Source organism: Dromaius novaehollandiae, chromosome 6, assembly GCF_036370855.1.
Source record: "Dromaius novaehollandiae isolate bDroNov1 chromosome 6, bDroNov1.hap1, whole genome shotgun sequence".
In the NCBI taxonomy this organism is placed as follows: Eukaryota; Metazoa; Chordata; class Aves; order Casuariiformes; family Dromaiidae; genus Dromaius; species Dromaius novaehollandiae.
The window spans coordinates 41,986,795-42,110,078 of NC_088103.1; the positions used below are offsets into that span (position 1 = coordinate 41,986,795).

At 42.0% G+C, this 123,284-nt stretch overlaps 3 protein-coding genes, 1 long non-coding RNA gene and 1 other non-coding gene across 6 annotated transcripts; 2 read left to right on the forward strand and 3 right to left on the reverse strand.

Annotated features, from left to right (window-relative positions):
• Positions 1-50,510: 50,510 nt before the first annotated feature.
• On the reverse strand, positions 50,511-61,184 carry LOC135328746 (uncharacterized). Its single transcript, XR_010389777.1, has 2 exons — positions 54,569-61,184; positions 50,511-52,575 (listed from the first exon to the last, which is right to left on the reverse strand). It is a non-coding gene; the product is annotated as an uncharacterized LOC135328746 (long non-coding RNA).
• A 159-nt stretch (positions 61,185-61,343) lies between these two features.
• On the forward strand, positions 61,344-69,706 carry NANOS1 (nanos C2HC-type zinc finger 1). The gene is made up of 2 exons (XM_064514292.1): positions 61,344-64,987; positions 67,632-69,706. Exon 1 carries the CDS (start codon positions 61,546-61,548, stop codon positions 62,308-62,310), a length of 765 nt encoding a protein of 254 aa, XP_064370362.1. The 5' UTR covers positions 61,344-61,545; the 3' UTR covers positions 62,311-64,987; positions 67,632-69,706.
• EIF3A (eukaryotic translation initiation factor 3 subunit A) lies at positions 69,510-106,371 on the reverse strand. The gene is made up of 22 exons (XM_026108162.2): positions 106,200-106,371; positions 102,243-102,433; positions 101,913-102,049; positions 96,659-96,822; positions 95,171-95,370; positions 93,955-94,163; positions 92,798-92,969; positions 91,720-91,824; positions 90,823-90,921; positions 90,000-90,116; positions 88,491-88,676; positions 85,377-85,724; positions 84,707-84,811; positions 82,847-82,960; positions 82,433-82,555; positions 81,307-81,460; positions 80,082-80,266; positions 78,113-78,201; positions 74,190-74,917; positions 72,764-72,938; positions 72,162-72,331; positions 69,510-70,819 (listed from the first exon to the last, which is right to left on the reverse strand). The coding sequence occupies exons 1-22, from the start codon at positions 106,246-106,248 to the stop codon at positions 70,572-70,574; spliced, it is 4,068 nt and encodes a 1,355-aa protein (XP_025963947.1). The 5' UTR covers positions 106,249-106,371; the 3' UTR covers positions 69,510-70,571.
• LOC112988002 (small nucleolar RNA SNORA19) lies at positions 90,325-90,457 on the reverse strand. Its single transcript, XR_003260430.1, has one exon. It is a non-coding gene; the product is annotated as a small nucleolar RNA SNORA19 (small nucleolar RNA).
• Positions 106,372-106,923: 552 nt separating the features above from the next.
• DENND10 (DENN domain containing 10) lies at positions 106,924-119,801 on the forward strand. 2 transcript variants are annotated; one of them, XM_026108171.2, is made up of 9 exons: positions 106,924-106,952; positions 110,633-110,849; positions 112,196-112,275; positions 113,360-113,508; positions 113,726-113,837; positions 114,187-114,287; positions 115,471-115,578; positions 116,573-116,667; positions 117,358-119,801. In XM_026108171.2, exons 1-9 carry the CDS (start codon positions 106,939-106,941, stop codon positions 117,532-117,534), a joined length of 1,053 nt encoding a protein of 350 aa, XP_025963956.2. In that variant the 5' UTR covers positions 106,924-106,938; the 3' UTR covers positions 117,535-119,801. The 2 variants fall into 2 exon arrangements, with proteins under 2 accessions (XP_025963956.2, XP_064370360.1); XM_064514290.1 differs by lacking the exon at positions 106,924-106,952 and adding an exon at positions 109,664-109,804 and having other exon boundaries at positions 110,653-110,849.
• Positions 119,802-123,284: the final 3,483 nt, after the last annotated feature.

Consider the following 123,284-nt stretch of genomic DNA (forward strand, 5'->3'; position numbering starts at 1 on the left):
AGGTGGGTATGTAGGGCTTCATCCAGATACTGCAGTGCTCCGTGGAGCTGGACCTCACTTTCAGGTCTTCAGGACCACTAAGCCTCCTCAGCCACTTCTGGCATCCAGAGATATGCCACACCTCTGCAGGGTGAGTGTGATTTTCCCTGCTCAGTACCTGCTGCTCTTTCTGCTGCTTTAATGGCTTTGCCACCTGCACTTTTTTTCCCTCACTCCCAGTTTGAAACTCATGTTGTCAAACAAATTCAGAGCTCCAAGGAGCAAGGAGTGGCAGAGCCCTTCTCCTGCGGACAGGAAAGTGGCATTTTCACACCATGTGAAAAAGCAACCTTTGTTCATTTCATATGTCTTAGCTACAGTAAATGCTTAACTCCTGAAAAAGTGCTGGCCTACTTGATCCCAAGTGAAATGCAGCAAGGCCTCACCTCCTTAAAGAGAGATTGGACCAATTTAGTGGTCATGTTAGTGTATCAGGGGAATGAAAAAAACAGCAGCATTGGAAGAAAGAATTGGAAATGAGATTCAAATTCACCTTGTATTAGAGCAAACATCCACTGAATGGAAACAACTTCTAACCATAACGGAACCAAGCAAGGCTCAGATTAGAAAGCCATCTCTGAAGACTACAGAGGCTCTGTGGTAATATCTAAAACATGCCTGGTGCCCCATTTCCAAGCATCATGTTATACCTTTCTGAAAGTAGCCTTCTGTCTCAAAAATAATCTTTATTTTCTAGATTTACACTTTTCAGATCATACACAAGCAGAGCTAAGCAGTTTCTAGGCACAAAGGAAATATCTTTCCTACAGAGACATTCCTAAAGAGACAGCCTTATTTAGCCACATTAAATATGGAAAGCACTGCAGTAAAACTAACATCAGCACAATATCCAGAGTCCTATCTAAATACAGCTCGTTCTTTGTGATAGCACCTGAAGGGATCCAATGGCTGAAGCATGCCCTTCCTGCCTGTATTTCTAGGAGAACATCCTATCAACGATGCCACATTCCTTTATATTTTATTTGTAAAATACACTGAAAAGCCACCAGCAAATTCTGAGCCTCAAGCACAGAATTATGTAGCTTTTTCTATCAAAGTGTATGCTGGGGAAATTTTGTCCAAGTGAACCAGTCTGTAACAGAAGTCACAGCATGTAAACTCCTACTGAGCTACCAAAGACAGTGGTCATCCTTTTGCTCATGCCTCTGGAGGCAGACTGTGATTGAACAGCTAATGAGATGCAGCAATGAGCCTGTACGGATCATCTGCAGGAGCTGAATTCGAGTCTTCTGCATGCAAAAGGCTGAGAGATTCCAACTGAATAGAACAGCCAGGTCCTATACATTTGCCCTGTTAAAAACGGCTGTGCTGTCAACAGCAGGGGAGCAAACACCTCATCCTAACCCTCTGGGAAGTACCAACAGAGCCACATGCTTTTGCATGTGGATCTCCTGCTACCAAGCAAGGCAGAGCCACACAGACCTAATTCTGTGGCTTCCCCTCCAAGAGACTGGGGCAGAAGCGACAGAGAAGGACACCTAATTCTGTGGCTTCCCCTCCAAGAGACTGGGGCAGAAGCGACAGAGAAGGACACCTAATTCTGTGGCTTCCCCTCCAAGAGACTGGGGCAGAAGCGACAGAGAAGGACCTTTGTTTTATTAGAGATCTCAGCCCAAGTCACTGATTGCAACTTCAGATACTTCACTAAGATGCCTAAGTTTGATGCCTGGTCACTCTTCTCTCTCCCTGTTGACTATGTAGAACCTCCACAGGCACTGAAGCTCTGTCACCCTCTCAAAGCATAAATGCCTTTCTTCTGAGTATAAGAAGCCAAAGCCCCTAAGAAAGCCAACTCAGCTGAGCACCTAAAGTTAGGTAAGATGATTGTTCCTGCCACCTATCGTGGCTTTATTTGGCAAAACCTGTGGGTTTTTTAATAAAAAAACACAATATTAACTTAATGAAGAATGGGAGTTAACACACATTTTATGAAAGTGGGCTCATGAGACAGCAGCAAATTAAACAGCAGACCAAACTTAGCCAGCAAGCTTGTGGGGTTTGTGTTCCAATCAGCTCTGAGTCATTGTGTGGGGTAAAAAACTGTCTTCCTCACCAAAAATATCATGGAAAGTAGGCAATCCTTCACATTACAGTATGAGAGGCTCTACACAGCAGGGGCCAGAATTGCTACTCACGGGGAGTCTGAAGACTTGGCAACATCACAGCTAAATCTGTCAATTACATTTCATACAGGCCATTGAGCAACCAACAGAAGAGAATAATTTTCAGCCAGTCCTGGACCAGTGAGGTTCAGAATGGAAACAGGATAAAGATCCTTGTGATTCAAGGTCACCTATCACTTTCCTTTTCAGTTCCTTGTAAGCCCCGTTCCAATCTCCTTTCCTCTCTTGGTATCATGAATGTTATGCACAGCAGAATGGGAGTGGGGCAGGTCTTTTCCCCAAGATGACAATGATCTGTGACTGCTGCCTTGGGACTTGGATGCACAGCCTGGGAAGGCTGCCAGCCAGATGAGGGAAGCAAGCACCTCTGACAGATTAGCAGTGAGCCTAAAGGAGCCTTTCTTCTGCACAGATTTGGAAGTCTCAGAGTCTGAGCAGGTGTGTTAAAAACTTCCCAGCAGCTTTAACAGATTTGAATTGGCACATATTCAGGGATTCAGTTCCGGTTTCTCTCACCTTCGAAAGTATGCACATCAGGTATCATGGTGTGTGTTACCTGAGCGTGTCCCTCAGAGTGCTGTAAAACACCACATCTCACTGCACTGTTCTAGCCCTGGTGCTGCATTCACTGTGCAGAGCAGGCATAAGAGTGAGGTACTGAAAAGTCATCTCAAAGGGAAGACAAGTCAGAAACCCTGAATCCTAGTCTTCTGCTTTGATCAAGAGACGTAGTTTCTTCTGTACATGCTTCTCTTAGCACAAGAAAACAAGTTCCTTAATACCAACTCCAGGATATAATGCATAAACATGAATAGACAGCCACCAAAGAGAGGCAAGAAATATATATGCAGCTTGACAATAGCTTTCCACATCTTTAATATCCAAGCATACCAACTACTGCCTACTTTGGAGTAGTAAGCCACTGCTCACATTTGCTGTCCCTGTCCTGATGATTAATTACACAGCGTGAGGAGTCTGAGCAGGCTCAACCACCATGACCAAGGCATGTCCCAGGCTCTGCAGGAGACAGTCTCAATCTTGTAACGAAGGTGAAGGACTGTGTCTTGTCTGAACTGCTCCAAGACCAGTTAGGGCAGGGCTACTACCCACAGCAGGTTGTTTTCTTACCCTTGTAGTCATTTAACTCCGTCCGTCTCTGCACCCGTGAGGACAAGCCACCATACCTCCCATCTCTGACTGAGGATTATCTATGTGTCTTTCAGATTTACAGAGACTGCACGGGAAAACAGAGGCTGGAACTTGATCACAGTGGTTTACTACCCTTTCGATTAAAAAGCCTTTCCAAGCATCTGTGGGAGGATGCCACTGCTCAAAGAACCTGAATGTGTGGGACAGACAAGACCTCCAGCACACAAAGATACATTATGCCTATTTCAAATGTCCCTTTACTTTTGGGAAGAATGCACTGAGCACTGAGGCTTTTGCTCATGGATTAGGGGAGGTAAAGCTTGTAGAGAAAGATTAGTAGTCGGACAAATACCTCTCCATTTCAAAATCAAATTGAGAAGAACATTTTTGACACGTGCATGCATGTCTTTTGTTGAGGGAGCTGTAAATCAGACTCATGAGAGAGCGTGGAGGGGTTTTTGAGCTATCCTCAACCCAGTGTTTTACAGACCTTGCTTTTCATTTCTGACTGCACTGCAAAACCATTATAGATAGGGAGAGTAGTCCTAAAACATAATTAAGAGCTGGAGGCATGAGGTCATAGCCTTGCAGCTATGAAACAATGACCTCAGTGCATGGAATAAGATGGAAGATAGCCTAATCCCCATTAAAGAGGGAAGCTGGCAAATAATGCTTTTTAAATCATTTAAATTTGCAACACGGTATGCCAAGGGAGCATCAGGCTGGAGGGGAGCTGAAGTAGCCATGCCAGCAGATTTATCTGCTCCCTCAAGAGGTGCCCTGCTAGCAGAGGTACTGGGGAGCTGTGGCAGTGCTGTGCATCTCCTGCCTCACACACTCACATTTTTTTCATCTTGCCCGCTCAGGCACTGGAGGACCTTCATGTTGTGGCCCTCCCTGCTGATACAAAAGCAGTCTGGCTCACACAAACCTGACATAGCGTTAGGCTCCAGGATGCACAGTCCTGAAGCAGCCTTCCAGGGCTGTGTTATGGAAGGGCAACCACCTCTCACAGCTGCCTGCAAGGCCTGTGTGGCTGGGCTGCCTCTCCCTGGGGAGAGCGGCAGCACTGGAGGATTGTGTGCCCTCCAAGGAAACCCCTTGTCCCAAGCCTCTGTTCATACATTCTTTTGCACCTTTCTAGCACTACAGAGGAGCTCTCTGAAGAGAGATCTTGATCTGTCAAGCATCCCCTGCGCAGAAGATGTGACACAGGATCCTTCTAAAGGCCATTAGTTTTCTGGCAGGCTCTTCTCCCTCCCCAGTTTCAAAATCCTTGACCTTTGAGCATGTGCAATGCTTTTGACTTTGAGCAGTCACTGGAAAAAGGGCAATGCAACCTGTAGGAGGAAGAGATCCATCAGAGGAAAAGCCATCAAGCAGGGGAAAGAGTCTCTATTGGCCCCACGTCTGCTGACAGCCAGAGATCGTGAGATGCAGCTGAGAGGAGAAGTGCCATTGCACAATCAGGCAAAGCAGTGGTGTTTCTCGTAGAGGTATTCAGATGCATGCCTGGGCATCCTACAGAGTCTCCAAATAAATAATATTTGATTGTGACAAGTACCTAGCATAATTCTGAGTCCTGTAAGAAATTAGTGCACTGACATTATGAAAATATTAGAGCGGCATAAGTCAATCCCACTCATCCTATTAAGAACAACAACACAATCCACAGCCCACACATTTGCTTAAAAAAAAGTCCTTACTGCCATTAGCAATCATAAAAGCCACTTTCCTGGCAAGGCTTAAGCTACCTGCAGAGAATTCACTTAAGTTGTCTTTTTCACAAGAAGCTCAAGGGAAAAAATGCCATCCATCGCTCTTTCTTCTATATGCTCCATTCCATTCCATATGGTGCTGCCTGATAGTAAATGAGAAATTAAAAACATTAGCACCAGCCTCTGCCCTCTCCCCCACTGCCTTCTCCCTGCAGTGACTGTACGAAATACACTGGCCCAAGCTGAAGACTGAACCATTTAACTGATCAGTTCTGAGCTCTGGAGTCATTTATGAGCTTTCTGTTGTCTGCTCAGACCACGAATACCAATTTTGCTAAGCGCCGATTGTCCTACTGAATTATTTCCTATTGGAAAATAACTCCATTGACAGACTGAAATTCTCCCCATGGATTTTTTCTCTAATTCAAAATCCAGAGGAAAAAAACAAAGAAAGAACGGAAGAGAAAACCGTAAATTAAAACTGACCAAAACCTTTGAGTTTGAGGCAGGCAGGGAGGCAGTAAGCTGAAAGATTATATGCTAGTTCTTCCAAAACAGAATTTGTACAGACATCTTGTCTCACAAACCATTTTTTTTCTGAACTGAACAAAATTTCCAGTAAATGCTAGTTATAATCTTCAGTTGCCATTCTATTTTAAGTCTTAGAAAAAAAATCAGCATCAATTTAGGTGTTCAGGACCTGCTATTTGCAGTCAACTGCTTCACAAAAATACTGTAAAACAGAATCCAAACATTTTTATTATATTTTGGAGTGATCAAATGAAACACCTAAGAAATCGGGGAACTAGTCAGTAGGCACTGGAATTTTTATTACTATTATTACTATTATACTCTGTAGCACCCAAAAGTGGAGGTAGTGGCAGGTGCCATGTAAACTGAGGAAAGCTGCACCTCACTAGGCATCATGTGTAGTAAGAGGTAAAGACAGACAAAGAGGCAGAAGGTCATGGTGAAATGGTGAATGTGACAAATAGCACATCACCATGTGAGAGTATATGATCTCTATAGATTAACCTTGGCTCCTCACAAAACAGCCATTACAATCATCCTATTGATGTAGGCATCAACTTTTGGAAAGATCTGAATGCTCTGAGGGTAAATAAATCTCATCATCAGGCTGTCATAGCTGCAGCCTTGACTTTCATAGGCAATGCTGTGGGCACTGCTAGGCCTTCTCCGCATAGCCAGGCTCTGCGTAGTCAATCCCTACATCCTACATGCAGTGCCAGAGCCCTGTGCTAGCAGCCAAGGGAGCCTATTGCTGAATTCTTCTCTTCCTCAGTTACCAAAAAAGATAAAGACTGAAATATTCATAGGAAAGCTCCTTGCCAAAAGTACAAGCACTGCCTTTTGGGAGACAGTTCTTGCACACATGTTAACACAAGTGCATGTCTTTTTCTTCTGTGTAAGAAAGCTCTTAGCATGGCTCCAGGGTGGATCTGAGAGAGCAAAACAAAACCACCATTTAGCAACCAGTTAGTCTAAGAGCCTGTGGGGATGGAGAGTCTACCCTTACATCTACTCCTGGGTGCTACTGAAAATGACTATAATAAAAGTTACAGCACATTTTGAACAGAGTTTCCCAGTTTCAGGAGCTGTTGACTGAATTGCTCAAAATGCTGAGCTAGTCAATGCAATACAAGAGTCAATATGTAACAGCCATCACAGTTTTTTTCCATCCTTACAGAAAAGTTTTGGCTTCCAGTTGTATTTTTGTATTTTCTGTGATTTCACTCACTTCCTCAAGGATTACAGGAAAGATCAGGAGTAAGAGGTACAAGCAACTTCAGTAAATTTGCCCTTTGTGAGAGGAAAAACTGAACTTGTCGTTCTTCGAACATGTTGCTGGGTAATGAACCAAGGGACATATTAAGCTTCTTCTCCAGAATGGATAGCCCATATTTGCAGCCACTTTTCACACCAGGACTGACTTAAGATCTTTCAGTGTATGCCTATTGCCTGAAATGGCATCAGGGAGAATCACGTCTTACATCTGGGCACTACTAACACAAGGGCACCAGCTGAGATTTAGGCTGCCTGTCAAGCCTGAGGTTGAAGAGACTGCAGTCCCTGCTCTTATCAGCCTCCACACTGAACTGTTCCCAGCAAGAGGATAAGGTTATAAAATATTTCAAGGAGAGACCACTCAAAAAGGCCTGGAGAACTGTGCAAATGAGGAAGCCATAACATGTCTCCATTTTTCATGTAATCTATAAAAGAAAGCTTGCTCTGAGATTTAAAAAACCACTGATAACTGCCAAAACTGCCTCAGACTTCATAACTGCCACATAAACAAAATCTATAGCCCTAGCTACAATTCACTTAACATCCTTCAGTCCAGCACAAGCCAAGTGCAAATGTACGCAGAAGCAGAGAAATACTGACTTCATCACTGGTGAGCAATCACCACTCTGCCCACATCCTTCCCTGCAATAGCAGCAGACAGGTATTTCCAACAAAGGGAGTGTGGAGAACAGGGTGTGTGAAGCTTGCAAGCTAACAGAAGAAGAGAGATAACAGTCACCTATAAATATCCAGGGAGCAGTAAAGAGGAATTCAAGGAATTCAAGAGGAAAGGAATTCAAGGATAAAAAAGGATAAAAATGAGCAACAGCCTGAAATTGAAAAAGGAAAAATCCAAGTTGAGCATGATGGAGTTCTTACATATACAGCGAATTAAAAGGAAATCATTTACCTGGAGAACAGGACCACAGATGCTCAGAATAAAACAAAATAATATTTGCAGGGAAATACAATAACAGACTTCCTTCTCTAGCTAAAAGATTCTTCAAGGTACACATGGATATTGACTCCCCCTCCTGTGAAAAGCAAAGCAATTCAGACCTAATCAAAAACCTACCATGTCATATATGCACACTTTGGAGTCCAGTCAAGTAGTCTTACTCACATGATAGGGGATGTGCAAGATATGCTCTTTGCTGTAGGCTTGTTAGGACTGTAAGCATCAAGTGCTGATCCTGTGCACTCTCCACCAAGTGGTAATCTAGGATTCAACACCTCATAGGAGTCAGTTCGGGTCTTGTATGAAGTTGTCCTAATGCAGAGGCAAAATCGTTCAAATGCCAAAGCAGTAGTCATGGTGTGTTGTGAGGAAATGCCAACCAGGAGAATATCCAGGTCTGAGAGCTTTACCTTGCAGTCTTCCTGGGAAGGGTTCAATGCCACACACAAATCTCCCATTTATTTTTTTCATATCCAAAGAGAAATTGCATATTTTAACTGATAGAACAAGTATCAGCTACTGGAAAGCACTGGTATGTATGTGTTACAAAGGATGAATCATGTTGTGGAGCAAGAACCAATTTTCCATGATTGCAGCCTGGATATTAGATCAAAAAGTGGGTCCTATCTAGGAAGCCATTTGAAAGAAGACCTCTTAACTAACCGTTTGCCAGATTAACTACTTATTATTAAAGATATTTTTTGCTGAATACATAAAAATAAAATCTATTAACAGAGGGTTATGTGAGAATGCTCCTTATTGCTTGATAGAGATTTCTCCAATGAGAAGATTGCCACATATCATGCAATACATATATAGAGGTAATCCATGTGCTCCCTGGAAACTGATGGGACTTCTTTCACAGACAGTGTCAGAGCCCAGATTTCACTCCAGGGTGTTTAGAACATATTTCAGTTCACCATGTTTATACCAAAGAATTAGCCAGGATGCCAACGTCTCACTGTTTTTAAAGAGTGGCTAGGCTTTGGCCAAGGCTCAAAATACATGCCATCAGCATTGAAGGCAGATCACATCGGGGGAAAAATGCCTTCTTCCACTTTAACTGGCAAGATTACCTCCTTACATCCCTGTCAGATTTAGACATAGCTATCTCTATGTTCATCAGTGCTGGAAAACGTTACTGTACTTATCAAAGGGGAATAGGTGTGCCAAATACAGCAGCCAACCTCCTCCATAACACTGGTTGCTCTGAGCACATTGTGCTGTACAGTCTGGAGATCCTCCCATCCTGTGCTCAGACCATAGCCATCAGCAAACAAAACCCAGATACATCAGCAGTGCAATCTTTGCAGTCCCCCTCATGGCTTTCCAAGGTAGCTGCACCAGCCCAGAGAAATGCTAACAAAACCAAAACAAAACCAGAGACAAGATGTTCTCCCCTAGATAGTTCAGCTGTGGTATGAGCTGTGAGAGAAGGCCAGACTGAGCTGAAGGGTAGCCACTTTTAGGCTCTGCATGGCAGTTCCTTTTGGACTAGGTATTGCATCTCAGCTGAAAGGTTTGTGATATGCCCACCAACCTAAGCTTTTGTGATCTGCTGGAATGAAGGTGTTACAAGCAGAGTCCATTAAAACTTGGCAAAAACTGCATGAAATCCACATAACTCTGCAGATCTAGGAACATACGCGTACTGCTCACTGACCACGACTTGAGCTCCAAGCCTGCAGACACACTGGCAGATGTCCCCAGGGCTTTTCCAAGCCTTTGAGGTTGTTCAATGAAGTGTAGATGCTGTCTGTGAGCTCCTGTCATTGCTTTGGCTTCTCCGTGTAAAGATGCCCCAGAGACTTGGGACCCCCATGCTAATGTGGTGCAGTTATACAGAAAACTCTGAGGGAAGCTTAAGACCAGGATAAACAATTTAATACAGTTAATAATTTTCTCATTATTTCAACCAATGCAATGCCATTCACCCAAAGGCAGACCTGCTAGTCCCAGCATCAGCATGGGCATAACAGAAAGTGCTTTTCAAGGCCTATCTTCCCACTAACACTGGATTACTTTATATTGTATCACAAAAATTGTCCAAATGGCAGTTCAGCAAGCCAGGACTTGATTTACAGACCCTCTGTGTTACTGATGCAGCTGAGGTGAAGAATTACAAAGACAGCAGGTATAATTAGAAGGGAAGTTTGTGCTGCTGAGGGGAGCCCATCAGGCATGGGAAGATTTTCTGCTCAGGAAGGGTAGAGAAACTACATTTACAGAACTACACTAGCATCTCTTTTTGTATTAAATAGAAAACACACCCACCAAAAACTTCTGCTCACAATTGAAGCCCCACAAATACCACAATATCAGTCTGTATTTGTTGCATTATCATTCTTAGGGGTTGGACATTGAAGACGACATTTAGGGCACTTTTGAAAGGTAACAGAAATCAAATTCACCAAAGGCATAAGTGCAATGCAGGTGACCCCTTAACAGACTACTCCCCATATTTCCCAGTAGAAAGAGACATTGAGGACAGCCTTTAAGGACTGACAGATCACAGGCACTGCTGGCTGAAATGGAGAAATCTATTGCAGCAGAGCTATGCACAGCTTTCAGCGACAGAAAACAACAAGCTTTGCTGTCTTGTTGTACACCACACAAAGCAGAGCATCTCACCTTGAAGAATTTGGTTGACCTCTCTGTTGGGAGGCAAGTGCTTGATTTGACGCAGAAGTAAAACATAGAATTTTTTTGCTCATAACAGTTTATCCTAGCTGTGAATTTTGCTGGCTTTGCTGTCTCATTTCAAGATTTGGTTAATTTTCCTGTTTCATGCTCTTAAAGATTGGCAACAGATCACTTGTTTTGGATGCACCTTTGTGACTAAGCACATGGTAGATAAACAGTCCATTCATACTTCTATGAGACACTGTGAGCACGGACGCCAGACACTATTCAGATACTTCAGAAGAAGACATAAAATCCCCATAATTCATCTTGTCACTAGAATAATGCTATGCCATTGACAAAACCCCTACATAAACACCCAGCTGGTAATATGATTATGCCCTGAGGAAGAAAGATTGATAGTCTTGGTGATTTTAATGTGTTATAACAACAGAAGTCATCCTTGTTCACATATTTCTCTAATCCTTTTCTGAAACATTACTAAATACCACTGCCTGACAAAGGTGAGTTCTACAAGTTAATAACGTCACAGAAAGAGCAAGCTAAAACTGTAGTGTTAAGCTTGAAGCTAAAGCCCACTTATTCACTAATGAAGACAAAACTGCAGATACCAGAGATATTTTTAGGATGCCTGTAAACCTTGTTATAATCCACAAAGAAAAGTTTAGCTATGATAGGAAGATATGGAGCACTGCATAAAAAAACAAAATAAAAGTCTCCTGGTGGTATTACAAATGCCCAAAGAGCCAGCATGAAAAGCCTTATCTGTCATAAGCTAACTTTAAACAAATATTCTTCAGTGTTGTGATTCCTGAAACAAAACTTATTAGCAAATTTAAATTAACTCTGCTCCAGGCGTTACGATACACTATCAGTTATTTCCTTACCCCCCTGGGAAATATTTCTCTATTGCTGTCAGTCAACTGCTTGAATGCTTGGAGTTTACCAGCTGCATAACATATATTGATTTTTGATGAATGACATCTCTCTCTGGGCCATTATGGTTTTGTTTTCAAACCTTATTTAATTGTTCGACTATTTTTCAGTGAAATAAATGCAAAGTGTTTATTCTCCAAAGGCTGTAAACAGAGATCTCAGGTCTAGTTTCTATGACAACCCCACTTGATACAGCAAACCTAGATTATCTCTAATGACAGACATGAAGTTTAAATTGCACATTCTGCACAAACAGTGCACTGTTGACCTTTTATTGAAAAATGGAATACAGTGTGATTAGCATAATGTGCTATCTGAAAGGGAAAATCATGGAATAATGCAGAGTGTACTCCAATCATAACTACAACACTAATCTCCAGCAAACTGTTTGCCAGAACGCGAAGCTTTGAAAATTGAGACTTTCCCTATCGTTAAATAGTTCTCAATGATATTGTTAAGTAGTTCTCAAATAACACTTGCTGCTTCCACTATTTTTTTCCAGTCACAGTTTTTAAAAGGGGAGCAAGAGTGGATAAGGTTATGCAGAAATATGGCAAAAAAATTCCAGCTATGAGAACTATTTTGAAATCTCCTGAAGGCATCCTTTCCTCATGCTCACAAATTTGTTTGAAAGCAAGAGCCAAAAGACACAGCCCTCTCCGCTGGGTGTGCTCTTCAGAAAGCTGCATGTTTCCCTAGGAGGAAAATATGCACGTATGATAGTGAATAAAGCCCAGCTCTTCTACTGAGACAGAGAGGTTGCAGGAGGCATTCTGCTTTGCAAGAGCAGAGCTGGAAAATATCTTGGCTTCCTATGAAGCAAGTTTCAGCAGGTTTTGAATTTGCCAGCTAAGAAGAGTCCACAGCAGTTTACAAAATGTTAATACTCTGGAGAGTTTGGTGTATGAACCGAGACTCCCACTGGGATTGAAAAAAGCAATGTACTGCCATAAGGGGTAACAGGCTTTCCTTCACTGTACAGAGTACTTTTAACTTTATTTTCTTTAAACATCCATAAAACAATAGGAAATATTTCCCATTTCTGAATGGTATTTCAGCTCAGTTCCATTCAATATAATCAGTGAACTGCTGGAGACAAGGAAACAAAACCATAATTAATATCAAAATATAGTTCTAGATAATGGAATTAGTGGGTCAAGGAACTGAGAACAGAGCAGTGAGACTTTCACTTCTCCACTCTCATCTAGAACATAGCCTAAGACAAAAAATGCCCCAAAGTAATACTTGGTTGACTGTTTTCCTCTGTCCTACGTAACAAAAAAGGTGGTATTGGCTGAGTTTCTAATGAGTGACAGGTATGGAGGAAAAAGATCAAAAAAGCTCTCCATTGCATGGTAGGAAGTCTTTCGTTGTCCAAGACTGATCATGAAGACAGAAAAGGCACTCAACTATCATGCCACTTTCTACCGGAAGATATTAACATTACATCAAAGCTAGAAGTCTCTCCGCCCTTCCCCATTCAGAAAACTGCAGGTAAAAAATGATTTTTAGGTGTTAGTTGGCACAACAAGGCCATTAGAGGAAGCGTAGTCTCTCATTTCTCTCTCACTCTAAAGGGTTTATGCCATTAATACTGTCAGCTCAGTTGTTTTTAATCAGCAGTTAAGGCACTAGCAGTAATAAAGCATTTCTTTAGCAGAGACAGACCCCAGCATACTTGCATTCTGAGAAACTATTCATTGCTAGTGCTATTCTCCACATATCAAGAGATCTCTGGTTTTGGGGGGGTTTGCATTTGGCAGAATTAGAGATATTTTTCTTACTAAGCATTGTCTTCCACTACAGCAGCTGACAGGCAGGAATCAATTCATTTAAAAGGCATCTGCTTATTTCCACATGGAGGAATTACACTTGTAAATGTAATCCTGTGATTTGATACATAAGAGAGGGAACCGTGTGTTTGGTAAGGCAGCCTGTCCCAAGCTGAAGTATTTCTAATGCTTGCAACACTGCCCAAACTTGTCCACAGTAGGAGTGATTTTTAACTTTGCTGCCTCATGTGAATAGCAATGAGCTTTTCTGATGCTGCTCCAGTGGTGGGTTATGGGGCAGAGGCTATACTGACCATCTCTGTACAGCTGTCCAAATGTTATGATTCATTTTATAAGTCTTTACCAAAATCAAGGTAAGTATTAACAACAAAAAGAGCAGAAGCCAACATGTCTGAGCGTAACTTTGCAAGCATTTTCCCTACTTACTGGTATCTCTAACCACAAACAAATGAGTGCTTTTAAAGACAACGTAAATTATAAAGCTGTTTAAACATAGACTCACACCACTAGTTTCTCTGTCAGAGCAATACCTTTCCTGGACATTCACTTCCACAGATCAGAGGAAAGCATTTACTTCCATGTTCTTCTACCACATTTCTTCAGTTTCCCTGGTAATATTTTTAATTAGGATAATGACTAGTTTTGGTACCTCCAGTTATTCCTTTTCCTCTGTTTCATATTTGCTTACGGCAGAGTTTGCATAGCTCTAGTAACTTGTACAAACATTTAAAACCAGCAAAACAAATGAAGCATAACAAATCCAGAAATAAAGCAACTCCCACAGAAGCTAATGTTTGCCCAGAGTGTGAAACATTCTACACTTCCCTCCATGCAGCCTCTTCTGTTTCTTGAAGGTGAGATATGATGATGCCCTGTATAATAAGGATCAAAGAGCTGATGTCACTGCCATTGCAGCATTCCCACCTTCAAATCCCTGTTGTTCAGCCTTTCCAGCCTACTCTAAGTGACCCTCGAAGGGCCGCAGTGACTGCAGGTTGATTGCAGATGGACTTTTTGAGATGAGGAAGGCACATATCGGTCCCATACCCTTCACACATGACAGGCCAGACATAATCACTGTCAGACCCGCCCTAGAGCCGACTTGTGAGCAGTAATCACCTTTTCTCTTTGTCACCTCGTGTCTTTGACAGAGCTGGGGTTTTGCTGCCCTATCAAAGGCAACAAAAAAGTTCAACTGGGGAAGAAAAATTAACCAAGAAACCTAATTCAATAAATTGTCCCCATCAAAGTAAAACACATCTTTAAGAACACAGAAAATTCACACTAGCTGTGTGAATACAATCACCGTCCTGCAGTAAGTAAATGTCTCCTGCCAGAAGCCAGACAGCTGAAATGACGTTTGTTTCAAAAGGAACTGTTAGCCCCATAGCTCAGTCAAGCTTCCACGTATTTTTTTTCTGAAATATAACCAGCTCTGTGAGAAGCCATACAGCTAGAGAGAGTACTCCTGACTAGAAACAAAAGAGATACTATTGTCTTGGGATTGCCATAGTCGTTGCTCCTTCCTATACACTTCCCACCACTTTTGTAAGGCTGACAAAATAGTTACAGATAACTTTTCCACTCACAACAGCATATCTCTGCTGTAAATCAATGCTGTAGCTGGAATAAGGCAAGTAGCAGAAATGGAATATAAACTCAGTCACTGCTGTAAAGAGCAGAACTAGAAGAAGCAAGAAGATGACAAGACTCCAATTTACACTTGCCCATATCATAAACATCATTCAGCAGGTGAAATTTTTGGTTTACTATTCACTTAGAAGGAAAATTTCTAGTCCTCTCCCCTGCTCAGTAAGCTGAGAGATCCCTGAAGGTCCACCAAGCCTTTAGCACCTTGCCCAGCCACCAAGCACAGAGCTGAGACTCCCCTTCATGGTCTCCATAAGCTCACAAGGAATAGGGCTGTGGAGCTCAGATGGCACCTGAGTGTTTCTGGGACTCTGAAATGTAGCTAATGTACACTACTATTCTATATGTGATTCAGTAAACTGTACTGTTTACTTACTCGTATATGCAACATTCATTTGGTTTTGGATCTAGTTGCAAACCAGATTTTTAAGTGAATCAGGCTGATGTTTACAGTCATGTACTTCACAGGTTATTTTGAATTTTAAAGAAAAAGGCATTTATAAAAAACTATTGTATACCTCAAAAGAGCCTCTGCTTCCACCATTTGTTGACATCCTTTCAGATATTCTTCGTAATAGTTAAGGACTGTTCAGGACCTTCAGCATCTGTCATTGCACTTTCAAGAACATCCTGGATCAAGACGAATGTTGGGAAACTATGGTTCCATCCATGGAGGAGATTCTTAAACAGGTTGTGAGACACATGAAGTTTAAAGGCTTCTCAAAAAATTTTTTGTTCAAAATCACCATCATCTGCTGCTCTCCTTTTCCGGAAGGGTGATGAGTTGATGAAACACTGTAAATAAGTAAATCTGAGCAGAAGAGCAGTCCCAAAATGGGTGACATCTTCCAGACACGGTGGCTTTCAGATTTGCTGGATTCCTGCTGTATTAAAAGGCTGTAGTAGAACTTCAGAATTGTATAATTAATCAGAGCCTGTGAAAAACAAGACGAGACTCAAACTGCCAGGCATGCTAAGACTGTAAGGCAAAGGTGTCTGTAAACTTCTGCTGACCCCTAACACTAAACAGGTTGAGAGCTCTTTCATTAATGCTAATGCTTTTCATATTAGTTCTTCACATAAAGAAATCCTGCTGACTGCTAGGGTCAGAGAGTTCAGAAGATGTGTTGGCCACATCAGCAATACACTGATGATTGTTTCTGACACGACCCCATGACTAATGAAGGGCTATTTGTGAGAAAATTGCTTTTCACACAGAAAGAGGTTTGTGATGGAGGTATAAAATACATCTGAGATAGGATAGGCTGCGTCTTTCATGATGCAGTAATGAAAAAGACCATCACACTACTGAGACACAGTATGTCTGCAGGTAAAACATGTCCCTGGGTTTCTTTTTTCCATTACTGTCACTAAATTTCCCCTTATGCAGAAGACATGGTTTTGTGTTCCTGGTTGCTAAAGCACCACCACCCCTCCTCTACTCATGAACCCCACATCAAGTACTTCACCTGTAAAATTAGACATTTTGAAGCCCAAGTCAAAGCCACAGCTCAGTTCTGCATTTTTCAGCCTGCTACGTCTGCATGCCTGTCTTTTTGGGCCCCTGTCAATGAGGCCTTATAAAGCATAAAACGTTAAATGCACAGCAGTGCAGGCATGACAGCAGCAGGCAGTATGAATGGTAGTATGAAGTAGTCCCAATATTTTGCATCATCACTGATCTTGCCTTTTCTATCTAGCATACAGTGAATCACAGTGTAGAAAGGACACCAGGAGTAGGGATCACAAAGTGGCAGAACTAGAAACCTCCTTAGCAATATGGTGTTTTTGTTCAATAAGGAGCTGTTGGCAATCTGCTCTAAAGTATTCTACTAGCAGACCCAGAGCCATAAATTAGCCAATCAATTATCCTTGCTCTGCATTCCTGCACTAGGTAACTCTTCCCCCTCCCTCAGCTGAGATCAGTTCCTTTGCTTGCTCAGTCATAAACCTATCACAAAATCACAGAAAACAGGTCTGCAGGGGACTTTGGGAGGTCTTCATCCCACCCAGGAGGGAAAATGAACTCTGGTTACACCACTTCTGATAGATACATCTCTAGCCTAATCTAAAAACCCTCTTTCTATCGAGATCCTCAAGAACTGGATGAGAAGCCACTCTTCTTGTTGTTGTAAAGAAAGGTAGTCTCAATTACCGTGTCTTCCCAAGATCTCAGGAACATCCTTCACTTTATGTAAATTATGCTCTTCTTTGATAGCCTGGAGGCTCTCTTCCCTGACAGATAACACCTTATCTGTTTATCAGACCTTAATTCTTGCATGCTTTATTTGTTATTGAATAATGGTTTTCATTACCTAATAAGAGGGACTACATCTATTATGGGGGACTGCAGTATTATAGAGGTTTTAATCACTTTCATCCTGAGGAAAGCAAGTTACCATAATGGTGCATGAGTAGATAGGTATTTGCAGAGGAAGGGGTTGTATGCAAATCTAAAGAATAAGGTGAGTGAAAATCCACAGAGATAATAAGCAAGAAACAGTCACGCTGAGAACACTTCTCTTTGTCACCTTGAAAAGGACTAGCTGGAAAAAAGAATTCCATATTATGAAAAATGCCAAGATGTCAGATATTTATCTGCATCCCTCAGAGTGGGGTGAGATAGAGAGTGTCATTCTCTTCAAGTCTCTTCTGTTGGAGCTGCTCTTCTTTGCATAAATGTGGTATGATACCAATCAAGGAACAGCAGTAACAGAGACTCATTTTTTCCACCCTGCCAGTGATCTGCAAAACTACTGGTTCTTCTGCGGAAGCTGTTTGTCTCTCTGGTACTGGAGGGACATGCAGCAAAAAGCTCTTTTATTAAAAACACACTTCTGCATCAAAGACTCTCTTTGATGAATCTTTTTTCTCCAGCACAAATATTTAGTCAAAATCCCCAGCCTTGTCTTTTGCTTCTCTCTGAAATGGGGGAATGGGACTGCAATTCACAGCTGCACTATTGCCACTGTTAGGGTGGCAACGGAGAACAGAACCGCTAATTGCCAGAGGGATTGGAGAACTCCAGTGAGAACCTGGGTCAACCTTCAACCATGGCACCTTTACGTGGTGTCACCACTTGACTCGTGAAGCTGCTCTTTCCCACAGAACAAGGGGCAAAACTTCCTTCTGCAGATGGTTGCAGTTCAGACCACAGCCACCATCATGGACTGCATAACCAGGAGGATATGTACCATACCTCTTGAAACGAAGCAGTTCTGGCTGGAAAAGTGCAAAGGCTTTTAGTAAGAGCTGAGCTGGTGACTTAATCTAGGACTGACACAGAAAGAAGAAGAGTCTGTGTGTCCAAAAGCTTATCTATTTCATTCAGCTGTATCAGCTGGTCTAATAAGAGATATCTCTCCTTACAGCTCTTACCATGGAAATGGGAGTAATTTATCAATAAGGCCTTTTCCCTGAACTACCTTGACCTTTTCTATTGACGCTTCTTCCTCATTGTGATTTTTACCCACTTAGGGGATAGTAACACAGTCTAAGTTTAAATGTATTACAACTTTACATGCCTTATATAATGAATGGGACCTGAAAAAGGAGTTTCAGAAAACTAAGTTAGAGGCCTCCAGTTAGATTATATTACTACATCCCAAGCATATCTCCAGCATTTATTTACATACATTGACTTGACTATGGAGCTAAGTGGATTTATTCTGATTTCCATGTTGTTACAATACATGCCAATATGTACACTTGAAGCCTACTCATTAAACTTTAAATTACATATATTTTAAATGGTGCTAATTAGCACCATTTGATGTGGTAATTACTGATATTGGTTTCCTCTAGGAAGCACACTCAAACTACCAGATAATTTCACATGGAAAACAGCTGTCACATGGTAATAACATTAAAAGTCACTATCTAAGCTGATCTGTATTCAAAGCCATGCCACAGAGGTGAAAGGCCCTGTAGCCAATTATTACTCCTCTGAGCCAGACAGTCCCCAAACACATGCAGCATATGCAGATCCATTCCTCCCTGTCTTTAATTAGATCCTGTCTACCCTCTGTAGCAACAGCATATAAGTGAGAAGGGCACACATTCAGCAGTGGGGAAATAATCATGGAGAGATCCTGACATGTTCTGTCTGGCATGTTCTGCTAACTCCTGCATGCCATATACAAGAAGGAAAACCAGCATCAAGAGACAATTACATTTAGCAGAATGGACACCTGTGTGGAGCCAACAGGCATGGGGGATTATAGGCAGAATCTCCCAAGTCGCCTCATATGTTGCAATGACCATGTCACTGATAGATTTACCATGAGCGTTTTGCTGGGGGTTGTGGGTGCACAAGGAATATAGGCTTGCACCCACTGCTTCGGAGGAAACTACTTTAAAGTCAGCAGGCACAACCTAGTTAGAGTTGAGCAAATCTAATGAATCTATCCAGCTTGCAGTGATTATGGAATTGGGAAATAGATAATAAAAGGGTCTAAAGTAAGGACTATAACAGCCAAATTGCCTTAGTAGAGATTTTCCAGCTAGAAACTCATCTGGGGGTTGCTGTTGGGTTCCAACACAGAGGACATGCAAGCCTGTGTCTTCCCCTGCTCCCTGCAGGGTCCCACTTGCTCTGGCTCCAGCCCCTCCAACACAGTTGGTACAAACTCTGATTCTGCTTCTCCTTCCAGAAGGAATTACGGCCAGTGCCATAATTACCAGGCAACGTTCTCTTTTCCACATCTTCCAGAAGGTTAAGTTGATCTTTCCCAGATTGCCAGCCAGTCTGCAGTAGCAGGCAAACGTCTTTTCTGCAACAAAAGAAGTCTTCCATTATTTTAGCCTTAGAAAGCACAGGTTCATACCATTCAAATAATAATGATCTACGGGTCTTTCCCTCGCTACCACCAAGGTACCTCCATGATAATTGTCCCCTTTCTTGCTGCCCATGACCTCTTTGCTTTATCAGCAAGTCTCTTTCTTTCACTCAGTTTCTCTGCTACCAGAGCAGGGGAGACCCATCCTTTCTATGTTTTAAATTCATATGTCAAGTGAATCTCTACCACACCATCTACTGCCTATTCACAGATCTGTTTGACAGAACTAGGCTTTTAGTCTAGGATTGATACAACATGCTAAAGAGTTTGGTGCAGCAAAGATCAGTCTTGATGGCACACTAACCCAGTGCAGACTTGGCCGTGGCATGAACATACATTAACCCACTGAGCATCTCTTCCCCAAACCCGGGAAGCACTTCTGCAAAGGAAATAACCCCTTGAGATTAGCAAACAAGAAGCACAAGATCAAACGGATAAACTGAGTCTTGCATAATATCTCATAGAAACAATGGAGAAGTCTCTCTACTTCTCTACAGTACGCTGATTTCAACACTTACTCAGTAACAGGTTAAATGATATTTAATTTCTGAAATTTAAGCACTGCAAATTAAAACAACAACAAAAAAGAAAGGGTCTGTAGCACAAATAATCACAATTACATCCACAAGTTGTAATTAATCATTTATTTATTTTTGCACTGCAAGTCAGAGTCTATGAATGTCTTTTTTATTTCTAATGATCTGCATGAATTTTATCAGTGATTAAAAAAACCACATCATCACATAAGAGTTTCCAAAATGGTCCTATGAATTTTACTGTCTGTGAGACAATGATGAGCAATACATAAAGAATCTACAGCAGATATGAGAAGTCTTACACATTTTCCCTTGCAAATCTAGGAGATCTCTGAACACACAGAAACTAATGGAGTGCAAGGAGCGGGAAGGGAGGGTATGACACCATGCCCTCAGAGCTATGGCTCAGACTAATGAATTATCTCTGCTTGGTTAAATCTCTGGCATTACTAATCAGATAAGAAGCATAAAAAGGAAAGTTCATTAGCAAGATCATAAAAGAGTCATACTAACAGAGATCATTTGACTTAGTGATAGGAAGATCAGTTACAGGAATCAGGAAATCACATTGTGCAAGGAAAACAGGTTAAACCAAAAAGCCGAGTGTCCAGAAGAGACCTGCACTGAAATTGCATGCAATGCTTTATGTTATTTTTGGAAGATAAACAGGGAAACATTTCTTCTGAGTGTAGATAAACTAGACTTTCTTTAATCAACATAGACCTAGCCCAGGGTAAGATGGACAATATTAGCTTTCCCACATGGCTGATTCATTTACCTCAGCCCAGACCCAGGTGACCCGCAGCTTTTCTGTAGGTAATGTTTTCAGCAATCACTCTGCCAGGCACAAGACAATCTTAGAAGCAGAATTTTCTAATTGTGTCAAACTATGTATGAAGCATTTACAATATGGATCACTGCCTGCTTGAGAGTAAAAGGAGATCACTAAACTAATTTCAGCTAAGACTTTAGGATAATTCAGAAACCCTATTGCCAGAGGTTACTAAATATTCTGTCCTCTTATTACTAAGCCCTGACTGGTACAACCACACCACACTGTGAGAGGAAGGGGAGTGGTCGGGTGCCTTTTTTTTTTTTTTTTTTTTTTAATTAGCAGAATTAGCAAAAAGCAGAATGCCTATATTCTCCATTTTTAGCCTGGAGTCTTCCTAAAGAAATAAGGAAAAATCAAGCCTTATATGCATCCTTTTTGCTGGTCTTTTCAAACACATTTGGGAGAGGGAGAGGAATTGCAAATGAATTCCTACACATCTAATGAATTAGGCAGCTAGAAAGGAGACAAGAAACTATTACTGCTCCTCTGGAAAATGATACACCCTCAGTCATGAATGGACACCCTCAGTCATTAATGGACACCAGAGAGATCTGTTAAGAAGGCTGAAAATACAGGAAAACTTCCATCTACACCTTTTTGAGTGTTGAATAGACCCCATGGAAGAGATAGATCTGCAGGAAATTCAGTCACGCTAGCCCTGATGCATGCAAACAACTGTCTCAATCACATGCCTTTACCTGGAGTAACCCCATCAGCTGGAGCACACAACTTTCAGCAAGGATTTTGCTTTCCTAAGCAAATGTACCAGTCAAAATAGACTGAGGCATAGAGGAAATCGGGTTTGCCTTTGTTTATATATGATCCAGCAATCAAAAAATTTTGCAAGTCAGGGTTTTCCTGCCCCATTGGTCTTGTCTCAATCCCGACACCTTGCCGCTGCCTGGCAGGAGTGGGCAAGCAACATCATCAGCTGAGGGCACCACTGTGGCCACTGCTGCAGTCCCAAGCACCAACCACTGATGCAACTGGAGCTTCTGGACACCAAAAGATGCTAAAGGGAATGTAAAGCCTGGCTTCCAGGAAGCAAGTCAGAAACCATCAAAGAAAAACAGAGAGAGAAGGATCTTCCTCCTCCCTCCAAAAAAAGCAGCATTTTCTGGTTTTCAGCACAGAAACTGGCAAGAAGACCCTTCAGACATATGAACACACAGCTCCCACTGTAGCCAGGCAAACTTAAGAGACTAAGTACTGTGCCAGATGCCACTTTCCCTTGCAGAACCAAGCTGTATCAAGTTCCTCTCAATTTTTCACCTCAAAAAACCAAGATGCTCCCTAACCCTGTAAACGACTGTCACAATACACGACAAGAAGAAAGTGTTAAATAAATGTGAATGATTTAAAAGCACACAGCTCCATGCAGGATTAGCCTGTACAAGAAACATTTTGGAGAATGGTCCTTCACGTTTAACCATGTCCAACTTAATTTGCAGTGGGGAAAGGTATCCTGACCACAAAAGAGCTAGGGAGTTTTACAGCTAGGACACATAACACAATAACCATTTAGCTGGATTAAAGCATACTGAGATCATCAAATATTGTTTAGAGCACATAAAAACTGCTTTAATATTTAAATGTATCCCATGGCTGGGCTCTTTAGATTTGCTAGATTCACTGGGGCTGCACAGCTATTAGCTTCTACATTTCATCTTCAATTCCTCTTCACAGTAGGAGAAATATAAAAATGAGGGTCACTGCTTGGTCATTTCATTACCCCTGGCAGAGAAATGTGCTTTGCACAAATGAGGAAATATTTTAGATGTAGACTGTAGTAATGTTGGTGTGATAAAAATAAAACCAGAGTAAAAAAAATAATGATATTATAATGGTTACTTTGTAGAATAACATTAAAATAATATGCAATGAAGCAATGGTCCCCTTATCAAACGGACTGGTGTATTTCATTGTCATCATTTACAAGGTCCATTAGCAAGAGTCCTGGAAATGCATGGCTCAAGGTCACAACCAAAATAAATGAGACTGAGCAGTAATTCAAAAACATTAAACTGTTTACAGTTAGAAGTACAATAAATAAATCCTCAACACACACACACACACACACACACACACACACACACATCTTAGAAACAAATTCCTCCAATAGTAGCCTTTTATTTTTCAGAAAACAGAAACTAAGTCAAAGAAATTGATAATCTGCTTAAACTCACAAATGAATTAGATGGAAGGTCACTTTGGGAGATGTGTGACTTCCTGCCACGAACACGGATTAGACTGCACACACTGTTTGGCGATGCACGCCCTTGTGAGCTGAACACAAACAACACGCACGTGCCCAAGTCCAGCTGGCTGCAACATTCAGCTCTGACAGAGGAAGGGACTGGCAAGATCGGGACAGAAATAAAAGGCTGACTCTGTGATGGTAAGCCCAAAGCCTTCTATTTCCAGGCTGCCTGGGAGACAGCTCATGTTGGGCAGGGAGGCAAAAGACCACTACAAGTCTAAAGGAGGAGATTTAGTGCAGAAGAAACAGGAACACAAGCATTGTTTACTAATCATGACTTGCCATGAAAAAAGACATGGTCTTACAAACCCTTCAGCTTAAGGTTGCATCAGATCTGGATCTAGATCCCTGTTTCATGACCTTCTCAAATGGGAACTTCAAGTTACAGAATAGCTTTCTCTCTACTATTTCCCAGGCAGAAAGGCTGTTCTCCTCAAATTCAACAAGCTTTATTTGCGCTACCTAAACATGGCGTTAAACCCATATTCTAGGTACCTGAATAAAGGGACTTGATTTTCAGTGCTGAATGAAGCTTGTAGAAACAAGAGAAAATTCTTCTTCCTCTTCCCCAAAAATAAGTCAGTGGGAGTTTTGTGGCTCTACCTTATGGACTAAAAAGGAAGATGAGAATATTACTAGTGTACAATGGCAATATCCAAGAGAATAGCTTCTCCTGGTGCTGACTGAGAAATTTTTTTGAAATGAGAAATGTAACATTATTGCAAAGCTCTCCTACATCAGCTCTCTGCTCTGGTCTGACCTCTGCCTTAGATCCTCACACTAGTTGTTTGACTAGTCTTGGAGAGTCAGAATACACATATTGTGATAACAGTACCAGGAACATCTGTGTAAAAGAATCACTGAAACTGTGCATATTCAGAGCAACCAAAGTTAAGCAGGTACTGGAAAAATGATTTAAGTGGTTTTAATGAGAAATATTTTGGTGTATTTAGCCATATATACCAAAAAGTTTCCTATGAGCAGCAAGCTCTGGAATAGCCTCCAACACAGAGTACTAGCACCTAAAGACCCATGCCCAGCTGAGTATTAACACAGGAGATCTCATCCAGTCTTGTTGTTCCTACCTGAAAACTATTCTCCTAATTGTCCCAACATAATGTCACTCACTGTCACGAGCCATACAAAAATGCCGGGAAATTGAAACAAGATTCACCTAACACTGACGCAGTCAATCACAGAAACTGATTCTTGGGGAAAAATGCATAAAGTATTCTCCACCGACACCTGTAAATGGAATTCAGCTTCCAGGTAACCTGCATGTCTTGCTAACAGCGTGTTTTATTGATATCAGAGTGATCTTATATTTCTTTTCCTAGCTGAGTGTGGCTGCAAGAGAAAAGGCCTTCACAAACAACGGTGCTAACGCATTGCATCTGGCTGTGCTCAATAGCCAGTTGAAGGATACAAGTGCCTGGAAAGCAGTGACATACCTCTCTGGAAGTTTAATCCATGACAGGAGCTGAGTGCACATCCAGCAAATTATGAGATACATATGAGGAGAAATATTATTCCGTTAGCAGTTAAGTCACAGCCCTGTGTTAAGTAAATTGCAAAGCCACACAGCTTTGTCTAATGACTCTCAGTTGGCCAAAAAGAGCTCGGGGTATGTAACACAGGAGAAATAAAACCCCATACATTTTCGGTTAGATACGCTGAAAGCATTTCCTCAAATATGGCTTTGTAGTTTCCCACTAAAATCTTTCATCACAGCAGCCCTCAGCTCCCATGCATGAAATAGTACAGATACTACAGGCAAACCCTCTGCCTGCTGGTCACTTAATTGGAGTTCACATGTTGTATGCACACAGGATATGATTCGAAAGTGACATAATGCATATTCATCCCAATTTCCCAATAAACCCCTTTCACCACTTGTGGAAATGCTTGGTCAATAAAATGTAATGATATTATTACAGTAAACTCATTTTCAAGTTAAGTGCCTGGCTTTCTGTCTTCAGGACTGTACCAACAGTTAGGCTTCATCATGATGAATAAACAAAGGTTCTGATTTGGCCTTGTGTTTAATTCAAAGGGGGTAAAATCTCAGTGTAATGCTATCATTTGCTAAGGGCCAACTCAGATCCCATTTAACTCAATGCGAGCCTGCTGACTTCAGTGGCACTGGGACCAGACTCCACAAATGTAGAACTTGTCCACTCACACACACTTCTTAAACTCTTCTTTCCAGGATCTATAAAGTCCCTCATGGTTGTGATCACTCTTTGTGTCGCACGTTCACCAGGTGTTCAGGATGTGCCACAACAGCTTGTGAGCTGAGTCTCTAAATGACACTGCAGTCCACGGAAAGCCCAGGGAGCAGGACTGCTCCACTGGCCAGCCGTGAACACAGCACCAAGTTCGTCCAGCCACAAACAACCTCAGGCTCCACAGGGACCCAACCCTATATCTGCAGTGCACAGGCAATATCTGCAAGGCTGGAGCTAGTGTTGTCTAGAGAGATCCATCTCCCTGAGCCATCTGATTTCACTTGCCTCTAACCTCCTTGCTCCACCCCGTGCGATAACAAGCTTTTAAAGGGAAGGATTGTCAGGCTAGGATCTGACAGGATTTCCTGAAGCAATCAAGGGAAGTGCTATTATTTACAAGATCGTGATCAATGTCATTGCCAAAAGCACCAAGTGTCTTTTCATTCCTTGGAAAAACCTCTGCCATTTAGGACTGGAAGGCATCCCTGTTGAACTCCCTCCCCTGTAAAGAAAGAAATAATACTGAGAATAAATAAATAACAGTGGAGCTGGGGAGTGGAAGAAGGACTTCTTGAAGGGAGAAGAGCAGCAGAAGCTGGTTACAGGGGAAGGAGGTCTGGTGATCCCAAGGCAGGCTGCACTGGGAAAAGGGAAAGAAGTTTCTACCATCTCGCAAGTGACCTCCCAGAAGCTCTGTCTAACCCTATTGACAGCTCCTGCCCTCACATGGCTGCAGCCTTCCTAGCCATTTTATCCACCCAAATCCACAGCTTAGCCAGTACCCCCAAACACGCCGTCCTTTCCCATCCTCCCGCTGTGAGTCTTACCTGCTTTTCTGAAACACCAGGAGCTGGCCCCATGTCTTTTGCTTTCGAACCCTGATTCTGGCCACCCTATGTCGCCAGAGCAGAATTTGGCGATATATTGTATAAGAAAAAGCTGTATCTTCATGCACACATCAGTGTCAGAGAGGGTGGAGTGAATTAAGACTGGACATGACACACAGGCTGCCTCTCCCCAGTGCCTAACTTTGCACTTTATGAACGTATGTTCCCCCCCGACCCATCCCTTTCACCTCCCACTGCTCTGCAATGCAGGGACACCTGAAAGGAAGAAAAATAATTGGAGATTCCCATCAAAGTCATACACGTGTCTGCAGGTTCCAGCTAAAGCATTGAGCAGGCACGTACATTCATTGCTTAAATCACATTGTGTCAGCACAGGCCACTCATGGTGTTACAAGATGTGTTGGTAGTTTCATAGTACTGGAAGCCTAAGCCATGGACCCGTCCTCCACTCTACCGGGCACACAAATACCAGGGATATCTCAGGCATTTATAATATCTCCTCCTCTGTAGGAGCAGGTATCCACATTCTTGAAGTATCGTTGCTTTCACCACATGCACCCCCTTCCAGGCAGGGAGGAGGGAAGAAAGAAAACCACACACACACCCCTCAACAGCTCAGATTCATTCTTCAGTTTGAGTTCTCTACTCTCGTCCCTTCAGTCCTAACTGCACTGGTGTTGCTCAGGCCTGGAAGCAGGCATGGACCCCACAGAGACAAGACCATCATTACTCCATTTCACTAGCGTCAAGCAGCCGTTGCACAGAGCGAGCCATCTCCCCCACGCGCTGGCCGGCCCACTCCCTCCATGGTGACAGCAAGCACCACAGGACATTCTGCTCGACTTTCTGTGATTTAAGAACAGCTCCCAGACCAGCACCTCAGACAGGAACAGAGACATGTCCTGAAACCCCAGAGCAGAGATGCAGTGACTTATTGACAGCTCAGCCTGTGGCTCTAGAATAGCAACTTGTTTATTGTCTGAAGCTGGAATCCACTTTGTGTGATGACAGATAGCTTAGGAGAAGCAGACCTTGCCTGCCAAGTGAACTTCAAAAAGGACAGGAGGAAAGCAAAAATCTGGCTCACAACCAAATGCTTTGCTAAACCTAGATAACACACTGTTTACTGACAGCAAACTAGATTGGAAAAAAAGGGGGATTTATGCAAATGTTCTTAATTTAATAACTGTGATCAGATATGGCTTTGTTTCTTTCATGTAATTCATGTAACACAAATACAGTACAAGGATTCTTTTCCACCACAGGAAATGAGAATTATTAAACATTGCACTGAAAAGCAAGAGAATGTGATTATTGACATGAAAAATGATCCTCTGAATACAAAAGCTTTTGTATGTTAATTGCTAAATCTCAGTGCAATTCAGAAAGTGGTTGCAGAAGGAAAGAACTCCTTTCCAAGCAGAAGTGGCTTCTCCTCATCTACCAGCCTGATTCAAGACGGCATCTTGAAAGTATTTATGGCTGTGTTTTGAATCGTGACTTTGGGTCAGTACCCAAAAACATCCTCATTAAATACTGATGTGGTTACTTGCTAGGAGGCATAAAGGAAGTGAAGGATTTCCTTCCAGTTTTATTACTGAATGCTCAAAATGTTTCCTGGGATAAACAACCCCAAAGCCATCTGGGTTTTGGGGAGGGGCTGGGGATGGGGGGGTGGAAACAAAAGAAAAATAACAGTAGCAACTAGTGAATGGAAAAATACAGTTCTAGAGCCGTGCATTGAGAAAGATATTCCTCTGAAAGGAGGGGAAACAAGCACACACATCTCTAGCTGATATACAAAATCCACAGCCTGGGAAGCCTTTGAACACAGTGTTTCTATCCCACTCCATAAAGGAGAAGAGAAATACAAGTTGTGTGATTCAGCTGCCAGCTAGTTAGAGGCTCCAGTAAATTAAGTTGTGGACTGGCAAATGAAGGAGCTTCTTAGATTCTTTAATCACGACCTGTTGATTTGCTGCTTCAGGAAAAACTTTGCAGCCCTGATGGAAAAAGACAGTTGAAGAAAGCTTATCGTGCAAATATGAAAATATTTACAGAAGGAAGTGAATATATTTTATCCCAAGCATCTTCTACAAGGAGTGCAAACCCCATTAGCTACAGAGAGGCACCAACACCGTTGAGTGAAGTCAAAGAAGAGAATATGTTTCACCAAGACACAAAAGCAGAACGTGCAGAGCACACCGTGGGGTCCTTCCTTGCCAAACGCCACTGGAGAACCTATGTTCCCAAAATGGTTTTACTAATGAGGAAGAAAGGTTGGCACGTCATGGGATGACTGTCAAGCTCCTCCTTCTGTGTCCAACAGCACTACACCTTTCTCTAACAAGCCACAACCAGCTGTGCTTACAGAAACCTCTGTACTCCTAAAGTCCTTCCTTAAAAGATGCTATTTCCACAGCTCTGCAAAAGTAGTCCTCATTGCTATGGACACTCTGTGACCCTCCCAAGAGTATGAGAAGAATAGCTCATCTTCATTAGTTCTTATCTAGAAAAGATGGGAATGGTGTGGGGGGAGAAAAACATAAGGAAACCCAACAGGAAAAGCAAGCAGAGCAGAAATTAAACACAATTGCTGAGCAGAAGAGTTTGCTGCCCACTCCCACCTAGAAAACTACAGGATGTACAGTTAAAGGACCCATCTGGTGAGCTGGGTCCATTAATAAAAGTGTTTTTAAGACAGCCAAATATACGCAGCAAGGGACAAGGAATGCAGACGATGCCTACAGCCTTGCAGGACTCCACAAGAACAAAGCGCCTCTGGTAGCCCCTCTGAGGTTGCCGTCAAACAGCACAGCTTGTGTTCTCCCTGCACTGTTGTGGGGGCTGCAGTTTTGTTTCTCCATATACCATGGTGGAACTAATGCAGAAAGACCATGCACAACTCTGGAGTCTGCATTGTTCCAGAAGAGACTGAAAAATTAGAGAGTGTGAAGAAAATTGCCACCAAAATGATTGAAGGGCTGGAGAAGGGGAATTCCTTACAGTGAGAAATTTGACGGGCAGGATTTATTTAGCTTATCAAAGAGAAGACCAAGGGTGATTTGATTACAGGGTATTAAGCACCTCTATGGAGAGAAAATACCAGCTATAAAGGGCTCTTTAATCTAACAGAGAAAGGCTTAACAAGAAGCCTTGGCTGGAAGCTAAAGCTAGACAACTTCAAAAAGAAAATAAGGCCCAGATTTTAAACAGTGAGAGCAAACTGGCAAAGGGCACAATCCTCAAACCACCTTGAAAAATACTGTACAGCTGCCTCCATTCACAGCCAGGGTCAGCCCTGTGAGCAGCTCTGCTAACACCCTTCCCCTCCAGCTCACAGCAGAGCCTGAGCCGCAGGAGATGCTGTTAAAGGGGGAAAGGACTTCACCTCCAGCATCTCGTCCTGCGAAGGAGCCCCCCCGCAGCTGGAGCTGTGCTCCCTTCAGTGCACAGTGTCCAGATAAAATATATGGGGCAAGGACTATTTCCTTCCACAGAAAGGGGAGTTGGGGAATAAATTGCAACTGTTTAGTAGATAAAGTTGAAACCAGCATTCGTTAAAGGGAATACAAGCTTACTACAACTGATTTTGATTTTTTACCTGCAGAGTAAGTTTCAAAGAATATTCAAAGCAGATTTAAAGACAGGGGTTTTGGCTACTGTTTTGCAGAGCATTTGGTATCCTAGTGATGCTTGGGATTCTTCCTCACATCTGACTAATTACTTCTATTTCCTGTTTTCTTTGGAATTGCTACTATGTTCTGCATTGCTGGAATCTGAAATATTGTTTCATGGAACATTGTTATATTTATGTGTACCGCAAACTCAAGAGATATGAATTCCTTTTTGTACTACTGCTACAGCCTTTAGGAAAGCATTTCCCATCTCCAATAAATGTTAACAGTCCTCCCCAAAAACAGTGTGAAAGCTTCAAGCTTGTATAAAAATGTTTAATCACTTAAAAAAAAAAAAAAGTTGTTTCAATTTAAAGCTAAAAGAAAAAGGAGAGAAAGAGAGAGAGAGAGGCTTTAGTTTTCAAATACAAAATAATCATGTCATTGACAGTATAAAAAAACCCCATTTTGTCGCAAGGCCAGTTTCTGTCTGAAAAATAGTTCGGAAAAATTATTTTTCTCCTCTTGCTCTAGCTGCCTGCCTAGTTCTGTGCTGCAGCATTTTGGTGAAAGGAAAAAAAAAATCCTTAGGTGGCCAGTTCATGTGTTTGTTTCCCTTGAGGAAGAGAAAATTCTTGATACTAAAGATGATAACTGGGAAATTGGAGTACTTTCCTAACTCTGCCACAATCAAGTGACCGGTCCAAGATCACACAAACATGCACTCTTTGTCTGAAAAAAAAGAGGTTTAGTTGGTTTAGTGCTTTCATATCTGTAAAGGGATGCGGGGTCAGCTGGTAGGAAGCAAAATGTATTTCAGCTCCGCATTATGTTCCCTTATACAGCAGGCTGAAGATATACTCAGTTTCTGTGTATAAAACTCTGGGATTCTACAAGTAAATTCCCATGGAAATTCAACTTTTTAGGTACCTCCCTCTCTGCAGTCAGCATCTCATTGTAACCTGTGAACAGGTGTTTTATAGTCTTAATCTCTTACTCATAGTCAGAAAGGTTTGCTGCTGTCTTGCTTTTGTCCTTTTCCTGTACACGCTGCTCCTATTCTGATCATTAGTGGCTGATAAATAGCTAATGAGTGGATTGGACATTAGGACCTCCCTTTCCGTCTGGACTGCATGCTATTTTACAGGCCCTCTAGATCTTTATTAGATTTGGGTGCAGATTATTGATTTAGGTAGATGAGGTCGTTGTAACCTCATCTCCCTGAGAAAGGAAGCAGGGGAAGCCAAATGTAATTCTATTTTCTGTGTTTTATTTTCTGTAGCAGCATAAGCCAATAGGGGAGAAAAAAGTCAAAGCAAAGCCAAAGGATGTCCATAGAAAAAAGAAAGTCATAACCAGACCCTACACCAAATGCCATACTCTTACAGGCATTTGAAAGCAAAGATCTGAGATAGAATATAAAAGTGAGAGCTTTCCCTAGATTAGTACAACAGTTTGGGAAGCCGGTGCTAGTAAAAAGACACACTGTTAATAAAATGCCAGACTACTCACAGGGCAAAGTGACATCTATTTATAAAATAGGAACACTCTACCTAAGATGTGGTGATAGCTTAATAAAAGCACATCTTTTGCTTAAGCTATTTTTACCCCTGTGAAATAGTCATATTAGCACTGGCCAATCTAATAAAAGCAAGTTCAGACTTTGGACTAAGTATTTCTGAGCATCCTGTCAGAGATAACTGAAACACAGAAATCTCCTAGAAAATCTAGGGCTTGAGGCTAGTCCCACTAACAGACACTGGCACGCTGGCACCACTTACAATTCCCTTTGTGAACACAGAGTGTATATGGGTTCAAAAGGAGAACAGATAAACACTTGGAAATAAAATGAGAAGAGACTTTAGGAAATAAATCATTGCACAGATGAGTACAACACTTCTATGTTGATCATTACCTGAATCCTAGTCCACACATGCATGGGGGAAAGTGTGAGCCCAGGGGAACGACACTGCTAACACAGCTGTGCAGCTTCTCTGCACATCAGTCAGGCTAAACACAGTCACACATCCATGACCTGCCAGTTGGCTTTGGCCAACTCAGTATTTAATAATTGCATGCAAAAAATAGGAAAAGGCTATTAGGACTGAGAAGCAAAGAGGAAAAGTGAGTGCACACACTCTACAGCCTGCTGTCCTGCAACATAGGAGAACTGAACTCAGACTCCTCCAGCCAAAGGAGGGTGCTGAACTCCAATCTTCAGTACTCCTAATGACTCACCTAGAAACTATGCACATAGGAAAGGGGAAGGAGAAGGAGAAGGATGATGGCTCCTCCTCCTCCTCTTCCTCTTCTATTAGTGATCTCAGACCAGCCCTGCCCTTCCCAGCTCCTTGAGATGGCTCACAGCTGTAAACTCAAAACAGATGTGATCCCAAACTAAGCAACTACCTGAGACAGAGGTACTAATCAGAGCTCTCCACTCTCTTGGCCATCCCCATATGGCTTGTTCAGCTCCACAGACAGGTATCCCTTCATTCTTTGTTTTGTAGAATGTAACCCAGGGTGGTGAATTCCACTAAGCAGCAGAGCACTGAAAGTTAAGCTCACAAAGGGCTTGTGTAGTGCGTGCCTTATCCTTGGTCATTTTGGAACTCCCACCCTGAAACCATATAGCAAATCACACAAAAGCCTTTTCCACCTGGACACAGGGTTGTTGTTCACTCCTAACCCACCATGACAGGCTGCTAGCTGTTTCCAAATCATGGCTCTTTGATCTTCTCATTTTAAAGAAATATGAAATACTCTGTCAGTAATGTCCAGGGGCTGTCAAGTTGCACTAAGCTGCCTTTCTTTCACATGACACTCAACCGCTGTCTATCTTCGTAGCCACATTCTCCCATGGAATTCTAAAACTACCTAGCATGAAAGCTGTAATACGGAGGCTTAGGTTTACTTGAGCACACTAAACTCAGCTCAGACTTTGTCCAGCTTATGACTGAGTCTTCTCAAGACACTATCTTATTTATCAGATGAATTTGGTTACCTGGAACAATGCCAGGCTGGCAGCATAGCTTTCTCTCTGCAGTGTCATAGCAGTAGCCCAAAGGGAGACCTGGCAACTCAGCACTGCCATATTCAAACCAATTCATTTTAGCTGATATGACAATGGATATGAGTGCTTGTTTAGCTCTTGTCTGCTTACAGCCAGCACCAAACACTCAGATCATCAATATTTAATAATATTCACTCAGGAGTGTCTCTCTCTTTCTCCCTTTTCTGATAAGAAAAATGATCGGAGAAGTGCAACATTGTGTTTTACCACACCTGTGACCAACTCCTGGCCAGGTAGTGCAACCTCACAGCCCCCCAAGCACAGATGCATCTCTGACCTGTCTTTCTTTCACACTAGCTAAAGACTCAGCACCCCTTTGACTGGTGTGATTTCTGAAACACAGAAGAAGAACTAGGAAAGTCTTCAAATTGGACATACCACTTCACCTCACAGTATGTCTCCAGGCACTTATGCAGCCTGTGCTGAGTGTCCCCAGACCAGGCTGTTTTGAAGCTCACAGCAAAAGGTCCATGCTATGCTGCAGTCTGCTGCTTAGATGTGATCCTCACTGCCTGGAGCTGTGGGGCCAAAACATGCATATGCTGTGATGCATGTCCTGTCCCTGGGAGTCATTCTCTAGAGAAGGATGTCTGGAACACTCAAATGAAAATTTGACCGTATTTGCCCAAACAGCTATCAAGAAACTATCATCACAGGGGGAGAGCATCTTAGCCTTCATTCACCAACTGGTGATTTTACAATTATGCTAAGTGGTCAAGATGTCTCTTCACAAAACTAGTTCGAGTGAAAAATAAGGTATTTGCATCAGATATCTGGATGATCGCCCTGTCCACAGTTCCCCATGGTGCCTACAAAAATTGTACTGTAAGAGGCTGATGCATAGATACATTTCTTAAGACGAGAAGAAAGAAGATCAGATCTGCCCAGTTATTCAAGGCCGCATTGTCCCAGACCACTATACAGAGCAAAAATGGGAGGTGAAGAAAAAAAACTTCATAAGACCCTGTCCAACATCTCTCTCACAGTGTCATCCCTCTGCCAATAGCTCTCCAGGACCCTTGCAACACCAGCAAAGCTTCCATCCTCACCCTTCACAAGGTTGTGCAGCAAGTCTGAGGGCTCAGATACACTCACCTTGCTTTCCCCAGACCCTGCTAGTGTTCTCTTTATTAAGGGAATGCTTCAAATAAATACAGAAACAGATTATTGAGCAGCAGTTTTGCAAAGACCAGGAAAATCCTTGAATCAAAAGCACAAGAAATGGTATCAGTTACCTGCACCACAGTTAATCATGCTGCTGCAATATTCATGTTTCATCCACGCAGTAGGTGTGTGTAAGTTCTAAGTCCATGTGAATACTCATTTTCTAGATAGTTAAGAAGGTGGGGAAAGACTTTAAAGTGAAAGGTTTTACATGTCTGAACCAGTAAGGGTCTCTCTGCAAGCTCCACTCCTTCATCCAAGCTTAAACCCAGCTCTCTCACTGGACTTCACTGCTGCTGCAGCCAGAATTTCCTTTTTGCCTCATTAGCCAGAGCAGTAGTTTGCTGTTTTCAGGCTTTGCTAACATTTCCTGCCTTCTCCTATCCATAATGCTCCATCAGACATCATTACGCTTCAATGAGAAAATAATGAAGAAACATGTACATTCAACAGATTTTGCTGAGACCTCTTGCTTTGCTAGTCTCCATTTTGCTCTCTGTTAATTCCCAAAACATTCCTGCGAGCCATTACCTACTCTGCAGCATGAAGTAACAGTGTCAATAAATACTATCTGGACTCTGCGGAAACACACCATCCTCCCACTCTACCTCGCCTTTGGAATGACAAATATTCTTCCTCCAGCTGATTAGGTAGACCTCTGGCTTCACCCACCTTTTCCTTGGCAAAACATGCACTGCGACTTTCCTCATTTCTTTCATGTTTGTCAGGGAACAATGAAGGCTTGCTGCTCCCTAAGAGACGGGAGTTGTGAGCCAAAGGGATAACACAGCCGGTAGGGCAGGGTCCCGCTGGCCAGGGCCCAGTCCCACAGCACCCAAGCAGTGTGAGCAGGACAGACCCAGAGACAGTGGCCAGGTCCAACAAAAAGTCCAGATCATAAGGCAATATCACAGTGGAGAGGCAGGTCCGAGGTCAAGCCAGGGCGTCAGTCCATGGGCTGGGGTCTGAATCAATGGCCTCCAAGGCCAGGAATGGGCTGGCTGTGGTTGGGCTGGAGAGCAGCACTCCTCCAACATAGCTCAGGCAGGGACTGATGGACCCAGGCTGGGCTGAAATGGGGTCCTGGGCCATGGCAAGAAGCGGGAGGAGGCTCCTGGGGGAGGCTGCTCAGGGCCATTCAGGTTTGTTAGTGCCCTCAGGGCCCTGACAGTGTTTTGCAGGCTCTTTGAGGAAGAAACCTGTGCTGTAGGTGTTTTCAGAGAAGTTGTATTGATCAGCATAAGCTGATCTTAGAGCCCAAGACACACCAGTCCTCCTGCTGCCATTTATTTGGTCACAAATGGGCAGAGATCAAAGCCAGCACTGCGTCTTGTGTTCTCATGCCTGGCCATTAGGTATCTCAGGTTGACTTAGGTACTTCAGGTTCACTTAGCCCAGACTCAAAACCAGTGTCATCTGCAGCAAACACAGAGCTAGATCTTACTTGTGGCCACCTGGCCTGTGGATACATTACTGACTCTCATTAAAAATGCAGTGTTTCCTGAAGAGTTACAAGCCAGGGTAAATGACAAAAATTCCTTTGCAACAAATGCCAATAGGTCCTTCCTAATTCAGAAACTGTGTTCCGTGTTCCCAGCCACCACGATTAGACACCTTATCCTTCAACAGATAGTTTCCAACCTGTGGCCCAAAGACACCTGGGAATCCTAGGATGATTCTGAGAAAGGTAATTAAGAAAAGTAAGTTTATTGTTAATGGGCTTAAATTAGCTCTATGGGGATCCACAAGCTCACTGGAAAGTTTTTTAATAAGAAAAAAAAGGCTTATATAGACATTCACAGCATAAAAGAGATCCTTTCCCAAGACAGACCTAAATCAACCAGAGGGAGCTTCTCGTCTATAAGCCCCTCTCCTGCAACCAGCACACCTTCAGTGCAGTGCATCTGCACACATGCGCACTGACTAGCCTAGTATCTGATGACCTCCTGCTATGCTGACCTACCAGATTTTCAACTTTTTACTGCTGTATCCTTGACCTTTGCCAAAAAATGGAAAGCCAAGTTTTGAGTATGACTCTTAATCACCATGGCTATTCTAAAAGCATGCCAACTGAGAGGGAAAAGTCCATCACGGCTGCAGAAATGCCTTCCTGGACCAAGCAGTTGAGCACTGATGAAACTGGACTGACATGATGATTAGAGGGAAATTGTCCAGACTGCATCACATTGGAGGTTGCAGAAGGCTAGCGCAACTCTCCTTCAGGTCTTCAATTCTACACCAGTTTTCTTCCTTTTCTGCACCCAGCTTCACATACATGTGTATATTATATATATACAATCCCACTTCACCCTTCCCAAGGTGTCTCAGGCAGAAAAGGCTTGTATTTAACATTTTGGAAGCCCCAAAACCCAACCACAAACTCCTGGAACAAGCTCAGGGACCTACCTAAGAGACTGAGGGGTCTACTTCCAAGCCCACTTTTATCCAAACACTTGCACAGACACCTTGTTCACTACTGCAGGAATCCCACTGTCTCCATTAGTAGCAGACCAAGCCTTGAAATGTTGATAAGGTGCAACTCTTTTGCACTTGACAGTACTGTGTGTAGGCAGTCTGCGATGGACCTGCAGCTGTTGCAAATCAGATGTTGATGAAAAGTCTTCAGTTCAGATTTACTAGTGTGTTTGTCTAAATAACAGGGCTCTGGGAGCATGTTTTTCCACAATCTGAATTCCCATCTGAGGCAGGAGCTCATCACAGACAGATCCCTTTTCTTCTCTGAGCTCCTGCACTGACAGATTTTCTGCTGCTCCACTGGTAACTCTTCCTCTGTGTTCCCCTCTCTATTGGATCCTGGAGCATATACTCTATCCCCTATTTTACACAAAGAATCCCTAGGTTAAGGGTTCCCTCTAGCAATCAAGCCACTTTACTATTTATGTTTATGGAAACATATTATTGTATTAAGACGAACAGTACGATCATCAGCAAAAACAATACTTCAAACTATTAGAAGTCTTCATATGCAAATTCAGCCTGAAAGAATCAAAAGCAAAAGCAAAAAGTCACTGGACTGAAAATAAACATGAGAAAACTTCATTCCTAAAAGCAATGTTCATAGAATTGGAAACAGACTAACACGTAAACAGCTCCTGTAATGCAATATCACTAATCAAATGCTGCAACACATGCTTGCTCTGAAGAGAAGGCACACATCTTGCTACATGCATCCAGTCCCCTCTAAACTTCATTAAAGTCTAGTAGAAAATAAATAAGATAAATATCATTTGCATTTATTATCCGAATTAGAAGAGCTTGCCAGATGGGGAGCTCTCCTCCAGCAGGGCTGTTGTTTTCAAAGAGAGAAAAGCACTAGCACAACCCAGCTGTTTGGGGCCTGCGATGTTCCCACTCTTAGAAAACCATAGCCCCTGGCTTCTCCCTGTAATTAGTTAGTGCTAATACCCTTGGTTAGTCTGCGGAAAAGTCACATTCTGAAAGATCACCCTTGCGAACAGCTGTACTCATGAGACAAAACGTCACCACTCCAAGCTGTCAGCCAATTCATCTCCAGCAAAAGTCAACTGGGCCATAAATTGGGAGTTCTTTATCTGCGGACAGCAGACTGAGCTCGGTTTAATTGCTGCACTATGCTAATGAGCCTTGTTTGTGACACAAGGTGCTTCATGGTGGCTCTGTTTGAAAACATGGTATTGTAACCCCCCGGAGGGCAAGCACAATCAGCTTAAAAACACTGCCGTCTGGATACAGAAAAGAAATCATGTAACGGTCCCTTCAGCATGGCACATTATCAAAGGCATCATTAACAGCTGCTTCATGGAATAGCAGGGGGCTCTCTTGGGTGAGCTTACTTCATTTCTCTTCTATTCTTTTTGCTCTTTCGTTTTTTCTAAATCATGAGTTCTGTAAACATCGCTGTCAAATTGTCTACAAAGGAACAAAAAGGTACCAAGAATTAAGTCTTTTCTAGCAGATAAGGACTGTGCCTGTTTTTAAAAGGAAAAAAAAAACAAAATAAAACAAAACATACCCAGGGAAAAGCAAACAGACAAAAGAATAGCAGCAAAAGTCTTTCTCACCGACTTGTTGAGACAAAATCTACTGCAACTCAGCTTTCACTTTGTTCCTTTTGGATTAGGGGCTGCGTGAAAACAGTATTTTAACATTAACATTTGGGAAAAGAATAGCCCAGATGAAGGTGAGGCTGCAGGTTTTCCTATCCAGGTATGATAGGCTATTTTTTTCACACCGTTATGTGATGAGGCTGGTGACGTCTCTGCTTGCCACAGAAAGCCCAAGTCACATTTCTGTTGGGAAAGCAGGTGCTCGGCATCTTTAAAAATCAGAAGTACTTAACTATGGCATTATTATTCTTACTGTAAAGGCTTGGGCCAGGCCCCAAGTGCTAGACACTGTACAAATATCTACTTTCCCCAGTCTCCATGATCTTTTAACCTGGGGGCCCGACCTTGCATATGCTTACACACTCGAGTAACTATCCACATTGCGCGGCCCTACTGAAATCAACCAAACTGATGAATGGAATGAAATCAGTAATTACCCATGTGCTTAATTATTTGCAGAACTGGGGGCTAAGTGCTTCATTTTCAGCTTTTTGCTTGAAAATATTAGTTCTAATCTAGTGTGTCTCACTTTGAGCTCAATCCCACAAGGAACAGGCAGTCTGGCCTAATTAAGCAAAGCACTTAACGAGTGTTTAACTTGAAGCACGCAAACAAGCCCATTGACTAAATGCTGTGTTGCTTGGGTGGGCATGCTCAGCCCCGTGCAGGACCGAGCCCTTTAGCCTGGATAGTAGGGGTAACAGCATCTGCCGGGGCAGAGCCGCTGAAGGCTGTGTGCGCAGGGCGTTGCATGCACTGGGGTTTCTCTGGCTGCTGCCCAGCACGCCGAGGCAGTGCAGTAGAGAGCTAGGAGCCCTGGCAGAGTGGGGGATCCACTGCCATGTGCCCCGTTCCCTTTCTGGGTGGCATCCAAGCTTGCCTGTGGAAGAGGGTGCAGAGAGGCAGACCTGGGATTTAAACAGGGGCTGCAAATGTTCTCTTTAATTAACTGACAGAAAGTCTTCACGCTCAGAAGCACATCCCTCATTTAACATTGGCCACAACTCCCACTCTGCAGTGGCGGTGCGGTTCAGAGAAAGCAAAGAAACAGCCGAGCCCTGCTGCAGCTTGGATCCCTCTGGGGACTGGCGGGCAGGGGACCCCTCTCGCTGCCAGACTGGGACCAGCGCAGGCCCATGACTCAGGCTGCAGACCTGGATGCATCGCAGCCATCACCTTTCTGTACCTCTGTCTCCTTCTCTGACTTTGCCCAGACTGTGGAGCTCCTGGGACAGGGACATGAGACCCAGCTCTCCCCAGGCCTGGGCTGGGATGAAGCCTCCAATAACAGCTTGCTTCTGACAAGCACTAATTTTAGGCCCTTCAGGACACAAAATAATGATAACACCCTTCCTGGAAAAAAAAAATCCCTCTGGGCCTGTGTAAAATTAGCAGTGTGCTGACTGTCCCACTTTCACTCCTGCTATGTGGGGCAGCCTGGCTTGTTAGTACACTGGGCTCTTTTAAAGGTCCTTCGCCTTCCCCTTGCACGGGAGCCCCGGGCAGCCAGCTCGCTTCTCCCGGGGTGCTGAGGAGACGCCTGCGCGCCCTCCCGCTGACGCCCCCGCGAGCCGCCCCAGGAGCGGCGGGCTGCACACAGGGCAGAGGCACACATGGGAGCAGGCGGAGGCAGGCTCCCCTTCTTGGCACAGGAGATTCCCGGCCGTGAGGGCTGTGTGGGTGGAGGCCAGCCTGGACTCTGCAGAGGGAGAGGACAACATGAGGCTGAAGCCGGAGTCGTGGGTCCCCTCTGCCCTTCAGAGTGCCAGGGATTTCAACGCTGCTCCCCAGTGCTCGAGAAGGTGGTGTCCCTCTGTCCTCCACACACACAAATGCCTGGAAACAAAGCACAAGGCTTAACCAAAAAACTCCTCAAAAGTGGCATCATTAATCCAACATTAGTACAAAATATGACCTCTACCTGGGAGCTCAGAGGAGATTATTCCCTCGAGACCTGTTATCTGCTCAGGTGAAAACCTCTTATAATCACTCCCTGGTGTGCAGGAATTTCAGAGCTGCCGTGAGATTTTTTCCCAGTGTCAAAGATGAATCCAGACTAGCCTGCAATGTGTGAGGAGCAGCTGGGGGAGAAGGGAGAGAGATAGAAAGAGCAACCCCCAAGCGCACACGCGAGTGATGTGGCTGCACGCGTTACAGGGCCATTCAGGGGAGGCAACCACGACGAAGAGAACAAAGATTCCCCCCCGCACACCTCCAACATCAGCTTCTATGTAACGTCATGTTCCCTGTTCTCTAACTCCAGACTACAGTCCGCGGTAACAATACCTTATTGTGTCTCCCAGTGTTCATGATGCATGTCGCGAGACTCTGATCCTGACCCAGCTTCCCTGTTAAATACTGATTTAACCTGACTCAAACAAAAACCACTCAGAAAACTAATGCTGGATTTGACTCAGATATAAAATGTAACAATGGATGGATTGAAGGGAGAGACAAAAAGAAAGATCTGGCAAAAAAATGATATGGTGAACCTTATACCAGGGGAGCAGTTACACTGCCCTTGCCCCACCCAGCAAAGTCCCAAGAGCTAAGCTTGAGCAACAAATCTATTTTGGTAAATAAAAATCTATTAGAATGGCAGTGTTTTTCTCTGTGTGTTTTTTCCCCCATAGGGACATCAAGTTGTTGTGTTGCTTTTTTTTTCACAAGGCACATTATTCCATTTAAGTGCTTGTGCATGTTTATTAATAGAGAAAAAATGAGTGAACAATGAGCTGCTCTGGGGAGGCTGAAAGCTTGCACTGGAGCAATGAATCAGAGAAGCAAATTCATTTAGCAAAATGCTCATTTTAGGACATGTTCTTTTCACACTTGAGTTCTTTTCCTCTACACCCCAAACTTAATCAGAATCCTAGTGACGTGCTGGTCCCTGCACCTAAGGCACTGTGTGCACCAGGGCGATCTCAGCCCACTCTCCCCTCATCTGCTCCAAACACACCGACACACAGCCGGGACACCCAAGGTGCATATTCTGATGTGCCGCGAGACAAGCAGGGTGCAACCAGTATCAGCTCCAGCAACACATTTGGAAGCCTCGAGCAACACTAGAAACCTCGAGAGAAACCTTCTTTATTGCAGTGGGGCCTGAATTAGGGTGTAAATGAATCGACGTAATATGGATGCAGTTCAGAGCTTTTGCAGCTAAGGAGGACTGAGATACTGAGATGGTTGTGGTCCTCTGTTATGTACCTCATAACCACGGGCAAACCCAAGAGTTGCAAAGAGGTCTTGGGCTGATGGGGGGCATTTTATAACCTCCTTGCATCTACTGTATAGAGGCATACATTGCTATCACTATTTATCATTCAGTTTGTGACAACTCCTGAAGCAGGGATGAGGACCCATTGTGCTGGTGCTGCTGATACACCAAGTGGAAAGACAGTGTCTGGCAGGAAGAAATATACACACAAATATACACACAAATGTGGGCATGGTTCCAACAGCAGTGGAAAACCAGGTCCCCACAGCCAGCCTGAAAAAGGGAGCCAGAAAAATGCAAGCCCCACAGTAAAAACGTGCTAGCTCTGGGAATCAGAGAGAGAAAACACACATTGCTCACTTGCTATTAAAAGGAATTTTATAACATGAGAAGAAATTTTTCAAGACCAGCTCATCACTTCACATACCCAACCACCCCACCAGCTTTGCTGGTGACACCTAAACTCCTGCTGCCTGAGGGCCATAGGGTTCCCTGAAGGAAAGGAAGGGTCAAATGTATTTTTTTCATTTACTGTTTCCAAATGGGTTTGTTATTTACCAGCTGTCAAGAGCTGTTCACTCGGCAGTTTCCACTCTCTCTCAGATTTGCTTAGTTTCCCAAATGCAGAGCCTGGAAGCCAGTGGGAGGCTGCTGCTGGCTTCAGTGGAGCCAGGACAGTCTCTGATGTGGCCGTATCCCCAGGAGTACCCAAAGCACCAAGCCCCTCCTGTTTACACTATCGCTGTTCCTATGTTCACCCAAACAAGATTAACTGATTTCAGACAGCATCTAATGAAAAATGAGTTTTTCAGTGCCAACACTCACCTTTCCAGCATGCAAACACAGGCACTGGAAGATTGGCCTGGCATTTGGTCTACAGCATGTGACCATTTAATGAGGGAGGTCTATGAACTACTGGACTAATGCACTGAGTCACAAAAGCAGCTGCCCAATACGACTTGTTTCACTAGAGAGGAAGGATTTTTTTGTGATTAAGGCCCAAGATGGGGAGTGAGATATATTCCTGGCTCTTTCACAGTCCTAATAGGTGACTGTGGACAAAATCTGTAACGGTGCTCTGCCTTAGACTTCTGGCATAAAAAGGAGATTAAAATGCCCTTTCTCACAGGAGGTTGCAATGGGTTCAGCTGTTAGTGGGATGAGCGTGACAATAACTCTTGCAAAATGTAAAGGCCAAAACGGAGAAAGCCCTGTTGCACTAATTTTAAAAAGCCTGCAGAGAATAGCTGGATCGCAGAGGTCTTCTGGGCCTCTCAGCGGTACCTGCAGCAACTGTAGTTTCGTTGTTTCTCTGCACTCTGCCGCAGCCTGCCGAACAGCAGCATGCACGGGAAACATGGGCAAGGCAGAACCGCCTGTGCCTCAAATACAGGCAGCTGCTACAGAAAGAGTATGGGCTGGATGGCAATAAGCATTTCACATCCACACAGGGCCACAAGGGACAGGCTGCCTTTCACTGCCACCTTAAAGCATTGCACTGCCTCCTGGACTTCGGCTTTATGCGCAGAAAAGCAAAGGCCACTTCATTCCTGAGCAACCTGCTCCAGCTGCCCCTGCTCGGAGCACCAGGGTTGGACTAGGCAATCTTGAGAGGTGCCTTCCAGCCTCCACCACCCTGTGAGTCGTTTTTGTTCATTAGGACACTGAGTGGAGCAGGGAGGGAGGTGGGGAAGGAAGTCTTGGTCCCCACTACTGGGACTCTGTATGTGGGCTAAATATAGGCGTATGTTGAATCCCAGGTTACTCTGCAAGCGTCCAGTGAATGCTCATGATGAGAATGAAATGGCAGCTTCCGAAGGAGGCAGAAAGCCCTAACGCTTAAGGGACTCACGTCAGACTGAGCAGACTAGACCAGGCTCTAGCTCCTCTCTGCCCTGCAGACTTCCTGCTGGACTTTCTGCCAGTATGGGTATGGCTTTCTCTTCCTTCCCCACCTTTAGGAGTGAGGAAGAAATGGAGAGATTGAGAGGCTTGGATACTAAAATGGCACAAAAAGTATTTTTTTTCTTCATGGTTTGCGGGCATATCCCAAAGGGTGGTTACGCATTAAAGATACTAAATTGTCCAAAGATCAAAGAAGGCCCCATTGCAACATGATTTCCTTCAGTCACTGAAAGCAGGCAGGGAGCTTGGAAACTCTTCCAATTCAGTCAAATGAATAGTGTCAGGTATTATTCAATCCTACAAATTCTCCTGACAATTTGTGTCACCTTTATCTAATTTGCCTCTGAAAGAAACAATGAAATAACATTGTCTCTCCTCTGTTGCCATGAGAAAGTCACAAATAAGTAAGAAGAGAAAGCAAGTAACTAACTAGAAATCAGTGAAAGCAATAAAGTGAACAGGCTGAGGAGAGGAGCAAGGCTGGAGAACAGTGAAGAGATTTTATCCTTTCTTATCTCTTTCCCTCATGGTAATCACTGAGCTTGCCTGAAACAGGAGTAGGTAAACCAACACTGTCAAACTGATGCATATTTCTGTTTTCCCTTCAAATTAACAGTGTCCTCCTAAATAATTCGTCAGCCTTTTTCACCAGGGCAGGACCCCTACATTGAGCTGATAGATAAAACAACACATTTCGCCAGACAGAGCAACAGCCAGCCAGGCTGCTTTCCTCCTCTTCCTGAGGCTGCCAGCCTCACCTGGCCCCTCGCAAGCCGGAGCACCCTGCAAGTTGCCAAGGAAACCGAGAGCCACCAACTCAGAGCCACCAGCACCGCAGGCTGGCCACCAAGCCACCCTGGCCACCAAACCTCCCTGGCCACCGAGCCGCCCCAGCCACCAAGCTGCGCTGGCCACCAAGCCACCCCGGCCCTCCGCGCCCAGCCCCAGGTACCGGCTCCATGTACCAGGGCATCTTTTCAGCACCATTTACAGAGGAGTTTTCTTTGTCCTCCCATAATTCTGATTCAGAAAGATTATCCTATCTGTTTTAAATTGCCTTGGATTGTATTTTCTCTGGCTTCTTGTCACACCTCTCTCCCCTCTCTTTTCGAAAATGTTATCCCCTGGTTTTCCACAGAGTAAAAGCCAACCTAGATTTTCCTATTTCACACTATTTTTTTATAAACCACTTCAAGATTCCCACTGTTCCGGGATTAGCTTTGTTAGGTAACTTGTGCGCTCTTTTGCAACCAGAGAACAAAAATATTATGGTTATGTATAAAAATAGGGCTTTCTGTTGGATAATAGTCATGGGAGGGGAAGGAGGACAGAAAGCCTCTGTCTGTGATCACAGACTATGCTGCTCCACATGTTTATAGCCGCGGCTCCCTCTCCCCACCCATGCACGCAGCAGGCACAGCACCCACACTGCAAACCAGGCATGGCCAGCTGTAGATGCAGGCAGTCTTTGCACTCACAGCGTGCAGCTGCAGTAACTCACAGCAGAGCTACATTTGCAGAAAGTTTGCCTAATAATGCACACCGTAGGAATGTACTGGATCCCTCCGGCTGTTTTACAGACAAGCCACAGGGAGCCAGATCCCCGCAGCCTCTGGGAAACCTTTCACTTGTGCAAAGCCCACCCAGCATGTCTCAGCAGCCCAAAGGGCACGGCTGCATTTGCCACTCCCTGGGAAAGACATCGCCATGTGCAGGCAAGGTGCAGGACACCAGGGAATCGAGTTCAAGCTGAATATGCCGAAATTTTCAAAGGCAGCTGCTGGTACTAAGCGTTTCTTTTTGGAAGCCCATGCTGGCACCTTGAAACCAGCCAGAGAGGCAGAGGAGGCAAGTGGCCAAACTGGCCTGCCGGGGACACAAGTGTGTGGCACAGGGAGCCAGATGCCCTGACTCCTCCCAGGCTCTCCCTTACAAGAGTGCCTTTTTTCTTTTCTAAATATAGGTTGGTTTCTGACCTCGAACTACTTGACAGGCTTCCCTGGAGTACCCACAGTGGTTTCCATGGAACTTTTTTCTTTACAATGAGATAAAAATGTGTCTGATCTCTTCTTAACATGTTGGCAAACAGTGAAAGAAAGCAACAGAAGCCGTTATATTTTAGCTGTTTTGCAAAGACATAAAAATTAGTAATATAAAAACTATATTAAGCATCTTAGAAATCCAACCCACCATATCTTTTCTCATTATGAAGAGTATTTTACAAAACAATCTCATTCAAGTTGATGCTGCTCTCTGTAGCACAGGCACTATTCTCGTGAACAAGGGTATAAAACCTAGCCCTCAGATGACGTTTCAGACAGTATTTAATAAAATTCCAAAGATTCAGGTGTCATTTGCTATACCATATAGTATTTACAGAAATCAATGTCTTCAATTGGCATATTACAGATGGGATGGATTTTTTTAACCAGCCCTGTCCTGTTTAAAAAGCTCAAAATGCTGAAAGTTTGGTTACATTTTATCTGATGTGCTTCCAATAGGAAACAAGAGTAGGGGCAATGTTTCAGCAACTGCAGGAGCAAATGAACCAGTAAGTAACATGGAGAAAAAAACCACACCACCACCTACACAACTGTGCACAGATTATACAGTTCTCTTCTGGAATTTATGCAGATCCTTTATACATTAAAATATTAGCAGTTGTCTTTTGGGGTGTCTGGCAAAGCTGTCACAGGTTCCAGCCAGGGTAAGACAAAGACTTTGTAACAACAGTGAGTCACATTCACGGGATAGGATTTAAGAACAATTAATTAAATTCCTGTTTGTTTCATTCCATAGTAGCACTGACCCTCCTATATTATTATATTTCAAAGCATGTTGAACATCTCTGAATTTCAGTGTTACTTTGTTCTGTGACATTGCTCAAAGCTGAAGCAACAATAAAAAACAGCTACTTTATCTGCTGTCTTAACCAACAATGGTAAAAAGAAGGGCTTGTAGCCTTCTTAAGACTTCATAACCATGAAGCGACACCGTTCTAGAAAGGACTTCACCTTTCTTTTCATCTGCAGAAGAATGAAACCTCTTTCATTCCTGTTCCATCTTTTGCAGGCTTTGCTATTTCACTAGCATTCCTCCACACCACAACGACAGCCACGATCTAAATAACTATCTAAATAAAACCATCTGGATTCTGCATTGGTGAATTTATGTTGTGATGTTTTCATGTGCAATGGCAACTTGGCATATCTATTTATTGTCAGAAACAGAATAAAATAGTGAAATTTTAAGAATTCCTCACAATTTCTGGAAATCTTCAGAAATTTTCAAAAATGTTAAAATGAGTATATTGGAGTATTTTACTTCAACAAGACCAACACACTCCAACTTTATACATCTAACAGTTATATTTGTTCAAACAACAGTAAGAAGCATTTTTAACTAGCCGTAAGGTTTTAAAACAGTTTGAACACTGATGAATTCCACATGACTGAAACACTTCAATTTCAGCGAAAGCTTAGAAGTACATTGTTTTCAAAAAGATAATGTTAGGTTCCAATACAATTGTAATAAGCACCTCTGCTATCAGGAGCATCACAGATTTAGAAGAAAATCCAACCAAATCTTAGTGCTTTTCATTTTTTACTATTATTATTATGTTATAACCTTGCCACAAAATCAGTTCAATAATACTGGCTTTCAGTAGTAGTCACTTTCAATTTTTATAACATTTTGGTGTTAAACGTAGAGGGAGGCTGTTAATTAGTCTAGGAAACAATGGTGCTTATTGATGTTCTTACTTGTCCGAATGGGAAGAACATTCGTATTACTCTTGAAAGCTATAATAAATGGCACCAAGATAAAATTGCTAACAAAATCAAGATGACCCCTCCAGAAATATGCGTGGTAGAGGAATCTTCTCACAACCAAACCTACTGAAGATCAAGTATTTTTGCTTTCCTCACCTGCTCTTACAAACAAAAAGCTAGGTGCACAGAATAGGCAAATTACAAAAAAAGTTGCAGCAAATATAAAAAATATTTATACAAAAAAGTACAAAACCCATAAAGGTAACAAAATGCCAGCAGAGGTCCAGCACCTTAGGGGAATCATTGGCTTCCTTCCTTATACCAGGGAAAATAATACACAACTAGAGCTCAGTGGGAAGCACTTCTCTAGCAGTGGGAAGTCATGTCTGTGACTATGCCCTTCTGCCTCGAGCCTGAATAGTGAGACGAAAAAGTCAGAAGTTTTGTCAGTATGGCCCTTCATATGTCAATTATCTCAATAATATGATTACTATAAATGAATAAATAAGGATAATGTTATCAGGGGTCTTCCCACTGATTTCCATGAAATCAGAATTTCATGAGCTTGTCTTTTTAAAGAGTTGGGGATCCAAGCACATTTTGGAAATCTGCTTTTATGTTTGTGCTTCTGCAGTTACTCATGCTAAGTAGCCTATGCCATAATTTCCTGCCTATTCAGAAAACAGCATTTGAATATTTTTCAAATCAGTTTTTCCCCGTGTCTCATCTCTGCCTTCTTGCTGGCCTCACCTGGCAATCCTCTTGCTTTCAGGTCCTTAAAGCAATGGCTTTTCCTGATCTCCTTCCCAGCAGTAAAACACACGTTCTCATCACCAATCTTGTTCACTGCTGACAAGGGGATTAGTATGTATTGGGTTATCTGAAGGCCAGCAATGCCTTGAAAAAGATCCATTTCTCTGTCTAGCACAGACTGTATCTTTGGAAATCTTGGTTTTTTCCATGAAAGTTCTCTCTCTCTCTCTCGCTCTCTCTTTCTCTCTATATATATGTGTGGTGTACATATATAATCAAAAAATATATACAATCAAAATTCTGTGACACTCAATTATATTTTATTTCAGTGGAATGGTCCAAAATAGTGATCTGTTCATCCTTCTAGCAGCCCCACAGCTGTAGTAAGGCAACAATGCATTAATGAGGTGTGTGTTCACAGAAAGTATATCCTCCTAAACTGGCTTGATATCTTTTAACTGTGGGTTTAAGAAGTGTGTTGATATATGCACTAACACTGATATAACAAAATGCTGCATAAACAGCACTAGAAGTAGAACAGTGCAAAATTACCCTGGCAGACACTAAAAACCTGAAAACTGGCTGACAAATCTCAAAATGTAGCTGTAAACAAGAAATCATCACCCTGTAGTTTCCAAGAAGCTCCATGGTGATCTATTCTCAGTCCCACACTATGTAACATCTTTACTGGAAGAAAACATGAAATCAGTCTCTAATAAAGCTGCAGATGACACAACGCTGAACAGTGATAACTGAGGGAGAGGCTTGGTCGCTGCTGCAGAGCCTAGCAGGTTATTTGGTAAAGGCGAGACAAGAAAACAGAGTGTGTTTCAAGATGGCTAAATCCAGTCACCCAGCTCCATGCTCACAAGGTGTAGGACTTTATCCTAGGAATCAGTGACTGTGCAAAGGATTTGGGGATCACATTGGTTAATCAACTAAGCACAAGCTGTGGCAAGAGGGACAGGCATAATCAGTACACACGCGGATCAAGGACTCCCAGGGGTTAAGGCTGCTGTATTAACTCTGTATTTGGCACTCAGGCGACTGCTGTCAGAGCTCCAACAGCCTGACAGGGTCCCGCAGGCTGCTCCAGCTGCCTTTTCAGGGCGTAAGGCTCCAGCATCCCAGCACTGCCATCAGTCGCGAGGGTAGCGGGCTCCCCCCAGCAGCTGGGACCCTGCCGTCGAGCCGGCGTGCTGCTCAGCACCCTCTCCAGGGAGCTGGGACACGCTGTCTGACCGTCTGCACCACGGCTCTCGGCCTGCCTCCTCAAGGTCCCGCCGTGATGTAAAAATATCCTTTCCCAGAATCTTACCAAAGATATGAATCTTCTGGCTTACAGTTTAACTCCTTGGGCAGCACGTGATACAAATTCTGATACAGACACCAAAAACATATAAATAACAGAGGCTTTATAAAGAATTTCTGATTAAGCCCTTACTGTACTGTACTGTACTGTACTGTACTTTACTTTACTTTACTTTACTTTAAAAAGACAGCAGATAAGAGGGGGGCCTATGGAGGGAAATATCGCCCTTCGACATCCGCCCACTACAAGCTAGTATAATTCTGACTGCAGATCTGCCCCGCAGATCTTGTCTGTGTTTGTGCAGGCACCAAGTAGATCTCTGGTCTCCATGCAAACAATCTCTCACCTGCATGTACCTTGAACCTTAAAATGATAACATCCTTGTGGTGGAAACTTCACATAGGCTACCCACCTGCCTGAAGCCAGGAGCAATTGTACCTATAACACCTCCAGTAAGTGCTTCTCTAACCTGTTCTTCACATCCTCTAATGATGGAGATTCATTTGACGCATCCTGGTCCGAGTAATCTAAACCAGACCTTAATTATCCTTTCTTCTTCCCTAATACACAATGTAAACCTCCCTCGCTGTACTTTAAGCCCATTCCTCTGTGTCCTATCCAACAGGATCATGGAGAACAGATTATTCCCTACTTCTTTGAAGGTATTTAAGACCATTTTCATGCCTCACCGCAGTCTCCTCTCAAATAGATTGCACCAATTCTTTCTATGTTTCCTGAGAGGTCACAACTCTCATTAGCCTTGTTGCTGGATTTACTCCAATTGCACCTCATCTTGCTGGAAATGTGACCCCCCCCCCCCAACCTGGACAGCAGACCACGGGCATGCCCCAAACACACACCAAAATCTCAAGATCTGTCACATGTGTCTGATAGCAGAACTTCGTCCTCTTTTAATCCTATCTCGTTTATCAGAGATAAAACGTTTTGCACATTATCACTCCAATTATAAAGGCTTGTAGGTGATAATGAGATTCCACTGGATATATTCCAGGAAAGCACATTCTAGGTTTTACTAACTTCATTAACCAAGAAAAGCTGGTTAATGGCTGAAAGGTGCAATGATGCACATAATCATACCAGTTGCTTTGCTGCTACAATTATATTATTAAGATGGATCTTTGAGGTACAATTTCCATGTATAATTAGTGGTTTATCCCTTCAGGAAAAAAATTCAAAAGCACCCAAAGGTTTGAACAAAATAATTCTTGGTGAAAGCACAAATGAAATCATGATCTCAGTTTCAGACTCAGAACGGGATGTGGGAGCCTACATGAGAATTTGGGAACTTAACATAGGATCTCCGGGGACTTGAAATGCCTAAGTGCAAATTGCAATCCACTTGCGCCCTCCTGCACACAGAGACATGTGCATGCAGCAGCCAGTCTCAGCAGGCACCTTGCTTTTTCAACGAAGTTCCTGAAGCATCTGTGAATCCGCTTCTCCGGATGCGTTGGACGGCCCAGGCTCAGCAGCTAGCTGTCTCCAGACGGGAAGTGGAGCACCCTTCGCCCTTCCTGCTGACGCCTTCTCCCTTGGCAGCAAAGGGCACCAGCTAAACTGCAGAGAGGGAGAGATAACATGTGGGCCAGGAGCAGGGAGCTTAACTCTTCAGGCTGGTGGTGAAGAACTTTTGTGCCAGAAGGGAGGAGTCCCGGACACACACCCCTATTTCCTGAATTGCTTTTGGTCTTTTAGCCAATGATTGTATAATGTAAATACAACACAGGCTCTCCAGGGAGCACAACCCGAGTCTCTCTTCCCAGCTGAGCGCTCTAGCCAGCAGCTTCTTGCTTGCTCTCCTTCTCCTCTCCTCAGACTGGGATGAGAAACAAATCCACACCTCCAGCAAGCCCGCCGAATGTCCTGCCCTCCCAGTGAGCAGTTCCCCACCAGCAGTGCCAGTTTCCCAGGTGCAGGGAAGAGCTCCAGACTTGGGCCATGTGGCCATGTCCAGCTGCAGCCCGGGACACACATCAGCCGTACACAGCAGTGTTGGTGCCCACCAAGGTGCAGCGAGCACGGGCAGGACCCAGCTCCGTCCCACATGCTGTCCCTCCAACCCAGGACGTGCCCTCCAGGTGCTGCGGTCTGGGGAGTGCGGGAGCCTCCGGGAGGGTTCACACAGCCACATCGAAGCAATGCGGACCGAGCCCTCACATCCCGCAGACACTTCTGCGACCTCTTCCTGAAACCAAGATGCATTTGACCCAGGAGAGAAGTTTACTTTAACAGACTGTCTGACATGCACGTTCCTTTACAGCACAGAAAGCTTCAAGAAACGACTTCTTTGGTTTTGTCTCTTTTCCCATAAGATCTGAAAAGGTCACACTCAACAGCCTGCTTTGGTCTCCTCTGGTTTAGTCGGAGGACGTACCTACTCTCCCCAAACATGCTTCTTGGGAAATCTCAGGATGGAGGTGTTGAATCTTTAGCAAAGGCCTGCTTTTCCCTAAATTTTGTGTTGAAGTTGAAGTTGAGAAGACAAAAATAAGCCACGGATATGAGAAATGTAAAACATTTGGACTGATTAAAAAATCTTTCCCCTTGTTCTCTTAACTTCAATATTCTTCAGATATTTCACTATTTTTTTGGCCAGCACAGTTTTTCAGGACAGAGACAACTTCAATTTCACATTAAGAAAACAAGCACCACCAAGCAATCAAAGCAATGAAAACCCAGAGTTTACTCCTTTTACAACAGAACAAAACAGAAAAAGAGAGCACTAGTTTTCCAGTGCAAACCTGTTTTTCAGTTGCTTTTCTCTTGCAGTTAAATCATATTTATCAGCTTGACAAAAAAAAAATGCAATGACATTTCTTTTACTAGGAATTTTTTTACAAAATTAATTAAGTTGCTGGAGGAAATATTATCATCGTCACCATGTGAAATTAACGTATCAGGAATGTATCTACTGTATTGCTTGTGTATATGACACTTCTATCGATCAGCTAATATACATGTCTTCTGCTTCATAAAATTTCACACAGTAAAAAGTCTTCAGAATCAAATCTGCGTTCTTCCCAAAGTCCTTTATACAGCTGGCTCTGCCTAGGAACTTAGCAAGAGCTTTCACTGGGCCTTCACTGGATTTAATCAGCCGGGCAGGCTCAGAAGTTCTGCTGGAGTTCTTGCAGCTATTAAAAACATGCATCACTATTTGCTTATTCAAGTCCAAAAGCGATTCAGAAACTAAAAGCAATAAATTCTCATGTAGGTATCAAGCCTTCCCAAGTATGTGCTGGGGCAGTAATTTCTGGAGAGGAGGGATAAAAAAAGGAATGTAGAGTGTCTAGCCAAAATTGCATTTGAAATGCTCTTTTCAATGAATCCAAAGACTTCTCCAAAACTGAAATCCTCTGCTTTTTCTTATACACATCAGCGTGACCTTCCAGTTCCCTGACCTTGCACAGGAGACAACAAAGTGCAGGCATGCACGCGAGTCCCTGTGAAATCCCTACCTGAACTCCTGGCCTCTTTAAGTCAGTAGGAGTTTCATCATGGATATCAACAGAACAGGATTTTACCCTGCACTGCAAGTCACCATAACATCTTTCTGTGCTTTAAAAACTCTGCAGTCTTTTGAAATCTAACAGAATCTGCCAACTTTGAGAAAAAAATGCAAATACTGTAGCAAGGCATTTAATGGTAAACGCACACTTATAGCACGTTTGCTGAACTGGGTTCTCATTTATTACCCTGGCATTAAAAGAAAGTGTGAAAGAGCATTACACGCAAACAGAGCCGACCGACACTCCAAATTTAGACGTGTGAAGCTTCCAAAATGCCAGGCCCTCTCTTGGAAACTCCAAAAGGCACGAACAGCATTAGTCTGCTGCAAACAGCTTCGGAGCCCTGCTGCTGCTGCTGCTGAGGCAGAACCTGACAGAGGCACGTGATATTAATCTGCCAGCCACAATAAACTCCCCGGCTGAATCCTGCCTCTGCTGAGAGCCTGGAGTTCAACTGTAGCATTTTAAAACTCCCAGGCCACCTCCCAGGCTGGTATCAACTGGCACAGTTGCATCAGCTGCAGTGGAGTGACACACCACAGATCAGTGAGCTTTTGGGCCCCAAAACAGCCGGGGTTGATTCAAGTCCAGTTTGACAGCAGCTTTCTTTCCCGAGCATACCATGCATACCAGTTTACTGGTTGAGAGGATTTTCTCTGAGCATGACAGGCCTCGGTGCATACAGCAGTCTAAACATGCCCCTAACGAGAGAGACAAAAAATTGAGTCTTTACACTGAAGACAGTGACGAACTAGTGTAACATTTAAAACATACAGGGAAATTACATTGCTGTATCTTTCAATTATCTTAACACAACTAACAGAAATGTACAGTTCCAATAAAACAGAGTATTGTTTCATTCATTATAACATTGTAAAATGAAAACATGTACAGTATGTATTTCAAATTCACAGTATCCTTATAAAATGTAGATAGATACATCATTTTTCAGTTTCAAACTGAACCAGATTTGTTTTAAGAGGGAAACCTCATTCTTCACTTAAAAACTGGCATGCTTGTAGCATGTTACACTTCTCTGACATATAATTCAAAATGCATAAACACAAATTATTCTTAAACAAAGAGCCCTTTCAGTTTTCATAAAAATCAAACAATTTTCTTTTAAACAATATATATGAATTTCTATGCTACTTTCATGTTTTTCTCCTTGAGATACTAATGTGAGTTACTATATCCTCAGGAAAAATATGCTTCTGCTGATAAATATTTGATTCATGGGTTGCTTTTGTGTTCTGCAATAGTTTAGATGGCCACATCAAAACTCTGGCTAGTCTTTTAAGGCTTATACATTCTTCTTTAAATTCAATGCATTTGAAAGAGATGAGAAAAGAGCTGATAGTGTCTACTGTTTATCAGCCACTATATTTAGAGTGGATACATGATTGATTATAGAAAGATTTTTGTAATGAATTTATGTTTTTGTGAAGAGCTACTATTTCCAGCACTTTCAGTGATGCTTTGAATTTGAAGATCAAAAAAGCTCTGTTTCTAGAAAGCATTTTGCCTTTGCCTCCTGAAAATTAGTTTAGGTTTAGCTGACAAACTTTTCGTGGGGCGAGAGAAAAATCAGCTTCCCTCCACTCTGTCCTGGGGACCTCCAGACCATGAACAAGTGCATTGCCTTCCTGCTTGCTGCCATGGGGAGTGCCAGGAAGAGCCAGCCTCTACAGGCCTGGCAGAAAACAAAAATAGGGAAAAAAACATCTCTCTTCTCACCTCTCATCCTCTCCTTGACTCATCCAGAAGCCCGTTTTTTGTAATGGAGATCTCAGGTTACTGAAGAAAGGGAAATAGGGAGAGAAGTGCCAGTCCTGGAGAGGACTCAGCATGTCACCTCGAGAGCCTCAGCACGTGCCCGCATGCGTGCCCAGCCCTGTGGCCACAGCCAGGCTGATGCTACCAGCCCGCAGTCCAGGCTCTGCTGGAGGCTCAGGTGCAAACAACAGGATGCAGAAGCTGTTACTGTTGGAGACAGAACGATCTGCTTGAAACAGGGAAAAGGATGTCATTTTGTTGGAGAGTCAAACACCTGACAGCCAAGCAGAGTCATATTTAGGTTGCCTGTGTAACGTCTGCTATGATGTGCACGTTGTTTATGTGATCACGTACTAGCTGTGTTTGCCATCCTATTCAATGCACAGCTCGGATAGTACCCAGGCTATGAACTAGCTCTTCAATGTTTTACTCCAGGACTTCGAGCTGGCGGCACTTGTCAGAGCCTGCATTTAACCAGGATTATTCATTCCTGTGTGATTCTGTATAGAGCTGATCTAGGATCACAGCGCCAGCTCTTGCAGCCTCACACCTGGCCCAACCCTGCCGTCCCAGAGCAATGAAGAGGCGCCCAGTGAGCACTGCCCTTCCTGAGCACCGAGGGGCTGCCAGGAGCGAGTCAGTGCTCAGCGAGCACCCGCGGAGCCGGCCCGGGGTGGAGGCAAAGCAACTGCCCCGAGGAAAAGCCCGCTCCTCCCTGCCACCGCAGCAAGCTTCTCCAGTGAGGTTAAGTCACACCAGATGTGCTAGCCGGTGGCCACGGGGGGGGTGGGGGGGTGGGGGGGTCCCCTCATCTTTCTGGCTTGATCTGACCTGGAGAAGTGCAGTCACAGAGAGCCGGGGAGGTGCCGGGTTCTTGGGACCGACCGCAGCTCTAATCCTGCTTCACTAGGGACCTGCCACTGCCTCCTCTGGTTTCACACCCGCAAAAGGGGGGATAACACTGTTCTGCACGGCCCCACCGGGGAGGAAAGCCCAGCCATGTTAATGAAGGTATATGCCACACTTGAATGTCCAGGAAAATAAGGGCTTGGCATCTATGGCAGCTATAGCATGAGAAAATATTTGATGGTGCAACTAAAGACAGCATCATATTGCATGTACACAATGGGGCTAATTAAGACTGCACGAGCAAACTAAATTTTGGCTGCTTCTTTCAGGTGCTTGGCTTTGCTGCAGAGATGACAAATCAAATGGAAGTGCAAGTTTCTTTATTTCTTCACCAGGGAATGATGTATTATTGGAAGCACCTTTTTTTCCCCCCCTCAGCTCTTTACATTTGTCTCCTTGCAAAGAGGCAGAGCAACAGTTGTTAGAGAGCTGGCTACTGCTGTGTGTTTCCCTGTGTTTTCAATGGCTGAATCAAATTAAGACAGCTAAAAATACATGATGTTCTTCCCCAGCTCTGTTCGCTTGTACAAACATTTGCTGCCGTTGCCAGAGAACTGTTACGTAATTCCAAAAAGGCTGAAGAAGATGGATCCAAACAGTCATTCCTGCCTTCAAAGTGGTGCGTGAAAGATGTGGTTTATGTTATGAAAACGTTTATGATTCCCTGGTACAGAAATACCTAACATGCTTGGTTATACAGAAATAACACACTGGGCTCAGCATGAATCAGGGGAAAAGGTGAGACTGCCACTGTCTCCTTTACTGTAAAACAGATTTCAGTCTCCTTCAAGCATCAGCTGTTCCCACACAACAGAAACAAAAGCACATCTTCAAAGAAAGATTTCCAAAACCGAAGCTGTATTTCATGGCTAGTTTTTACTTCCCTAATCTTCTGCCTGAGTAACAGTACAGGGCAGGCCAGGCCCAGTAAAAAGGGCTAGAGTCAATTTATAGCATTTCTTACTGAAGCCTCAACACCAGGTCACTCCTTCCTTGCCGCCGGTGCCTGGGAGCTGCGGCACTCGGCGGCACGCGTGTGCTGCACAACCCCATCCCTCTGCACGCAGCCAGCCCAGGGCTCCTCCACCCTCCCAGCAAAAGGAAAAGCTGAGGAGAGCAGCTAGCCCATCGGGGCAATAACAGCCCAGCTGGAGCCTCTGAGCTGACGCTTTGCTTTCGTGACTCTTCTATGCTTGCATTTTGCGTAACAACCTAACCTGCCCGTGTCAGTCCCACCAGCTGCTTTCAGTCTCTGAAGCAGACGAATAACTCTGTACTATAAACTTCAGGCTTTCCAAACAAAAGCATCATCTGTTGAGCCAAAAGCTTTAGATAGGGACACTGAACACTAGTCTAGGAGTCCAACCAGCACAGGGCATATCTTTCCTGCGTCAGCGGACACCCAATGTATTTTTGGTGTTGTCAGAAACAAACCACTTCTGGATATTCCAGGGGAAAAAAAATCATCTAAAAGTGAAGCTAATATTTGAAAAGCCCCTTTTGAGAACTTTCCTGGGGGAGCTTGTCAATACCTCTCATGTTAAATAAAAGTCACTTTGTTATCCACAGGGGTTTTAAAGAAAAACTTGAACATATCAAAGCTGCCAGGATTGCGAGCTTCATAACGTGCACAATACATTGACACACAGAGACACTAAATCCTCCGCAGCCCAAAGGGAACTAACAGCTCCCTGGAGTAAGCTTTGTTCCTAATGTCTCTCTCCAATGAACTCCTGATCTCTCTCTGAACTTGACAGTTGTCCTGCATACACTTAAAAACCCGTGTTTAAATCTTTCTGTCGTCCTAGCTAAAGGACTTGTTAGATCATGTTTCCTTTAACATGAAGTCTTTCCTCCAGCACCTCCCTGGCCTGTTACTGATGTGTGCGAGAGAGTGGCACCATTTTGCTTCGGCCCTGCAGGTTTCAAAGGCTTTCTGGACAGTCAGTAATACCCAGGGACACCTCACCCGCAGCATGCAGGGAAGCACTGCCTAAACGGGCCTCTCGCCATGGCACTGGGAGGTGGCATTCAACCCTCGCACACGGCTGGGGGAGTCCGCACGACGCCGTGCCAACCCAGGGGAGCAGGGTGGCACCACGTGCTGGTTTCTACGGCTGCTGCTCCATGGCTCAGCCGTTGCATTCGATGCAAGGAAAGGCTCCATCCTGTGAGCCCGTACACCCACACTGTGCCACCGCCCGGGTGCAGGGGCTGGTCTCCCTCTGCCCCGGGCGCCAGCCAGCACGGGCACTGCACACCACTGCGCCCCACGCCTGGGCTCTGCTCCCGACACAGCCCACTCGGAAGGGACCTGGGCAGGCCAGGGCCAGGCTTGACAAACTCCTGCAGCCAGCGGAAGCCCCGCTACTGACCTTCAAGTGTGGATGACTCATTCCTGCCTTTCTGTGCTCAGAGCTGCTTCAACCTGTGACACAGTTTCTCACGGCTCGGAGGGACTGCAGCAAACTTTCCCCTTCGCTGGGCAGAGTTTGGCCCCTGGTGTTGAATTCACAGTGCCAACAGCTATTTGTCATTTCCACTACAGCCTCCAATTTTCCAGGGTTGCTGTGCGGAATGACCACTAAATCTTGCATGAGACAAGGCACCAAGACAGCTGTGGTCTTACACTATCGAAGTCCTTACACTGCTTGGTAGAGGGGTAGTTTGGGATAGACTCAGAAATAGCCCCAGGCGCTGGTGGGAAAGCAGGCATGGAGAGCAAAGCATTATTTTTAAGACAGTTCTCAACATTTCTCTGCCCTTAAGTATGTATCAGTTTTTCATTTTCGAAGAACACCAAAATACCAATGATGGAGGAGGAGGTATTCCCTTCCAAGATCCAGCTATCTCCTCACCAGCTATTCTTGACAATATATTTGTTTATTGTTTGAAACTGTCCAACAAAACAGAGTTTCACTACGATATTGATCTGTCCTGATGTCAGTAGAGGTGTAGAGGTGTTTCCTGCTCCTGCACCAGTGCTGTAACATGCCACCCAACAAGTGGGCGCCAGGTCAGTAGGGAGCCTGCAGACATCTGAGAGCTTGGCAGATACCCAGTCTCTGGGGAGGAAGTCCTCGCAGTGCAAGTTTTGCTCCACATAGGGCACATGATGGGTTTTTTGCAAATGTCTGGACAGGGGAAGGAGCAAAGTAACTTTTGCAACGCATCTTGTATATTTACATTGTCAATGTGTACTAGGTCTACCAGAACAGTCAGTGAAATAAAGGGTACCATTACTGCCATGCTAGTAATAGCTATCTATCCCTGCACAATATTTTTCTATTTTCTAAGATGTTTTTCATGTCGCCCTGTGTTCTTCATCGCACTCCTGAACTGGCAGTGAGGGGAACAGGACCATGTTCCTCTTTGCCTCTGCTACTTCAACTGCTACAGCTTAAAGTGATTTGAAATTATTCACTCTCCAGGACTCCCTTTTAGAAAGGTCTAGAGAAGAAGATGAGCAACAACAATTTCCCCAGGACATGATGCTCAAACATTTTGACTGATCTCCCTGTACTGTTTCACCCATTTGCTACCTCTTCTCCATTGACTCCAGCACGACTTGCAAGCGCTCACCCCTCTGGAAAATCAGGCCATCCATCTGTGTTCAGAGAGGCAGTATCTCTGTGACTCACTGGACAGGCCCTGAAAAGCTCCTCTGAAGAGACGGAAAGCTTGTAATGTAACTACGTCTCAGAGAAGAGCTCTAAGGCCAAGCCTGATGCTACACAACTGTGAAATGTCTCTGTGGTCAGCTGGTGCAGCACCATGTCCAACCATGAGTACGGCTCCAGCACTTGGTGTATAACTACTAGAGATGGTCTAAAATGGGACTTCTTTTGCAAATGTTTTCATTACTAACACGAGCCCTGTCTTTCATCCGCTGCATTCACACTCTGAAATGTTTCCAGCCAGCTCTGTTCCCTGTAGCCAACCACACTGCTCTTTGCTACTCAATACACCCACTTCCCAGCCACTTAACACAGCTGGAGAGGTGTATAAGGGCCTTGCAGTGCAGGAAAATCAGTCCCTCAGGAGGTATTTCTGATATCTGAGTTTATGAAATCTGCCAATTTCAGCTGCAGACAAACCACACACTGACGCTGATTTACCTGCCGGGGGAGCGCCTGTCAGCCCCACAGATCAGGGCTGTGCACTGGGGAGACAGATTTACTACTGACAGGAAACTCCACCCACTTTGCTCAGCCCAGCTGCTCTTACCCTGGGCTGCAAATTAATAGGATTTTTAATTGCGGCTGCATTTTTAACCCTTCTTGCCCAAAAGGAAGAGTATGCATGTAATGCTTCCCAAAGGACAATATTTCTGGGGGCCAGACCAGCTGTGAACTGTCAGAGGCAGTAAAGGGACTTGTGTCTCCCTACCGCCGCCGCACGCCCAGCAGCCCAGCGGCCACTCTGCAAGCACAGGTCGGAGAGGGGACGCAGGCAGAGCTCGGCCAGCGAAGCCTGGGCTCAGGAGGCTCACCAGGCGGGTGCTGCGGGACGCCCCTGCCGGTCCCGCTGTCCGGGATTTCTCACACCAGTGTCCTCCATGTGCACAGCCACCTCACGCAGCGCAGTCACAGCTGTAATGTAGGCCAGCCCCATCCCATTTGTTTGTAGGGTTGAACCTGCCAGACCAGTTTCACATGCGCTTCCGCAGCGCTTGACCATGCCTCCTCTGAGACCTGATCCAAAACTTCCTGTCACTTGTTAAGAGCGGTCCGAAGAAGAACTAATCCCTGCCCCACACATACCAGCACCTATGGGAAGGCATCTGTTGCGCTTACCAAGCTTAACAGGTACTGATCACCTTCCAGTGCAGGGGACCTATGTTACCAGGCTTGTTTTATCCTTACCTCACTCTCCTGAAGATGGGGAAGAAGCTCTGACGCCGCAAGCACTTGTGCTTTGCCCGCTGCGAGCTGTGCTGCTCCCGCCAGGGCTCTCCGGGACGAGGCGCCGCAGCTGGCTCTCGGGAGCCGCCACGGCCTGCCCTCCCGGCAGACCGCCGCTCTCCACCCTTTGCCAGGACCTAAGCTGACACGGGCCGTTTGGGGAACTAAAGCCAATACTCTGCAGGCAGTAAGGCACCTAGCTCTCAAACCACCACTACCAACCTGCCTAAAGGGAAGAGCCCCGCTGTGGAATACTTAGACGCTACGGCAATTCATTCACTTCTAAGAACAACGCATTTCCCTCGCTTCGACTGGTTCGTCTGAGGATGGCTAAAAACCAGCCCGAGGTCAACGCTGCAAGCGCTCTCTCCCCACAGCAGGCCAGCTATCGCTAGCAGGCAGCCAAGAAGCGGCCAAATGCAACTACAAACTGCACCTGCAGACCCATTTTGCAGTTTTCATGGCCAGCCTGGCTCCCAGCTCGCCCAAACGTGCCACGAGCCGAGCTGGGCGCTGCGGGCACAGAAGTCTCCTGCCGCGACCGCTACCGCCAGCGTACCTGCGGGCCGGCAAACTTTGCACGGCTCCTGACTGCCTTCCAGGGGCCGACTGCAACGCGGGCGCCGGCCCCGCGCCTCCCGAGCGGCTGGGGTGTAAACACGGGCCCGGGCCGCTCGTCTCTAGCGGGGCCCCGGCCGCCCCGCTCCCATCGCTCCGCCGGCCCCCGCCCCGGCCGCCACCTGCGCCGCGCCCCCTCTCCGCCGGCCACCGAACGAGCCCTCCGCCCGGGCCCGGGCCCGCCCCGCCCCGCCCTCGGCCCGCCAGCCAACGAGCGGAAGGGGGCTCCGGCTGACGGCCAATGGGGACTCGGGGGCCGCCTCGCCCCGCCTCGCCCCCCCGCCGCCCCTATTTGAGGCGAGGCGCGCGGCCGCGCGCTCCCAGAAGAGGCGGCGGCGGCGGCGGCGGCGGCGGCGGCGGCGGCGGCGGCGGCGGCGGCGGCGGCGGCGGCGGCGGCGGCGGCGGCGGCGGCGGCGGCCCCGGGCGGCCCCGGGCGGACCAAGCGGACCCGATCGACCGGAGGCGAGGCGAGGCACGCGCTGGGCGGCGGCGGCGGCGGCGCGCCCTATGGAGGCTTTCCCCGGCGGCAAGCTGGAGCAGCACCGGCACCTCCCGCCCGGGGAGCGCCTGCCAGGCGCCCGCTACGGCGCCCGCGGCCACAGCGGCTGCGGGAACGTGTTCAACTCCTGGAACGACTACCTGGGGCTGGCCACGCTCATCACCAAGGCCGTGGGGCCCGGCAAGGGCTTCGGCGCCGAGCCGCCCTCCGTGGTGGTGGCGGCCGCCGTGCCGCCGCCCGAGGAGGAGGAGGAGGAAGAGGAGGAGGAGGAGGCGGCGGGGCCGTACTTCGAGGGCGCGCTGGACTTGCACGACCTGGAGCTGTGCGGGCACCACCACCACGGCGAGGGTCTGCTGGAGGAGCGCTTCGCCCACTTCAGCCCCTTCCCCGGGCGCGGCGGCCCCGCCGCCGTCGTCTTCGGCTGCTCGGGCGAGCACCCGGGCCGGGAGGGCTCGCCGCACGCCTGGGGCGGGCTGGTGGTGGCGGGGCGGCTGCCGGCGCACCCGCGGGCCGCCGCCCGCCTGCTCAAGCCCGAGCTGCAGGTCTGCGTCTTCTGCCGGAACAACAAGGAGGCCGTGGCCCTCTACACCACGCACATCCTCAAGGGACCCGACGGGCGCGTCCTCTGCCCGGTGCTGCGGCGCTACACCTGCCCCCTCTGCGGCGCCAGCGGGGACAATGCCCACACCATCAAGTACTGCCCCCTCTCCAAAATGCAGGCGGCCAGACAGCTCAAACACGCCCGGACCGCCCTGGGCAAGAAGGTGCGCTAGGCGCGGCCGGGGGGGCGAGCGGCCGGACAGCGGTGCCCCGCCGCCCAGGAGACCCCTTCCTGCTCTTTTTCTTTTTAGGATTGTCGTAAAAGCGGATTACGTTTTGTTCTTTAACACATTAATATATTAAACGCGGAGACTAGAGTGTGAGAGTCCCCGGGCTGGTGTCTTGCAGCGGATAGCTTCTAGTTTGTGCGCTTGGCGTGCGGGGAGCCCAGCGCGGAGCCTAACGCTATGTCATGGTAACTGCGCCGTTTAGATGCACTGTATTTGTTTATGGTATAAATACATATATGATTTTTTAAGAAAACGGGTTTACGACGAGATCTAATGGCGAGCCGTGCCGGGGCGGGCGGCTAAGGGAAGCGCTTGACAGTGCGCTGCGCCGGCCGCTGCGCTGGGGGGGCGGCGGGCCGCGGCTGCCCGGGCCCCGGCGGGGGAGGCGGGCCCGTGTCCCCGGGCGTGCGGCGGGGCGGCGTCGCCCTCTGCTGCCTTCGCGCCCGGCCGCCGCGCTCACCGCCCGGCGCGGCGCAGCCCAGCCCCGGGCGGCCCCTGCCCCGCAGGGGACAAGGCTGCGGCCGCCCTCGCCCCGCGGCGGCCCGCTCCGGACCTGTGCGCGGCGCTGCTTTCCTCCGCCTGGGCCCTGCTTGCTTGTTCAGCCTGGCCCAGCAGCATCTGCGCTGTGTGCCAAAGCTGGTGTTTTCCCGGTTAGTAGCAGTGTACTTAATTATGGTATGACATGGTGCATTTCAGATCTTAAACTAAACAGCTGAGTGATTTCCTCCACTGAGCTCAAAACCAGGTAGCTGGTTGTGGTCAAACCTGTATTTGGTTACTTAGTTGGTAATTAATACCCCTGCCACTAAATTGCAGTGTCCTAAGTGCCCCACGGTTAAGCTTGAATTATTCTGCTGGTGAGTGTGGCTGGCTCTGATCTTGCAAAATGGGTATCAGGCACAGGTTTCTGTGTCTGATACTGAGCTTCAGGGAAGGTCTAAGAAGAAAAGGTGTGAAAGTACTTGATGAATATGTAACAGGTCTAGGCAGGGGTGGAAACTGAGCCCTTGCTACAGAAGGAAAGGCAAGAGATGTGGCAGAAGACAAGCTTTAATGCAGCTTGTGTGTGATGAAGAATGAGAAGCTGATGGAAGGCCTTTGAAGGGAAAAGGGACATGGTCAAAGCAGAAGGCAGTCACCACCAGAACTGCAGATAGACATCAACAACAGAAGGTTATATTTGTCAAGGCCAGAGAGAAGAACATGGCTTTAAGTCATTGTAAGATGGGAGAGATCTACCTATGTCATTAACAAAAATATCCCTAATGCTACACAGACTGTACAAAATGTAAGACTGAAGCTGAAGACCAAGGAAAGAGTTCTGAATCCTAGGTCGTGCCAGTTTCTTGACAAGCAGGGCTGTGTTGCCTCTAGTTCTCAAGAGACCAGGAATTGTTTTTATTGTGACTAGATGGCAGGACAAGAAGAAGTAGGTTTGCAGTTTGGTTAGAATGAGTCCCCCAGAGCTGAAAGGCTGGTGTATGCAAGTTCTCAGTGCAGAGAGGGTTGTGCTGTAGATGACTTTACCTAGAGTTGGGATAGAGAAGGGAACCCAGGGGTTGCCCTGCCAAAAAGCTATCATCAGACAAGGGAGGTGATGAAAAACTTATGCAAGAACAATTAGGGAATCACCAGGAAAAGGAGGGGGGACAGGTGCAGAGAGAAAAGAAAAAAGGGAGCTAGGGAAGTGAGGTTATATGCATTTGTGTGGACTCCTTTTGAGAAGCTGCTCAACAGAGAATGGGGGGAGGATAGCAGGAAGCAGGACAGTCAAGAATGGAGTCAAAAGGTGTGCAAAATAGGCTGGAAAGGAAGGCTTAAGATTCATTACTTGTGACTGCTATTGACTGGCACAACTGCAGCCCTGAGGATAGAGAAACTGAATCTATACGGAAGTATTCTCTTGATCTTCACCAAACTCATCCCTTAGATAGCATTAAGTCTAATTATCAAATGTAAAGGGACTTGCACCTTACAGCAGCTACATTTTCCTTATCCTAAAGTTGCATATTGTGTTTGTTCTGTAGGGCTTGCATTACAGACTCTTCTAAGCTGCTAAAGTTTAATTAGATTTTGTAATGTCAAGTCCACATAGGTTTAATCTGTATCAACCACCAATTAGAATCAAGCTTGAATGTAATGCTATGGAGAGAATTTTCTTTCATGTTTTTGTTACCTTCTCGTAAAATTTTGAAGCTCAGTGTGTGTATTTTAACCCAGATGGCTGTTAATGGAGACAAAAGCAAGAAAGAAACATCATTGGAAAACACCTTAAAATTTTTCTTAAGGGAAATACTGACAGGGCTGTGTTGGAGGTGTCCCTGATGGTGCTTGTGATGCACCTGAATTAAGCTCCCTTGTTCTAAGAGAATGCCTGGGATTCATCAAGACAGCAAAATATCCCCCTGCTTTGAAGGGCACTAACGGTTTTTGGCACCTGCTCCTCCCCTCCACCTGCCGAAGAACACTGCTGCTGTATCTTAAAAGCTTCTGCTCCTGCATATGACTCCTGACTCCTCTCTTGTTCTACGTGCGTACTTACACGCTTGCGGGGGAAAGGCTGAGAGCTGCCTGTCATAGGCACTACACAATATTAAGCATGTGATCAAAGTATTAACAGGTAAGACAATACAGTATTCACTTCAAAAGACCAATTAGGAAAAAAAATATTCCAGAGAAGATAATAGGAATCAGAACTGCCAAAAGACAGTTTAAAAGCAGGGTTTTCAAACAAGTCACTTTGCATGATCATTTAACAGTACTGCATTCTTTTGAGTGATTTGCCTTTTAAAGCTTTACAAGTCGATGTGATTCATCTTACAAAGACCGAACCTTTAAAGGCTTTGGGGATGGGGGGAGTGTTGAAGTAAACTTCTAAAATTACTTCCTGTGCACCAGCACATTCTTTGTGGCACTAAGTAGGCAGAAACATGCTTGTTCTTGGTCACTCTTAAAAGCTGAATATGATAATGCTCATAGTTCCATGTAGATTTCTTAAATTACTGGAAACAACTTCAGTTAGTAATGAGTAACTGAAGTCCTAGGAGGAACAAATAGTTTAAGCAGAAAGCAGCCCATGCTGAACGCTGTTACATGCTCCACAGAAGATGACTAGGAAAAGCAAGCTTAATGTTATTTTCATTTGATTTAAACCAGTAATTTTGACTTGCAGATGCCTGCAGTACAAATATCTTCAAAGAATCACTTCCTTTATTTCAGAGAAATATCCCTAGGCATGCAAGTGAGTCTTTTACATAGTGATATTTTGTTAAAAATATATTTCATATCAGAGGAATGAACAAAATATTGGATAGCTATACAACATCCTCAATTAATACTCCTTTTGAGGAAAAAGGAAAGTACTTCTAATTAAAAGCTAATTTCAGATACCTGACTTGAGCTCTTTTGAATTCTCTATGTAAATCTGTACATGTGAAAGTGAAAGTCCTATACCAGTGCCATAGTTTGTGCCCTTCATCCTACTGTGGACTGATGTGCCTCAGGCAGCAACTTTGCCCTGTGACTGAACACTGATGGACACAAAATGTCTGTACTTCCTCTAGACATGCCTGGTTGACCCACCAAATTAGTTATTATGTACTGGAAATAGGCTGACAACAGTCATGTAAGGCAGGAGATATTACTGCTAATGTGCCTATCCAGACAAAAATGAGGAGATTTTTGTTAAATCTTCAAATATGATGAAGAAAGGAATAAATTGTCCCTGTGTCTGATAGTGAAAGAACTAACAAAGCTTAAATTACAGCAAGGGAGATCTTGATTAGGCAAAAAGCACTGGAATAGTTTGCAGAATCTTCATCCTACCATAACTAAATCCATTAATAATTCTACTTAAGAAGATCAGACAATGTTTAGAACATTTTGGTCCTGCCTTAGCAAAATGGGAGGAAGTGGATGCTCTTGCTATGCCTCTTGCATGCCCATTTCCTGCAATTCTGTAATAAACTACATATAATTTTTACTAATTTCTGAATAAGAGGTACATTTTTGAACCTTACATTTCACTGACCTAATAATTTAATTTTGTAGGCTTATACAGTTTAACAGTACCTTTCTACTATAGTAGGAAAGCTTGCTTAAATGTAATGGTTCCTGCCAGTCAGTAGCTGCAGCCCTTTTTTTTTTTTTTTTTTTTTTTTAGGAAAAAAAATCAAGATACATTTCATTTAAAGCAAAATAAAAGTTCTGGTACTTTTCCTGTTTGAGATTGCATTCTGACTGTTCAACACTCCACTTATAGCTCCCAAATGTATTTTGATCCCTTTCATGACTGCACTAAGGCTCATGCAGCCAAGGTCATGATTTGTCTTGAACTGTGACTCTCTCTGGTTTGGAGCAACACCACTTCATTCTGATTGCCCCTGTATTTAGTCAGCAATTCTCATAATTTTTTTTTTTCAAAGCAAAAGCACTTTAGAGGAAACATAATTAAAATGTCTATATGCAGGCAGCTTACTGAGTTCACCCACCTCCCACAACAAGACTGATGGGCCTTTTGTAGACCCTGCTTCTGCTGAGCATGTTGGCAACCCTCAGCCTCTTCCACAAGCCAGAAGGGCAAGTCTCTGAGCTTTTTCTGGAGAAAAAAAATGGACATGTTCATACCTGATAAGCCCTATGTTGGTTTATTCCTAGAGATTGCTTTAATCAAGCAACATTTGTATGTTTTCAACCAGCAGCACCAGTCTTGACTAGTTTTGTGATTGAAACATAGTATTTTACAATTTATGCTTTTTTTCTTTTTGATTTCACTGAAGACTTTAGTTTAGTTAAACATTAACCAAACACAGGCTGCTATAGAATTCATTTCACTTCATCAACATTCTCTAAGTATCCAAATGTTGTATTCATGTATAATTATGGTAATAGGTAGAGGTTTATCTGGAGTGGGTCAGAAGTAATTTTTGACCACTGAAGTTAGTATTTTGTCTAAAATGGTGAAACAATAAAATAAATACATTGTTGTGTCTGTAAAGTTCACATCTTCCAGATCTTTTCTCAAGCAGCCTGGTCCTGAGAATCCTACATGTGACAGTCTCAAATATTTTGAGATCTGTGTTGTGACAATCTCAAATATTTTAAAAAATTTAGTAATTTAGATAAATCCCCATTATAAAACTGTTCCATTATCTGGTTCAATGACCATTAATACATTTATCCCCACAAAAATATGGTCTTGCTTGGATAAAATTAAAAATACATAACTGGAGGTATGATCATTTTTCACATCTCCCCACTGACAGGAGAAAGGCAAATGTTGCACACATCCTCCAAAAAAAAGGTGAAAAGGACAATCCAGGAAACTACAGGCCAGACAATCTCACTTTGGCCATGGAGCAAGTTATCTTGGAGCATGTTTCTAAGCACATGAAGGAGAAGGTGACTGTGCACAGTCAGCATGGATGTACCAAGGGTAAATCATGCCTGACCAACCTGACTGCTTTCCAGGGTAGAATAACTGGTTTTGTGGACAAGAAGAGAGCCATGTCTGTTATTTCGCTTGACTTCACCAGGGCTTTCAACACTGTCTACCGCAATATTCTTGTATCTGCATTAGGATGTTACAGTCTGGATAGGTGGGCAACCAGGTGGCTAAAAAGCTGGCCGGACACCTTCAGGCTCAAAGGGTCATGGTCAATGGATTGTACTCAACCTTCAGTGGACCCCACAGGGGCCCAGCCTGGGACCTGGCCTCTTTAACATCTTTATCAGTGACCTACAGGCAGTGACAGAGTGCACTCTCAGCAAGCTCACAGATGACACCAAACTGGGATGATCAGTCAGCACAGGCAAGGGCAGGGCTGCCATCCACAGGGACCTACCCAGGCTGCAGGAATGGGCTGATGGGAACAGCATGGAGAAATGCAAAGTCCTGCACTGCTAAGGAAGAACTCCTTGCAACGGTACAGCCAGGGAGCTGACTGGCTAGGGAGCAGCTCTGCTGAATAAGACCAGGGCTCCTGGCAGACAGCAAGCTGAGCATGGGCTAGCAGCGTGCCCAGGCAGCAAAGGCCAGAAGCACCCTGGGCTGTATGGACAGCAGCAGGGCCTGGAGATTGAGGGAAGCCTCAGGGCCCTCTATCCAGCACCCACTGGACTACATCTGGATACTGTGCCCAGTTTTGGGCCCCTCCAACACAGCAAAGACATTGATAAACTGGAGCAAGTGCAGCAGAGGGCCCCCCCGAATGGTCAGGTGCTGGAGCACTTGCCCTGTGAGGAGAAGCTGGGGGAAATGGGGCTTGTTCAGCCTGGAGAAGGAAAGGCTTTTGAGGGAGACCTAACTGCAACCTGCCAGTACCTAGGGGGAAGTTATCAAGAAGATGGAACCACACTCTTCACAGTGGTGCTTGGGCAAAAGGACGAGACAACAGGTAGACGCTGAAAAGAGAGGAGTTCAAGCTGGATAGAAAGAGAAACCTTTTTCCTCATGGGGCAGTCAAGTACTGGAACAGATTGCCCAGAGGTTGTGCAGTCTCCCTCCTCAAAGGTTTTCAAGGCCAGACTGGCTAAAGCCCTGAGTAACATGGTCTGATTTCACCCCAGGAGGTTGGACAACAGACCTCCTAAGGCCCCTTCTAACCAGAATTATCCTATGATCCTAAAACGCACAATTTAAGGACAGCAACAAGTAGCTGAATAGCAGCAGCACCCACTATCCCACATCTAATAAGCACTCTCTGTTACTGGATAGATCCCATTCTCTGATTCCATCCTTTACAGGATTGTATGAGGCACACAAACCACAAATTCATCTTGCTTAGAAAAACACTAATGCTCTGAAGGAATTCTATGATTTAGCAAGCAAAGAAGTGGACAGGCTCCAAAGGCACAAACATCTGGCACTCACAGAAGATGACTATGAGACCAAGAGCTGAGAAGTGACTAGGATCTGGAAAACTCAGGGGAGGGCAGGAAAAGAACAGGAAGAGGAGTATTACAACTTATGTTCACACATGTTAAAATTCAATAAGGTTTCTCAGAAAGAAACTCTGTCCCGTTTTGTCACATTGTTTTTCAACTGGTACAGAAACAGGTAGGCATACAGACAGTTATTAAATTCTTGTTCTGCATTAAAGTACATTTCAGCAAGTTATTAAGAAGTCAAGACGCTATAGAAGCTAATTCCAGAAGTTGTTTATTTATCATTGAAGAAACACACAGCAGCAAGTTCTGTGTTGGCTTCAGTATGGCCAGATAGTTAATCATTGTTACTGCACCCCAAAATTGAAGTCAACACAGCCATTACTACAAACCACTTTTTTGGAAAGGGAAAGAATGTACCCTGAAGACAAAGAATTTGGGGGGGGGGGGGGGGGGGGGGGGGGAATCAACAATTTCTCCAAAACCACACATTTTAAATATGACAATATTTATAAATCCTTGAAAGGCATGAATTATCCAGTAATGGAAAAAGCAGCTGTGCTCTTGGCAACAGAAAATACATAACAATATGCTTACCAAAATGCTTGAATCATAAAAGCTTTCAGTTTTGTGGTTGTACACTGCAGCAGTATACATTACTGGAACAATGACTGCAAAATGGCTTTATAGGCATATGTATTCAAGTAAATCTACAGAAAATATCCCAGTGTAGCTAATGCTCATAATGTTTACTGTATTTAATTCAAATTTCAACAACTTACTGAATTTAGATAATGATAAAATGTCTCTCAAAACCATTTGCCCTCAAAAATACCGAAATAAGAGAGGGTTTAATATCTTTTTTTTTTGGCTAATTATGGAAATTGATCCAGATCTGCTTTTCAATAATTCCACCACTGTGTGAACAGAGGTGTTTTCAGATGCATGTTTTGTGATGATAATACCCCATTCCAAATTAAGAACAACTAAAAATAAAAAAGGTCAGCTTGTTTTGGTGAAAGATAGAAGTATTATTCAAGACAGCTGTTGGGCTTGCTTCTTTTTATTTTAGCAACAAGTGATCCATGAAATAAGCAATATTTGAAATTTCAAAAACTGGTATTCAATTTCCAAACTTCTGCTGTGAGTTTTGTGCATGATCAATCTATATGAGTAAGTAATTCAGGCTCATGCTTTCATGTTACCTCAAAATATTTGTTAAAGAATTCCAATCGAGAATGTTTATAAGCACAAATATAACCTGTGGATTCAATCAAATCAAAGCTAAAACATTGGTTAAACTCTGTTTTGATTTTCGCTTAACGTCGTACAGTGGTCCATCCTTCTTCATCTGTCTCATTTTTAGTACGGCGAAGAGACTCACGCTCCTTTTCTGTCTTCCAGGAACCCTTCTCCTTCTCCCCATCTTTTTCTCGTTCTTTTGATACTGGTGGGGGAGCAGAAGCTGGAGGAGCAGCAGGAGCAGGAGCAGGAGCAGATCGCCGCACTGGTTCACGTTCTTCTCCACGTTCTTCTCTCCTATCATCAGCACGCCGCCATGAGCTTGCTACAAATACAGAAGGACATTAAAAAATGTTATGTTCAACCTGCAGCTTGCAAGAGTTGAAACAAACATGCCCAATATTGATTCTGATTCAGTAGCTCTCTACCTTGCCAACAGGTAGTATGAGGATGACACCCAAATGCACAGTTTAATTTTACAGTGAAGTAATGTACAGCAACTTACTCTCAAGCCTTTTTTCAGATTCAGCATTGTTGTGAGCAACTGAATAGTGTCATCTTTAAAATACAGTAACTGAAATAAGAATGTTCTATTGATGTACAGAGTTTTATGATGTAAAATAGATTCTTATTTTACATTAATATCAGAATTATTAAAAGCACGGAATGCAACTCATTAGAAATGACTGAATCCTGAAAATAGAAAAATCCTAACTTTAAACAATGGTGTAAAATTTTTTTTTGGTGTTCAGTGTCTCAAAACACAGCAAATTCCTGTTCAAGCCTACTGAAATCAAAAGCAGAAATGGCACTAGATTATACAACTCCACTGGTAACAGTATTCAGAAACACTTCACTTATACTAAGGATTGATCATTTCCATCAAAAGGTGGTTAAGATTTTTACTCTAGTTATGTTTGTTATGTAGTTATGAACAAAGCTGTATCAAATACCAAAACAGACAGTCAAATAACAAAACAGTTCTTGATACGTTAAAAAAAATCTGCAGATTGAGAATCATATTATCATCCAGCTGGAAGTTCTATTCCAGTTTGTTCACTGAGATCACTGCATGACAGCACCCGTATTCAGAGAACACTGATACTGAGGGCTGAAATTAAAATGAAATGAGATTCTGAACATGAGAACTCATCAGAATTGGACCAGTCATATCTCGGCCTAAATGCATTTTCTGTTACTGTATTTTTAGAATACAGTATTACTAAATGTACATAATTAAAACAGATTATTAATCAAAATCAATATCACTAATAGTGTGGAACCAATAGGGCCCTATTTGCAAATACTTTCTCAGATTTTTGAGAATGTTAAGAAATGAGATAGAAGTGATTTTCTGGGATGTCTATCTTGATAATAAAAAAGAACTAAAAGATGCCAAAGCACAAGAATTTCTTTCATCCTGAACATAATGTTACTATGAAAGCTGCACACTTAAAATATTATTCTTACAGCAGATGTGAAATGCTACCACAATAGTAGAGTACAATAAAAAAAGAAGTTAAGATTCACATTTACACTAAAGCTTCTGTATATTACTTTGCTGGCTGAGAATATAACTTATTCCCACTCTAACACCTATCACTGTCAGAGTAACATGAAGGACCTAAAATGAAGGTAAGCTTTTACTAACAAAGAAATAAACATACGTTCTTCACGGTCAGATCTGAGCGGTGGTCCCCTTCTGAGGGGTAGATCTCTGTCATCAATACGTCGATCTCTCATGTCACGACCACCTCTGTCCCATTCTTCACGACGGCTTGAATCCCTCCAGCTGGAAGTTTCCTCAGCTGGTCCTCTTCTCCAGCCAGCATCATCCCTTTTGCCATTTGAAACATAAAATAAATTTAAATGTTAACATTTTACCTCCGCTAGAGTAAGAAGAGATATTAAATCAGGACACAGGAATTTTCAGGCCCATTGGGTCTCTATTTAATATACTGACATACTTCTAAAACCCCTTCTGTTTTTCTGGACCCTAATGTGAAACTCCCTCAACAACATAAAGATTGAAAGATATTTAAAAGGAGTAAAGGATTCTGGGATTCCTTCTGTAAACAATTAACATTTTCTTAAAAACAAACAAAAAAACCCCCAAACCCCACAATTCATTTACTGCCTTGATGAACTGCTCAGTTTCATACCAACCAACCACTGTTCGTCTCACTAGGCAATGTCAGGCTATTTTCTTAGCAGAGCAGTCTCTTTTTTACAGAAACATTTCGCACATATTTAAACAGAAAAGTCAAACCTGGGACGCCTGAAACGATCATCTCTATCAAAATCTCGGTCTCTGTCAAATTCACGGTCTTTTTCAGTTTCATCACGATCTTTGTCTCTATCCCATTCACGGTCTCCTGGAGGTCTGGAGTCTCGGGGGGGGCCCCAGCTGTCCTCACGAGCCTTTTCTCGTTCTCTCCACCCCCCTATAAGCAACAAACACGAAGTAATTTGTGACCGAATTCTGATCTCTATGTAGACAAAGCATCATTTACTTCCCTCACAGAAACCGGTTCTTCTAGTTTTGTACACCCTGAGGATCTTATTTAATTTTTTGAAGATATGTCTGCATTTGAAAAGCCACATAGACATAATATTGAAGAAACTGCTTAATATGAAGCATATACCTCACATACCAGGACTTCCTGTAACAGTTCAGCGCAGAGCTGATTATACCCTGCATATTGTATCAGTCAGAAAATACCATGCTCCTCAAAGATTTTGTGCAAAATGAGCAAAGAAAGAAAGAAATAGGGTAGCTTAGACAGCGGATTCCTCTGTGAAAATCCACAAGCGAGAAGATTTTAGGCAACCAAATTCATAAAAACTTACTGCTTTTTGAAGTACTACTTTAAAATGTGACTATCAGTTACCATCTACTTACACAACACTTCCTTTGTCCTGTGATAATCTTAATTCACAGATACTTAGGAATGGGAATTCTGTATTATACAGCCTTTTTTTTTTAAAAAAAAAGAGGCGAGGAGAAAGCAATTAGAGTACCAAGATTTACATATTTACTGTCTACTTCTTGCAGCTGATGTGGTAAATGTAAATATGTAAATCTGAACAAAAGAGACAAGGAAAAATATTTAAACATCATCAACAGTTCTGAAAAGAATCCAAAACAAATGCAGCATTCACCATCAACAAGATGTAGGACCACAAATAAACTATATAGGAATAGGATCATAGGACACTTCATGGTTGAATTCAAACTCCTGCTCAAAGCAGGACTTTCAAAAAAGGCATACCCCAGAACAATAAAATAGAATGGTAAAAACAAGAATATTTTTCCACACTAAAAAACTGACCAAAACCAGAGCCACTTGAATGACTTATCTAGAAACCTTCTTAGAAGGAGGTTAATTTCAGACATATTTTTACGGGAAAGAAACCAAGGTGTGCCTGCCTAGTAAAAAGGTCTCTTTCTCATCAGGTCATTAAACTTGTGATATCTTCTAGGAAACCAATAAACACTGCTGCATTTCATTTTTTTTTTAAATTCAGCCAAATGAAAAGGATTAATTATACTATGTAAAGAAGGGTCCACATTAGCCAAATTAATTCGGACATTTTCAGAGAGTTGATCCTCCCATCTCTGGCACCAAGTACGTCATAACCATTATCCACTAGATTAACATGTGCTTTGGAGGCATGACTGTTACTATACTTACCTGGTTTACCAAATGGTCTCCAAGGACCTGGCCGTGAATCATCCCCACTACGCCATGGACCCCTGTCATCATCTCTTCTGGAGAGCCTGTCATCATCTGCACTACGCCATGGTCCCCTGTCGTCATCCATCCCACGTCTGGGACCCCTGTCGTCATCCATCCCACGTCTGGGACCCCTGTCGTCATCTGCTGCACGCCAACTGCCCCTGTCATCATCCAGCCCACGCCTGGGTGGTCTATCATCATCCAAAACCCGCCTTGGTGGTCTGTCATCATCCAGCCCACGTCTGGGTCCTCTGTCATCGTCTGCTGCACGCCAACTGCCCCTGTCGTCATCCAAGCCACGCCTCAGTGGCCTATCATCATCCAAACCACGTCTGGGGGGCCTGTCATCATCCATCCCGCGCCTGGGACCCCTGTCATCATCTGCAACTCTCCAGCTTCCTCTGTCATCATCCAAACCACGCCTAGGAGGCCTGTCTTCATCCAAACCACGTCTGGGTGGCCTGTCCTCTTCCCCTTCACGCCTAGGTGGCCTGTCCTCTTCCCCTTCACGCCTAGGTGGCCTGTCTTCAGCTGCTTCCAAAGGAGGACGTTCCTTTTCTTCAGCAGCACCTCGTCGGGGCAGATCATCCCCTCGTCGGGGCAGATCATCCCCTCGTCGGGGCAGATCATCCCCTCGTCGAAAAGGTCTTTCATCATCTCTTGCTTCTCCTCTACGCCAATCTCTGTAAAACCATAAGAAATGAGCAAATAGGAGAAACTGACATCCAAGGAAGCTTTATGTATTATATCAATGGCATCAAACTCCTCAAGGGTACAATTTCTGAAAGCATTCACTTGATGTGGGGTTGCAAACACATTTACAGAGCTTGCAGTTTTCATACACACGTTCTAATTGCCTTCACTGCTACAGGAAAGTGATAGGTAACCTTTTCTATAGCTTCAGGAAAGACTGAACAGTTTATTATCCCCTTCAAAACCACAGCTGTTTAGTCATCCCTGGTGGGCCATCTGCTGCAATGCAACAGAGAACAGGTTTGGCTACCACACTGAGCCTAATTTGAAAAACTCTAGCTAAGTCTCAAAGAATCTGTATTAAAAAACCACAATCATCAAGTAAGTATCCCCCTTCTATACCCACATAACAACCCTATAATCTAATCTCTGTTTCTGTATGCTTTGGCACAGTTCCGGCTCAACAGATTGGCAATACTCCCAGTGACAAGCATCCACAGCTAGATAAGGCAGGACAACCTAGAAAGCTCATGACACAATCCACTACTTCCCCCTTCTCTTGTGCTAATTGACTGCAAATAGAGTTCACCAGGCTTTGGCAGGCTGACAGTGCTTGCACAGACTCCCCTTACTAAGATATATGTGGGAAGTAAAGAACTGGTGAGAATTTTCCCTGGGGTATCAAGACAACACTTTGTCTTTGAAATATGCTTGGTTTTATAACACTGAAAAGATCAGACACTACTGAACATCAGTTAGAGCCTTCTGTCCTATCATTTCTCAGGACATACTGTTTATTTTAATGTCTATAGGTCACTCAGAGACACTCAGTAGACAGTATTCTGCACTCCATTTTCACAGTCCCATTGTACACAGCCAAAACAGGACCACTTTTACATACACATTTGGACCGTAAACCTTGGCTTTGTCACCAGATTAATTTCTTTATTTCATGCAATTAATATTCCTAAAGCTTCCTCAACAATGAAAAGGAATAAGCAATGGTACACCACAAAGATGGAAGGTGATATCTGCCTCTTGGAAACAGAAGAAATGTCGTATATTTTCATACTAAGATGGACTTCCTTCTCCTTCTTAAAAAAAGTTATTACACCTACCACAGAATTATTAATTTTCCTCTTTTGTTTCTTATCATGATTATGTTTTTTGTACAATGAAGGAATGAAACAAATACTTGTAGTCTAGTTATAACTCATAACAAAGCCATTAACTGTCTAAGAGAGGGCCAGTAATATATTCTCTCCTTGCTAGATTCTTTTGTCTTTCCGCAATCTGTTTTTCTTGTAACTGGAATCATAGCATGAAAAAGACTGAGAACACTGGAACATGCTGATCACCTAGAATCCATTAAGCCAGGGGAAGGCTGTCTGTGTAATACAATTGGTTGTTCCATGATTGTAAGGACCTGTGTACTAATCTGGCACATATGTCATTAACTATCTCATTGCCATGAGAAATTCATGTCTGCAAGACACTTTTACAGCCTCTCCTCCTGTACTAGCATTCATAAGGTAATTTTAACACATCTGTCCAGTAGCTGTACTTATATGTAAATATACACTGCAAATCAAATCTGATGTTCTATCCTCTCTATTATTGTCTTTATCACTTGACTCCAAAACAGATTTCAGAATTATTTTATTCAGTTATAGTTAAGTTTGCAAGGCTATGTCTGTATCCAATACACATTTTCCCTTTACAGCCAAACTGCAGTTAGACTTGGGGCTTCTAAAGAATGCAGGATTACACACTTCTTATCCAGTTATGTCAGAACATAACTTTTACTTTGTTATTTTTTAAGTTGGGTAAAAAGAAAATAATTGAACAACATTCAACAATTTTACTTAAAATTACAGAGAGGTATTAATTTTGATTCTCCTAAACATTTTGGAGAAAGAGAGATGAAAAGTTTTACCAAACAAGCTATGCAATAATCCAAAGTATACCTATTTTTTCCTCCTCAGCAGTCACTTAGCTTAACTTCTATAAAATTTGAATGAGGAATGACTAAGAGAGCAGTTTTGCAGAAAAATTCTAAGCTATAATGATTCAGAAATGAATATGGGTCACCAGTGCCATTCTGTTGTGAAAAAATGTATCACATTGAAGAATACAGATAGACTCATTAAATGCTTATGTGATGTGTAAAGTGCTACTTTTCCACTAAACAGCTAAAGGCTTCTGCTCAGAGTTTCATGCAATTTTGGATTTTACAATTTACAAGAAAGTGGATCATGACCAAGAAGGGCAGTACAGCTTTTAAGGAAAGACTATTTTGTGTACAGAAAGATAAGTCTCTTCAAATAAGTTAAAAGAAATTGCTAGAAAGAAAAGGAATAAATTGATCTTTGCTTCCACAGGAGAGACAGTGCATTGTAACTGATCTGAATTGCTGCACTGGAAATTAACATTAGACATTTATAAGAATCTATCTAACTGTAAGGCTAATTAAGCAAAAATATTTTAGGCACAGCTCATTCTGTTGTGGAGCAGAGGGCAGAGTCTTCATTATTAGTGAACATATGCAAATACCCTAAAAACATAGATGTGTAGAAGCTTTTTTTAAAAAAAGTGCAAAGTACCTTCAGAATATTCTTCCTTCAAAAATCCTTCCTTCTCTGTTCCATACAGCTTTTCAAAACTTGGTTCTAGTTTATGACATATATTTCCTGCTTTGGAAGCCATTCTGGGACTTGAATAGTTTGAGACTCTTGAGTTTTGACTTTACCATTTTTATACATTACTTTCAGTTTTCTAAATGAAAAATCTCAAACAATTTGATCATCCAGAAAGTCTATAATCTATTTGTCATCCTTCTCCATTCTGTACTTAACCAACTTGCCTACTTGCTTTCTGTTATAATCAAAAATTTCTGCCCTCCTCAAACATTGGTGCCAGCTGTGTATCAGCTGCGGAAAGCATCATCTAGCTTTCACATACTTAGGCTAAATACAATCAGAACATTATCTGAACGCAATTCCAAGATAAAATCTCTCTCTCATTTTGGGATCCTTACAAAGTAATTTTTTAATACAAGGTAACTTGCAGAGATATAAATGCATGAGATATAATTCAAAGTTAGTGCAACTTTAGCAGTAGCAATGAAAAGGGAACCCACACATTTTGAGCCCCATAAAAGTGGTGCTTAGTAACCCAATAATTACCTTTCCACTGGTGCTCGTCGCCACTCAGATTCTGTCTCACCACCTCTTCTCCAGGAGCTTTCAGACTCCCTATCGCCCCAACGAGATTCCTGTATGTCAAAGCAAATTAGGAGCATCCTCTTTGAATACTTCAAAAAACAGATTTCCAACTAAAAAATTATTCATTTAAGAGCATACTATACTCCAGAAACTCATTTCTTACACTGGAGAGAATATTGAATAATCAGGACGTCAAATAAGTTAAATATGGTCTTAACTGATTAATTTTATTGATTCTGGCAGGGCTAAAAAATAATCGGGTCCCCTTCATGCCATGCATTGTACTAACAGGGTAGAGTATATGTAAAGTTAAAACACTAAAAAGTTTATTATAACTAAGTACATGAACAAAATGACAGTGAGCCATAGCTACAGCTGTTAACACAAAAAGATGTTTTAACAGTTTTACTTTCCTACCAGATAGGACAATAGGAATTCGGTCACACAACCCTTTGCTTTTTCAAAAGTACTTTCTAACCACATCTGAAGACACCACTCTGATTAACTTAAGGTCTCTAAAGCAGAGACCATTTTTTTCTGAGTTTATACAGCACTTAACCCGAGACTTCAACACAAAAACGGTTTCGTTATTTGCAATTCACACAAGTTGCTTATATGCAGAGCAAAGCAATAATCAGTAATTTCTTTCACTAAAAGTAAAAACACCTTGCTCCACTACCACATAAAGACAAACCATTTAAACCATTCCTGACATTGTGGTTTATTCATTAATTCCACCATAGAAAGCAAATTAGGTAAGCAATACAAAACAACTGATTTCACATGATTATGTGAAATGACCTCTTTAAAAAGGGGTAATCCAGCTGGATCAAACAAGATATTTAAAACCACTCCTTGAAAACTGTTTGTATTTATCGGAGTTTACATTTCAGCACAGGGAAATATATAGGTTAAACAGGAACTCGCACATCCTTTATTCTATGAGTTTCTATTTAAATGCTTGTGGTAATGTTCTTGTAGAAACAACCCCAAAAAAATGGGCTGGGGTGGGGGGCGGTGGGGGGAGAGGAGAACAACTGCAAATGGCATTTTTCTAGCAGTTCTAGCAGTACAGATATCTTTTTCAGAACCTGAGTCAGCTTTTCTATACAGGTCAAGTACCCAGGGCTAAGAGTGCCTCTTACGTGAAGCATATTGGTGATGGTAGTTTACCAGATAAATAATCACTAAACCCAAAAACTTTTGAAGCAATTTATGCAAACTTCTGATTTCTTATCTTCATAGTGCTATTCAATAAAGCCTGCACTAAAGAAGGATAATGGCTATGGTGGATAAAATTTAAAAATTGTTCTTTTACTAGTAAGCTTTGAAAAAGTGAGAGCGTAAAATGTTTGTAGCGCTCAGTTGCATTTCTAAAATCATTAAATATTTAAATTTGAAAATAACTTCTTTTTGTTTCCTGTTGCATTGGGATAGTGATCTTTCCCCGATACTTATATTTGCAAGTGGAAGTTGCAAACACCTCATTTATATGTTTTATTTTATTGAATAAAAAAATAGTTTTATATTTTAGAAGAATTATGCTTAGACTGGGATTTTCCTTCAATACATAATACTCCAATTCCTGACTTTGGCATGAGTCATTACACTTACTTCTAATAGAGCTCTCATTTGTGTTAAAGAAAATGTTATTCAATGTTCTTGCTAGATTTTATTCTTTTAGCTTTTAAACAGATTGGAGATCTTGGCGGTTTTCTTGTTTTGCTTTGATTTATTTTACTTTTTAAACTGACATAATAATAATAAGCAGTAATAAATAAAAATTTAACTCCTAAATCAGCCACTAATGCTACAACTGTTTCTACAATACTGTTGCTAGTACTTAACTTGAATTTTCAACTACTTACAAATCATCTACAGAAACAGGAGCAACAGGAGTCAAAAAGAAAAAAAATCTGCAAATATTTACCTTTCTTGAAAATGGGTCATCCAGACCCCTCCTTTCTTCTTCCCTGCGACGCTCTCTTTCTTCTATCTCCATTTCTCTTTGGCGTTTTTTCTTCTCTAGTTCTTCTAGTTTTTTGACACGTTCCTGGTATTCACGCTGTTCTTGCTCACGTTTCTCTCGCTCAATGCGCTCCTTCTCCTCACGCTCTGTGCAATTTAAAAAATACATAAAACATACAACCAATATAATTGTACTACCCTTACACTGTATTTGAAAAAGGGTTACAAACAATCCTTTCCCTTCCACTCCATTAAAAAAAAAAAATCCATGCAAGCATTTTACAGGTCATGTTAAGAGCAGAATCAATTTTTTGGAAGTATCCTAACTCCAAAGCAATAGGAAAAGAAACCATGATACATTCTATTAACTTGACATCTGAAATAACTGCTGCTAGATATGGAAGTGAATGTCCCCATCCTTGTATGTTAACTCCATGTACAGACCACGGATATGCCAGCTAAAATAGCAGTAACTGACTCAAGTATGGCGAAGGAGCCTTTCCTTAAAAAAGGTTTAAAAAGAAAAAAAAATTAACTATCCATGTCAAAATTTTGATATTCATGATTTCTGTTTCTTTTCATTTGTTGTTAATATTGCATGGTTATAAACTCTCATACATAAAACCTTCATCCACCAAGCGACAAGCAGGGCAGAAATTTACCTTAAGGGATGTCTATGAGCTCTTCTCTCTTAAATCCTTGAAACTGGTTACCAGACAAACAATTCAATGTCACAGAAAGCTGCGTGAGTCACAACAATTCTTTGGTTGTCTGTCTAATACCAACGTTCCCTTTCTATTCTGTATGAGGTGTGCATAAACAAGTGGCCAGAACCCGAATTAAAAGAATAAAATGAAAGATTCAATTTTTCACTAGTGTCCCTTATCTCTTACTTTATTCATGTCTGGAGAAAGGGAAGGACTGGAAGTATTTGTTTGTTTTCATTTTCCACTCCTCCTATAAAGTTTTGCCTTCTTCTCCATGCTGCATGCGTATGCATCCAGAACAGGCATTAGACAGAATATAAAGGTACAGCAGCTAATAGCGATGAACGCAGTCTTTATCATTGACTGAAGGCGAATGGATTTCCTCTAATATTGTGAAACACGGAAACCTAAGTTAGCTGCATACATGTCTGGAATGGGTCAGGGATACAAAAGATACAATAACCATATTTGCAATTATACCTTTAAGCAGTTGTTCCTCTCGTAATCTTTGCTCTTCCTCTTCCTTTTCTTTGTAATAAATAATGCGTCTCTCCTCTTTGCGTTGCTTCTTGCGTTCCTCCAAGCGATTACGCCTTTCCTCTGCTAACCTTTCCTGGAACTGCTTGAGTTTATCCTGAAATACAAAGAGTACACATAAAGTCATCATAACTTAAATGTTTAAGACCTAAATAGTTACAGATCACTAAATAAAGTTGCAGAGAATCACAAGCTAAGGGCAATATATTAACTTGGCTCTACTACAGAATGACTGCTTAACATTTAGGTATTGTAGCTAACCTTTTTCTGCAATAAATTTGATATAAGGGAACAAAGATAATCAGCATGTACAATGTTAGTGCTCTATTTGCTTCTTTGGGAAAGCAAATACATTACCTAGTTACTGACCTCATCAGAATTTATATATAGTGCTGCATACACAGTTACCTAATCTGTTAAAATACTTAAAAAAAAGAAAACCTACTTCTTATTGCAACATAGGCGTATAATAAAAGTTACAACAGTCTCAGAAAATGTATTCAAAATGTAGAGCAAGAAACAAATCAACAGTTCTCCTCCTGCCCTCTTAGTCTAGTTGCTATTAAACTCTGTAGACATAAAATGTGACTTCAGGTACCAAATACTTGACTATCAAAATAATTACCATATTCAAACAAAAAGATGAAAAAAAAACCCCAAACACAAGCATTTATTTCCACATATTTCTTGGCTTCAAAATTATTTTTAGTATTATTCCACCACGGTAAGTCCAAGTTACTATACAGATAGCTGTTTAGTCACGTGCTACACGATGATCTCTTAATATCAGTGGAACTGTATTAAAATAAATAATTTAGCTACCTTTTAGGTTATATAGAGAATAATTGTCTATTTCAGAACTTGACATAAAAAACTGTAAATGATAAAATCTAGGAATGGATACAAAAATCTTATTTTCAGTTAAAGCAGGAAGTAAACAATCTCATAATTCTAAGCCACTGTAGACAATCTTTTTTCTTTTTTCAATTTTCATGAAGAATCACAGGGTCCCAAGTTGAGATCCTCACTTTAGAGAAAGAGTTTTATTACAAGACCAGATCTTGTGTACCTCATAAACTGTTCGTCGTGACGCTTTGAGCCTGGCTTCAAATAAATCCCTATCCTCCAACATCCTTGACAGTCTGTTCTTATGCTCAAGGGCTTTCTCACGCTCCAACTGCAAAGTAGTGATCTAAAAATAAATAATATATATGTATTACAAAGTAAGACCTTACTACATATTTGCATTCAATCCACCTCAGCCTCTACAGGAAGACAAATTATTTTTCCCTCTTTCAGAACCAAGCCAGAAAGACACTGAAGAATGAAACCGTAAAGCTAACACTTTCTTCTTCATACCAACTTTTTCCCACCTCCTCTGAATTGATCTGGAAAAGAGAATTATATACAGTGCAAAGCCACTTTATTTTTTTTCCCCCACTCATTACCAATGGATTTTGTTATCTGAATAAAAAATTCTTACCCTTTCTTCTTCCTGTTGCTCCCACAACTCCATATCATGCACTCTTTGTTCCTCATAGGCAGTCTTTATTAACGGAATTTCTTCTAAGCGCTTCGCTCTTTCAAAATAGTCAATCTACATAAAGGTAACATAATTTTAGCATGTTATATGCAAAGACCAAATCTGGAATGCTCGGTCCTCAACATCTCCCAAAAGGAAATCCTGGTACTTGGAGACTTTTCCAATATATCTGATATACCATTGTTACATAAGGTGAGCCATAAGGCTAAGCATTGGCAAATAAGCACGTTCCTGGGAGAGGATGCAAGACTAGAGCAAGCACATATATGACACTCCCACTAACACTCTCTCAGCATCAACACTCGTTAGCTCCAGGGATTTCCTGAGCAAGATGAAGTTTTTGTATATTTAGAAGGCATCAGTGGATGTCTTTTTTTCTTGCTCCCTGGAACTCAAAAGAAGCATTTCAAGTACAAAACATACTTTGGCAAGAAATTATATGGCTCACTACATGACGACCTGTTTTCTTATTTGTTCTGAACTTGGCTTTTACTCTTTACCCCTTGCAGTCAGTACAAGAACAACTGCTCCCTAGCCACAGCTGCTATGCAAGTTACAATCTCAGATTTCAGGAAAAAGAATATGATAGCAGTCGCTTCCAGACATAGGAGTACTAACTTACTTAGACATTTCTCACACAGAAGCCAATGTATATCATTGATAAATCTTGTCAGCCTTCTCTCAACCTTCTAGTTCCACTGCTCTTTTTTGAGATAAAGACACTAGACCCACACACAACGCTTCAGATGCAGAAGAACCAAGATCTCATTGCTAACTGATAAGGTTAAGTTTGGAGTCCATCACTTTATACTTAAAGCTAAAGATTGGGGATGTTTTTCCCCACTTTTCCTATGTAAAATACTTTACATCTGTCTAAACTGAACATCATGCAAAGACTTTTTTACCCCATGGCTACTAAGTTTTCTTAAAAACTTTGTAGAAAGCTTAACCTTGTAGAAAGTTAATTATACCAATCAGATCACCCTTACTCATGTATTTGTTTTGACAGTTTTGAGGAACTCCAAGAGGAAGTTCTTTTACTGAAGCTGTGCTGATCATCCCAAGTAGATCATATTTACCCAGGTGTCTATTAATTCTATCTTTACTGTATTTTTTGCTAGCTTTTGCTACTTGCCCAGTATGAGCATCAGGCTAACAGGCTGGCAGCACCACAGATCTTCACTGGAACCTTTTTAAGTAACTGGCCTCACGCTTGTCATCTTCTAGCATCAAATCAGTTTAAGTGAGCTGAATTACCAACAGTATCATACAATCTCTGTTTCATTTTGAGTACACTTGGAAGTCCTTGGTGAGTATCACCTTGTCCTTGTCATATATTTCTATTTACTCTGGCAATCTGTTCTTTATACTTTTACGATCACCCAAGTTTCAGACATATCTTCTGCCACCAAGAAGGATTCTAGCAAAGGAAGTTCCTCTGTTTCAGGAGAACTAATGCAATTAATTTATTTAGCTTCTTTGTAACAGCCTCGCCTTCTCTGAAGATTTCATCTTCTCTAAACACTCCCAAAAAAACAAGTCTTCACAACTAAGACTCAGTTCACATACAGCTTAAGGGTCTAGTCTCAAACCAATCACATTAATTAGAATAGATCTGTGCACTGATGCTAGTAATTCAGTTAGCTTTTTATACATGTAATGCCTCTTTTTACATTCACAAGGGCAAAACAAACTGATAACATTTTCAATATCTACATAATATATGTCAATATAACCATTCACAACCATTAACTGTAAAGTTTTGTGTAGACATGTTTTTGTATTCTTACTACTTTGTACCTTTTTCTCCTGATTCTTCAGACGTTCCTGGAGTTCCTTCTTCTCTTTCTCCAGCTGTTCAACTTGCTTAGCCATAATAAAGTCAGGATCCAACTCCTCAAGATCCTACAACCAAGTGATCAATAAAAAATAAAGCAAACATTTTGTCACAATTGCTGTTTCCACTGTTCATTTAAGTTTCTCTGCAGTTCTCAACTTTTAAACTAATTTGCTTTAGAAACATTCTCAGTTTCTTTTATTCTCTTCTGGGTAACTTGTATTTTATTTTTAAAGCTCTCTGAAGAATTTATATCCCAATTTTTAATTACGACACAATCCAGACACCCACAAATGGGATCTGAATGTCTGTTTCGTATTTTAAATACTGTATAAGCAATAAGGAAAAAAGATAAAAAACCAAAACCACACATCTATGAGCCTCTTCTCAAAACAGCTGGACTTCATTCCTCCAGGTAAAACAGGTCCTACCCAAACTCAGTCACAAAGTTTACTCACATTGTTGAGCAAATTAAATATTTAAATGTCAAACTGGCAGTTTCGCTTTTGAGAGAGACTGTTTATAAAACCAGTTACAGTATAAAACTAGTAGAGAATGTGAAATTCAGGCAGCCTAGCACTGTAACAACAAAACATAAAAAGTAACTTAGTACTTCAATAACAAGTTATGTACCTCAATATCAATATCTTTAAATGCTTTGGCTCCCAGTTCAGTCTTCTTAATCTGCTCCAAGCGCTCACGAACAGTCTTCTTTTTGATTTGTTCATGCTCTTGCAGGATACGCTCCTTCTCCCGTTCCTTTGCTTCCTGGCGCAGTCTCTCTTCTTCAGCTTTTCGAACTTTTTGTAATTCTGCTTCACGTTGTTCCAGTTCTTCTTTTTCACGCTGAATGTTTAAACTTTCAAGGCGCTCTTTTCTTTCCTCTATAGTCTGACGACGTGCAAGAATACGTTGATGCTCCTTCCTTGAATTTTTTAAGAAGGCATTGACTGCCAGCTGATGCTGTTCTTCCTTCTCTTGCTGAATTGATATTAATGATAAGACAATGATATATGTGGCATCTCTTTAAAAAGGCACAAAGAATAGCAAATACTTCTCAAAGAAAACACAATTATTTTCATTCCCCAAACTTGACAACTGCATGAAAATACAACTGTAATTGCAAATCTAATCACTCGTCCAAGTGGCACACACGGCAGTCACCTGAACAGAAGCACATGTACACGGAGCTGAAAGTTGTCTGCAACAATGTTCTGCAACATAATTATCTTAGGTATGATACTTTCACACTCTGTCCAAAAACATGGCACATGCATATGTCTGAGATATTTAAGACTGCATCAGTGAAGGAGGGGGAACACAATGCTTATGTTGTTTGCCTCTGAATGTTTTGGCAAGCATAGCACTACCTGAGCCGTGTTTCACCAGGGCTCCCTTGTTTTTGATGGGTTTTTTGCTTGTTTTTGTACATAATAACAGAAGAGGAAAATATCCTTGACACAATGTGCTATCTGTGAGATAACAAAAGCACTGATTCAACAGCTTATGTATGAACACTACAAAAATCATTTAATTTATAAGTATTAGCTTGCATATAGAATATTCTTTAAGCATCCTCCCCACCATTCTCCTCCAGAATACCTACACAGTTCTTTGCAGAGATTCGTACTCTACACACGAAAAGGTGCAACTGTGCCAGCTCAGTGGGCTGCCCATTTTAATCAACTCCAGCAAGCAGCAAAGCATTGCAGCCCAGTCAATTCACTGCATTCAGTCATGCTACTCTTGAAATCTGAGCTAGGTCAGAGGTATTTTTAGTAACCTGCCACTTCTAGGACATTAAACAAAAACACTGAAACATCTGTAATTTGTTGCAGAACTGCAAGAACTTGAGGTAAATGAAGGTGCCAGAATGCCAGAAACACAAAAATAAAAAGCTTAAGAATTTAACAACTTTATAAATTATAACAAATTTGACACATATTTAGAATTTTTAAAGCACTTGAAAAGTTTTGATGTGAATAGGGAAGAAAAAAAAAAGGAAGATATCAACCTGGCATACAGCTTCTCTAACCACACACAGACCAAAATTAAACTTGTATCTACTCAGTATCTATTCCAATTTTACAAGCATAATTACTAGTGTTTGTATGTCTTCTTCAGCTAGTTGCACCTCTATGTCAAACAAGACTAAACCACAGTCCTGCATACAGATGTCCAATAAGAGATGCTTTTTCTTTCAAGCCAACAATGTCTAATGTCAATCAATAATAAATCTTTTGGGGGGAAAACCTGCATTTGAGCCTGAACACTACAGAATTAGTTCAGTTAATGTAATTAACCTAGCATTAGATAGCATGACACAATGCTACTTCTTGTGTTTGTTTTATGAATATCACTTAACGTTTCTAATAGGATAAAACATCTAACACCAACATGTTGCTAGAGGCCTTTTTTCCATAAGGAAAAATTCTTTGAGATAAATATAAATTTGCTATAAAAATCTTGTTTTCAAAGAAAAATATAAAACAAAAGGAAAAAATTACCACTGCTCTTTTAAGAAAAGGGAAGGTTAACTCGCCATAACCAAGGCACGCCAGAAATCCCAGACTGATTTATAGTTTGCTCCTATGGGGCTCCGGAGAACCTGAAATATGAGCTCATGAGTGAATCCCATCTTTAAAGCCAATAGCCCCAGCGAGAGAAATGGACAGATCAATTCTTCAGTTGTGGGAGCTTTCATTCATGTTTTTAGATTTCACCCTGAAGTTATATTCCAGGTGGTTTACAATAACGGTTTCTCCACAAAGAATAGAGAAAGCAAACTTTTGCATTTTCACAAATGCAAATAAAATTTTAAATGAATGCTACCTATGTAAATCCATAAATGGTAAGTCATTATTTGGTATAACCCGAATTTGACATATGCAGGACCGGAAATTTCAATTCAGGCCTCTCATGTACATTTTGAGATGGTTCTAGTTATGAGCGGACACTAACAAGCTGCGTGCATTTATGAATGTTTTGGTCTTCTTGACAAGCACCAATAGCTAACTACTGCCAGGTAGAGAAAGTAAAATGAAAAGATGCATCTAATCTGAGAAAAAGCATTCCTTAAAACAAACTTTGTTATAAATTATCGAGTTCTTATCTTATGTTTCTACTTAATCCAAAAGTATATAAATGCAGCTCATCATTACTGCCAAATTATATCAGAGATAGTTACCATAAAAAAGGAAAAAAGGAGCAATAAACTTCATAAAACAAACAAATGTACATAAGCACTAACCTCTACCTTCTCAAATCTTTGCAATGCCTTATTATATTAATTATTAGGTAGCTTGACTTCTTTTCTATGCCAAGGAAAGCTAAATGAAGTAACTTTAGTGTAATATTCAAGTATGATCTCACAACTTCAAAACAAGTTTATCTTGTTAATCCACAAAATCTAGATCTATTACAAGAGCTGAATATATAGCAGATGAAGAAGAATGCTCTGTCATTAGTAAATACATTAATGTTACACCACATTTGTATAATTGATTGTTGAGGTGTTAATATATTTCTTCCGAAGGGAGTAGACAACAGTAACAATACTGATTTCCACTGCACTGAAAGCAAATTACTTGAATGAACAGTTGCTCAGACAAGCAAAAGCTAACCAAACACTAAAGGACAACAGATGTACACCACACAGTGTACTTTAGGGAACATAAGAATTTGTCAACAATTTCAGAAGATTTAAAAAAACAAACAAACAAACAAAAAAAACCAACACCCACTTACCAGTAAGTGAGGAGGTTTAATGACTGCAAGAGCCTTAGCCAGAGCTGAGGACATAGCAGTCAACTGATTTCTAATTTGCTCAGAAGGCATGCTTTGTAGCTGAGGGCCTAGTGGAGCATCTTCTCTAGTGCTGTAATTCAAATCTGAACCAAAGCTCAGTGTTCGAGAAGTATGATCAAGGCGAACCTTTGCAAAATGAAAAGGGAAAAAATGGGTTACATTTTAAGTTATTACTCTTAAATAATTTCTCTGTTGCTCTGCCAATGACCAGTATCAGTCAACTAGAGTGTTCTCTCAACTGTTCCCCATTTGTAAGTACTCACTGAGTAGTAAAACAAAACAAAATTCTCTCCTTCCTTCTCTCGTATGCAAGATTAGCATACATAATTGTTTTAACTGCTGTGTCAAAACAGTGTTGTTTTGAGGGTGGTTTTTATAATTGCTTGAAACCAGAAGTCAGTTTTCAGTTATGAAAGTACATGCATCGAGGAGTTTTACCAGTTCAACCCCAAATCAGCCTTAAAACAAGCTAAAAGTGGTGCAACTAGAATGTGTACACCAGCTCTAAGCAGGAATTACGTCCAAAAAAGCTCTTAACTATAGTAGACTAGAGATGACAAAATAACAGAAGAAAAATAGCACTGTGAATAAACAGTCTTTAATCTCCACAGAAGAAAAGGGTTCATAAAAAGAAATATACATATCACTGAAAAGACTGAGCTTTCAATAATTCTATGAAATGAACATTGCAGGATGAAACCGTCTTGCCCTCTTCCTCCACAGTAGCAATACATGAAACAACAATCCTGCCCCTAATGCCGCCAATTTCAACAGGTCTAAAGTATTAGCTGAAGCTGTGCTAACCTAAATGAATTAGCTCAGCTTTATGTAAAAAGTAAATGGATAATTATTAAGCAATCTGAACTAAAAGTTATGTTATGTCATCAGTACCTTAAACATTTCATTACAGGTTACCACTCATTCAATGCAGATAGCTTTAGCCATAATGGTATCTTCAATAGCAGCTGAAAAGTCTCAGTCATTGGTGTTTTATTTCAGTTATTTGGTTAGACAGAAAAAACATCCGGGACTGCTAGCCCTTCAGTCTTGCACAACTAATCTAATTCTGCATAGCAAGACATTCACATTCAAACATTCCTATCTGTTCGACTTGCTTCAGCACTTTCTGGACTAAATGACTAGAGCCCACAAGACAAGTTTCATTTCAACTTCTACTCTGCACTTACACTACACTTATATGTAATCACTGTGCTTATATTCATATTGCACTTACATTAATTGTTGTTCACCTAAATCAGAAAACCACACCAGATTTAAGAACTAGGAGTTAATTACATGCATTGCAACGTGCATCTTTTTATTCTAGTTTATCTCCTCCTTCTTCAGAACCAGTTATCTTTCCTGGGTTCAATGTCAAACCAGTTAAGTTTTCGTCCAAAGTAAGAAAATTCACGCACCATTTCACAGAAGTCTTTTTAAAGTGCTTACTTGTAAGTCACAATGTCTGGCTGCATCTACAATAGCACGTTCCAACTGGAAGGCATCAACAAAAGGAACCAGGTTAGCCAGACGAGAAAATTCAATGCTTTGATAAATCTGGGCCACCTGTGTGTGAAAAGGAGTGTTAGGTATTTTTCCGCTCATTAGAAAGAGATCAGAAATATAAGTTGTTAAAGGCACTATAAAGCTAATTTGCTAAACTGTCAATAAATGATGCGTACATATTAATAAAGCTACAAATACTCCTTCAGCATTTTATTTCTGTATTGTGGTCAAATTTATCCTAAGATTAAATATTATTCCTGAATGGGTTCTTTGTATGAAGGAGACTGGCAGCAATAACTACACACAGCTATGCTGCTAATTAGCCTTCAACTATTTCTTTAGCACATCAGAAATAACACTGCTCATCACTTGTAACAAAAGCAGGTCAATGAAATGTGCATTTTGTAAGACGGCTAACAACAAAAAAAACCTCAAAAAAATCCCACCCAAAACTTACTCCAAATAAAGTCTTAAGAAACAATGAACTACCTTAAACAAGACTTCACAGACCTATATTGAGAAAAGATCTGAGCAAAAGAATATACTACTATATGCAACCACTATTAAGTGTAGTTGCTATGCCTGTACCTTCACAATGTAGAAACCTGAGGGTATAAAATACACACTGGAAAAAAATATTTCAAAGTCAGAATGGTCTTCTATTTGATGGAAAAATTTACTTCAACATCAGTTTCCAGCTCAGGATTTTTCCAAAGCATTCTCTAACTTACATATACTTATGAACGTACATCTTCCTTTTTCATACCTGCTGCAGAAGTCGAAGAATGGTATTGTTTTGCAGGTGAGGAACATAGAGTTGCAGTTCAGGCTCCTTTTCAGCTTGATCTTTCACCCAGTTCAGAACCTATCACAATTCTTAAAAGTTACTCTATCTGCATGAATCTTAGAAAACTTCAACTTTTAAGCAGGAAACATGGTTCTTGCATGCTTCTGTTTTACAAGTCATGAAACAACAGCACTTCTCTCCAGATGCTAGGTTATTTTACTGAGGTAAATCTTTTGATTGGAAAACTTACTTATAATGGATAGCTAACGTATTTTGTACAAAGGTGACTGACAACACTGGCAACAGTAACCATACTGCTAATTTACCTTCAAGTTCTCAGCCTCTCAAACGTATTTGTTTCCACAAAGGAGAAGAGTATGATGTGGTTGATCAATTGCAGAATATACAATTAACATAATCAACAATATCTCACATTATTTTACCTCCAAGACTCTACATTTCAATAGTATAATCAGACTACGATTGATTTTTCCATTTCTCACACAATTTATTCACCAACAAAAAAATTTTCTCATTCCTACATCATTAAACAAAATTCAACTCCTTCTCTTTTCCACCCACAATAACTTCCGAGAAGTTCCCAAAACTCTTCATCTTTATGGATGCCCTCCACATAGTACCTCAGAGACCTAGATAAACTTTTATTTCATTTTAATAATCTGGTGTGCTATCTATATCGTCTGTTACGTATGTGTACTTGTAAAGGAATTTGGCCAAAAAAAGGCCACTATTAAGAATTGGGGGGGGGGGGGGGGGGGCCCACGGACAACTAGCTGGCATTTACACCATCAAGTATGCAAATAGTACACTAGTAGTCCAGACCAATGATTATATATGAAGAGCTACAAAACTTACCTTGCTGACACGACTACACAACTTTAGTGGGTGAAAGTCTACTTCAAGCCAATTGTAAAGCTCTTTCACTTCTGGAACAACATACTGCACTACATTGAACCTTACCTACAGTAAAAAAAAAAAAAAAAAAAAAAAAAAAAAAAAAAAAAACACCCAAAGAGCTCAAAATAAATATAGCATTAACAAATAACTACGCTTTAAGAATTTTATATTCAAGAAGCTAAATAGGCACCACATGTACCTTTTGATACAAGACACTTTTTTTGTTAAAATACAAAACATTCTTAATTACACTGGCAATTACTACACTACACCATTTAACTGTTTCCATTTAGAAATGGAAAAGTAGACAAAAACACACAAAGAAGAAAATATTTAGACTAGCATACCATCCTCAATTTATTACACATTTCTAAAATGCAAATGAAAACCTACTACCCATACACGTAGGCCTACATCTGAACTAAAACAAATATCTCAGTTCACAAGTAAACTTCTAAACTTTTAAACTATTTTTAAGACAAACTGGAGAACTGCAAGAAGGCCAATTAACACAAACTATAAAATGAACTACAGATGTAAGTTTTAGGCATGCATGCATCTGGAAGGGTCTGAAGACAGCTACATCTAGCATTCCTTCGAGTTAAGCAAAAGGAATTTTTCATAACTACTTAAGTCCTTACTGTCTGATATTTGATATCTGACCTATTCTTATCGAAAAGACATTTAAAACTGAAAAAAAGAGAAAAAAAATTTGTGTTCAATTAATTACACCTCCCCTTAGTGTAGGAAAAAACAAAGTTCTAGCTGAAAACTTTTTCCAGAGCCCCTCTAAAAGTGTCAAAACAAGACATCTGTTTTTTGGTTAATATGATGGACAATACTGAACATTAACCTTTACTTCACACAAAGATTCAGGCCTCCTTTTATTGCTGCTCTCATCAAACAGTCCTTCTCATGGATCTGAAATTTTAACACTATAACTGATATAACCGATGCCTCATACCTAAGCGCAGTGCTTCTGGAAGGAAAACAGATTCGGTGTTCAAAAGCTTCTCATCCAAGCATCACTACCTACCATATCATTAATAAGACTGCCACGTGTAGGTGGGGCCTGAAGACCCAACAGGGTTGCCAGACGCCGCTGTTTTTCAACAATAATGCCATCCATATCCAGAAGGCGAGCAATATCAGTTCGCTCAGGAGTTATAGGAATCGACAGAGTGGCCAAAAGGACTCGAGTGGACATCCTGTTGACAAAGTAAAATCACAAAAGATGAAATAAATAAGGACAGTAATTACTTCTTTTTCATATACACACCAATTATAGAATAGGGAACAAGTAGCACTGATGATGAAAAACTGTGTAAAAATACCAGCAATAACAGAAAAGATGGCATCTGTGCAATAAGAGTATAGCGTGCAGTGTTCCTCAGTACTCAGAGATTTTGATAACATGTTTTTATTAAACTGTGTGTACGCATGTGTACGCATGTGTACGTATATATGTAGAATAAGAAATCTAAGATGCCTCTGGATATATATCAAGATATTATGAAATAATTAAAATAACAGAAAGCAGAGACTTTTCAGACTTATTTTAACTGCAAATCCATAAAAATCCTTTTGATTACATCAATTTTTAAACATTACTGAAAAAGTTGGATGTATTTTTGATGTTACAGCGCAAATGACATCAAAATTTAAATTTTGATGTTAGCGCACGGATGAACAGGAATTTAAGAAGTTCCACGGAATATTTCTTCCCACCAGATCCTGACTCTACAAAGGCCAGTAAATGAACTTCAGAGGTTAATGCAGTCAATGATCCTGCATGCCTGAAAAGCCTTGCCAATATCATACTTATCACCAAAAAAATGAAGTCCATTTGTCTTAAGAACTTACAGATTCCTGTATATATTATCTTTCAGGAAAAGTTTATACCAGCCATATTGCAAAGGAAACAAAACACAGATACTTATTAACTTGCTTCGATTCCCAGACAGTGAGAGAAAAGGAAGTTTAACTCAGGTGATCCTGACGTTTACTTACACTGTAGCTTTGTAAAATCTTGCTCTAGTTTTCCTTTAGGGACAATCAGTACTGGCCACTGTAAGCAAAGCTGCTCATACCCAAGCATATGCCATCCATTTCTTCTGGGGTACAATTTAATTTATTTTTGAACTTAAGAGGTTAAAAATAGAACCTATGATCACGTTAACTATCTTTCCCCACCTCTGCATCTCCTCTTGTGTGAGATTCTTCCGCATTTCTCTTGATAAGTGATAAAGTCGGTGAAGTGTGGATGCATGAAAAAGAGCATTTCCTGATTTCCAGAAAACAGTTGAAACTTTGTGATAATAATTTGCCATCAGCTGTGGTTTGGGTGGTTTCTTCGACAGTGCAAATAGCCCATGAATATCCTCCACTGCTTTGAAAGCTTCCTAAAGAAAGAAACAAATAAACTACTTCAAAGAAGTTATTTGCAACTGCCAAAAAAGTGAAAAATATGCATTCTCTGAAGGCTTTTATAAGACTATAATACATAATTACCTCTGAAAGCTGTGAACTTCAGCTTTGCCAGCTACACAAAATCAAATATTTCCTATCTAATAAAGAAATTATTTGCATATACTGCAAATCCATTAACTCCATCTGCTACAATTTGTTAAAGTTTATTCAATTTGGATGATTTTCTGAAAATTGTTTTTTTCAGATTTTTAAGCTAAAAACCAAGAAAACTCTCAGAATATCAGAAATTTTCAGACCAACTCTGCTATTTGCTCTTTTCATCATTTTCCATATAAAGCATGTTTGTGACCAAAAATTGGTATAGTTTCCCTAAAAATACATACAATCATCTTAGAAATGCCTTACATGTAATTCCTTAAACATCTAGAAAGAAAATAATGCAACAGAGAAAGTTCTCCAGATTCACAAAAACAAGAAAATCATGTCTTTGGATTTTTAACTAATTTGACATTAGAAAGGTTCCAGAAGGAAAGCACATCTTGGAAAAGTTTCCTTTGGTAGTGCTCTCACTGGGTAGACACTAGCATACTTCAACCAGCAGTGCTTGGGCTCCAGCCTAACATACTTTAGCGTTTACCAGCTACTTCCCAGGGACCTAGTTCATGGGAATGCAAAATGTCAGAAGAGACAACATCATAGTCAACTTTCATAGCTTGAACAGACTTCAACCAACCACTTCACTATTAAATACTACCAGCAGAGGCCTTCTTTGAAATGTTATGTGAAAACAGCAATTCCAGGAACCTCAGACTTTAAATATTTGATGTGCATGTAGTATCACAGTTGAGATATATAAACTTTATTCTTCAGCTATTATCCTGACTTTATCATGGAGTATTATAGCATGAAACATGACCTGAGTGAACAGATTCTGAAGAGCTGAAGATTACACTGTGATTACAGGAGCCCTGCTGCATACCTGCCACAGTTCCATGCTAATAGCACTGTCAAGCTGCACAAGCCTGGTCTCCAAGTGCATTGACTGACTATCGGGATTGTTGAGGTTGATTGCCGTGCTTTGGTTATGATGACGCTGGATCTGCCCCAAATGCATTCTCAGGTTATCACAGAGTTTACGGAACTCAGCCTTACGCGTGTACTGCAGGCAGAACTTAAAAGCTGCAAAAATGAATGATCTAAATTAGAAATGTTAACCGATGTTGATTTCACTGTAATCCTAAACGGCATTCAAATTTGAAAATTAATATGGTTGAAGAATCTTAATTTATAGTCCAAAGACACATAAAACAAGACATAATCTAACTCTCATGTATAATTAGTAAGTGACAATGCAGAGCACTACCATCTTGACCTCAAAAAATTGAGATGTTTCTACATAATTAAGACCAAGGTACAGATACTTTGCATCTCTTTAAAATACTCTAATTTAAGCAGTGTTTCTTGTTTTTATTTTGAACTTAGTGCAAATAAAATTCTGTGGCTGGCAGAAATTCAGACTTTGGCTCTGTAAAATGTGGGGAAAAAAATCTCAAGCCACTTAAATATGGTAAGCTAAATGAAACTTTCAAAAGAATGGAGATGACATAGAAAAAAAAATTTGTCTTTGATCCCATAATTTCTTTGTCAAAAATGTGCTCCCACTGGGCCAGTGCCACTCTATAAATTCTAAAGTTTCTCAACCAGTAACTGGTAAAAAGAGAAACTCTTGACATCGTAGCACAGAGACTTAAACATAACAAGGCACCTAGAACTCATCTGACTGCCACCTTTCCTAAAGTACTTGCACAGTCTGAGTCCAGTTAAAAATATAACAGCTTCTTTTTCAAAAATACAGAGCTCTAAGTATTACACATGAAGAAATTTTTTTCCACTCATCTCTTATCCTAAAACAAACAAACAAACAAAAAAGAGAAGCACCTGTTCTTATTAATTCAATATTTGCAGAATAATGCCAGGAAGAATCAGACTAGGCCATTTCCTATCACCTTTCAAATAATATCTTCCTAGGTTAATTCTGTGTCAAAATGTATAGCTTATGGTAATTTTAGAGTACCCTTTTATGTATGCTAGTTCTTGAATTTAGTTGATACAGCATACATCAATGGAAAGCACATGTGCCATTCCAGATAACAAAGCAAAAACAAGACTAATTTTGATCAGTAACAGAAAATAGCAGCACTACTAATTCTTAGTGTCAGTATAGCCAGGAATAAATAACTTTTTCCTTGAATGTTTTGTTACAAGAAAAGATTGAGAACCCCACTAATTTTAAGAAACCTCTGTAATTTTAATACTACTATGTACATACATACGTTTAAGAAATTAACATATTTTCAACTCTGAGGCAATATCCAAATAAAAATAACTTGTAATTTTGTAGTTTTACAATATGTAACATTGGAGCCCTAAATCTCATTATACTTTTGTTCCCATCTTTTCAACTCACCTTGCTGTGCAATATCATGGTACAGACGTTCCACTCTAGAATTATTTCGGAGAAGATCCAAACATTGTCTATACGATTCCCACAGAAATTTAACCCAAGGTGTCAAAAGCAGTCGGTCAGTACGATCCTGAGTGTCTTCCCCACTTACAGCACTCAAAAGAACACTACAATCAAGAGGGGTGGGGGGATTGAAAAAAAGACGTATTTTATTCCCCAGAATTCCAGTTTTTCTGGATCTAAGGTGAGACCAGAGGAATCTGAATGTCTATTAAGAAATCTATTGCTTATTTTCAAATGGGTCCCTCAGACTTTTCCTTCAAAGAATGCAGATATCTTTGCTTGTTTGCTAAGCTTCAAACTTAGGCCCCTGCATACATGACTGACACACGTATGCTCCAGAGATAACAAAGGCCTCAGGGGTTTGTGTGTCCTTCACATGAGTAAGCCAAAGGAAACTAATTCTGGGATTCTCACCTTCCCTCTTCTATCAGGCAGCAGCTGACTGTGCTTCTGTTAAGAGTCAAATATCATTACCTACTCAGATACTTTCCTGCTTGCTTAAAGTTCCTTCTTCAGTCACCCGCAGTGCTACCAGCGGGAGCTCACTTGAACTTGTTGACACATGACACAGCGGAAATCAGATATTCCATTGCCTTATGATTTGCATTTCCTCAAAAAAAAAAAAAGACCCCTGTACTATCACACATAAACAGTTCAACACACCCTCTACCTTTTATTTGTAACCTTAACTGAGTTCACCTTTTTCTGTTTTTAATTTTGTCAGCAAGCGAACTGCAGGCCAGTCGAGGATAACTTTACACCCCAGTACTATTCTAACAAAGTTCAAGTGTGACTTTACCTACCTACACACTTTGGCAGAAGTATCACTTTGCCTGCTTAACTACCCATCCTGTGATACTTAACAGGATCATATATAACTAAGCGTACCTTAGTATAAATTATGCTGAACGTCAATTTCTCTCACTGCTCAACTAACAAAAATCCCTGCAGCCATCACCTCAATGTATTATTTTTCCTAAATGCTTAGACACTGGTAACAAGAACACATTCATGTTAGAAGTGTGAAATCCTTTTAAAATTCTGACATGAAGATGGACTGCTAAAGATGTCAGAAGTAAGATCTGACAATTCTGCTTTTAGTGGCCCCTCATTCTACATTCCATTGCTCACAAAAAATAAAGGACTAGAAGGGATTCCTAAGACGAATTCACTGCTATCGCCAACATTATTCCTTACACTATGTAGCCCTGTATCTCCCCGCTCCTACCAGTGGTAAACTTGCAGAAGCATCCTACCTTCTCTCAGCTTTCATTTTTAAAATCCTTTTTGGACTCAGCTTCTAATATAAACTCTCAATTCTTGCAACTCTCCAACTACCTTTTTCTACATTGCTTCCAGTTCTAATTTAACTTTCTTGAGCGTTAGTATTACGTGCAATTCTAAAGACGGAATTTCACCAGTGCCTTCCCCCAACAAATCAAGCAGAAAATCCAGAGAAAAAGAGTAACAAGAAGTCTAGAAAAGATGAGCTAAGAAATACTGAAAACTCAGACTGTTCAGGTGAAGAAGCGTGACTGAGACATTGTTTAGTCCTCAGATACGTAAGAGAGCAACAAGGAAAGGAAGAGTCAGTCAGTCTGTCTTCAATGTCTAGGTATTGATGGGACTCCTCTGTAACAAAGAATATTTCAATTAGACATTGGGAATAACTTTCTATTGTTAAGGATAATATCAAAATATAGATCGGCAAGGGAGGTTGAGGAACTGCTATTATTGGAGGATTTAAAGAGCAGGTTAGACAAGCATCTGTCAAAAAGACTTAAATTGCAATTTATCATGACTCAGCGTAGATGGAAAGATTCAATAGCCTCCTCAGGTCCTTTTTTTATGATTAGTTTTTTTAGATCTTGGTCTCCACCAGAGTACAGCACCTGAAACACGTTAGTACTGAAACTGCTTTTTCATTGACGCATGGCTTTGTCATCCTGAAACTACCCCTAAAGACAGGATTGTAACCTTTTCATTTCTTGCAACCAATGAGCACCCAGCTTATACAGGACAGCCTTGCAGTTAACATCTAATCCATGGCCTTCTACTCCCTATCTTCGTGAATTTTATCTGACTGCTACAACTCCATTCCTCATGGTCACCTACACAAGACAAAAACATCCTCCACATTGACAGTTTCTTCCAATTTTGTATCTTCAGTAAACTTCTCTAGTTTCTATGTCAGAATTTTCCTTGAAAGAATTCACAGTAACACCCCTCCTGCTTCATCTCTCCTTTCATCACTGCATGTTGCCAGTCTCTCATTAGGCAACATCTTAGTCACCTTCCAAACTCAATTGAAAACATCTCTTCTGGCATGGCTTTATTTTTTTCTCAGGTTAGATCTCTGTCATTTTTTGGATCTAAAAAAATCCATTAACAAATTAATCTGATGGCATCTACCCTTTGGCAAACTTGTGCTGATTTTTCCCCCAATTTTTAACTCCATGTACTACTTCCTTCAAAAGTCATTCTAAAGACCTAAAAGTTGCTACGACCAAGGTAACAGATCAGCAGCTGTTCAGGCCACTACTCATGCTTACATATGGACGATGAGAAAAATGGACTCTGTACTCAGATAGATATCTGCAACATCTTTAGTAGAATCATTTCACACTGTACGTGAAATTTCAGCTGCTAGTATTTTCAAAACTCTAGGGTAGAAATTAGCCTTCCACCCAACACGAAGAGAAAGCTGACCTTTCCCTCCACCTCAGACAGGGTATTTCCTTGGTCCCTCAGACTATCTTCCTTTTATTCCAGCATCAATATTCTTACAAAAAACAGATGCAAAGTATTACTTCAATTTTCAGATCACACCTAGCATGGCTAATCCCAAACCACTTCCTTAGAGAATTTTAGCACTGTTTTTCCTAGAATTCTCCACTTATGGCTGAAGAGCCTTTTGTTATGTCTTTTAGTATCTTCTGCAAGGTTTATTTTGGTTTGACTTAATTTTTTTTAATTTATTCCCTACACTTCTTGATTTCTTAAGGATATGGACAGATATCTTCTTCCAAACTCAGCTGGAAAGACTGAAAACATTACTTGCTCCCCATTTGTCACCTCTTCTCTGCAGATGGCACCACATACATAGCTCTATCAGAGTTAATGTGAACATTCCCTAAATCAACAGATTCATCTGAAGAACATAAATACGCACTTCGAGCTGACCTCACTTTGCCTGAAGCCAATTAGGAAGGTCTCCCACAAACCATTCTGAAAACAGAAGCAGAGCAGAAGAAACCAGCAACTGCAGAGTGGTTACACCATAACCTGGCACTGCTTGCTTAAGCCATATGCTAAGTGAAGGTCAATACAATAAGGTAGATGTATTTACTGATCAGCCCTCTTTTCCATTCTTCCTAAATTCTTCCGTTTCCCCTCTTTAGATGATTTTCCATCCAATTAACCATTACACTCAGAACTCACTTTTTACGCCCTTCCTTCTATTATCTCCTCAATTACCTAAGCAAGTGTAAAATAACATTAGCTTTTGTTTATATATGCACAATTCGGTGAAAAAGTCTGAAGGTTATCATGGTCAGGAATGAATTTGGCCTGAATATAATTAATAGTGTTTGTTCACCAATTGATAATGAACAGTTTACAGTAGTTAATTCTCCAGCACATTACAAGTATTTTTGTGTAGATTCAAGCAGAACCTAGGAAGCTAAGACCTGGTTCTGAGAACAGTTTTTACTGCACCTATTTTTTATTTTCTTTACTATAGTGGTTTTGATTCACTGATCTGATTTTTGTTCAGTTCAGGCTACCCCTTCCGTTCTTCTTCTCTCCCTTCCCCCCGACCCCCAACATCACTAGTATTTCAGTCAATCTCTTCAACCTTATTCTCAGTTTTCTGAATGGCCAATACTCCAATTGCAACTGCTATTCTACCACATTTTTATTACTCTTATACTTTCATCCTGTAAATTCACATTTCCTTTCTTCTGCTGTCTATCCTTCTACCTATGGATATTCATTTTATCCATTTCTGGATCTGGTGCTTTGACCAATCTTCAGATCCACTTAGAAAGATGCCTCCATCCATATAACCAACTCTAAGAAGAGGCTGATCAGATAACTCTTAGTCTTCCTTATGAGTATGGATCCTTCCTGCTCTTACATATCCTTCATCAGTACTCCTTGCACACTGACCCCTGACTCTGTCCACCACCTTCTCCTTTCTTCTGGGGTACAGAGGCTCCTCTGTTTCTTTCCCATTCACCTTCTCACTTTGCTACTTTCTTTAATTTTCTGTGAAGCAAACCTGTTTCTCAGCTCTGTCTCTCCTCCATTAGCTAGTCTCTTCTGTCTTGTTCCAGCAGTCACACATTTCTATGGGTCACCCTCCTCGTACAGTGGTTCATCTTTCAGCCTAGCATGTAAAGCTGAAATTACACGCAGTCTCTCTCTTCCATCATATCCTTATGCACAGTCATTTCCAGCTGCATTTCTAGTCCTCAAGTCTTCAGTGTGCTCTATCAGAAAACATTTTGTATCCACACAGCTCTTACTAGGTACCCTTTCAAGTATAACATCCAGTCTGCAGTTTCTCTATCCAGCTACTTCTGACTTGTCAATATTGTGAATCTTCTCCTCCACTCCCTTAGTCACTGTTTTCATTTGCATTCTTTACTTCATTCCTACCTTTAAAAAAAGAGGTGTGGGAGAAGAAAAAACAACACCCCAAAACTATTTCTACAAACGCCCTAGCTGTCTGCTAGTTCCACTGGGGTCTCTGCTCTCTAATACATTAAGGCATTTAAAAAACCATAACTATACTATCTACAATACAACTATGTTAGAAAACAAGGATAGTAAAAAAAATTAAAAATTAAAAATTTAGAAAATGTGATATGCCATTTATATAATAAATTAGCTCTCCTGGCATTGCTGATTTAACTGCACCACACAGCTCTCATAAATCAGTGCAAAATCCATAGTTCAAGAATTGTAAGTTTGGAAATCATTTTAAGGCATCCTATTCAAAAGAACCAAGTTAAGTCTCAACTGGAGAATGTTACAATGCCATTTTTGTTGTCTCACGATATATTCATACCCTAAAGGTATTCAAAAACATCCACTGGAAATCTGGAAATCCTTGTGCCAGTGCTCTACAAACAGAAAAATACAAATATTTTGCTGTGAAGAGCTTACATTTTAAAGAAAGGCCTCCTACCTTTCTGGAGTTTGAATGTTATCTAAGTCTTCTATATCTAGTACCATCTGCTGTGATTCTTCCTTAGCTGCTTCTGTTTTTTCTTCAGCTAATTTTAAATAGGCTCGAACAACATCCTCTAAAGATTTGATGTTCACCTACAACAAAGGCAGAACATTTAAGATACTTGCTGTCTATTGCGGGGGGAACTATTTAAAATGTAAATTCTATAAAAACAGGAACATCTAAAAAGCAGATTTATTCTAACTCAAGGTTAGTCAGTTATTTTTTAGGTCATATCAGCTGACATATACCATGATGCAAATAATAAATAAATTTCAAAAGCCATACCTGCTGACAAATATTCTTGTACTGGTACAGTCCTTCTTTTGCCAGATGACTCTTGCGGAGATCCACACAGAGCTCTAGGTACTTCAGCATAATCGGCTCGTGAATCTTTTGCCATGTTCGGTGTTTTTTACTTTTCATAACATCATAGAGAACATCAAGGGCGGGCTGCTTTTTGCCAACCTCAAGGAATTCTGAAAGCAAAGTCTAATTAATAGAAGAGTTGCAAACCAAAAGATTTGTGATTTTAATGCTTAATATTGTACGCTTTTAGAATTTAAACAACTCTAACCAAAGTCCATTGATGGTTTGATTTAGCTGGCCATACCAAAAATGTTGGCAGATATAACTGTGGTAGCAGTTTTTCCATTACGTAACTGGAAACAACTGCAAACCCCTCCATTAACGTAAGAATTTCAAGTAGATCATCAAGAAGGACAAAGAATACACACCATGAGCCTTGTAATACAGTGCCTATTAATGTCATTCAGCAAGGTCCAAACTATGGCAGTGAGTTTGGCTTAAGTCCTGCCCTCAAGCCTTCACTCTTACTATCTGATAATAAATTAAAAAAACACTCTAAAAAGTTGTTTTGGATTTTATTTTTTATTAATTTTTTATTAATTTATTAATTCAGACTGGTTTAGTGATTCAGTTTATAGAACAGCTAAACTAATAAGTTTTTTCAGCCTAAACAAAGAGGCAGGAACTTTTTACACTGTCCTTGCTGCTGAAATCACCATCCTTTTGACAGCCCTAAGCAGTTGCTGTTATTAGCAGAATCCAGGAGCAAATATTGAAGCAGCACAGTCATCTACCAACACGCATACAGGCCCCACACAAGGGACATTCTTAATTACACAAAGGCAAAACAAGAGAATGCTGAGAACAGAAAGCAAGAAGAATTAAAAAAAAGAAAGGGGGAAAGAGGATGAGAGAATTAAAAAAAAAAGGAAATAAAGATCAGAATATAACTAAGAGGAAACATATTCTCAAAGGAAGAGGTATGGAGTATTTTCCATGAAGTACTTTTGAAATGGCTACATTCCTGAAGAAAGAATGTCAGAATGGATTAAAGAGGGAAAGTAAGGGCCTGTTCACAGTGCTCACGCATACAAACAGAGCTTCAAAAAGAGGGAGCTTGCTGTGCACTCATCATCCATGTTTCAAAAAAAATAAAAATAAAAAATATAATCGGAGTTCTAGGATTTGGAATGTTAGAACTGAAGCTAAACTTGGCTGAAAGTTATAGTCCAAAAACAGCAGTAGTATTTTAATTATGAACCATAATACCACATATTCAGCGATTAATTTAAATAATGAGCTTGCATAGGATGAGCTTGTTCCTTTATAGATGAAGTTTAGGGTTACATTTAAAGATAAATAAGGTTACAATGTGACAGTGTTCAGCAGTTTTTTTAATTACTCACCAAGAGAGTTTTAATAAAGCTATACTCCATCTTATAATTTAGGCTGTTATTCTATCTCAGGGCTGCTTAGGAAGCAATTACTGCTCAGCTTTACAATCTTTTATTTATGAAAATAAACCTGAAGAGCAAGTTGAATTCTTGCAACAATGCTAGGCTGCTCCAACCATGACTCTCAGTGGTTGATAACCAACTGGACAAAGCACAAAATTAATTCACATTGTTTTGAAACTTTTTATTAATTATAGTCAAGCAAGTTCTTGACAGTAAGTCAAGTAATTAAGGCTAATTTAACAAAGACTTTCATAAAAGCACAAAGTGAACCTGAAAAGTCAAATACAGCACACATCACAAAACCTTACAGTTGAAACTGTTAAGCTACAGAAACAAACTGTAACAGACCAAATTTAAAGCGTTAGCTCCTGAATAGCTATCAGAATGCTTTTTTTTCCTTTCCATCCATTATATCATGGATATCGTTATATATGTTAAAAGGTATCCAAAAACAAGAATTGAAGCTCTGACTGGACATGAACTAGCTGATATGCACAAACAACTATTCTAGTGTTAACCAAAGTCCTTAAGTAAGCTAAAATTTCAATGTGAAAAAACAAAGTTGTTACAGGAGCTGGCTAAGATGTCCTACATTATTAGAGAGCAGGCTCGATATCTGTAACAACAAAACACTGCCTGAGGTTGCATTACATCCTTGACTACAAAACAATGGCAGATATTAACAATAGCTATGGGTTGGCTTTGACCTACATCTGCAGTCTGGGAGGAAAAACAATCTTTCTTAAAATATACACATCTACAATCATTCAAGATCTTTCTGCTTCTAAACATCCTGTATGTATGTTGAGGTCATTAAGGAACTCGAAGCATAAAATACATCTAAATGCTAACTTAAGCCTTATGTGTAAACATAAAAACTAAAACTCAGGAAGATGCACTGAGTTTCCTAAGTTTGAAGCATCAGTTTAACATTAAAGTGCTCTCCATGACATGTAAATTAGCTTAGGAACAATTTCTCACCTTTTATTATACTCAGACATGGCTAGATTGAGGCCTCTGCAGTTTACAAAGCCTTGACCTTTCTTGTCATTTTTTCTAGTCAGCCTACTGAAGTTTAGGTTTCTTTGCATTTATCAACAGTACACTTTTCTCCGCCAGTCCTCCAACCCATTAGAATTTAATGCACTTGCAGTAGTACAAGAGATGTCAATTTTAAACCTTCTACTGTTCTTCAAGACCAGGAAAGGGGAAAAAAAAAAACCCTAAGATTTAAAGAACAGTTTAAAGCCAATAGGGTAACGATGTCACTTGCTCTCTAAGGAAGTTCAACTTAGACTATAATTAAACTTCAGAATTCCTATGTAGAGTATATACTCCTCTGATATATGCGTCTTTACCAGTAAAAAAGACTAATATACAGCTTTCTCACAGGATATACTGGCCCAAGTCTTCTCTTTTGTTTAGGCAGAAATGATTTTAAAAATAACTTTAATTTAGACATTTTGAGGATATTCAGTATTTTATTTAACATTTTCTTGATGTTAGAAAATTGAATACCTGAGGTAAACAGAATTCCCAAACTACCCAGCCTCTTCAACTGTCACTTTAAAATCCATATATCACCCGTAATTTTGGAATGTCTTTAAATCTGCATCATGCAAGCACCCCTGTACTGATAAGAATTCTAAGTGGTCTCTTGCTGACTGCTTAAATAGGTTGCTATAAAAAAAAAAGAAAAGCTAAAGCTGTACATTTAACCTGAAAGGCATCAGCCTGCACAGCATTTAAGGAGTTTAATAACCTGCCTTCTCGCTAGAGTCGCTAATAAGTGGTAGGATTACTAAACACGAAGCCTACACGGAAAAGCAAGTCCGGGGACGAGATCGGGTGTGAAATCATTCTGGAGCCCCGGCAAACGCCGAGCTGGACACATCCGAGCAGCCGTGCGCGAGTGCCGCTGTAGCGCCCCGCGCAGCCGGGGAGCCAGCCCTCGGGCGGGCAGAGCCAGCCGCCGCCTTCAGAAGCGACAGCAATATCGCCGCGGCACCGCGCGCACCAGCGAGGCGCCCCGCCGCCGGGACCCCCTCGCCGAGGACTGCTCCCCGCCCGCGGGTGGCCCGGGGACCCCGCGGGGAGGCGGAGCCGGAGCCGGGCCTGCTCCCCCGGCCGCCCGGCCTCGCCTCCGCCATGCGGCGCGGCCTGCGCCAGCGGGCCTGCGCCGTTCCCTCACAGCAAGGAGGCGCCGCCCGGCCCGGCCCGCCGCTCCCCAGCGAGGGGGCACTGGAGGGACGGATGGACGGGGGGGGCGGCGGTTAACGGCCGGCGGCGGCGGCGGCGAGAGGCCGCGGGGCGACGCACGCGCGCGGGGCGGGGCGGGGCGGACCTGGCCCGGCCGGGAGGGAAGGGGGGAGGGGAGGGGAGAGGAGAGGAGAGGAGAGAAGCGGAGCGGAGCGGAGCGGCGCACGCTGCCCGCCATGGAGTGGGGGGGAGAAACTCCCGCGGCGCCGCCCGCACCCACCGTTCGCCCTCTTCAGGGCATTCTCGGGCCGCTGGAAATACACCGGCATGATGGCGGCAGCGGCGTCTCCTCACAGGGCGGCGGCGGTGGCAGCTCCCTCCGTGCGCCCAGCCAGGCAGCCTGCGAGGCCGGAAAGGGAGAGCGCCCCCGTGACCCGCGCGCGCTGACGTCTACGGAAGCGGAAACCCCTCCCGACGCGCGGGCTTCGCGGCTGCGGGGCGGCGGGGCCATGGCAGCTGGGCGGCGCGGGCCGTGGAGGGCACCGAGGCGGGGCCGGGGCCGCGGAGGCCCAGGCGGCGGCGGCGGGTGTCCGGAGCCCCGGCCAAAAGCCGCTGAGCGCTGGTGGCCTCCGCGGCACGAGCCGTGTTTCGGCAAGTAGAGCCCTGTGCGTGAGGTTAACGCGGTTGGTTTTCGCCATCGGTTCCTAACCGACACCCGTGTCGTGCCGATCCTCTCTGATAGGTGCCGTAGCACCGGCAGTCTGTGACGGTGCTGGTTCACCCCAGACCGGGGCTGCGTTACGTGGAGAAGTGACAGTACGAGAAAGCTGGTAGATTTGGCCGCGCTTCCTGAGCGCAGAGGCCCCAGTGTCCCCGCAGGAGGTGTTCCGGGGGGTAGGTGCTGCGTTACTAGGTTACAAGCCACACACATCACTCGGTTAAGGACAGTTTCTGACCCAGTCGTATACTTCTATGGTGGTAGCAGTCCTCCGAATCAGGGAACTGGCTTGTGGAGCTCCATGAAGCCATCGAGGTAACTTACAACTAAGCTTTTGAATTAACTAAATAGTTTAACGTGGAAGACTATTTTGGCAAAGGAGCCATTATGCATGCTGAGCATTTGCTCTTGACAACCTGTTCAGCCAGTTCAGAAATAGTATTTCTGAGGTGGTTAAGAAATTGCACAAAGGCCCTGCTTCTGTGTCCATTTTCATCTTCATCAGATGAAAATTTATTCTTAATCTTCAAAATTTGGGAAATTATTTCAGAGGAACCCAGGCCATCCAATAACTTTACTTCTGTGCAGTAGTAGTAATGTGAGTTTACATATGATGATAGCTACTAGTGCCAATGCATATTTTTCAAAAATACTACTGTGTTTTCTCACTGAAAAATTCTATTTCAGCATTTTGAAAAAAACAACAGAAACTATGAAAGTGTATGAATTACACCCAAAAGTCCTATAACAAGCAGCAAAAACACTCAGTAGAAGAGCAGCAATTAAATATGTAATAAATGCAGTATTTCAAATTAGTAAATACCAGAAGAGTGAGTTTGTTTGAGGCATTTAACATAAACGACTTCTTAGTCTCTCAGCAGAAATGCAGACTTTGCCACTAGAAGAGCACTGATAACACATCATGGCTGTAGCTGTGACCCTCAGCAGACCTGACAGTCTAGCACCAGCTTAAGTATGACTCAGTATGATTTTCCAAAATTAAATGAAGAGGGAGTATGATGATTAAAGACAGCCTATTGTTGTCTATTGATTTTTCTGTTTCAATATATTTCTTTCTGCATACTTTCTGTATACAAGCAAGAAGTCTTGTTTGGTTTCTTTTTGTGTACTTTTTGCAGTTACCATCTTGCATGGCCACCAGAAAAGTTTGTGTGTGACTATTGTGCAACACACATTTAGAAAATTATTTTTAATATTGTCTTGTAATCCCAGTTTATTGCCAAACAGAAAACTAATTAAAAATAAGAAGGAAAAAGACACAATCACTGTATGGAAGTTTTAGAGTCATCAGTATATCAATTTAACTCAACCACCAGGTGCTCCACACTAATCCCTTTTCACTGTATTGCATGTGTCTCCATTCTGGAGTAAAGAAAAAAAATCTGCTTTTTCCGTCTGTCCTCTTTTGAGAGTTTCTCCATGTGTCCTTGGTATCTTTCTGAGATGAGCTGACCAGTATTGTACACAGCGTTCTCCATGAGGGCACACTATTGATTTATATGAAGTTATTTTAATACAGTCTGCATTCTGTACTGTCTCCTACAGCCTAGGTGTTTCTGTTTCAAACCACAATTATACATTCAGTAGAGTCTTCGTTAAGCTATGCATAATGTTGAACAAGTCCTTTTCTTGTGTTGATAAAATTAATTTAAAAGTCCTCAAAATGAGTGCCAAACACGGACACTACCCAGATCTGAATGGACAGCATCCTAGCGTCTGAAGGCCACTTGTGCCTCTGTCACAGCAGCCAGTGCTTGTCCTAGGGCCTTACACCCTCTAGTAGTGGATCTCAGGTGTACTACTTTGTATTTATTGCTACTTAATACCATCATTTGCTATTATGTAGCCCATTCTCTTCACTTCTTTGAATCTCTGAAATTCCTGAAAGCCCTCCAGGACTGACTTAGACACCTTCTTATCAGGAGCAGCTTTTACTGTCTGAGTATTTATGTCTTTTGCTAAATGGTGGATAAGCATACTAAATGCTTATGCTTTAAGCTTGTACCTTTATGAAAATCATTTGAGCGACTACCCTTTGGTGCTTTCCCTAGCCAGGCGTGATCCTCCACAGCTCTGGCTCCTCTCCCAGGACTACACAGTTTCTTCTGATACTCCTCTAGTTATTCTGGGTATTTTGGAAGTCTGACAAATTATTCCAAATCTGTTGCTGCTTGGTATCATTAGTGCACTTTATGCACTATTAATATGTGTGCTTCATATATGGAGTATTCAGGCATATTCAGTTTGGTTAATCCAAACTATAAAGTAAAATGCTTTTATTCTCAAATAAACATGTCCATGCATAGAGTTATTCAGAAATAGCTGTTATGCTTTATGAATATTCCCTGCTTTAATCAGGCTGTCTTTCACGCATAAAGAAGCTTTTGTGAATACTTTATAGAAGCATTTGCAAGGCCTGTATATTCTGTGTTTTGTTCAGCACTAAGCACAGTCAGGCACAGCTTCTGGGTGTAACTGCAATAGATGGTTGACAATAAAGTAAGAAAATTCTGTGAGCAATAAAACCTTATTTTGTGTAACATGCATATACATAAATTACATAGACTGTAATGTTTTTTGTGTGTAGTTTATAAATGAAATACATAAATTGTATCATGTGATTTACAGAGCTAAAGAATGTAGGTGATGAAAGAAAAGATTCTCTAAAACAATGACCCAGAGTAATGGACCAAGGGTTTGGGGGGGTTCATTTTCTATCCGGAAGCAGATTGGAAAGTAACTGAGAAAGTACCGGGGGGAGACAGGCTGCAGGGGGTGCCGGCTGTCACAGCTACAGCACGGAGGGCTGCAGAGACGGGCACCAGGGCCGGAGGAGCAGAGAGGAAAGGAGTCGCTGGCGGTCGCCGGGGTGAGCGCGATGGCAGCGGCGGCAGGCGGATGGGCGGTGCGACCCGGGCCCGGCCCCGCCGCGGACGGGGACACGGGCGCAGCCTGCCGCCCCCCGCCGCCGCCGCCGCCCCTCGGGGCCGGGCCGCGCTGTGCCGGGGCGGGGCTTGCGGCGGGCGGAAGGCGGCGGCGGCGGGGAGGGCCGGGGCCCAGGCCCGGGCCCGGGCGAGGGGCCGCGGGCGGGAGGCGGAAGATGGCAGAGCCGGAGGCGCAGCTGCTGCTGGGCGTGGGGCTGGTCGGTAAGGGCCGCGCCGGGGCCTCGGCGCCGGGGTGCTCTGCGGCGGGCCCGGCCCGGCCCTGCGCGGCTCTCCGGCCCGCGGCGCCGCTCGGGCGGGCCGGGCTGGCCCCGCGGCGGCGGCAGTCCCGGTCCCGCAGCGGGGCGAGGCGGGACGGCTGGTCCGGCCCTGGCCTGCCCTTCCTTTCCCTTCCCTTCGCTTCCCGCGGGGGCGCCCGAAAGCGCCGGGGCAGCGGGGTGTCGGGCAGAAACCCCTCGGGGAGTCCCCGGGCGGCAGGGCGCGGGCGGTCCCTGTCCTGGTGCCTCGCCGCACTGCAAGCCGCTCTACCCCCTGTAAAATATGCCTGTAAGCACCTAAAATCGCGACGAGAGTGAAGTACTGGTGCGTATGCTGTGCGTGTTGCGGTTCTGCCAAGGGCCGTCTGCGCGCCGCCGTCGGGGTTTTGGTCCCTTCGTAACAGAGCCCAGCAGCGCCAAGGACAGCGGGAGCCTTGAGCTCATGGCTTCCTGGGTTTCAGCTGTGAGAACAGAAGTAGGAAAAACAGGAAACACGGTAGATATGCTGATCTGGTTCCTATGGGCCCTGCTTATATAAACGTGTATTCAACCTCCTCGAGTCAGTTTTGGACCTCGCAAGGCAGGTCAAGAGTGGATTTTTTTTATAAACACTTGAAAAATAAACTCATAGCACAAACACTGCCTACAGCTTAAACAGTAGTGGCATAACTGGATGTCTAGGGTCAGTGTAAAATGGAATTTTAATCTGATTCCAGGAAACAAATCTGATTAACCCATCAATTTACTTCCTTGCTGCTGTTTGGCATTCTCACAGTGAACATCTTTCCACCATAGAAAAAGACACCAATGGAGATGCTTTGTGGGTTTGGTGTTATCCATCCATAACAGCTGAACTGAGGAATCTATTGCTGAGAAAATGCTGCCTTACAGATGAAAATAAATTGCTTCATACCTTTGTGTTTGGCCAGTATAAAAGATCATGGTTCTACATCACAACTGTGGAAGTTCAAGATTCTCCAGCCTTGAAAAAGGTAGGACTTTGTTCACTGTCATACCTCCTGTTTGTTTTTCAGCAGCATACAGGGAAGATTTTTGCAGAGCTTTCTCTGGCTTTTTTTTTTTTTTTTTGGTAATCTAAACAGTGTTAAATTCACCATTATATGCTGTGAGGAAGGGAAGTGAGTCAAAGTTTTGTACACTCATGGATGCAACGCAGCTGTTACTCTTACACAGTCCACATATTTCAGTTTTCTCAAAGATGTGTGCTGGTTAGAGTTGTAGGGAGATTCAGATACATAGGATTCAAACTGGATAATGAGTATTAAAACAGATTAAACAGATTAATGGTTATCTCACATCATTATTTCTAATTACTTTGCATTTTAAGTCCAAGAGGTTTTTTTGATTGGCTGGTTTTGTTCGGTCAAACAATCTCTCTGAAGGGTCTAGCATTTGAACCCTTATTACTGTAGAACTTTTTTTTTCCAAATTGCTGAACTATACTTGCATATGTACCTTTTCTTCCACTGCATTGATAACTGGAAGATTGAAGATGTGCTTGTATCTTCTATACTTTCCCTGTGAGGAAGATCACTGAGTTGTCTGTTAAGTTTATTCAATCTTCGTATGACGTGTTATACTGTTAAGTAGAAATATAATCTGGTAATTTTATCTGCCCACAGAAGCATGTTGTTTGACTTTCCTCACTCAAATTTTGTGTCTCCTATGCAGCTTAAAGGTGTTTTTTTTTAAAAAAAAAAAAAAAAAAAAAAGCTCTTCTGGGTCATATCAGTGATATGTGTGGCACAGTGCTGTCTCAAGAGAGTGGCAGTGGGAGATGCTATTTAAGGAGGACATGTGAGCCTGGTCACTGTCTGCAGACTTCTAGCCTTGTACCCTCCAAGTATTCACGGTCCACAAATAAGGAAGTGAAAGGATATGTCTGTATATGGGCCTGTTAGCCATGGACTTGTCTAATCTCTTTTTGAATCTGTCAATACTGTGTGCCTCCACAACCTTCTTTGGCAACAAATTCTAGAAATTTATTACCCACTGTAGAGGAAAAAAAACCAAAACACTTTTATCTGTTTTGAACTGATCTCATGACATTAAAGGAAAAGCAACTCTTACATAATAAATTAAGCAAATACAGTGCATACTAGATCTGACTCAGTGGAAGTGAGTCACATCAGAAATCCATTAGCCAGATCTTTTCAGCAGTTAATGAATTGGATCTGCCGTTACAGCTCACTTTTTTCTTTTAGCATTGAAACATCTTGTCTGAATACTGTAGTAAATTCAACAATGTAAACACCTCTGTTAATCTGAGATCATATAAAACAAGCTGTGTATTTTTCTGTGTGTGTGTCTTGCTCAGGTGACCCACTTTTCTATTGTTCTGACGGCCAAAGACTTCAACCCAGAGAAATATGCAGCCTTTACTAGGATACTGTGTAGGTCTGTATAAAAGCTTGTCTTTGAGTGTTACTGTGTATATATTTTGATCTTGTCATGCCAAAAGACTAATGCAACATATTGTTTTCATTTAGTCTAACAGTCTGCTGAAATCCTGTCCTACAACCTGTGAATCAAACTGTATAAATTCTAGATTGGTGATTGATTTGATCTAGTTGTCTTGAGTTCATGCAATAAGTGTTGGAAGAATGCCAGATGCCCAGTATGTTTTATCATGCAGGTCTTGGTCTTCCCTCTGCCACACATGCACATTTTCTTCAAGAACATGTTTTTTAAAAATTATAAACATTTGGGAAGAGGTCAGTGCACTGTAGCCAAAGGTCATCGTACGTATGGCGGACAACTTATATCCCTCCACACCACTGCTATTACAAACACCTCCTGCAACAACTCTGAACTACACACAACACCCATGAACTTTTTACTTTTCCTCTACGAAAAAGAGAGTCTTTTGCTTTTCCAGGTCTGTGACTCCATCTTCTCACTCCTTCCAGCCAGGCTACCATCTTGCCCTCTGCCTCTGCTTACTCCGTTTGCTCATTTTCCTTCATGTCCCTATTCTCACAATCTACCTCTGCATCTTTCTCTGCTTTTCCTTCGAATCAGTTGGGTCCTGGATCTTGATATCAAGTGCATTTTGTGAAATTTTGGAGCTAATTTGATATGATTATCAGGTTATTGTATCACAAACTTGAGAAGGCCATGAAGTTGAGCAGAAGTTCTGTGGGGCATTGAAAAACTGAGATTGTTTTGTTCCACTCATATTAAAATATTTAGGTTGCCTGTGGATCACTTTAACACTGATAGTTTTTTTTTCAAATCCAGGATGGATTTCTAAATTAAAAACAATAGTTAAGTTTTAAATGTGACAAAGCTTTGTACCATAGCTAAAATGGAAAGTTCTCGTGTGCATGTTGGAAGACTTCCAGTTTAGTACTTAAAGCTCAACCAGGTGTTCAAAACAAGGATTCTTCCCAAAGATATTCTATTGGTGATACCACAGTCTTTTCAAATGTTTGTTGATACTGGTTGCAGTCAAAATACCAGACTCTTTCTTTTCATGCAGAATCTACATGAAGCATGGGACTCCAGTTAAAATGATGGAGAGTTACATTGCAGTCCTTACAAAGGGGATCTGCCAAAGTGAAGAAAATGGATCTTTTCTCAGCAAAGATTTTGATGCTCGGAAGGCTTACCTTGCTGGTTCCATCAAAGGTTAACTAATACTAGAAATCTGTAGTCTGATTTCATTTGTGTGTTATATGAAACAATATGTGTCCAACCGTATAAAATACAATCCAGTGTTCATGTATTGTTCAAGTAAATAGTATGAACAGTAGTATCAGTGTTGTTATTAGTAAGCTTCTTCAAAAACTAATCAGAATATCAGCATGTTTATCTTATATAAAATAATTTTCCGCCTCTTTCCTAGATATAGTATCTCAGTTTGGAATGGAAACAGTTATCCTTTATACAGCACTGATGTTAAAGAAAAGAATTGTAGTATACCATCCTAGAATAGAAGCTATCCAGGAGTTTACCAGGTACAGTATAAGTCTTTCAATCCTTACCTCCCTGTCCACCTGCAAAAGTCCAGGAAATCTTGAACCTTCTTTTAGAGAAATATCCATATTTGGGGGAAGAAATAGTACAATATTAATATTATGTTTTTATTGAAATTTATTGAAAAACTCAGGGAGAAATTTAACAGTAGAATGAATGATAAACTCCTTGAACTGATAGCAGAAATCTCTATGTGGCTCATGAACACACGTGCTGAGTGAGACCCAATCATATTTGTTCTTCCTTATGGCATGCATTTCATACTGTCAAACTTCTAAGTAGTGCAGGTAAAAATCTAATGTGTGTCAAATGCCAATCTCATTTCTCTAGGACTCTACCTGCTTTAGTGTGGCATCGACAAGACTGGTCAATTCTTCATTCATATGTACATCTAAATGAAGAGGAAGTAGAAGCCTTAAAAGCCTGCACAGGTAGTGATAATTTATTCATAAAAATAGAAATGAAATTTGACTTTAGTTTTTATTGATGCAATGTCTTGCATCAGCACTCTTTGGAAAAAATGGTTATTTTGCCATTAATGCCATTGTTTAAAAATAAACCACATATTTTTCTTTAGAAAAAACAAATAAACTAAAAAAATATGTTGGAAGATTAACTATTAATCTGGTGATTCTGAGTGGGTTCTCACCAGTCTACCTTTAATTACAGATATAGTTATTACAGTATGGAAAGCATCTTGGACACTTTTTGATTTTAGTGATCAGATGGATCAAAAGCCTTACTGTTATATAGAATCAACTCACTTTAGATAAGCTACTTGTTTTTAACCTTTTACATGGTTAGTAATGTTATTTTTAGGATTTTTTTCTGTTCCTAACTCTGAAGTTCGAAATTTTTATTCTGACTGCTGTCAGTGAAGTCGTTGGCTCCTAATTACAGGCAGACTTTACCAGCTATAAGAGTGTGATTTCCGTACGTGACATCACTGTGTACATATAGTATTTAACACATAACCAAGGGCCTCTTCCTGCATTTATGCAAAGGTCAGCATGATGCATAATGTGGCAAATAAGAGACTTCTCTATACAGCATAATGAGGAAGAAGGCTACCCATCTTCAGTGTTTTTACTGCATTACCAACAGTGCTCATCAAACATCTTCCACAGAGAAAAGCTGCTCTAAATGTGCTCAATTGGCATGGTATAGATAAGAAAATTTGCTCATATTATTACTCTGCTGTCAATCTAATACTGACTCGACAGTAACAAAGGGCTCCTGAGTGGCGCTTCTTCTAAAAAAGAAGTTCATTAGATTATTTACTTGCAAGTGTATAGTGAAAGTGGCGAGAGTGTTTAAAATTTTGAAGTGATAATCTTTTTGTATTATATGTAGTGTTAGGGATTCTTTGATGTTCAAAGCAACTTTAGAAGCTGCTTTTTAAGCTCCTCAAAGATAAAGAATTCTGGTAAAGAGTTTCTCATCAAATGTCTGATGATATCAAGAGAGCAACCTCTTGGATACAGTTTGTGTTCAGTCACTCTAAAAACAGACTTTAGGACTGTAGTTTTCAATGATCTCTTGGTTATGTTTTGCTTTTTTGACTATGAAAATTTTGTTGTCGCCTGATAATCTTGCCAAAACTCTACTCTCCAGGTTACATTGCTGGATTTACAGATTCTGAAGTGAGCAGTAGACTGGACCTCTACGATGTGTATGTGAATTTGGCAGATAGCGAGATCACTATTTCCCCTGGAGTGAAAGGTTGGTTGCCTCTAATGTTTAGGATTTGGCGATGTTTATTCTAGAGTTATAGTAAGTACTGAACCTTGCCCTAAGTTGAAAAATCTTGAACCTGGTTCTGAACAGGCAAGGTATAAGCTTCTGTCTTTCAATTTTGTTGAGACCTTGAAAGACTGGTGAAACTTGGAATTTGAAAAGACATGCCTTGACTTCCAACAAATGTATGATTGAGATTTCAAAACGTTCATGTTGAACTATTACATGGAATAGACATTCAGTTGAGGACTACTGAATGCATAGATATCATGGGAATCTTGAGGAAAAGCATTACACTAACAATACTTGGAGACTACCTGAAGGGAAATCTTGTATGTGCTTGTCTTGTTCTTTCTGTTCCTTGGGTATCTGCTTAAGGCCACTTTCGAGGTAGACTGTGAGACTGACTGTTGGCCTGCGCTAGCATGGCTGTTCATATGTCAGGTTACTGCCTTTGTGAATATCAAATGCAGATGCTCCTTGTTTTGGCTTGCTATTCACATGCATTTCTAGATATCACACAAATATTCATTTTACAGCGTTTAAAAAATTTTCATTTTTGTTAAACTTCATTTCTCTTTTATGCAAAGACCTCTACAGAACACATTTTGGCATAGCTTCTGGATTCTGGCTATAAGCCAGTTTTATATTGCCATTGTAAGATGTTAAATCTTTTTCTGTTGTTTCAAATATTGCCTTTAGCCCAACAAGAACAATAAAGATTAAGAATATGTAAAATTGTCAGATTAGCAACTTCATCCATAGCAGTCAGTAAGACAAGCAGCCTCAATCCTTTTAACGGAATAGTTTCAAAGACCTTCATTAAGGGAGGTAGATGAGTTAGGGGTATTTTCTCGTAAAAATGAGTACCCCGTTCTTGGAAGAAAGATACTATGGATTTTAAATATTAGGTTCTCTATATTTGAAATAAAGATAGATGTATAGGTATGAATGTGTGTGCGTTTTTTTTCCTATTCAGAGGCAATGACAATGGGAAAACTTCACAAAGAAATAGGACAACTAATTGTTCAGTCTGCAGAAGACCCAGATAAATCAGACAACCAAGTCATTAAGGTCAATTTTATTTTTTTAATCTACTTAAATTACTTTTATCAGTACAACTTAAGGGGAGCGGAAGCATAAGGAATATTGTCCCTAAAATCAGTTGATTTCTCCTAATCTGTGCCCTATTACAAATGAGCCTTTTTATTCTTCATATAGTTTTTTAAGGATGACAGATTAGGTTTATATTATCTCTTGGGTAATCACATTGCTGAAGAAATTTTAGGAATTGTCTTGAATTTAAGACTTCCCATAAAATTAGTTTCCCAGTTTTATTCTACATCACATGTATTTTGCTAAATGCCTTGTCAATAGTATTGTCAGTACCTTGGAAAAAGTCCTACTGCGATGGGGCTTCTCAGCTATAAAGTCTGATTTTTACAATGATACTTTTTCACTTCCTCCCACAGCTAATAGATTCTGTTAGACATTTCACAACTGAGCAGCTTAGCCAAAGAGCTCAGTTAGGCAAGCGATGGAGACCTGTAGATTGGCTGTGCTCTCTCAGCTGCATCTTTATTCAGCGTTGCACAAAAGCAAACTGAAGAGCTATTGCAAATTTTCCTTAAAATAAATGGACTCCTTAACTTGAACCAGTTATTTACCATTATTTTCTTTTTGTTCTTAAATGTTAAATGGATGTAAAAAAAATTGTAATGCTTAATACTATATTCATGCTTGCTTTTTCTTCTGTTCTTCAAGGATATTTCACTGAAGACAAAAGAAATCTTGACTACTTTAGCATCACTCACGGAAGTTTCTGATGGCAATGAAAAACCAACCCTTAACTGTGAAGCCCTGAAACAAAAACGATTTCCACCAGCTACAGAAAACTTCCTTGTTCATTTAGCAGCTGCTGAACAAATGCTTAAAATCTGATTTTGGTGCACTTCAGTGTTATGGACCAATATGAAAAAACTCTCTTTGCCATACAAATCAGAATATCTAAATTTTATATGGAAAAATTAAAGGTATAAGAGTGAATGTCATATTTACCATGATATAATGCAGAATATCAGAGCTTGACCTGGAACATATGGAGGCATATATGGCAACATTCCTGATGTCTTTTTCTTTTCCTGACTATAACTTCGTATATATAGCTCCCGTATTTCATATTATAATGCGGGTGTATACACATGCAGCATGGTTCTGTGTGTCTAGGCTGGGCCAGACATTATAGTGGCCATTTGTCCTGCAGGTTTCAGATGTCGGATAACTCTGTTATTGCTCTGACTTGTCTTCCTGATATCTGGAACGCAGGCTGCAGCATGTGTGCTGTAAAATCAATGCATTTTGGACATGCTTGTCTCTGTGCAGGGATATACTGAACATATAGTTGGTCTGTGTGCTCATTCTGGGCTTCCAGGTATGTCAGCCTGTAAAATACAGCTCTTGCTCTGAACTGCCTCATATCTGGAAATCCCAAACAAATGGACAAGTTCTCTTCTTTCTGCTTGAAAGTACTAAAGTATAAAAAAAAAAAGGATGTCTGGGAAAATCTGACATGGTAGCCTTATAATGTAAAGGAAAAGGTGTTTTAAAGCTCAAGTGGGAGTTGAGCACCTCTTTCGGACTATTGCCTTAGAAGTTCCCCCCTTTTCACTCCATCCCATGCCTCTGATGAAAGGAGAAGAGGACAGGAATACTGTATTTAAAATGGGATTTCCTGAGGGGTTGTGGACAACTGCTACTTTACAGCTGGAGCCATTTAAAAAGCTGTTAGGGCTCTCAGTTGAGAAGCCCAGATAACCAGCCATGCATTCCTGATCTCTTTGATATAAAATCAGATTAGTTAAAACCTAATGGACTGGGAATGATCAAATAGTCCATTACCACAGATAGAGCATGAACTTGATAAACTGCTTGAGCTATAACACAGGCACTATCTGATTGTGCACTGTGTAAACTGAATGTAGATGGATATTTTCAAAGTAACAGTGAAAACTGGGAAATAGTTTAGATAAAATTAAAATATGTGTACTTGTTTGGTTGCATAGCCATAACTCAACAGTTTTTTGGGTTTTTTTTTTTCATTAGGCAGCCTAAAACTAACTGTTTTGTAATCTTCTGGGAAGACCTTAAATTCTTTGTAGGGAAATACTCTGAGCCAAACAACCTGTATTTCTTCAGAAATATCCACAAAAGTCAGTCAGTTCTGCAGTAGCACTTTGTTATATGAAAAAATAACCTTTTTCCTGGCCTTTGTACAGATAGGCTGTAGCACGTGGTTTTACATAGAGATTTTATACTTATGATTAAAACTTTAGTAATCAATATTTATATTGTTAAACAATTGGATGTTTGTTATTCTGAAACTGTTAGAGCTCATCACTAACTATGTACAAGCAATATTAGGTTGAGAAAGGGTCATCCTTTTGCTATGTATCATATATTAGGGAAATCTGTTTTAGAATGTGGATAAGGAATGTGGCAACTATGTATACAATGGCTAGTTATTACAGTTAGTAAATGAAAGGACTTCAAAATACCCCCTATTTTCAGGGGTGTATAATTCTACTTTAAACATCTATTTGGTAGTTTAAATTCTGAACAGAGAAGTGTATACTTTTGGGGTTTGTTTTCTTTTCTAAGAAAAACACTGCAATTGCCTTCACTTGCCTGTAAGTGCTCTGCAGCTTTTCCCCCATTTGCATATTAGTATTTTTTTCCTTGATGGTTCTTTAGCATTGCTGTCTTTGTTTCAGGACTTTTGTAACAGTCAGGAAGAAAATACTGCAAGATTATGCCGAAAGGTCCGTTCGGGATCTATTCTGAAGTCTGCTGAAATACAAGTCATTCACTAAGAAAAACCTGAGCATGCTTTGAATCAGATGTCTTAATGCCACATAGTTACTGTGAAGAAACTCACATAGTTTCTTTTTAACAAAAAGCCTTAAGGTATCTAATTAAGGTAGCATGGGTGTTAAAGACAACCACAAAAAGCTGAGAAGCTCAGTTACAAATGATACATCCAATGTTTATTTTGTTTTCTGTTTTGGAATCTTCTAAGTTGAAAATCTCAGTGTTGTGTTAGATCTTGTATTCTAACATTTGTGTGAAAACAAATGAAATATAATTTTGCACTTAAGGAACCGGACTCATAGCATGCTTATGCCTATTAAAAAAAAATCCTGAACAGCCTACCCTTCAATTCACGTAATTTTCTTTTCTTGAGTAGTTGTGGCCACTGAGTCACAGGACTAGATCTTATGTTTTGCAATACTGGGATCTGCAAGTAAGCTACAGCTTGATAGTTAGGCTGGAAACATACTGTTTCACAAGTTCAAATAGTTTTGTCATCTGTGCTGACTGTCTTGTATGTACAGTGAAAGAAATATCAGCCTCCCTCAGCTTCAATACTTTAAAAGGATTGTTCTAATGTTCTTGCATTTTCATAATGACTTCTGACACTGTTTCTTCTCAAAAAGGGATTAGAATAAGAGAAAAATCTGGAAGGTCAGGAGAGGGAAAGTTTTCAGGTTATTTCTCACGTCCTTTTCCTGTCTTCAATATACCAGCAGCCATTTTTTGTGTGTACAGTTGTTGGTTGTGCAAACTCAGATGACATCACCTTCTTCCTCCTAGCAGCAAAGACGATGCAAGCTGTCATTCGTACCTTTTCATCTTATTGCCTTTCTGTTGCTGATTAAATATGAAATGATGCATGACCATTCATGCTGACCTAGTAAGACTCCAAAAGACTAACTAACTCAGTGCCTTCTTTCCAGCCTGTATCACCCTTCTTTCCTCAGTTGAGGATGAGAGACTTCTCCTAGCACTCTTCCTCGCTTATTGTTGCCTATGATGTGAGCTACATTTGCAGAAAGGGGAAGGTAGATCATGAACAATGGAGAATCTTGCAGCAGGGAAGCAGGATAAACAGTCAATCCCTTATGTTGTAATTTTGCTGTATAAACCAGGCTAGTCCCTTCAGGCTAACTATACGTTGCTGCTAATTCTGTCATCCTTGGGGTTTTAGTTCCTGGTGTGAGCTGGCCTTGTCGCCTCTGCAGGTGAAGGGGGGAGGGGGCATGTTCCCAAAGAGGGCAATATAATGCTGAGCAATGTGGAAACAAGTGACACAGGATGTCTGGCAGCCTCCATCTTAAAATTACTGGCTTCTTCTGATCTTCACCTCTGCCTGTTTCAGTTCCCCAGCTACCAAAAGAGGCTGATACTAATTTGTTAATAGTGTGTTGTGAGAAGTCATTTGAGGCTGTTAAATTTCTAAGAACAAGCCACAAAGCTAAGTGAAGGATGTTCACAGCTGTTCCCTACTGTCTTACACTCTTCCCTTGGCAGCTGTCAGCCTGGAGTCTGGGTCGGATAGATCATTGCTTTGATCAGCTGCTGAATGATGCAGGAGACCCAGGAGGAAATGCAAGGGACGGGGCAGCAGCCCCTCTCCGAGCAGCAGTGCACAGCACATTGCTCGCCGTGTGATAAGGCAGTAGCTGCAGCGCTGTGCACAGTTCCCTCCCCACCTACATCCTTCCTTCATCCACTCTTATGGCCTGCAGGGAAAACAGTTTGGCTGTTAATAGGCTTCTAGGATAACCACATGCACACAAGCTGCAGTTGAGGAAATGCTTTGATCTTGGGATTTCCCAACATGGGACTTGCTGATTTTTTTAGTTACATTAAAAGGACATTGAACCCTCATTGTATGTTCCTAAACTTAAAGATGACAAGCTGGGGAGGTGGGGAACTGTTAGCGTATTGCACTGCACAGGGACTTACGTTTTCCAAGAAGCTGAAAGCTTTAAATCTACTGTAGTTTACTACTCCTTAAACCAGTTTAACCACTAATACACTATCACTCAATACACTAGCCAGTGCTAAAGACAGAAGACAGACCTGCCTTGGGCTACAACGCTGTTAATCATCTAGTCCATGCTACGAAAGCAAAGGTTTCTTTGCAGGTGCTGACTCGCCTTGCAAGCCCCTCAGGCATGATGCTTTCTACCTGTCCCAGTCTTGTTTCTCTTGTTTACCTATTCTCATCCCTCTGGACTACCAGGTGCCGGGTCCAGGCAGTTCTAGTTCTAGTCTCATGACTTCTTTATTTCAAAATCAAAGGTGCCAGGGCCTTTTTAGTAATATATGTTCCCTGCCTTGACCTGGGAAACAGCTGAATCACCCAAGCTGACAACTTAAATGGCAGATGCCTGCCTTAGGTTCCTCTGGAAAATTCTGGTCAGGGCAACAGAAACATTTCTGAGAACAAGGGAAAGGAAAGATGGATTTAGCAACCCTGAGAGAGAAGGCTGTGTTTATTGTGGCACATTTCAATTAGAGTATTCAGCAAGAAGCCAGCAGAGTTCGATAATGGGCAGCTGTAGTAACACAGTATTACCAGGCTTACTTACTCCATCCCCCTTACTCACAGAGATGTAATAGCATCAGTTTGCCTAAAATATCCAAGTGGTGTGGTGCCAGAGAATTTACAGCTTTTCTAGTTACCATTACAATTTAAAGCTGATGAATGTATTATCTTCAAGTTTGTCAGTCTTGCTCTATTGTTAGTTTTTTTGCTTTCCTTCCAATGTAGTTCATGCAACTAGCATTTACGTTAGCCAGTCTTCAATAATGTAAAACAGGCAAGAGAGTGTGGATGTGGGGGGGGTGTCTTCCTTGCAGTGACAATTATATTTACTAAGAGTGGAATTAGACCTGGTCTGAATATGCCTTTGGCATGTTACCTAAACAGGATTAACAGAGAGACTGAGTTTTAGAGGTTTTAGCTGCAGGGCATTAGCTGTGCCACCACTATTAAAGATTTTGAAGGAGACGAACACTTCCTTGTCTGATAGAGGCAGGCTGCAATCCTAAGTCTGGCTCAGCTGGTTCCGGCCACAGTTCCACCTGACCCAGTGCACTATGTCCAACAGTGGCCAGAAGGTGGTACCTAAGGAAAAAGAACAGGGCAAGCCACCTTCCTCCTAGTGTCCTCCCAGCTCAGGACAGCTGAGCGAGATGTCCTCTTTTCTTTGTGTATCCAATTCTGGCCACTGTCAGAGACAAGACATTTGTCCAGGTAGACTTTTGGTCTGACCCAGTACAGCTGCTTTTATGCAGGTATGATTTGACTGTTTACTTAGGGACACAATCTACAAGGATAAAACTAAGTGATCTCTGCTAAGTCAGCAGGTGTAAATGAATCTTTGACATTGCAGTGAGTTTTATAAGCATCCACGTTAGCTAACTTTCAGCACATTTCACACAGTGCATCTGCTGCTGGGTCAGAGGGGGTTTACTCTTTCCCCACCCCTACCTGGGGTATTTGAGTCTGGACCACTGGAGAATTATGTAATACAGCTTTAAAAATTAACAACTACCTTCTGGTAGAGCAGTGCAAACTCTTTGCAACTCAGCAGGTTACATATCCATACCGTCTTCCTGGAACAGCCATACAGCACGCTCCTTTAAAGTAACAGGTCTATAGGATGTGCTCCTACTCCCCTGTCCTGTTTCCCTGCCTGACCACTGCAGTAGGGGAAGGCTCACAGAAGACAGAACTCACACAAGAAGTTAAGCTTAAAACCCTACTTCCTGCTTTTGCCTGGTGCCAAAAACATGGCAGTAACTGTTTTCCTGCACGCAACTGGGCCTATTTTTCCTTACTT

Excerpts from the sequence above, each read along its gene's own strand:
- NANOS1 (XM_064514292.1), top strand. The coding sequence starts at position 61,546 with ATGGAGGCTTTCCCCGGCGGCAAGCTGGAGCAGCACCGGCACCTCCCG.
- EIF3A (XM_026108162.2), bottom strand. The coding sequence starts at position 106,248 with ATGCCGGTGTATTTCCAGCGGCCCGAGAATGCCCTGAAGAGGGCGAAC. Across the intron at positions 78,202-80,081 it reads ATGACCCATTTTCAAGAAAG|GAATCTCGTTGGGGCGATAG; the intron begins GTAAATATTTGC and ends TTTGACATACAG. Across the intron at positions 72,332-72,763 it reads GATCGTTTCAGGCGTCCCAG|GGATGATGCTGGCTGGAGAA; the intron begins GTTTGACTTTTC and ends AAATGGCAAAAG.
- DENND10 (XM_064514290.1), top strand. The coding sequence starts at position 109,759 with ATGGCAGAGCCGGAGGCGCAGCTGCTGCTGGGCGTGGGGCTGGTCG. Across the intron at positions 113,509-113,725 it reads CCTTGCTGGTTCCATCAAAG|ATATAGTATCTCAGTTTGGA; the intron begins GTTAACTAATAC and ends CCTCTTTCCTAG. Across the intron at positions 114,288-115,470 it reads AGCCTTAAAAGCCTGCACAG|GTTACATTGCTGGATTTACA; the intron begins GTAGTGATAATT and ends TCTACTCTCCAG.